The sequence below is a fragment of the Mustela nivalis genome, assembly GCF_964662115.1.
Source record: "Mustela nivalis genome assembly, chromosome: 12".
NCBI lineage: Eukaryota > Metazoa > Chordata > Mammalia > Carnivora > Mustelidae > Mustela > Mustela nivalis.
In genome coordinates, this window is record NC_139031.1 from 89,834,516 (window position 1) to 89,978,694 (window position 144,179).

The 144,179-nt window shown below is 46.6% G+C and overlaps 2 protein-coding genes across 2 annotated transcripts; one reads left to right on the forward strand and one right to left on the reverse strand.

Moving 5' to 3' along the window:
* Positions 1-32,523: 32,523 nt before the first annotated feature.
* LOC309845034 (serine/threonine-protein kinase MRCK alpha-like) lies at positions 32,524-99,111 on the reverse strand. The gene is made up of 15 exons (XM_082692489.1): positions 99,087-99,111; positions 89,354-89,418; positions 86,923-86,999; positions 72,320-72,430; positions 61,320-61,403; positions 59,022-59,127; positions 57,398-57,534; positions 56,397-56,536; positions 46,951-47,032; positions 44,913-45,129; positions 43,594-43,656; positions 40,578-41,174; positions 35,532-35,629; positions 34,406-34,490; positions 32,524-32,921 (listed from the first exon to the last, which is right to left on the reverse strand). The coding sequence occupies exons 2-15, from the start codon at positions 89,412-89,414 to the stop codon at positions 32,791-32,793; spliced, it is 1,989 nt and encodes a 662-aa protein (XP_082548615.1). The 5' UTR covers positions 89,415-89,418; positions 99,087-99,111; the 3' UTR covers positions 32,524-32,790.
* A 21,500-nt stretch (positions 99,112-120,611) lies between these two features.
* On the forward strand, positions 120,612-134,552 carry LOC309845005 (spermatogenesis-associated protein 31A6-like; the record flags this gene model as incomplete). Its single annotated transcript, XM_082692428.1, has 6 exons — positions 120,612-120,623; positions 120,826-121,044; positions 129,095-129,142; positions 129,513-129,576; positions 130,128-130,188; positions 130,429-134,552. The coding sequence occupies 6 exons, from the start codon at positions 120,612-120,614 to the stop codon at positions 134,498-134,500; spliced, it is 4,476 nt and encodes a 1,491-aa protein (XP_082548554.1). The 3' UTR covers positions 134,501-134,552.
* Between the last annotated feature and the right edge of the window lie 9,627 nt (positions 134,553-144,179).

The window sequence follows — 144,179 nt, forward strand, 5'->3', positions numbered from 1 at the left end:
TACTCCCTCCCACCTGGCGTCCTTCACGTTCGAGGCCAGTGACCATGGGTCAAATCCTTGCAATGCGTGGACTCTGACTTCTCCTTTTGCTTCTGTCTTCTGCCACCAGCCAGAGAAAGTTTTTAGCTTTTAAGGGCTCATGTCATTGGATCAGGCACTGCCGGATAATCTCCCTGTTCTCCGTGCCATGCGGCATGACCACAGTGGGTTATGCAGTCACACATGAGATTCTGGGCCTTTCGTGTGGAACCAGAGGGCCTTTCCCAAACCCATGTCAGAAGCACAGAATGCCAGCATTGAAGGAAGGCTTGGAAAATGCAGGTGTAAGTTTTCACCTAGAGCATAAATCCTGCACATGGAGAAAAGATCTTTCATTTAAATATAATAGAAAATACATCACCTCACTTTCTGACTGATTCAGGGATTAAAAGGCAAGAAATGTGGTGATGACATTTGCCCCTGATAAATTTTAGTTTTCAAAATTGAATCTCATTTTCTTCCCCAAAACACAGTAGTCTCATACATTCTTCTGTGCTTTAATGACCCTGTGACTTTGTTTCTAGGCAGCTCACCGCATTGTGTCATCCTAGAAATACCCACTGTCTCTTGTGAAATACGAGTCACAAGAAGCCAATCTTCTCAGTGTGGCCTCGTCCTATACTAGACCTTTATCCAGGCCCCTTTTTTTCTTGCTACTAAGATATCTTTCCTCCTGAAATCACGCTTACTTCCAATTCAGGCTCACGCATTCTCATGAGAAGCTAGTTTTCTGAGCAGGCTTCTGAAAGTCTGGAAAGTCCACTGAAAACAAAAAACAGAAAAAGTATAATTCTTGTAAATGGCTTCCTGTGGTCGGGTATAACCACATGATTACCACTATTTGCAGAATTGTTGAATATTCCAGAAAGCATTCAAAAATACCACAAGGGCCCCCAACACTCCAGGCTCCTTTGAGACCCTCATAAGCAAACAAACATAAGAAAGTGAGTGGGGGGGGGGTGTTGTGTGGGAGAACTCTGTGAGCACAGGTGCACCTATGGGTAGACATCTGAGTACCCGATCACCCAGGAGACCCCAGGGAATCCTCCACCTGCCAACACCCTTGTCCTGAGTGGATGGTGCTGGGCCAGGAGTGGGTTCCTGCAGACCTGGGGATTGCTGAAAGCAGGAAAAAAAGGCAAGAAAAAGAAAAGGTCTGACTTCTAGTGGAGAGTTAATAATTCAGGATGTTTAAAAGCTTTGGGCACATTTTATTTTTGTTTCTTTGTTCACTTTGTTCACGAGAAATCTTAAAATTCATTAGAACTATTTGTGTCCATTACATTTTGAGTTTAAATACCATGGTGTGGGGGGAGGGGGTGCTTTCCAAACTTGGAAAGCACAGCCCATTTTCTTGTGGTGAAATCCGTGTAGGATTTAAATAATTTTCACCGGAAACATCCAAACCATTTCTGAAATAAGTAGATATTTTTTCTTCCTGTCATGGGATGGCTCCATCTGATGCGATTTCTCAGGACGGACTGGGAGGACATCTCGGTTTCCCCCAGAGCCTCCCCCCAGGCAGCGTTCTGTGACTAGGCAGAGTGTGTTTGCATCTATCACGTGTCTGATCCTGAGTTTACTGGGTGATCAAGAAACCTATGTGAAGGAGAAGAGGGTATGATTCACTGTCATGTGGTGAACTTCCCAGAAATCGTAAATGTTTGCGACTCCAGGGACCGGGTATCATGCCTTCCCACAATTCCTTTGTGTTCACCAAATGTCCCTTGGTGGATCCTTGAAGACATGTCTGTCTTAGATCACACCATGAGGTTCGGCGTGGAGTTTGGAAGGAGTTAGAACAATGAAGGGTTGTTGTCATAACGGAAGTTGTTTCCTTCAGGTTGTCTTAGGTGACTCCAAGGTTGCTCTCCTTAAAGGTACCGACAGGAAAGCATGAGGAGAGCCCAGCCCACACGCAGTCAGTGGCAGAGCCCAGCCCACATGCGTTCAGTGGCATTCATTCACTAGTTAATGGGAAAATCAGCCTCAGCCCTGCTGTGGTATCATGAGATGCATCTCACTGAGTTTTACTTTTGTTTCGTGCTCCTTTTCTCTGGTACCCTTCACGGCTGGATTTGTGGGGGGTGGCAGAGGTGTTTTTAAGTAGGAACATAACCTGCGGAGAGGAAGGATAGACACCTGCTCTGGGACAGGTTCCCTGAGGATCGAGCTCTCAATCCTCAGGGAACCTGTCCTAGAGCAGGTGTCTATCCCTCCTCTTGGCAACACGGCCATGTGGACACCATGCAGAAAAAGAAAAGCTCGGTGTTCTCAAGACCATCAAGTATTACACTTTACATTTTAATAGAGAGGCATTGTTCACTGATTTTTGAAAAAGGGTGTTGAATTGGCGGGGTAGTCTGGTTAAGTCCCTGGAGGCTGGCTGTTCATCTCCCAAGGACTTAATAACTGACCACCATTGGCTTCTGCATATGAACTGGGGGGCCAGTGGACCCCAACATTCAGTCCACAGCTCCTGCCCATCTAAATCTGTGGAGGGATAAGGTCACAAGCTCTAGGACCTTCCGTAGCAACATGTCTTCAAAGATCCTAACACTTGAGTCTTTTCATCTCATACGGCCAGGTGGCCCAAGCTTTTTCCACCCTCTGCCCTTCCCCCAAGTCAGTCTGTACCACATGCAGAGGAAGGATTTTCCTCACATAATTCCACGCCTATAGCTATCTTTCAGCCACGTCGGGATCCTTGGACACTGTCCTCGCGCGCTCACTTTCCACACTGATTCTAGCTCTGAGCACGGAGCCTTCCCAGAAGTGCATGTCCCCACTCTGGTGTCTGCAACACATGGTCATCTTCACCAAGCAATCCCCCCCAAAGCTGAGAGACCGCCTTGCTAACCTCTAGGCAATGCACAGCCTCACCAGAGCTGGAGGGGGAGAGGAAAACCAGTCTTCGTTACTCAAGGGTTAGAAGAAAATAAAACCACATGAAAATTACTTTTTAAAGCCTCTTAGGAGGTAAATCAGACCAACGCAAGGGAGACGTCAATGTATTAGTTGGTCCATTTGAGACGCGGGGAGAGTGGTGGAGAATTGTGACCACACTTTTTCCAAGGTGTTTGCCAGGAGAGAACAGTGTGCAAGGGGAGGCTGCCTGTTAGCCAGAGCCGTGCCCACAGCCAGCCTGAGTTGGGACTGCTTGTCGAGGTGTGGCTGGGAAGCCAGCATGTACACGCACCCTGAAGTCACAGCTTCAAGCCCCAGTTCTGCCAAATGCACCAAAGGTAACATGTCTCCCCGCTGAAAACCTAGCTCATTTGTCATGTGTCCCATTGCCCTGTCTTGTCAGTCCATCCCTCCTAAGCCCCGGGACAGTGACACTGGTACAGGGTGGTGAATCCCACAATGAGAAGAGATGACATGTAAACAGAGGACATGAAATCTAACATATTTTAGGAGAGAAAATGAGCTTGATTTTAGGTAGGACAAGGGCAGAGGCAAAGGCAAAAATTGCATTTCCCCAGTGATTCGCCGGTGCTCCTCTCCACGGGAGCGTCACAAGGTACCAGGGCCCCGGGACATGTGTTCCGTAGAGGTGCAAGCTGCTTCTGATCCTTTTAAAATAATATGCGAACAATGTTGACAAGCAAGTTTAACTCAAGCAGCCAAACAGTGACGTGACCAGTTATCACAGGGGCGTGTGGGGCTCATTTTCCGGTGTGCTGGGGCTGCGAGGGAGGAGGGCAGCTGCGACTATAAAACAGTGCATGTATCTACTCCTTGGACAACTGTCATGGTGCCCCTCCTCGTGGCCGCATCGCCATGGGCTCGGTGTTAACACGGAGACCCAGGCCGTGGACAGGTGGCCTTTGAGAAATTGGTTCCACATATAGGTCATGTAGGTGCCCCAGCTCGGGCCCAGCTGTGCTGGGCAGTGGGCTGTGGCTCTGAAGGGAAAGAGGACCAATGGCCTGAAGAAACACAGATCCAGAATGTGGACACCATGGTCCCCAAGGTATGAGGGACAGGATGAGAGCGAATGTGTCATTTAGCAGCTGGATCTCCAGCAGGAAGCTGCATCAGCCACAGGGATACTTTCTCAAAAAAGAACAGAAACCAACAAACACTCGGGATTTTTCTGAAAGTAGAGGAAAGAAAGGAATCAAGATTATTATTATTATAGGAAGTCCATTTCAATCCATAAAACATTATAATAATCCCAATACATAAATAAGCAGAAAAAAGGACACACTACAAAATTAGCAATAAAAAGGGAAAACTGCATATTAAAAATATGAAGTCTCCAAAGGGTAAATATCATTAGAACTATGGATAGTATTTTTTTCTTTCACCAGGAGCAGCGAAAGGCAGGACACCTACAGGGCTCAGCACAGCTGACAAACACTGGTGGCCATTGAAGTAAAAAAGAAGAGGCTGAAAAACACAACTACTGGAAAGGAATTAGACTGCAGACTTCAGGAGTCCTGGGAACGTTTGGATACTTGGACCAATAATTCCATAAACAGGTGAAAGAGGAGGAGTCTGAACTCTGAATAATGCATGAAGATGTGCCTCATAGAGTTATGTTTGTAAAACACTGGAAACGCTCTTACTATGCAAGATAGAAGCATATCACAGAGCGTGCGGCCCGCTAATAAAATGGAATATTAAAGACTCTGAGTGTTCACGTCGTGTTTCAGGGATGGGAGAGATTATCAGGACAGAATGTTAAAAAGAAAGAACAAAATTAAAAGAAAGCATGATCTCAGCTTTAGAAATAAGAAGGAAAGGAATCCAGGAGAACGTCTGTGGGATTCCCTTGTTGCCAGGAATTCATACACCGTGTGTCAACTCTATAAACTGTACGTCCTCGGCCAGGTCACCCCCAGGTCACCCCTCACCTCTCCCTGCTCCTCCCTGTATTGAGGAGCCAGCTCCAGCCAGCCGTGTTTCCTAGGCATGCAGTGTTGGTTTCTCAATGGTTCTACCAGTGGACACACTGGTGGGAAAATGGGAAGCAGAAGGAAAGGAGAAACCTGGTCTTCTGCTCTTCGGTCCTGGGGAACAAGTCCACTCATGGCACCAGCTCTGGGTCACAGTTGCTGCTTCCTGGAAGCTGGGAGCCCCACTCCTGACTGGGCCCTATGATCAGAAGGTGGCCAACCCCTCTGATTCATCTCTAGGTGGCCTCAGTTTACCACTTGACTCATCAGCACCTGTGATACCCATGTGAACCCTATCCCTGCATGGAAGCCACTGCTTAATTTCCTTGGCATGCTGGTAAAATTTATCTTATGGCCGTCAAGCCATATGTTGGGTTTTGTTTTATTTTAGGGATCAGGCACAATACCACCATCTTCTTCAATTACTTAAAGTTCCTCTGTTTTACGTCGTTTTTTTTTTTTTTTTTAGTAAACTCCACTCTCAACATGGGGTTCCAACCTGCGACTCCAACATCAAGAGTGGCCATCCTCTCCTGACAGAGCCAGCCGGGCCCCCCGAAGTCCCTCTGCTTGAAAGCTGAGTTGTTTGTATTCCTTAGTTAGGCCCTCGTTGAATAGAGTGTGCTGGTGTGGGCTGGCATCCTGCTCTCCAGGGAAAGAGGAAAACGAGGTGCTTCATGACTAGACCACATCATTTGGAGCCACAGCCTCAAGATTGGAAAGATGTTGAGCTATCACCATCCTCACCTGATGCCCAGAGTCTGAGTTCCCCCTTGAAGAGGGCTAACAAAGGTGACCTGAGTCCCTGTAGAAACAGGAGCTCAGGCTGGCAGAGGTGACACAGCTTCTGGTTGCTCTTTAACCCTCCTCATAGACCTCAGTGTAGGAGGCATTCTCACCTTACTTTCCACACGTGTGGTGTTCGGGAACCTGAGTGTGAGGCCAAGAGCCCACACTGGACCTGGCAGTTGGGCTCTGAAGCCTGCCTCAGCTCTGTCCTCTCCACCTTCCCCCAAGTCCACCAGCTCAACCAACAAGTATGGGCCCAGCTGAAATGAGTTGGTAATATTCCCCAAAAATGTTAACAACTTGTTTATGTGCAGAATCGAGTCCACCGTGCCATCTAGAAGTCTAAGAGAAAACACACAGTGGTTTTATTCCTATTCTAAAACTCGTTTTGAGTATTCCCCCTCCAGAGAGTTTAGCCAGCCTTACAGATCACTGAGACGTACATGTTCATGGGCCAGTGAGAGACGGACAGAGATGGAACCATAGAATGGGCACGGGAATGCCTTTGGCTAACGCGGCCTGAGAAGTAGTAGACAGCTGCATTTGAATGGAGCTGTCAGGGTGGCAAATTTTACCTTTGGTTCTCAATGATCTCCATCTTTGTGTGCAAGTTCTGGTCGCATGGGCTCCTGTTTCAAAAGACACTTGGAGAAAAAGATAGTTTAAAAAATACATATATTATAGTTATGGACATTGGGGAGGGTATGTGCTATGGTGAGTGCTGTGAAATGTGTAAACCTGGTGATTCACAGACCTGTACCTCTGGATATAAAAATATATGTTTATAAAAAATAAAAAAATACATATATTATAAGTTACCATAGTTAACTTGTTCCCCAGGTACCAAAGTTACCATAAATTATTTGGTTGTGAATCAAAATGCACATCGTCTCAAAAACCAAGACTCTACCCCACAGGAAAAAAATGAAAACCCCGGGTGCATTTCTCTCATGCTCCCCGTTCAAGCACAAATCATTTATTAAGCTACTGTGACTTTGTTCAGAAGGAGACCTGACTCATCTCACCACAGAGTTTGGTTTCTCTTCATTAGTTTTTGAAAGAGGTGAAGCGGCAGGTGCTCAGCCAGGACCTTTTGTTCTAGTTTCGTGATGATCAGTGGCGCCTAGTCCAGGAGTGGGGTTTTAGAAAAGGAACAAGAGCTGCTCTGTTGAGCTGACAGGGAACACCTTTGTGCCAGGATGTGGGAATCACTTCAGAAAGGGACCTGGGTCTGAGAAACACAGTCACAGGAACAAAATGCAGAAGCGGTAGAAGAAAGGCAAGCTGGGATGTCTACTGCTGAAATCCTAGCTAAGACAGCGGCAGATGTGCCCTCTCTTCCCAGACAAGATGGCTGGTGCTCAAAGGTGGAAGAAAAGCACAAACTGAAAAGCCTCGAGTCAACTTAACAACATCAGGGAGTTGCTTGCTACATGCTAAAACTGCAGAAAACCTTTTATAGCCTTAGAATGTAATGACCTTGCTGGAGGCCACGGCAGTGGTTGAGTCGCTGGGTGAAGAATGCAGAGGAGGGAAGGACCGATGTGAGCACATGAACTGGAGACTCCCAGGAAGAACCGTCATGGGGTTGTTACGACCTGGACTGGATGGCGGGAAGAGCGTCCTGGCCAAGGAGACTCACACAACCAGAGACAGGGCCAAGAGACGTAGGTCTTAAAGGGGGTCAGGAGTAAGGGGCCCATTGCATGAGACCTCTGAGGGCAGCATGGTTTCTGATAAAGAAGATTCTACCAGAGAGCCGGCGAGGAGAAATTCCATCTCTGGAGGAGCGACTTCACAAGTCACCCCAGCAAGGAGAGCCTGTGTGATATTGCAATTATATTAAGATTTGGTCCTCCCCATTCCAGGCACAGAGCTCCTAAAACCCTTGGAATTTTCTAAATGGTAAGAGCAGTAAAGGTGTCTTGATATCCATATCAAATCCCTTTCAACCATCCCTGAGTTTGTGTTAATATGGCTACTTTTAGGAAGCACAGAAGGGTGGGCACTGATTGCAGGGGATGGGAGTGGGGGGACAGCCCTGTGGCTAGAGGGTTGGGACTTTCAGCCCTGGGGAGGGGAGAGGGGCTGGAGGTTGACCTAATCATGGCCAATGATTTGATCAGTTCTATCTACATAATGAAGCCTCCATAAAAACCCAAAAGAGTGTTTTCACAGGGAATGGATGTGATAGATCATCTGTAATGCATTTGGAAAAGTGTTTATAAACACTCGGAATAACAATATTTAAAAAGTACTCCCCACTTAGTAGGAACTAAACAGTATTTTTTTATGCGAAGAGATGCATCTGACATTCTGTGATGCATTAAGGTAAGTGTTAAAAGCACGTCTATTTATGACAGTTATGAGAGTTTTTTGCAAGTTACTTTGAGCAGAGTATTATTTCAGGGAACAGACGTGACAGAAAAATAATAATAATGATGACAAAACAATAAACCCCCAAGGGGTGAAGGAGTGGGGTGCGGGGTTTGGAGAGGCAGCCCCTTGAGGGAGTATGGAAGTTCTGTGTCCTTCCCTATGTCAGGCTCTGTGCATCTCTCCCATCTGTCTGTTCCCGAGTTTTATCCTTTTACAATAAACCTGTACTCCAGGAAGTAAAGTGTCTCTGAGTTCTGCAGCCATTTTAGTAAATTTATCAAAACCAGGGTAAGTCTGGGAGAGTGGATCGTGAGACCCAACCTAGAGGCAGACCTGGAGCACAGGGCACAGCCTGGGCTCACAACTGAAATCTGACACGGGATGAGGACCAGTTTTCCGGGACTTTGTCCGCAGCCTGGGGGATCTGATGCCGTCTCTCCAGGTAGATGCTGTCAGAATGGAGTTACTTGCTTGCTGGTGCGGGGGGAGCCACACGTCAGAACTAGGGTCGCGTCTGAGTCTGGAGCCCCTCAAGGAGCCGCCCCAGGAACCGGAGGTCCGGGAAGCTGCAGTGGCCCTGTGTGTCCCTACCCCACACTTAGGAAACGCACAACAGTGTGAGTCTGAAAGGCTCACCCTAATGACAACCCAGTTCCGCCTTAGGAGCCCCAGATGGCAGCCACTTGGAGAGAAACTGAAAAGAAGCCGCCGCTGTTTTGACTGGACTGACCAAACACCTTCCTATGACTTCACACTTCTCATAGAGCAGCAGAGAAGGTGGGGCTCCCATGCTCTCTTCTGCCCCTCACCCCAGCCATTCTGAAGCCTTGCAATGAGGAAAAGCCCTGATTTGCTGCCATTGCCCGCTGCACGTCGGATACACGTGGCCTCTTGAATGTGCTCCATAAACCACCTTTCCTGAGCTGGAAACAACAGGAGCAGGACAGCTCCTGGGAAGGGGAAGCAAGGAGGTTATCATCTTTTGGGAGGGGGTTCAAGGGCGTGGGCAAAGACAATGGTGCTCACTGCTGTCCGCTGGGGCAGCTCTGGGGAGAGGGGATGGAACCTTAGGAGGAGAGGTGCTCCTATGCCCAGAGTGGGGACAGAGGGGCCGGGCCAGCTCTGAGAAGATGGGTTCTCGGGAGAGAAGACCGAGAGGCAGGTGGACGGCTGCCCCATAAGCACTGCAGGCTCGCTGCCCGGGAGCTGGTGTCTTCCCGCCAACACTCGCCATGCCCAAAGGGACAAGAAGTGAAGCAGAGTTATGCTTCTTCCGTGACTCTTAATGGTCCCCCGTGCATCCTGATGAAGGAGGGAGTCCCACCTTGCCTTCCAGGGAGGGCCCAACATAGCCCCCGACACAGGATGGATGAGAATCACAGCAATTTCTCAGTCACATACACTGACCGCGGGGAGAGGTGGGGCGTAACCAGCTTGGGATCAGCAGACCTGCTGGGCCGGGGGACTCTGCCTCGGGGGCAAAGTGGAAGGAGCGTATGTCTAGGCCCTCTGAGCCCCTCCCACTTTATCCCAATCTCAAGGCTGCACATAATAGAGATTCCACTGTTAGGTCTCACAGCGCCTTGGCTCCAGGAGGGGAAAGGCATGCACTGGCAATGTGGGTCAGAAGCAGAGTGTGTCTCCAGATTAAGAACTGGCTCCCAGGTCAGCACATCTACACCTGGGAAAGTTTCCCGTCCCCATGAGCAGCCCCACTTGGCTGACCATGACCTGATCCTTTGTGGGTAACGTCTGTCTCATGAATAGGTTTTGGTAGGACTTCTTTCATGTGAAAGAGGGGGGAAGCCACCTGGGAAAAGGCTGGAAGAAATAGGAGATAAGGCTTGATTCCACAAACTCAAAAAGCAGTATTTTGGGCAAAACAAATTCTTGAAACTGATCCCAGAGGAAGCTGTTTGTAATAAACAGTTCTGTCACCCTTTTGCTCTGGTTTGTTTTGAGTCTGAAGCACGGTGAGTTATAAGTAGGGCGGCTGATGTGAAAAATAAATCAGCACTCGTTTACTGTAAGCCTCCTTCCTGTGTCTGAGTCGGGGTCACCGCCAGCCCACGAAAGGCAGGGAGACCCCGATGGTGGCCAGCTCCAGTGCCTGAAATCCTGTCATCACAGGGAGGACTCACGTGGCTTGTCCTATTGTCAATGAATGCTTCCCACTTCGGTCACTGCATAGAGTCTCACCACGTCTACTACGTTTCTCAAGTCAAGCGGGCTCTGTTAGATGTGTGCAGAAGACTCTGGGAGACCTGCAGCGTCCTGGTGACCAGTTGCTCCCACACGGTGTGGCTTCTTATGTGTCGGTGATGTTCTCACTTAAGAGCTCCCTCGAGCTGGGTCCCTCACACCCCTGTCTCACTTTCCACTTTGATCTTGCTCGACCTCTGGGTCATTTCTCAGATAATTAACATCGCTGCCTACCTAGTGGTAAGGGGAAAGGATGGAGAATACAAGCCCATTCTCCCGCATCCTGGTCTGGACAGAGGATGTGGAATCCGCAGGGGGCCACCAACAGGTCGGTGCCATCCTGCCCCACCAGGCTCCTGGGCGAGTCCCAGAGGCCGATACGGTGTGACCCCACCCAGGTCCTGAGCCGGGTCTGACTGAGCCGGGACGCATCCGTGAGCCCCACTAGTGCCCTGCCTGCGAGCCCCCATCTGGGCCAGTATTTTTCTGCCTTCCACGGGGACCACGCTGATTCCAGCTGTAGGAGAGGCTCATGTCTGGGATCCCTGGTGTCTCTACAACTTCTGTTTGAGGAATCGATTCCCTTCACCCTCCCGGATTCACTTGGCTTCTGTCCCAGTAACTAGCCCACTTCTGCCCCTGTGCCTTTAACCCCAGCCACCATCTCAGGGGACCCTGTCCCCTGACCCTGTCCCCTCCCATTTTCCAGCTGCCGAGTGTCTCCCCACTGCTCAGAAGTACTACTCCCTGCAAAGCATCCCCTTGGATTGCAAAACCAGCCCACATCCCGTCCTGCCCACTCCCCATGACATTGATTTGGACATGAGATTGCCCTCTTGGGAACCACTTCTGAGGCCAGGACGCCCCATCACTGACCCCCACCCCCTCCCAGCAGCTACCCTTCCCTGCCCCACAGCCCGAGTCAACCACTGCCCTGCTTTCTGGGATGTAACTTGGATTGGTCTGTTCTAGAATTTCCTGTAAACAGAATCACAGTATCCACGCTTGTGTCTGGCTTCGTTGGCTCATTAAACGTGTCTGAGAAATCCCCATGCTTCTGCACACATCGGTTCATCGCTTCTGTTGCTGGATGGCCTTTCACTGTGTGGACAGACCACGCTCTGTACCCACTCACCAGCTGACGGACAGCTACCCTGCTTCTTGGTTTGACGAGGATGATTAAAGCTGCTATGAACATTGTGCACAAAGCTGTGCTGACGCATGTTCGCACGTCTTAGACAAATACCTGAGTGTGAACGCTGAATCGTAAGATCACTGTGTGTTTACTTGCTAAAGGAGTTGGCCAGCTCTTAAAGTTTATGAAGATTGTGCAGAAAATCTTGCAGAAATAGGGAAAGTATTACAGAAATGATGTCAAGGACATGCCATCAAGTCAAGCCTGGGTGGAAGCAGGGAGGGCTTCCCGGGGGAAGTGGCTTTTGTGCAGAGACTCAAAGCATGAGCAGGAGTTTCTCAGAAGGACAGGGTTGCTGAAAAGGACTCATTGAGATGTGCAAAGAATAGTGTCCGAGGCGGGTCCGAGTTGCTACAAGCAGTTCCCGGGACAGAACACTCTCATGGTGGTTTCATGATGGACACTGAGTCAGTACCCACTTTTAAATTAAAATGACTCAAAATGTGTTGTTTATATTAACCTAAAAGTGAGGGAGTACCAGGGGAGTAAGCTGCAATTCGATGAGAAGCATATGGAGCTAACAACAGACCTTTGTTTACATGGAAGCTGACTCCCGGGGGGGGGGGGGGGGGGGCAGAAGGGGAGGGTCCTGGCATAGCTCCCCTGCCCCTGAGGCTCCCTCTACTCCCGGAGCTGGGGCCCCAGCAGAAACCCTGCCTGTCAAGCTTCTCAGCTGCAGACTCCTCGGTTCCAGCCACTGTGCTGAATACGGACAGAGCTCAGAGCACAGCCTGACACTCAGGACCAAGTGATGCCCGGCTGGTGGACAGACCCCGCAGGAGATGAAGCCAGGATAGACTTCTCTGCATTGGTCTGCTGGAGGCCCCGTCTGCCCGCGAGGCACCCTGCTTGGCCCCGGGTCGAGGCTCCACTAGGGCCACACACGGAGCTGTGGGAGCCCCGCCTGCTGGAAGCTGCAGGGGGATGCAAGGAGCAGTCGAAATGTACCCACTGTGGTTCTGACTGTGGGAGACACGCTCCGTTGTCTGGGAATCTCAGCCGTCTGACATGAGACATGAAACATGGGACAGGAGGCGATTAACTCCCACAGAAACCGAGAGGTGGCCTGTGCTTCTCAGGTCACAGGCTCAAGGTCCTTCTGCTCTTTGGCTGGGAGAAGAGACCCCAACACACCTGGCTCCCCACCCTTGGGATCTAGAAACCAGACCCTTCCCTGGCCCTGAGCTGGAGGTGGAGATGATAGACCAGGGCCTGGAGCGTCCCAACACCACACTCCATGCCAACCTCCCGGAGCAGGTGAGATCCGGCGGCTACAGGGCCTCCCATGTCCAGAGAAGCCACTAGCATCCTCGGCTGGGCATGCGGATCCCGCACACAGTTACACGGACACGTCCTTCAGAGCAGGGATGGGGCTCCTGGAAACAGGTGCCATTCTGCTTGGCTAGGGAAGCCAGTACAAAACCCCACAGACCCTGCAGCTTCAGCACCGGACAGTTGTTTCCTCGCTGTCTGGAGGCTGGAATTCCGAGATCAAGGTGTCAGCAGGGCTGGTTTCCCAAGGCCTCTCTCCCCGGCATGTAGGCAGCCGCGTACTCCCTGGGCCCTCACAGGGTCTTCTCTGTGCGCATCTGTGTCCTGATCTCTTCCTCTTATACAGAAACCAGTCAGATGGGATTAGGGCCCCCTCTACAACCTTATTTTACCTTCATCCATACATCAGATGCGTGATAACAGGGGCGGGGACCGAACGTATGAATTCTGGGGAAGGGGACACAACTCAGCCCCTAACAGGTGCACGATCTGTGATGGTAGTTTGTTGACTTTCAACACAGCCCCCTCGGAGACGGCCACACATGCAACTTGCCAACAGGGTCAGTGTTGCCTGATATCACCGCTGACAGTCCCCGTTAGCTCTAGAGAGTCAGCGTGAGGTCCAGTGGGACCTTGAAGAAGGACAGAGGGTTTTTCCAACCCTCTACCCAACTGGGGTTCATTTCTTGTCTTCTCTTTCCCCTCAGTGTCTGGACCCATGTCTCCTTCCCGGTATTCCACATACTCACAGCCAAAGCCCTCATCGGCACCCGCATGTATTCAAAACTAGCGGAGAATGGTGCCATGCAAACAAGGAGTAAAGACATCATGTTTAGAAGTCTATGAAGCAAACCCATACTAGTGTTTACATCTGTGGGGAGAGAAGGGGAGTTTTAACTCTGGACACCGCTAACTTCTGTGGTGGATTTTCCAAGTGTATGGGATTCCTTTTATGATTAACCAAAACTGAAAAAAAAAAAAAGCAGAAAACAAACAAAACGAGTATTCATAATTTAGTCTTTCCTGTTGGACCTGGGGTCCTTACATGGGGAGGTGTGAGGTCCCAGGCTCCCCAAGTCTTGCATGGTTGGTTCCCAGAGAGGCACGTGGAGCTGAGCTGAGCACCCAGTATGACAGCAGCGGGCACCCAGGAGAACTAGGGAGTCACACGCTCGATTCACCCGCACAGGCCTCTCCCTGTTGTGGCCTGGAATCAGTATGGGGCTCTTGGCATTTTTGAAAGACTTTGGCCCCCTCTTCTGGACAACCTACTCTCCAAATGTCATCTTCCTCTGCGAGAGCTGAGCACATTACACAGACACAGAAATCGGGCACCAGCAAGTGTTACCCGTTCACGGCAATCTTCATTTTGATACAATTGGAAATGACTCCTGACATCTCAAAGAGGCAAACTCCATGAAGAGGGACCCTCCATGCTGGTGCCGACTGGTTCCTTCATCCGCATCCTGTTCTCCACAGAGGCTTGCAGAGTTTCCATTACAATCCCAACGAGACAATAAAAACATTTTAAACTAATGTTTCTAATTACATGCTTGCTGTTAAGTTTCAGCCCAAAACATGAAGCCCCATACCCATGTTTTCCCTCTAGGTCAAAGCCAAGAAGGCAGACTGACAGACAGCAAAGGACCTGTCCTCACACGTGTCCACATGGCCCAAACTATTGTCCCTGCTGGGAGCAGGGAGGTTGGGGACATGACCGTATCAGGCCACAGTGAAACCCAAGTCTGTCGGAGTGCACAGGCTCTGGGATTTTGTACAGCTGAATACTGACCCCAAAGATGTCCCCATCCCTGGAACCCGGGAATTTGCTGCCTTAGGGAGCCAAAAAAACGTTGTTAGATGTGAGTCAGTTAGTGACCTTGGGGGGGGGGGGGGTTATCCTGCTGTAGCTCGATGGGCCCAGTGTAGTCATTGGGGTCCTTGTAAGAGGAAGATTGGGGGAGCTGACCACAGCCAGAGACAGACAGACAGAGGAAGGTGCTATGGTGTTGTCTCAGAAGACAGAGAAGGGGACCACGGTCCAGGCAGGCTCTAGGTGCTGTGAATGGCCAAGAAACAGATTAGCCTGAAGCCCTTGCAGAAGTTTGGAAGTCCTGACCTCCAGCCTGTAAGAGAAGAAACTGGGGTTGTTTTTTAAAACCCTTTCCACAAGGTGGGATTCCCAGGGGCAGTTCACACAGCATCAAAGGTGGGTAGAAAACCGCAGAATAATGACAATAAAGTCCAACATCACTTGTTTAATACCCACTCAGCCCACCCAGCTCCTTTTTCTGGAATAAATGTGTGGGGAGTCTTTAATCCCCTTTGGTAAAAGTCGATCATGTCGCTGGTGGGACCATCGCTGTCCCAACCAGTTTGCGTTTTTCATTTTGAATTTTGTGAGATGACACACCCAGCAGGAACATGGCTTCCTGAGCACAGCACATAGACCTTGAGGTGACCTGGAGGGTTTTCACTCATGAGTCAAGCCCGCCTGCCAGGAGACAGAAGTCCGGAGGCACCAGACGGGGCTCCATCCACCTCTGAACCTTGCACAAAGGGGCCATCCTGGCTGACCCAGATTCTTTCCTAAACACTTGCTGACTGACCAGACGACTCACCCGTAGGGGTTACTAATGGATCCTCAGGAAGTGAGATTACATATCCTGTTTTCTCCTCCTCCTCTTGAGGACAAACAGGAGTTAATCGCAAGGTATTGGAGCTTTTCAACGGGAACGATCCGAACGGTGTCGGTTGGGACACCGTGGCAATCGCTCTTCCCATGTTCCTTCTTAATGACAGAAAATGCAATTTCAAAAGCCGTCACATGGTAAATCTCTTTTTAAAGGAAACAGAGGGAAATTCAGACCCACCCCCATGGGAGGAATCAAGTGCTTTCCAGGCCACTCACTTATTACCTAAACTCGCTTGGTCAGAATGTACTGCTCTTAAAACCACAGGAATTTAAAAGGAATAAAACCATAGGTAAATATTCCCAGAAGAAATTAATTATAATTTTCTAGTATGGTCTTCAGCAAGCACTCTGCAGTTCTGCTCAAAGATGAGCAAAATCATGACAGACCCATCAACAGAACTGTGCCTTCGTTTGATTATGTTAATGAAGAGAAAAGAATGTGTTCTCACCACCAAGGGTCCTTACAAGCCAATGCTTCAAACATCTAGTGACAGGTCCCGCCAGTTTCATATCTCTGTCAGGAAGGATTATACTCAACCTCTATCAGAGCCAAGAGAGGACCAGATGATTCCACAGCAAATGCTGAAATCACAAAAGAGGAGCTAGGATACTGCAAGGAGAAACTGTCTTCCTCAAGCACCTCCCAGGACAATTTCCACTCATCAAAGCAACCCTACTTCTATTGACCGTTTAGATGCTCTGTCCGTGTAAATCACATACACCAGATTTTAAAGATTAGAACCACAAAGAGGAGGTAAAATATCTCCTTTATGTTCAACACACCTCATTGACATGACATTTGGATATATGGGATTTTTAAAAAACATATTGTTAAAATTAATTTTAATCCTTTTTTTTTTTACATAACTACTAGGAAATTTTTAAATTACATAAGTGTCCACCTCTGAGGCCAGCACTGTGCCCTTCTTGCATAGTTCTGGTCTAAACAGAGCCCAAGTTCCCTCCAAGCTCTGTAGCCCTGTTCCACTGCCCTATTACTATAGGACTGGCCTGGGTCTGCTCCGGCCAGCCACGGCAACAAAGCAACACTGACCGGGAGGTTTCCATAGAGGCCAGAAGTCTAAAATCCAGGTGAGACAGATTTGATTCCTTCCAGGGGCCATGAGGGAAGGATCCATTCCAGTCTTGTCTCTGGCCTGTAGACAGCTGTCTTCTCTCTGTGTGTCTTTATGGTGTCTTCCCTCCTTGGCTCTGTGTCCAAATCTCTCCCTCTCTAAGGACACCAGTCCTACTGAATTACAGTCCATCCCAATGACCTCAAAACAACCTGGTTTGCTGAGTTAAGACCCTCTCTAAATAGGGTCGCCCTCTGAGTTACCGGGGGTTAGGACTCCAGCACATGAATTTGATGGTGGGCACATGATGCAGCCCGAAACAGGACGTGAGTCTGGAGAAATCCCCCTGGATGAACAGGGCGATTTGTCGAATGAAAGGAGTGGCGGTGTCCCACAGTGGTGCTTACAAGGCGGTCTCCTCTGTTCGGCAACTCACTCTCCATATCCAGGTCATTTATACCGTCCTCCAGAAGCTGCTACAGTAATTCCCCTCTGATGTCACTCAAAGTTTCCATTTCCTTCAGATTTCCCCCCAAAGACTCAAATTTCTCCTTTTTCTAATTTTTTCTAATTTTTCTAATAGAAGACCAAGCTATGTCAATGCATAATTGATTATTAGGATCACTATGGAGAGGTTCAAGCTTAAAGTGATACAGGGTGGCAAAATTCTTTTTTTTACACTTCCTACAATTTGTTTTCATTTCTGTCTCAATTAAAATTTAAAATTGTGTGAATTTTTAAACCCCAATTTCAAAATCTGCAACTTTGTTTGGCTGAGAAAGTTGGCAGCGTTATAAATGTGCAAAGCAGGCCAGTTTAGAATTTTTTATATTCTCCCTACATGTACTGCAGGAGGGCATAAGGAGCTTAAAGAAAGAAAAACAGGGTTTTAAAAATGATGTCAGCAAATCCTGGGCCTGGGACAGGCTTGCTATGAGGCAGGATGGAAGGAATCTGTAGAAACTAGAGACATTTTTGCAAATAAGTATGAGAATGCTGCCTTCTGACTTGATTTGAAGTCACATCTGACCCAAAGTCAACCCATTTGAGAGCTGACCAAGGCTCGTAGACCTGGATGTGAGTGGCCAGTGGGAACACTCAGATACCAAGAATCCTCAGGGACAGGGGCCCCCAAGAAGGTGGACCCAGACACGAGGGCTGGAGCTCTGCTTGTACACAGTGAGCCCCCCACTCTGCCGCCTGCATCACATTGGGTAAGTCGCAGCATTCAGGACGGCCAGACAGGTGTTCACCGGTGATGGGGTTCTAAGATGACGAGCACAGCAGCTCAGGGGTGATTGACTTTTCCTTCCTGGAGACACAGAGCAAATGAAATGAAAATCCCAGGACATCGTATGAGGCTTCTAATTCCATCTCCTGGATTTACTGTCCTCACTTTTTTTGTTGTTTTGGGGGGGTATTTTGTGTGTGTGTTTTTGTTTTGTTTTGTTTTGTTTTGAAGGAAACATGAAGAAAAGGCAGAAGGGCCTGTAAGTTTCCCATCTCCTACCTGCCTTCAAATCTGCAAGTGCCAAGAAAACCGTCCTTAACCCAAGACATTCGGGCTGTTCTTCCGATGCTTTCCCAGGCATAACCTGCTACTTGCATCCCTCTGTTGTGAGCTGAGGAAGCAAACCCTAGAAAGAAGCAGAGTCTTAGCCCTCCACAGAGTCAGAGTGGCCCCTGGCTTCCGACTCCCCAGGGCCACACAGAGGCTAGAAGGAACAGTTCCCGGATTTCAGACTTGAGGAGTAGGTTTCCTTAGTCATCTTTGTGACCTGAGCCCAGATTGCACACCCGCACCAGACCTCCATGCTCACTGCTGTTCCAAGCCCGGAACTACAGTGTGGATTGGGGCCTGGGGCCACCTGCCCTGCGGTGAGCCACTGAGGGGAGCTCGCCCCTTAGGTGATACACAGGGAGATGCAAGCTTTCTCCCTTCCTGAAGGGCAAAGGCACCACTTGGCCCTCCCGTTCTGAGAGCATGAAGGCACCACTTGCCCTCCCATTCTGAGCGCACGAAGGCAGCACTTGGCCCTCTTGTTCTGAGAGTACAAAGGCACCGCTTGACCCTCCCGTTCTGAGCATGGCTGGGGACAGCTGCATGGGGCTTGTCCATGGGGATCGAGGAGCCCTGGCAGAACCTGTGTGGGGCTCACCCCACACGCATGAAAGAGCACAGGGGTGGGGGCACCCTGCAGAGTGGGGGATTCACCCACAGGGACCATACAGACCATTCAGCACTAAGATTCTACGATCTCTCCTGATCTTGCCTTGACATCCTTCAAGATCTAACTTCTGGTCCTTTGAAACACTTTATTTAATAAGCCATAACCAGCCTCTGCTGTACTTTGAAACACCTGTTTGCTCCTCGCTGGGGGGTAAAACCTTATGGTGCAGCTAGGGAAGTCACCATCTCTTCATGGAGGCTCTCTCGATTCCTTTTCCATTCGGTGGCAAGTTCTGACCATGCTACTGGCCCGTTTCATGCTGTTTTGTTTTACAGTGAGAAACTTCCACTCAGAGCAATTTAATCCTAATCCAGACAGGTTATTCTAATGGTGTGGAAGCTTCTGGAAGATCTCCAGATTAGATCCAGCCCAGCACCTCCTTTTCTGGGGGACAGAGAGGCATTTGTAGCAACACAGGGAGTTCTTACCTCTTGGACAGAAGGAAGGAAAATTCACCATCACATCACATCTGTAGGGTTCAGAGCCCTTCCTGTGTTACCTAGAAAGTTTGTCCTTTTTATGAACTTGATAATTTAAATAAATGAGCAAAAGCGTCTTGGTTTGGGGTACAAACCATAGGTGATACAAGGGCCAGATCGGTTGGGGCGAGGGTGGGCCATGGCTGGGTCAGGACAGCCTCTCTCCCTTCACGGTGCACTCAGCCGGCCCAGCCCCCTGGTTTTTTGAAGGTAAAACTTTACTATTCTCTTTTCCAACCTTGGTCTTCTCTTTGACCCAATTCAGTGATGGTTTTGCCCAGACAGGCTTCCAAAAAACAATGAAAAAAGAAAAAAGAATAAAATTTAAAGGCCACATAAAAACTTCATCTTTTGAATTTCAGCGCCAGATCCAAATTCACAACCTACATCCCTCAGATGATTTATGAGTGGACAGTGAGCCATAAGATTGCTATTCCCAAAAGGGAAAGGTAACATCATTTTAAGGGAAGTTAAATAAACAAATGGGGGTTGCTCTGAAAGAGAAAGGAGATGTCTCCTCACATGGTAGCTCCCCAGGGGATTTCTGCTCTCTTCTTGAACCCTGTGGGGTTTGGAATCTCAGAGCTAATGATGGAAAATATAATACACCAGGAACACAGAGTTTACATCAGATACAAAGTCCTTAGAAGATCTGGCATTTCGTGTCCACAGAGACAAGAGAAGACAGTTCTCAGACCACTTTCCTCATTAAGAACAGCCCTACAGGGGCACCTGGGTGGCTCAGTGGGCTGAGGCTTCTGCCTTTGGCTCAGGTCATGATCTCAGGGTCCTGGGATAGAACCCCGCATTGGGCTCTCTGCTCGGCAGGGAGCCTGCTTCCCCCTCCCCCTCTGCTTGCCTTTCTGCCTACTTGTGATCTCTTTCTGTGTCAAATAAATAAATAAAATCTTTAAAAAAATAAAAAATAAAAAGAACAGCCCTACAACATTATTTGAGGCATGAAAAACGGAAGTGGGAGAATGCCAGCTTTTGCATGCAAAGTGTTAGGAGCCCTACAGACAAAAATGCAACAATACAGACTGAAACAGAAAAGTTTGTTAATGGGCGAAGTTTTAAGGAAAAGCAAAACAGGGGATAATGAATTAGTCCACAAGACAACACCTGGTAGCAGACTCACAGTGGACCGATTTGTTTGGAGAGGATTATGAGGACCTACAGGGCATCACTGATGCTAAGAACTTATTAAATGGATCATAAAGCAAAGACTGAACACTCTGATACTGTCATAAACGTAATTTACTCTTCTGTCTAGTTGTCTCATTTCTTTGTGTTGTAAATAATTTTCAGGAGAAATAATGGCATCAGAGTTAATGTTTGTTTTCCCTGCAATTGATATACGCTCTCCCTAAAAATGTCCCCGAATTTTCCAAGAGTAGATACATCAGTGAACACAGTCAAGGCCATCTTGTATATGGATGATAGGTACAATTCAGACCTGCTGTAGCAAGAGAGGCATCTTGGTTTGTGTAATCCAAATGCTCAAGATCAGGCTTCAGGTACAGCTGTATCCAGCATACCCACAATATCTTGGATTGGGTCTATCTCAACTCTTGCCTTCTTTGGATTAGCATCATTTTCTTCTGTTTTCTGCAGTGACTCCTCTCTGGCTTTCTTCATGTGTTGATATCTCTTAGTTACCTGCTCATGTTTGTGAAGTGTAACCATGACTTCTGGAGAGCTGGCCTCTATCTCCTGAGTCCAGATGAAAACCCTCTTCCCTGGAAGTGGATGTGGTTTGGATAAGAGGAGGCTGGCTCTAGGTGATATGTGGAGGGTGCAGGCTTTCCTCCGGAGTGTGGGCATCTCTGATTCAGGTATTTTCCCACTCTAACCTGCATTACCCTCCTGTGGCATTGCCCATCTCTCTTCCACTACTCAAAGGCAAAGGGGTATGGATTCTTCATTTCCCAATCTCCCACTCACCCTATTGGACTTCTGGGCCCCTCATGCCATCAAACAGCCCTCCCAATGGTCCCCACCCCCCATCTTGTCATTGTCATTCCCAGCATATCTCAAGCACCACTGCACCAACTCTCAGTACCAGGGCACAATTGTGACAGCTCACACCTCCTTAAAGCTCTCTCTGTGCCACAAACCCTCCTGGTTTACTTCCTGCCTCCCAGAACGTCACAACTCCCTCCAATTCCTGAGCACCTGCTTCCTACCAGACTCAGTCCTGGGCATTCTCCTTTCCTTGTTCTCTGTCCACACCCTTGCCTGCTCCCCTCATCTGTGTACAGAAGACACGATACACACAGGCACTCCTGTGCTGATGAATGAATGAGCTGCTAGTTTTGACTGAGCACTCCAGCACTCTAAGTAACTCTTTGCAAGCCTGGGGAACATTAATATCTGCAGAACCACTCAGGACACCCCCACTACGAGCTCCCCAGGGCATGACTTTTCCCTGCATGAACTGAACTGGCCCCAGACATGTCATAGCAATGATGCTAGTGGTCCCCAAATTTCATTCCCTGTTCAGGGAAGGAGCACCTGAGAACTTGCTGCTAGTTGACAACTTCAATATATGATAAGTAAAACAATGACATTGAATTCCCACAGGTGTATCACAGACGACAATGCTTTCTTTAAAAATAAACACACCAAAAACTGTGTTTGATTTTCTGCAATTGTCTTCAAACAAAAGTAATGAGTAAATAGTGACAAATAAAATCCATTCAGAGGAAAGGCCTTTTGAATTCTTCATCACAGCAGAGCAATATAAACACGCCAGAACCTCCAAAAGCCATTCTGACATGTAATGTTATCCTTCCTGACAGTCTAAGTTATCAATTTTGTGAGCAGCCATTGTCTAAACATAAAAAAAAAGAAACGTAAACTTTGTTGCTACTTTTCCAGTTGCTGAGAAAGAGAGAAATACATACAGAAAGATCAAACGTTCTTTCATGACAATAGCAGTCATTGATTTCCCCTTGTAAATACTACAGTAAGAACCATGTATTTACATGTCTAGGCGTACACGTGTGCTCCTTTAGATAGTGCTGCCTTTTCCTTTTATATACTATACATGGAATTTGAAACTGAAAATGTGTGAAAGAAAAAGGAATAAACCCTCAAAAAAGAGGAAAATGAAGAATAACTCTACCAGGATAATTTATCTTCCCAATTTTTGTCCTGAATGTTTTGATCATATTTAGTGCTTTGAAACTTTAATACAGATGTGTATTCAAAAATGCCCACTTCCAAAGAACTTTTCCATTTGATTTTTGTATTAAACAGTAAAAGTCTCTGGGTGCCCGGCTGGCTGAGTCGGAAGAGCATGCGACTCTTGATCTCAGGGCTTTGGATTGGAATGGCATTCAAAGTATAGATAGCTCCAGGCAGTATAGACATTTTAACAATGTTTATTCTTCCAATCCAAGAGCATGGAATGGTCTTCCATCTTTTTGTGTTTTCTTCAATTTCTTTCATGAGTGTTCTGTAGTTCCTCGAGTACAGATCCTTTAGCTCTTTGGTTAGGTTTAATCTCAGTTTATTAGGTTTATTCTTATGGTTCTTGGTGCTACAGTAGATGGAATCGATTCTCTAATTTCCCTTTCTGTGTTTTCATTGTTAGTGTATAAGAAAGCAAGTGATTTCTGTACATTGACTTTGTATCCTGCCACATTACTGAATTGCTGTATGAGTTCTAGTAGTTTGGGGAGGAGTCTTTTGGGTTTTCCACATAAAGAATCATGTCATCTGTGAAGAGAGAGAGTTTGACTTCTTCATTGCCAATTTGGATACCTTTTATTTCTCTTTGTTGTCTGATTGCTGTTGCTGGGACTTCTAATACTATGTTGAACAAGAGTGGTGAGAGCGGGCATCCTTATCATGTTCCTGATCTCAACAGGAAGGCTGCAAGCTTTTTACCATTGAGGATGATATTTGCTGTGGGTCTTTTGTAGACAGATTTTATGAAGTTCAGGAGTTTCCCTCTTTCCCTATACTTTGAAGCATTTTAATCAGGAACGGATGCTGGATTTTGTCAACTGCTTTTTCTTCATCAATTGAGAGGACCATGTGGCTCTTCTCTCTTCTCTTATTGATTTGTTCTATCACACCCCAGGGCTGTGAGTTTAAGCTCCACATTGTGTGCAGACTTTACTTAAAAAAATAAAATATTTTATAAAGAATAATGAAAAGTCTCTGCAGAAGGGCAATGTGCTCCGTGCTGTACTCCACCTAGTGGCCACGTGGCTTCATTACATAGCAGCCCAAAATGAAGTTCACCACCTCAAAGAGAGGTTTTTAAAAAAAATCATTCACAACCTGCATTGCCTGGGTGACTCGGTAGGTTAAGTGTCTGACTCTTGATCTCAGCTCAGGTCTTGATTTCAGGGTTATGAGTTCGAACTCTGTGGATCCTACTTAAAAAAAATGTTATAAATTGTAATAACCATTAAAGCAATACATGTAATTCATGAGCACAGACACAGAACCAGGATATTTACATGTGTGGCACACATCAAATACATTTTAACTTTTTGTGATCTAAGAATCTTTACATTTCTGCAAGCTAAAATGTTCCTTTTCCTGAGGTTAAATTCTGACGGGTTTTTAAAAGAATATTCACTAGATTACACAGAAAAGGATGAAATAGCTTTTAACGAATAACATATTATGACAAAGCAAAAAGGAAAAGAATTGTAAGCTGATTTATCTGTGCAGAGTAACTTCACCCAGTGATTTACAGTCTTCTACCATTGGGGTGTCTCACCTGCCATGAAGCATGGTGGATGCTGTGCACATCTCTAGCCGTTCCAACTATGACTTTGCTGAACACACAGCGAACTCCTGCCTGCTCAGGCCGTCCTGTTTCATATTCCTGCCGTGTGGCCGTGTCCCGCCAATTTAAAGAGAGCAGAAGCAGCAGCCGCCATTTTTCCTACAAGTACAAAAAATAAAAACACATTTGGGTGACGGTCAAGAAAACAATAGCTAAAAGGAGATCTTAGGAAGCCAAAATACTAGGTCCTAGATGATATTAGGCCAACCATCCTCACTGCCTCCTGGGTCTCCGCAGGCAGGGGCTGCCCGCATTCTTCATAGGTCCTAGCATTTCAGAAAGCCTGTTTACAAGTGCCACCTGCTCCATGGGAGACCAACCCTCAGAGGCAGTGCACCAGGTCCCCCTCAAGTCCACACTGGCTGCAGAAATTATTTCAGGTTTAGGAATCTCAGGGTCCAGCCCCAGGGCTGACCAGGCAAACACATCGATGTGCTGGAGAGGGCACGAATAGCAATCTTTTCTCTTTTTTTAAAGGTTTTATTTACTTATTGGATAGAGAGCTAGAGCAAAGACCACCTGGCGGGAGGGAGGCAAAGGGAGAAGAAGCAGGTTCCCTGCTAGGCGGAGCTCAATCCCGGGACTCCAAGAACATGACGGGAGCCCGAGACAAGTCTTCGCGGCCTGAGCCACCCAGGGGCCCCAGAGAGCGATGTCTTGAGCACGAGCAGGGCTGGAAGGAGAGCAAGGGAGACTCTGTGCCCCGACAACACAGGTAGGTCGGACACAGAGACCAGGGCAGCGGACACGTAAGCAGAGCGCACCGCACGTCAGCGGTCACTTCCACAGAGAAGACACAGCCGGCGGGAGCAGCGCCAGTGCACTGGGCACGAGCCCTGGGAGGCAGGCGGGGCAGCAGCGGGTGCGGATCTGCCTGCAGCCGAGCGGCTGTCCACATGTGGGCCACGACCCTCCGCAGGGAAGGAAGCACGAGGTGGTTTTCTGGGGAAAGGATGTGCGGGGAGGTCAGGACGGAGACCAACCCGTGGAGGAGGTTCCAGGGCAGGAAGCCAGCCTGAGGCTGAGGGCCAGGTGGGGCCGGAGGAGGCTTTGGTGGGGTCGAGTCTGACCTCCTAGACCACCCCCCCCCCCCGCGAGCACGCGGACTTTGGCCCAGGTTCATGTAAACATAACGACACAAAACTCAGCAATTGGCCCATTTCTCTCGTGCCCCCGCCCCCGCCTCGAGGCCCACCCGCACCCCACCCGTTCCCTGCCCCAGAGCAGTTCGAGGTGCGGCCGCAGCGCTGTGGGTCGGGCCGAGCTCAGAGCGCACGGACGTCCCCTAGGACACACCCGAGTCTGTCCCTGGCGCACTGCGGTCACTCGGCATCAGGGCGGCGGCCCCGTCGGCAGTCACGCACGCGGCCACTCCGTCTTCTGCACGGTCGGCTGATCGTCAGCGTCTCCGCGCGCATGCAGGTGATATCTCCCGCAAGCGCCCACGGGCGCGCACCGAGCCGTCCAGTCCAGGCTGTCGCGAACAACGACGACCACGGCGCCGTCCACACTGGGCGCAGCGCGGGACCCGACGGGGCCGCTTCCTCGCCTCATGCGGACCCCCAGCGGCGCTCCTCGCGGTCCGGCGGCACGCAGGGCAGCCCTGACCCGCGCTCCGCCCGCACGTCTGCGATTCTGCGCGGCGGCCGGCGTTCTGTCGCGCCCACGGGACCGCGTGGTTCCCGGGGTGTCCGCTCACATGTCCGCCTGGTGTCCCGCGGGGGTTCCCGGTGTCACCGCACCGCGGTGTCCGGCTGGGAGTCAGGTCAGCCCCAGAGCCGCCCTCCCGGACCCGCGCCGGCTCTGCGTGCGATCCAGGACGCCACCGCCCCGGAGCCTGCGACCGCCCGGCAAGAACCAGGCCCGACACCCGCACGGGCCCGCGGCTCGCCCCGCGTCCGGCTCGCCCCGCGCCCGGCTCGCCCCTGCAGGTAGCGCCCTCCACCTCCCTCCGAACCAGCGACCGCGCAGACTCCCCGGCCCCGAATCCTCCGAGGCGGCCAGAAGTCGCCGGCGGCCTCGCGGCCTCCCCCAACCCATGAAGCCCGCGCCTCACCTCCCCCGCAGGAGCCCACGCCAGCTCCTACCGCAAAGCTCCCCGGCCGCCCCGCCCTCCTCCCACCAGAGACAGCTTCCGGGGCGGGGCTGCGCCTGCGCACAGGGCGCTGCCGGGGGCTTTCCCAGAGTGGCGCGCTGAGCTCGGGTTAGGCTCCTCGAGGCCTCGCTTGACGCGGCGGCAGAGGGGACACGTGGGAGGCACAACGTGTGTCGCCGCGGATCCCCACGAGCGTGGGGGGCTGTGGGCCTGCCCCTGCCCCGCGTGGGGCGCCGGCCTCCGCCCAGCCTGCCCTCTGGGAGCGTCTCTGTTGGCCGAGAGGGCCGAGAGCCGGCGTCATCGGACTGTCAGGGGCGGTAAGCTACGGGCTGCGGGACGGGCTGGGGGGGCCGGCGGGACGGTGCTTGGAGTGCGGCGAGCCCCATGTGCGGGGATGAAGTGCGGGGACGAGCTGTGGGGGCGGAGCACGTGCAGCCAGCTGCTCAGCGACTGGGACCGCGGGCCTCGTCCCTTGCGAGCGCGGACATCCTGGGCGGCGTTGGACGGCGCAAGTGCTGGACCTCCGGGTGTCCGCCCCCGCGACAGTGCCTGGTTCCTTCTCCGTGTCGGGCACTCCTGCCGTCCCCACTCCCTGGCGTCCTGGTAACTCCGACGTGCGCCTGCTGATGCTCTAGCGTCCTGAAGCCCAGCCCTCCCGCCTCAGCGCCCGGGCGCCGCCTCCAGGACGCTGCTCGTATGGGCTCCCGGGGTCCCAGACTCAGCCCCTTGCCCGCGCTCCTGACCCACGGAGCCGCGGCCTCCCGGGCTTTCAAGGCCGAAACCTGGGCTTATCCCCTCATCCAGACAGTTGTTAGTGGTTGGTCTCCTTAAAGCCCGAGCGTAAGAATTACCTCAGCTGCGCCACGTGCTCCGCGGTCCGGCTCTGGGACCGCCGCGCCGCCTCCTCACACTGTGATGTTGGTGATGGTCCCCAGTCAGCGCGCCCCACTTCGAGTACGTGGGACCTGGGGCTGGTCTCGCACAAACACAGCGCAGGTCGTTCCCCCAGCACGGACACAGTTTGCGGAACGAGCCATGGCGCCTCACGTACCAGCCTCAGTATCTCACCCACCCCATGATTCACATCTTGGGCCAGATTCTTCTTCGTTGCAGGGCCCTGACTGGTGCTCCGCAGGGTGTTCGGCAGCCTGCGCGTGCTCTGCCCACTGATGCCAGTACCGCACCCACCCCACCTAGTTTTCACAACCAAAAAAACCACAGTCGGTGGGGTTTTAGCAAATGTTCCCTGAAAAATGGTCTCCAGGTGAGAACAACTGGTATTCACATCTGCAAATTCTGTTCTTTTGTCTATGTATAATACATACTTGATAGGTAATCCCAATTTGAGAATATTCAGTGAAGGAATGAGAACAATAAAAATAAAGCAGATTCACAAAGTGAGTCATTTTGCAAACAACAACTCTTATTTCTTCAAAAACAATGTCTTTTACCAAGCAGAACAAATCATTAAAAAATCACTGAAAATGAAGACTGCCAAAAATGATAAATATGTGGGTAAATATATTGTTTTACTTTTTTAAAATAAGTTCTTGATAGTTTGTTTAAGCAAAAATAATACCCAAGTGTGATAGTTTAATAAAAATAGAACACCAGAACCATGCCCTTTTGGTGCTCACAGCTTTGTAGTAAAGCTTGAAATCAGACAACGTGATGCCCCCAGTTTTTTTTTTTTTTCTTTTTAAACATTTCCTTAGCAGTTTGGGGTCTCTTCTGGTTCCATACAAAAACGCTCCAGCTCTTTGAAAAATGCCAGTGGAATTTTTTGTTTTGTTTTTGGTTTTTGTGGGTTTTTTTGTTGTTTTTAAGATTTTTATTTATTCATTTGACAGAGAGGGAGATCGCAAGTGGGCAGAGAGGCAGGCACAGAGAGGGGGAAGCAGGCTCCCCGCTGAGCAGAGAGCGGGATGCGGGGCTCAATCCAAGGACCCTGAGATTATGGCCTGAGCCCAAGGCAGGGGTTTAATCCACTGAGCCACCCAGGCACCCCAGTCGGTTAATTTTGATCCTGCTGACATTGAAAGTATAGATGGCTCTGGGCAGTATAGACATTTTAACAATGTTTATTCTTCCGATCCATGAGCATGGAGTGGTCTTCCATCTTTTTGTGTCTTCCTCAATTTCTTTCATGAGTGTTCTGTATTTCTTCGAGTACAGATCCTTTACCTCTTTGGTTATGTTTATTCTGAGGTATCTTATGATTCTTGGTGCTATAGTAAATGGAATCGATTCTCTAATTTTCCTTCCTGTATTTTCATTGTTAGTGTATAAGAAAGCAATTGATTTCTGTACGTTGACTTTGTATCCTGCCACGTTACTGAATTGCTGTATGAGTTCTAGTAGTTTGGGGGTGGAGTCTTTCAGGTTTTCCATATAAAGTATCATGTCATCTGTGAAGAGAGAGAGTTTGACGACTTCTTTGCCAATTTGAATACCTTTTATTTCTTTTTGTTTTCTGATTGCTGTTGCTAGGACTTCTGGTCTATGTTGAACAACAGGGATGAGAGTGGACAACCTTATCATGTTCCTGATCTCAAAGGGAAATCTGTCAGCTTTTCCCCATTGAGGTTGATATTCTCTGTGGGTTTTTCTTAGATAGATTTTGTGAAGCTGAGGAATGTTCCCTCTATCCCTATACTTTGAAGCCTTTTAATCAGGACTGGATGCTATGTCTTGTCAAATGCTTTTTCTGCATCAATTGAAGGGACCACGTGGTTCTTCTCTCTTCTGTTATTGATTTGTTCCATCACATTGATTGATTTGCGAATGTTGAACCACCCTTGCATTCCGTGGATAAATTCCACCTGGTCATGGTGGATAATCTTTTTAATGTAATGTTGGATCCTATTAGCTAGGATCTTGTTGAGAATTTTGGCATCCATATTCACCAGGGGTATTGGTCTGAAATTCTCCTTTTTGGTGGGGTCTTTGCCTGGTTTAGGGATCACGGTAATGCTGGCTTCATAAAAAGAGTCTGGAAGTTTTCCTTCTGGCACAAAAATAGACACATAGACCAATGGAACAGAGTAGAGAGCCCAGATACAGACCCTCAACTCTATGGTCAAATAATCTTCGACAAAGCAGGAAAAAATATACATTAGAAAAAAAGACAGTCTCTTCAGTAAATGGTGCTGGGAAAACTGGACAGTTATATGTAGAAGAATGAAATTCAACCATTCTCTTACACCATACACAAAGATAAACTAAAAATGGTTAAAAGACCTCAATGAGGCAGGAATCCATCAGAATCCTAGGGGAGAACATAGGCAGTAACCTCTTCAACATCAGCTGCAACAACTTTCAAGATATGTCACCAAAGGCAAAGGAAACAAAAGCGAAAATGAACTTTTGGGACTTCATCAAGATGAAACGCTTCTGCACAGCAAAGGAAACAGTTAACAAAACAAAGGGGAAACCCATGGAATGGGAGAAGACATTTGCAAATGACACTATAGACAAAGGGCTGATATCCAAGATCTATAAAGAACTCTTCAAACTCAACACCCAAAAAACAAGTCAAAAAATGGGCGTAAGACATGAACAGACACTTCCTCAAAGAAGACATACAAATGGCTAATAGGCACATAAATAAATGTTCATCATCAGTAGCCATCAGGGAGATTCAAATCAAAACCACATTGAGATACCACCTTATGCGAGTTAGAATGACAAAAATGAACAAGACATTAAACAGCGTGTGTTGGAGAGGATGTGGAGAAAGGGGAACCCTCTTACACTGTTGGTGGGAATGCAAGCTGTTGCAGCCGCTTTGGAAAACCGTGTAGAGATTCCTTAAGAAATTAAATGTAGAGCTACCCTATGACCCTGCAATAGCACTTCTGGGTATTTATCCCAAAGATACAGATATAGTGAAAAGAAGGGCCATTTGTAGCCCAATGTTCATAGCAGTTATGGCCACAACAGCCAAATTGTGGAAAGAACCAGATGCCCTTCAACAGGCGAATGGATAAGGAAGATGTGGTCCATCTACACTATGGAGTATTATGCCTGCGTCAGAAAGGATGAATACCCAACTTTTGTATCAACATGGACGGGACTATGCTAAGTGAAATAAGTCAAGCAGAGTCAAGTATCATATGGTTTCACTTATTTGAGGAGCATAAGGAATAACATGGAGGACATGGGGAGATGGAAGGAAGTGAGTTGGAATAAATCTGAAGGGGAGGTGAACCATGAGAGACTGTGGACTCAGAAACAAACTTTGAGGGTTTTGGAAGGGAGGGGGGGTGGGAGGTTGGGTGAGCCTGGTGGTGGGTATTATGGAGGGCATGTATTGCATGGAGCACTGAGTGGTGCATAAACAGTGAATTCTTGAATACTGAAAAGAAATTAAAAATTTTTAAAAATAGAATACATGTGGAAACAAAATGTATTATAATAGCACAAAAGTTTGGAGAGGGAGATGGAATGAATTGTTACAGGTTTTACAATATAGACAAACTGGTATCATTTCAGGGTGGGTAGTGGTAAGTTAAAGATGCATACTTATGATACTGTGATTTATATTAAGAGATTTATATTTGATCTTTGTCCCATTTCTTCCACCAAGCTTCTAAAATCCTTGGAATTTACTAAGTGTTGAGAGTGATAAAGGTGTATTTTGTTATATTAAATCAGGTGACTTTAGAAAGAACCTAAGAATGGGGTCTGGTTGCCAAGGAACCCAGCTCTGTGATTAGAATGTAATTAGAAAGTTTGAATTGACAGTTCCACTCTCCTCAACCTCTGGAAAAGGATGAAGTACTGGAAGTTAAATCCATTACCAATGACCATTTGATATCATGTCTGTGTCATGAAGCCTCCACAGAAACCCACAAGGAGAAGGTTCAGGGAGATGCTGGACTTGGAGGGAAACTCTTTTCCCTTTCCATATAACTTGTCCAATTTCTCCCATTTGGGTGTTCCTGAGTTCCTTTTATAATAAACCAATGATAAGATGTTTCTCTGAGTTCTGTGAGCCCCTCTAGCAAGTTACTTGAACCCTAGGAGGGAGTTGTTGGAGTCTCTGATCTATACCCTGTATGTCAAAACTACAGGTGACAACCTAGGTTTAAGATTTGTCTGAAGTGGAGGGGATTGGTCAGTCTTTTGGGACTGAGCTTTTAACAGGTGGAACCTGACACTTTCTCCAGGGTGTGTCAAGGATACCCAGCTAGTGTGAGAATTTCTTGGTGATGTTGAAAAATTCACACATCTTAATTGGTATCAGAACTGTAATAATCTAAATTGGAAAGCAACAAAAAAATGGTATAAATAATAATTGTAACAGAAAAATTGGATAATAAAATATTCAAAAGAATACAGGAACAAAGAAAGAAGGATAGGACAAATAAGAAAGATGATATACTTAAAATCAAACATGTCGATGTATTTGTCTTAAATGTAAGTGTTCTAAATACTCCCAATTAAAACATGGACAGCATGAGATTTAATGAAAATCAAAACCTATCCATATATATAGGAAATGCATTTTAAATCATTTGACACATGTAGGTTAAGATTGAAGGATGGATGGGGCGCCTGGGTGGCTCAGTGGGTTGAGCCCTTGCCTTCGGATCAAGTCGTAATCTCAGGGTCTTGGGATCGGGCCCCGCATCGGGCTCTCTGCTCGGCGAGGAGCCTGCTCCCCCCCCCCCCTGTCAAATAAATAAATAAATCTTTAAGGGAGAAAAAAATAAAAAAGACTGAAGGATGGAAAAGAAGATAAACCATGCAGATTCTAAAGTAAGATAAGCTAGAGTGGCTTAAATGGATATTGGACCAAGGAGTCTCCTTGATACGGAATACTACTAAAGAGAAAGACGAAATGTTCAAAATGACAAGATCAGTTATCTTACCTACCATAACCTAAATGCATGTGAATCCAATAACAAAAACTTTAAAAATATATGAAACCAAAATTGATGTGAAAGGAAAAAATAGAAAAATCCACACTTATGATTGAAGATTTTAACAGTTCTTGCTTCTTTCAAAAAAGACTTGAAAATTTGAAACTTGAAAAACTTCAAAGTTTTTGGTAGAAATACTGCCTTAAACAGCCACAGGCATCAAAGAAGTTCTGCCATATTATATATTTTTCATGTGATTATGGTTCTTTTGAAAGAATTTGCACCACTTTAGAAATGTTTTTATTTGCAATCCAAAGAAGACCAGCCTATTTTTCCACCTATTCAGTTACAGAGATTATTGCCAAGTAGTGGTTCATTACCAAAGGTTATCCTAAAGTCAAAGCAATACACACCCAGAGTCAGAGAGTAATCAGTCTACATGCATACACAGTACTATTTATTTGTTTACAAAATGATAATGGGACATACCTTATGATGTGTTCCCTGTGTTATATGGAGGCTTACATACTGAATTTCAGTTATTTCACACTCACAGAGAAATGAATCAACATTACACTTCCATTTATACTTACTACGTAAAGGTTTTTTTGAAGTCTCACAGAGAAATAAACATAACACTGATGTGAACAGAGATTTCTGCCCGAGTTTCAGAGATTTATTTCTTTTTCTTCCAAATAACATCAAACAACGTGTGGTTCTGGAGTGCTCCCTCTGGCCCACATGTGAAGGGTGGTGATCAGAGCCCCATGGGCAGATGCCCCTTCCTTCTGGGAACTCTGAAGGAATATCGCCGCTTGCTGTGGAGGTGCCGGACCATTTGTTTCTGATGATTATCTGATGTTTCAGGAAATACCATCTCTTCTCCATCTATATTTGTTTATTTTTAAACAAATAAAACAACAGCATCCTTTAAACTGTTAAAATGCATTCCCATCCATTAATTTCATATTAATCTTGCAATTAAAGATCTGCACAAATATACTACTCTAATTTTTTAAATTTGAAACTGGATGCTTATGGCATCCATTATCCATTATCAAGAATATGAAGGGAGCATTAATGAACAGAATTTAATGTTCAGTTTAACCATTAACTGAAGAATAAATCTGTGCTGACTCATATCTGTAAAGCAATATGGCTTCTTTAGAAGGAGGGAGCTGTTGCATTGGTCTCTTTCCACTTTGATTGGCCTTCACATGTCTGTGCTATTTTCCTCCTACCACATTTTTGTGGTGTAAGAGCATTAGAATATTCTGTTGTGCTGCAGGGTGAAATGTGATGGGTGAGTCTGTCTATAAATAAAAACAATTACTGTAAAAAAAAAAAAAAAAAAGCCAAGCTTTTCTGAGGCCTACAATAGGAGAAAGAGGTACAGAGGTGGGGTAAACCCCCCTCCCCCCTCCCAGCCCCCAGCCCACCTCCCCTCTACTGGAGGTAAGAATTCGCCTCTGCTCTCTCCCTGTTCTAAACCTGGCAGAGGATGCAACCCTTCTATAGACCCCTAGGAGACCAGGGCCTACCCTATTTTAGTTCTCAATATCTAGAAGTAAATAGACTGTCACCCAGAAACCATCAAAAAGAAAATAGGAAAGCTTGCTACACATTAAATTGAGGTTCCTCCTAAGAGATTAAATGTCCTAATCTCCAGTACCTGTGAATATGACCTTATTTGGAAATAAGATATTTGCAGATGATCAAGTTAAGATGAGGTCATTGGCGTGACCAACCTGGAGCAGGTTGTCTCTCAACAGCCTTCAAAAGGAACAGACCCTGCTGACACCCTAATCTTAAACTTGTGGCCTCCAGGACTGCGAACCAGTACACTTCTGTGGTTTAAGCTACCTACTCTGTGATACTTGGTCATGGCAGTCCTAGCAAACTGATACTTAGTTAGCTACATGATGTATTCCATCCTATCAGTAAAATAGGAAAAAAAGAAATGAATCCATATGGCTTTTTTCTTACTGCAAATCTAGAGTCTAAAAATACAGGTGGGGGAAGCTGAAGTAGGCTTGGGGATTGGGGGAGAGGATGTTACATCTGCTTTCAGTACCTGAACTGTAGCGTTAGAGAGTGAGTGAGTCTGCACAGTGAACACTGTAAATGGGGATTACATTGTTTACAGGTGCTTATGTCCAGCCATGCCTCCACACTCGAAAATAACAAGTGTGCCTAGAGTAAATGTTGTATCTATACAGATATGCAACGATGATGGACAATCACTCTTTGCCACCAGCACAGTGAATCAATGTCAGATCTTCTCCACTCGTTTGTTCTCTGACCTTGGGAAGTCAGCTAGAGACATGATCTCTTAGAAGTAGTTCTAAGAGGAAGAAGAAGTTGTTTCTTACATGTCATCTTCTTTTTGAAATATATTAATCTTTTTGTCTCCGAAAGTAAAATATTTAAGGATCCTTCACTATTTAGGGGTCGAACCTAAAATAATAAAAAACAAGATTACCATCTCAACAAATACTTTTTAAAATTAAGCTGTAAGTCTGTTTGCTTATATATAAAGCATTAGTTATTAAAATATTCTAAGTGCTCCCCTCAAAATATTCTCAAAAACCAATGAAACAAGTAAAAAAAAAAAAACAGAAAAATACCAGTCAAAGGGATAAAATTTCAGAAATATGAATATCACAGATTAAAGAAATCTGAATATTGGTAACATAGAAATACATTCAATTTTTAAGTTAACTTTTTAGAAATTATGAGTATTAAAGTTATCTTCAGAAGATTCATCTGCCTAAATAAATTCATTTTATCAAATAGTTAATGTTACTCATTCACATTTAGAATTGCTAAAAAATTTTCATGTTTAATGTAGTCAGGTAGTCCTTGCAAAAGCTTTTCCCTCAGCTGATACTGTTTAAAGCAGGACAAAAATCTCACATAATTTGGACTACTTTCTTCATCCTATTCCAATATAAATTTTTTTGATACATAGTTCATCTTATGTATAAATATCCCCAAATTTATTCTTTAATCTTCAGTGATCTTTTCTTACAAAATGGCAGTCTTTTATGTTTAAATTTTTGTTTTTGAAATTATTTGTAGTAGAAGTATACTTTTTTATTATGAATTTATAAAATTCTAATTGAAAATCTTAAACAGAGCTTTGGTTTTTATTTTTTTTTCCCTTGGTCTGTAAAATTTTCTTTTTCAGGATACACACGTATACTAAGTGAAAATTAATAACAAGTAAAAGTAACTAAACTGAATGTGGGTTGTAGCATCTATAGCATATGATATAAATGAGTACATATAAATGTACTGTTTGATCTTAACAATGCTACTTTAAGTATGAATCACAAAATACTTTTGTACTAATAATTAAATTAACCATTTGGGGTTTTGCTGAGTATTTTCTGCTCTCTGTTCAGCCTCCAAATTAGCAGATGTACAAATGAATATTCCTGCTTCCATTTTCAGTCAATAATTTTCATTAGTCACATGATCTCAATGTCAAATCACCTTCTTGAGAGGGACAGTCTGGATCCATTCCATGGAGTTCACATTAAAGATGTCCACTGCATTTTCACTGTACACGGAGAGATATGGGGCATTGTAACCTGGGAGATGGGGAGCAGGTGACAGCAAGTATGGGCTTCAGGATTCACTTTTTAACTGGGTTTTTTATTAAGATAATTATAAATTCACATGCAGTTTTAAGAATACAGAAAGATCTCTTGCACACTCTGTCTAGTTCATCCCAGTGTAACATTTTGCAAAACTAGGATACTGACATTGATAGAATCAGCCTACTCATCCTGGGCAGATCTCCCCAGTGTGTGTGTGTGTGTGTGTGTGTGTGTGTGTGTGTGTGTGTGTGTGTAGGTCCGTACAATGTTATCACCTGTGTAGGTTCATGTATCCATAAGTATAGTCAAGATACAGACTATTTACACCACCACAAGTATCCCTCAGGGTTCCCTTTTATAATCCCACCCACATCCCCCTCCTTCCCTAACTCCTGAGAATCAATAGCTTGTCTTCCATTTCTAAAATTTTGTCATTTCAAATATGTTGTATGAGTGGAATCACACAGCATTCATGATAAATTTTATCTGCTAAGCCTTAATACATTTAAAAAAAAATCCTTCAGATTGGAAACCTAAGAGAATCTCATACCATTATAATAGTCTAATTATCATATTGCTGCCTCAAATATTTTTAATATGGTTAAGATAAGTAAAAATATAAATGATGATGTATATGGTTTACATTTTAGAATATGACACAGTGAAAGCCTGACAAAAAGCTTTCTAACATTTTCATCTAATGGAAGCTTTACTAAGTAATTGCATAACATTTCAAAGTTTGTGGCTCCTAAACTAATTGAGTTCACAGCACAAACACAGTAGAAGATGAGAACAGTATATGTGGAGAATGATGTTCACGAGCAAAGCAGCGAACACTGGCAGCCACTAGCATCTTTGGAACTTTCTCCATGGCTAATAATGACTTACAGTTACAAACTTCTCATATGAGCGTCTCTCCATGAAAACAACAGCAATGTAACAACCTTTCCTCTGTGTACTTGTGCCATCCTTCTCCCTTTTCTAAGAGCCGTGCTCTGAAGAGTGCCAGCCACCTTTCTTCCCACTTCCACACCTCAGTCCAAGCAGTCTGACCTGGGCCCTCACTCCTGCATTAAACTGCTCTCACAGCAAGTCATCAACCACCCATTATTGCTGAAGCCAACACACACATTTTAGTCTGTCTTACTTGACTGCTCAGTGATGCTTGCGGGCTTCTTGCCTCCTGACCATCCCTCTGACATTTGTGCTGCTTGGTTTTCTAACCTGTGCCCTCTTAACCTATTTACTGTCCCACTGTCAGTACACACTCAGCATGTCCAGGGAATCAGGCTGACAACATCAGAAACCAGGAACCCATTTTAGTGTTGCCATGAGTAGATGAGCAGACATCACGTGCCCGAATGTGCTTCAGTGGGACATGTACAATACTATTAATGAAGTATTCTTCATAATAGTCTTTAGAGCTTGTTTTCAGTTACAGGAAATTTAGAATATAAAGGAAGATGCAAAGCACCATGAGGAAACATCCAGATTGTGGAGTATCCTGCAGGACAGCAAGTCAGCGGCATGGAAGACCACTCAAGATTAGACAATATCTAAGATGTAAGATGTAACAATAACAAGGAATATGTGGACCTTCAAATTTTGATTCCAAGAAATGCATTGTCAGAAGAGACATCTTTGTGATAATCAGGAATGTTTGAATATGTATTTGATGATAATAAGAACCATGGGTAACTTCTTCGGGGGTGATAATAGCAATGTGGTTTTATGAAAATGTCCATATTTTTAGAGGTGTAATGTAAAATATATAAAGGTGGAATGATAGTGACTTCTGGGATCTGATTTAAAAGATTTCCACACAACAAAAAAGAAAGAAGTTGAATGAGCATAACCTTCATCCCCTGTCCGAATCCACTCTTCCTTTGTTTTTTTTAGGAGATATTGGCATCTGCTCATTTGCTCAAGTTCAACATCTGAGGATCATTGCTGATTCTCTTGACCCACCACTTCCACTTCCAACCAAGCGTAAATTTTGTCAGTTATATCTTCAGTATCCCTCAGATCCTCTCCTTTCCACCGTAACTGCCTCTGCCTTACGCAGCTTTAATCCACAATTTCTACTGTGACCTCCAAGTTGGTCTCTTGGTCTCCAGTCTCACCTTGCATCATCTTTAATCCAACCATTGGAATCTAGGGGTTTTTCTGAAATTGCAAATCTCACCCTGTGCCTACAGAACAGCTTCTGTGGTGTGGCTCATGAGGACCCCTCCAGCCCTGTCTCTTGAACTGTCATCTTGAACTCCATATCTGAAACACTGAACTTAGAGTTCTTTATGAAGTGCAGTGTGGATGGCCTGTTCCAATTAGGACAGAGCAGCTGATATTGGACATACCCTGCCACCATCAATAATTATAAAACTGGAAAATATATATATAAGAAGTAACTTTTTAGGTATTAGTATACAGCACAAGATTGCCATTCCTTAAAAAAAAAAGAGAGAGAGAGAGAGGAAGACATGAGGTAGATCCTACATTCCCCTAGCTTTCTACTAGGGAAAATTTCCAAACTGCTGTGCAGAAAAAATGGAGCCCAAGCAGAGAGTGGAAGTTTTGCTGGGCAGAGGAAACAGATACTAATGTGTCTGGAATTTACAAGGCAGGATACACAGAGGAAAGAGCCACAGAAAAGTTGTCACAGGTATGTGTACTCTGGTTCCCTCAAAGTCCCTGGCCAAATCCAAAGCTGCTCATGGACAGAGCAAAACTCCTTGAGACCTGCTCAGAGTCTTGAGGGATGAACAAAAATGTAGTAAGTAGTACTGTGCTGGAGAGACATTTGGTTTCTGACATAGACAAAGTGGAGAGTCAGTGGACACTGAGTGCCCAGAAACCCTGGGCACTCAGTTGAGACCCCCAAAAGGCCATTATTTAGGAGTAAGGACTAAAAGGCCAAAATAGGTCCATCCTAACAAAGTCTAAAGTCAATCCTCAGCAAAAGCAGGGTGACTCATCCATCAGATTAAGATTAATGCCTGTCAGAACAAAACACAGCCCTCCATGTTATGCATAGTACAGTCCAGAGTCCCTGTGTCATAGCATCCATAACATCCAGCAAAGGGCAAAAAAATAATAAGATGTAAAAAGGCAGGAAGATACCCTTAATTCAGAAGGAAAAAAAGTCAATGGAAACACCTGCAAATGAACCATATGTTGGAATAATTATAAGTAATTATTGTAAGTAGTTCAGGACTTCATGAAAACATAAATGTATTAGAAGATAGGACAATTTCACTAACTGGAAATTTCCAAAAAAGTTGAAATTATAAACAGAAGAATACAGTATCTGAAATGCTTAATTCCTGGATAAACCAGGGGGAAAAGGTCAGTGAAATTGAAGATGGGGGGTCAGTAGAAATTATCCAAACTAAAGGACAGAAAAAAATATTTTTAAAAAAGTCTCAGTGACCTGTGAAACAAAATCAAGAGGTCTGGGGGCACCTGCGTGGCTCAGTCAGTTAAGCTTCTGCCTTTGGCTCAGGTCATGATATTGGGGTTCTGAGATCCAGGCCCGATTCAGGCTCCCTGCTCAGTGGTGAGCCTCCCCACCCCACCCTGCTGGTACATGTGCGTGCACACTCTCTCACTCTAAACAAATCTTATTTTAAAAATGGAGAGGTCTGATAAACATGTATTTTGATCTGCAGAAAAGAGAATAAGTTAGAAAAATTTGCAGAAATTTAATGCCTAAAATTTTTCCAAAATTAATGAGAGATATCAGTCTTCAGATCCAAAAAGTTCTGAAAACCCCAAGGAGAATATATACCAAAAAAACTGCATGTAAGCCCATCATAGTCAAATTGCTGAAAACCAAAGATAATGAAAAAATCTTAAAAACTGCTAAATAGAAGACATGGAGGGAACAACAATGAAAATGGTTGCTTTCTCATCAGGAATGGTGGAAGTCAGAAAACAGTAGAATGTGTTTTTAAAGAGTTGAAAGACAAAAGCACTTTACATTTCTTTAGCTGGCCTTCCCTGGCCTACTGTGTTAGATTAGGCATCCCTCCTGTGTGCTCTTGTAGACTGTTCTGCTCCCCTGTCACAGCACTTGCTTGATTGTTGGTCTCATGTCATGATTATAATCTCCATATGAACACAAACTAGCCTGTTTTATGTTTAATACTGTGCCCTTAACCCTTGGAAGAGTAAGTTGCTTATATAAGTTCTCTGTACTATTCTGTAAGTGAATCAAAAGGCTGTATTTAATTTACAAAATGATGACTTGTACCAATAAAATATGAAATAAGCTAAAATTATTTAGGAGCATTACAGGTACACTTTACATAAACTAAATCCAAAAAGCAAAAAATAGTAACTGTTTCTTATGACTTATTAATGTGTATGTGATTTTCAGTTACCATGAAGATAACCTGTTTAGGAGCTTACAGAAAACAACAATTTGGATTAAGGATATAAGCAGCATAAATTTTCCTATGAAAAAATAAAAGATAAAGGCTAAGTTACCACATGTATGACCTAGATATAACTTCATTACAGCTGTTCTACTTGAAAAGACTTAGAAAAATCAGGAAATATCTTCAGTGGTGTTGTTTTCAGAAATAAAACCTGTCACTAACAATAGTTAGCGGAAATAGAAGTAGAATTAAAAAGGCAAGAAAGATGGGACGCCTGGGTGGCTCAATTGGTTAAGCGGCTGCCTTCGGCTCAGGTCATGTTCCCAGCGTCCTGGGATCGAGTCCCACATTGGGCTCCTTGCTCGGCAGGGAGACTGCTTCTCCCTCTGCCTCTAGCCTGCCACTCTGTCTGCCTGTGCTTGCGCTCTGTATCTCTCTCTCCTCTCTCTCTCTCTCTCTCTCTCTCTAACAAATAAATAAATAAATCTTAAAAAAAAAAAAAAAAGAAAACGCAAGAAAGATACAGAAAGACAAGGGAACAAATTGTAAGATAGCCTTACGGCAGTAAGTTGGAGCTGCTGGCCACATCAGCTCAACTGGCCTAGATCGGAGGCCCCTGCTGTCAGTGTAAATGCCAATGCTCTTAAAACATAGCAGATACTCAATACTGGAGATCTCGACGGCACAGAGAGCGTCCACGGGCTCGTGTGCAATAAACGATAGTGTCGGGTCCTGTGAGTGGAGCATCCTGTATGGGACTCCTTCTTTCCTCAAGGGGCATCTCAGGAACCCCGACTGGAATCCTACACAAAGCTGCTCATTGAAGATGGCCATCCACTGGACACTGGTTGGGATCTGGAGCTCTTTAAATTTTCTGTGAGAAATTTTCTTGCTCTGAAACAGCTCATAACAAAAGACTTGGCTTTTCCTTGCTACACAGAGGCATGTGTGGGCCCCTTGGCACACTGTTCCGGAAGTCATTGTCTGACACCCTTTTGTTTCTGCTAGCTTGTGAGTGTCAGTCTTCCGTCCATCCAAAGCTGACATGGGAAACAGCCGCACGTGGTGACTTCTCCCAGAGATCACCGCAACCATCTGGCCATGGGGAATGAGCTCAATCTGATGAATCTTCTTCATGTTACCAACCCGAATAATTTCTACACAAATCAACATGGTTATAAGTCAATGTCAAGTTCAGAATAATCTGTTTATTTTGAATGTTCTTTTCAGTTTTACATAAAAACAATTGAAAAAGGTCAATAAAAATGATCTCATAAATCTTAATGTTCTGTGAATAAATTCTTTACAAATAAAATGGCCACTCACTTGCAAATTAGCAATGTAGCTTATTTTTAAAAATTTTTTAATGAGTTATAATTGAGGTATACCATTATATTTCAGGTATACAATAGAATGATTCAGTATTTGTATAAACTGCAAAATGATCACCATAGTAAGCCTAGTTAACATCCAGCACCATACATAGTTAACAAAATTTTTGTTCTTATGATGAGAATTGCTGAGATCTCCCAGAAACTTTCAAGTAAACAATAAACTATTATTAACTATAGTCACTGTGCTATACATTATGCCTCCAGGACTTACTTTAGAACCGGAAACCTATACCTTTTGACCCCATTCATTCATTTTTCACCCTCCATTCCTCGCCTCTAGCAACCACCAGTCTGTTCTCTGTTATCCATGAGCTGCTGTGTGTGTGTGTGGTTTTTTTGGCTTTTTTTTAGATTCCACATAAAAGAGCCATCAAAATTGATCTTTGTCTGATTTATTTCACTTAGCATAATACCCTTGAGGTTCATCCATGTTGTCACAGATGGAAAGATGTTCTTTTTACGGCTAAATAATATTTCATTGTATAGAATACCACATTTTTTTTATCAATCCATCCATTGATGGACACTTAGGTTGTTTCATATCTTGATTACTACAAATAATTCTGTAGTGAACGTGAGGGTGTAGATATCTTTTCTAGTTAGTATATTTTTCCTTTGGATAAATCACCAGAACTAGAATTGCTAAGTCATATAGTAATTTGAGGAACTTCCATACTGTTTTCCACAGAGGCCGAACTAGATTACATCCCCAGCAATACAGTATATGAGTTCTCTTTTTCCACATTCTTGCCAACACTTGTTAGTCCTTGTCTTTCTGATTATATCCATTCTAACAGTTAAGAATGATATTTCATTGTATTTTTTATTTGCATTTCCCTGATGATTCAGGATATTAAGAACCTTTTCATGTCGTGTTGCTGTTGGGCATCTATATGTCTTTTTTGGGGAAAAATGTCTATTCAAATCCTCTGACCATTTTTAAATTAGACTGGAGATTTTTTTTTTTTGCTAGTGAGTTGTAGGATTTCTTTATATATTTTAGATATATACCCTTATAAGGTATGATTTTGCAAATATTCTCTCATATTCAGTAAATTGCCTTTTCATTTTCTTGAAAATGAAGCCTTTTGAAAAATGGTTACCTTTACTGTAAGGGGAATATTTTCTTATTTTTAAATTCTCTCCCAATTACTATTCTATTGGATCTAAGTCACGCTCTAATAAAATCACAGACATAATCTCAGGATAGATTTGAGAGGGATAGAAAAGGATAGGAAGGAAAGGATAAGAGATCAAAAATCATATATGTTCAAAAAAGTAATTACTCGAAAGACAACAAAATTACCTTAATAATAAAGTTAACATAATAAAGCATAATAAATATTTACTTATTTATTTTATTCAATAAATTAGCTTAATAACCTTAAACCCTGATATTCTAGGCAGCAGGCCAAACACCATTCAGTGTCCAACAAATGCTAACATACTACTTTTTTAGGGGGGATAAAGTATCCTTTTTTCTTCTGGCACTACATTGAGTCCTTGATAGTCCTCCAACTATGTGTGGAGTAGTTCCTGTGTGCCCAGCACTGTTCTGGGTGCATGGAGTGCATTGCCACACAAAAAAGAGACCTGTTCCTGTTCTCATGCTGGACTCCTGCTTTCATGGCCCTCCTTGGCAGGACTGAGTCACCCACACAGCACGGGAGGCCTTCAACGCAGGACACAGTTGATGCCCTTCAAATGTGGGTTCTCCTCTAGCTAAGCCACCAGACAGGCACCAGACATTCACGGGGACAGCGGTATAGAATGGTATAGATGTTTGACTTCATCTAGTCCTCCATGTTCCCTTCAAACAACCCTGAGCACCCAGACAAGGACAAGGAACTCTGCTCTCTTCTCCAGGAAATACCCAGTTATATGCTCACTGCGGTGCCATCAGGGGTGGGACAGGCTAGCAAGCAGAACCATGTGGCTTTTTTTTTTCAGGTGCCAATTCGAAGACAGTAAACTGAGTTCTTAACAGTAGACTCATTACATAAAATCACCCATGAAGATACTTAGACTCTGGGAAGATTATGGATCTCTGGATATTAGAAAAGTCATCATTTGACTTGAAAATATATCAAACCAGATCTGGAAGATTTCTTTTACAGAATGAAAGAACAAATCTAGTACTGTATTTTCAGAGTTATGGCAGAACAGTAAAGACTCTCCTTACCACCTATGGTAACATGCACGACAAAGAACCCTTCTTCATTTCCCAGAGCGATTCTTTTGTGATCTGTATTTGACACATAAATACAACGTCAGGGTTTTTTGGGGTGGGGGGGGCGGTGAACATTAAGTAAAGCTATTAGATTAAACTGGACAAATTTATCAATATGGAAAAAGTTTAAAAGTCAAATTAGATACATATTTAGCATATATAAAAATGAAAAACATAATTTGCAACATTTTGCTTTCAGCTTGTAGAAGTAAAAATAAAACACAAATTTTCTCAACAGAAAGATCATTACCTTTATGAATACTTGAAAAGATAGTTTAAGTTATGGTATATTTTTATTTTTTTTTTAAGATTTTATTTATTTATTTGACAGACAGATCACAAGTAGGCAGAGAGGCAGGCAGAGAGAGAGAGGAGGAAGCAGGCTCCCCAAAGAGCAGAGCGCCTGACGTGGGGCTCGATCCCAGGACCCTGGGATCATGACCTGAGCCGAAGGCAGAGGCTTTAACCCACTGAGCCACCCAGGTGCCCCAGTTATGGTATATTTTTAAATTTGCTCTCAATAAGCTACTGTCTCATGAATGAAAAAACTGCATTTAATTTATCAGTGCTCCTGGCCTGAACTGTAACGCACTGGTGTGTGTCAGGACATAGCTAGGACTAAGTCTCAGAGTGGAAGTTCAGCACTTCACTGAGCAACTGCCTTGAGTACAGAGCACAGAATTATGTATTAGCTCACTTAATCCCCTTCATAGCTGGAAAGCAGGAACTGTGTGCACTTCACGCATGGGTACGGTAGTAACGGGTTCCCTCTTATACAGCAGTAAATAGCAGGGTGGCTCGAAGGCAAAAAAAACTGTTTGGGCAATAAAAATATACTTGTTTATTCAGTACTGATCTTGGCAATTCATTCATTTGCTCACTCATTTTTCATTTGTTTACTGAGTTCTGAGCATTGGGAATACAGACACAAAAGACGGTCTCTGCCCTCGAGATAGGTGGTAGTGCACAATTAGTATACAGGGTCACACTGTTGGTGTGTTGGAGCCAGCTGGGTTTGGGAACTCAGAATTATTCAGACTCAGGACAGGTATTACTGAACATTAAAGAGACATCGTTTTGCATGGGGCCTGGGGAACCATCATAGGATCAAGTATACTAATATTTTTGCAGAGTACTAACAGCAGGTGGGCTGTGGGGAGACCCCACCAGCCTTGGCCGGGTTTGGCTGACACACGAGTAGTGCATCAAGTTACTGTTTTTGGATTTCAAGCTGGAGACTGAGGTGAGGCGCCTGTGTGGCAGGTCCGTACCTATGATCGCAGCTGTCCGACTGGTTCTGATCAAGGGCAGGCTGCCATCATAAGCCTCTTCCAGCACATAGACTGAGCGGTCTCTGGAGGGGCTTTTTCTCAGCGTCTTGTGCAGGTCCCTCAACACTCGCACCCACTCCCACTTGTCGTTCTCGCTGTCTGCTAGGATGGGTACCGAGTACCGGTTGCGAGGTGCTGAGAGCTGCGATGCCGTGACCTGCAATGATTTAAGGAACATCTCAGTTATCGAAAGCAGAACTCTTCCTGCCAGCCCATTCAGCACTTTTCATCAAAATCACCATTGGTAGATGTCACTTCTAATACCGTTACCCTCTACCCGGTTAGTAGAATAAATGACTTGAGCATCAGAACCCAGGCCAAAAGCAAAATGTCAGAATCACCTCTATTGTGATCCTCATAAGAACGCTGGATACTCTGTCTAAATAATACTGAATTTCATCAGTGAAAATAGGTACCGTTTATTGAGTGTTGACTCCACCGGAAACTGCTCTAAGAAATGCACACGTGTTAATTGATCTAATCCCCCATGGAAAAATTCAGCAGGCCGACACCACTGCTCTGCCCATTTTCCAGGTGAGAAGGCAGGCACAGTGGGGAAAACTGCTAGCAGTGTGATGCCAGAACCCCCACTCTGAGCCTCTCTGCTTCTTCACTCCAGACACAGCTGTGTACATTTTGGTGTCTTCTTAAATGCAGTCAGGCAATGTGTCTCAATCGCAATCATCATAATCAATTCTGCTATTATTCAACATTCAGGGGTTCTTTGTTGTTAAGTCGCAGATACTTAGAAGTGCTTATGCTTTCCTGGCTGCTGCGTGCCTGTAGTATACATCATTACTAGTGAATGACAAATAAAATTTAAACTTAAAAATACATACTTAGCCTAGCAGTGCTCTAAATTTATATGTAAAACCTTCTTTTGTAAACATCAATTAAGCAGCAGTAGCGTAATAAATTCCTGCTTCCTAAGTCAGTGCCAATGGCCAGGCCTTTTTAGGGTTTTTTGGTGGCTGATTCGAGTCTGCATGGACGTCTCTCCCGGGACTAAGGACCCAGGAATACCTTTGTGCAGCCTTTGTTGAATACAAGAGTCACGGATTGACTGTAACCATCTGGGTCACAAGGGGACTGCAGTCCTTTCCTTTCTCTGTCACTTTATGGATAAAGAATCACTTCCAAGATCACTTTAATTTTTTATATGAATTCTAAAGAGCAAAGTGTTCGTTTTTTAAGAGATTGCAGGGCGCCTGGGCGGCACATTCAGCTGAGCATTGGGCTCTTGGTTTTGGCTCAGGTCATAATCTCGGGGTTGTGAGATGGAGCCCCGAGTTGGGCTCCCCGCGCTCAGCAGGAAATCTCCGTGTCTCGCTTCCTCTCCCGCTGCCCTCCCCCTGTACAAGCACTTTCTCTCTCTCCCTCTAAAATCAATCTTTTTTAAAAAGAGAGATTGCAAAAGGACATTCTTGCTTGATTTTTTATTTTGTACTCTTGGTTTGAATTTGAATGGACTTCAAAAGGTTGCCTCAAAGGAAACAATTTTACAAAGTGCTTCTAGTTTCTAGTTTGGGAAGCCGCACACTCAGCGGCTGCAGGTCCACGACGAACCACTGGTCATGATGACCTTGAAGGAGGTCATCTCTCTTTCTCTGTCACTGTTCCCCCTCTTCATTCATACTCTCAATACCGCTCTGCTTAGTCAGCCTCTGTTTCAGCTACAGATCTGACACCTGTCCTGTTGGCTAGTACTGTAGAGTGAATGGGCCGCCTCAGGAACGTCTGCATTTTCAGGCTCAGATTTAACTGTGGGGTGAAACCCTATGGCTCCTGTAAAAAGCCCTTTCTGTTATCCCCAAATAGAAATAGGGGAATAGATTCACTGTGGCAGGTGGGAGGTAGGAGGGGAGACATGATCCCCCAGCACATCTGAAACCTCAGCCTCCCGGGACCTTCTGCAGCACACAGGCTGAAACAAGGGGCACCGCCCCCACCCCAGACCCAGGGCAGCAGGCGTGCTTACTGTAAACACACAGGGCATTTCCTTTCTCCTCACAGGAATAAAATTGGAGAGCCAGACAGAGCTGACAGAAAATGCTCCATCCCTGAAGGAAAATCAAGACACTGAAAGTGAGTGGAATCACCTGAAAGTAAGAATATATAAACATAATCATCCATTTTAATTTTGTTGATTTTTTACTTTCTTTCCTGCAGTAACTGATCGCAATCAGATTGTTGCATCAGCAGTGCTTGGCCAGAGCGTACTGGAAAACCCAAGTAGGGGCAGCTGGGGGCTCAGATGGTTGAGTGCTCTCTTTTGGGTTTGGTTTAGGTTGTGATCTCAGGCTTGTGATATCAAGCCCCACAGCAGGCTCCCCTCTCAGCAGGGAGTCCGCCTCTTCTCTCCTCTGTCTTCCTCCCATTCACAAACTCTCTCTCTCTCTCTCTCTCTCAAATAAATAAATCTTTAGAAAAAATAAAAGAAAACCTCAGGAAACTCAGGCTGACCCCAATTCAGACAGTCCTCAAGGACTGGAATGGGAGCACCTACTGGCTCCAAAGGCCTAGAGTAAGGGCCTTGTGCCCTCAGATGAGATGATTGGGTAGGTTTTTCACCTGTTACCGAGGGGTACCTGGCCTGTAACTGCATGTGTGTTCAAGCGGACAGTTAGGAAAGTTTGGTGTGTGTGCACACCTGTGACGCCATCACCACAAAGTGACGAGCATGCCCGTCCATCACCGGAAGAAGGTTCCTGGGACTGCTTTGTAATCCCTCCCCAGTCAGCCTCTGATCTGCCTCCTGCCGCTGTAGTTTGAATTTTCTAGCATTTTCTATAAATGGAGACACACGATATGTAGTTTTCACGTGGCTGTTGCTCATGTTGTTGCACGGATCCGTCTGCGTTTCCTTCGCTGGTGAGCAGTATTCCGTGGTGTGGCCAGGCCACAATGTACCCGCTCTCCCAGTGCTGGTGTCGGGAGGCTTTCAAGTGTGGGGCTTTTGTAAGTACAGCAGCTGTGACTATCCAGATTTTATTTATTTATTTGACATAGAAAGATCACAAGTAGGCAGAGAGAGAGAGAGAGAGGGAAGCAGGCTCCCTGCTGAGCAAAGAGCCCGATGTGGGACTCCATCCCAGGACCCTGAGATCATGACCTGAGCCGAAGGCAGCGGCTTAACCCACTGAGCCTCCCAGGTGCCCCCCAACCCCATTTTTTGAACAGTCTTTTTCCTGTTGTATATTCTTTCCTACCTTGTCAGAGTTTAATTGGCCATATAATTATGGGTTTATTTCTGGGTTTTCTGTTCCGTTGATCTGTGTGCCTATTTTTTTTTAAGAGGTGTCAGTTTTAATCTCAGCTCCATGTACCAGTTTTGGGACTTATAGTAAGTTCACTTAGTCTCTCTGAAGGTCAGTTGTTTTTTTCAAATATAAAATGAGAATATACAATACCTACTTAATAGAGTTCTTGCAAAGGTTTTAAAAGATCTAATTGGTATACTAGTATTTATTTGTGAATATTTCTATAATTCTTAAAATACTGTCTTATTGTTAACATTATTTTTCATTTCTTTTTTTTAATTTTTTATTTCTTTTCAGCATAACAGTATTCATTGTTTTTGCTCCACACCCAGTACTCCATACAATCCATGCCCTCTCTAATACCCATCACCTGGTTCCCCCAACCTCCCACCCCCCGCCCCTTCAAAACCCTCAGATTGTTTTTCAGTGTCCATAGTCTCTCATGGTTCACCTCCCCTTCCAATTTCTCTCAACTCCCTTCACCTCTCCATCTCCCCTTGTCCTCCATGTTAATTGTTATCCTCCACAAATAAGTGAAACCATATGATACTTGACTCTCTCTGCTTGACTTATTTCACTCAGCATAATCTCTTCCAGTCCCGTCCATGTTGCTACAAAAGTTGGATATTCATCCTTTCTGATGGAGGCATAATACTCCATAGTGTATAAGGACCACATCTTTCTTATCCATTCGTCCATTGAAGGGCAACTTGGTTCTTTCCACAGTTCAGTGACCGTGGCCATTGCTGCTATAAACATTGGGGTACAGATGGCCCTTCTTTTCACTACATCTGTATCTTTGGGGTAAATACCCAGTAGTGCAATTGAAGGGTAAGGAAACAAAAGAGAAAATGAACTTTTGGGACTTCATCAAGATCAAAAGCTTCTGCACAGCAAAGGAAATAGTCAACAAAACAAAGAGGCAACCCATGGAATGGGAGAAGATATTTGCAAATGACAGTACAGACAAAAGGTTGATATTGGGGATCTAAAGAACTCCTCAAACTCAACACACACAAAACAGACAACTATATTTTAAAAAATGGGCAGAAGATATGAACAGACACTTCTCCAATGAAGACATACAAATGGCTATCAGATACATTAAAAAATGTTCATCATCACTAGCCATCAGGGAGATTCAAATTAAAACCACATTGAAATACCACCTTACACCAGTTAGAATGGCCAAAATTAGCAAAATAGGAAACAACATGTGTTGGAGAGGATGTGGAGAAAGGGGAACCCTCTTAGACTGTTGGTGGGAAAGCAAGTTGGTGCAGCCACTTTGGAAAACAGTGTGGAGATTCCTCAAGAAATTAAAAATAGAGCTTCCCTATGACCCTGCAATTGCACTACTGTGTGCCTATTTTTATGCCAGTACCATACTGTTTTAATTACTAATACCTTGTAGTATAACTTAAATTCTGAAATTGTGATACTTCCAATTTTTTTCTTTTTCAAGATTGCTTTGGCTATTTGAGGTCTTTTGTGGTTCCATACAAATTGTAATATTGTTCTGGTTCTATGAAGAAAGCTGTTGGCATTTTGATGGGTATTGCATTAAATCCAGATTGCTTTGGGTAGTATAGGCATTTTAACAATATTTGTTCTTCAGTCCAAAAGCATGTAGTATCTTCCATTTCTTTGCATTGTCTTGAATTTCTTTCATCAGTGTTTTCTAAGGGTACAGGTCTTTTACTTCTTTGAATAAGCTTGTTCCTAGATATTTTCTTGTCTTTGGTGTAATTGTAAATGGCGTTTTTTTTTAAGATTTTATTTATTTATTGGATAGACAGAGATCACAAGTAGGCAGAGAGGCAGGCAGATAGAGAGGAGGAAGCAGGCTCCCTGCTGAGCAGAGAGCCCAGGCCCCTGGGATCATGACCTGAGCTCAAGGCAGAGGCTTTAACCCACTGAGCCACCCAGGTGCCCCATAAATGGGGTTATTTTTTAATTTCACTTTCTACTGCTTCATTATTAGTGTATAGGAATGCAGCAGTTTTCTGTACATTGATTTTGTATCCTGTGACTTTACCGGATTCATTTTTTAACTCGACCAGCTTTTTGGTGGAGTCTTTAGGGCTTTCTATACATAGCATCATGTCTTGTGCAGATAGTGAGGGTTTCACTTCTTCCTTACCACCTTGGACAGTTTGTACGTCTTTATGCCATCTCATCGCTGTGGCTGGGACTTGCAGTGCTGCGCGGAGTAGCAGTGGTGAGAGTGGACGTCCTCGTCTTGCTCTGGGCCTTAGGAGAGAAGCTCTCTGTTTTTCACCATTGAGTATGATGTTGGTCATGAGTTTTCCATATAAGGCTTTTACTATGTTGCGCTATGTTCCCTCCAGACGTATTTTACAGAGTGTTTTTTATCATGAATGGACATAGTACTTTGTCAGGTGCTTTTTCTGCACCTATTGAAATGATCATATGGGTTTTACTTTTTCTGTTAGTGATGTGACATATCATGTTGATTGCTTTGTGAATATTGAACCACAGTTGTGTCCCCGAAATAAATCCTACTTGATGTGTACTATATGATTTTTTTAATGCATTATTGGATTTGGTTTGCTAATACTTTGTTGAAGAATTTTGCATCTATGTTCATGAGAGATATTGGCCTGTAATTCTCTTTTTTTGTGGTGTCTTTATCTGGTTTTGGTATCAGGGTGGTACTAGCCTCATAGAATGAATTTGGAAGTTTTCCTTCCTCTTGTACTTTTTGGAACAGTTTGAGAAGAAGGATTTGTACTTTTCTTGCAATGTTTTTGTCTGGCTTCAGTATCAAGGTGATGCAGGTCCTGTAGAACAAGTTAGGAACCTGCTCCTCAGTTTCCTGGAAAACCTGATGTAGAATTGGTATTGCATGTTCCTTAGACAGTCAATCATTAGGGGAAAAAAAATACCTCGGTGAAACTATTTCAACTTGGAATTTTCTTTGTGGGATCATGTTTTACCACTACGAACAGATACGGAGTTACTCAGTTATCTCAAGGTTTGCGTTCGGCTGGTTGGCACAGACACTCTTCTCTCCAGCCCTTCAGGTGGTTCTGTCACTGACCTCTGGTGGTTTCCTCACATACACACGCTGACCGGTCGTCTGGTGACTCCTCGAATGAGGTCTCCTCCATATCCCCGGGGAGGTCTCTCTCTGACTCGGCACTATGTCTTCAACTCTAGGAGTCCACCTGGCTCTGCCTGGAATTCCACTTCCTGCATCATGTCCCCGAAACTCTCACGAGGCGGTAGCCTGAGGAGAATGCACAGATCACCTCACTTATTTCCACCTGTTAGGGATCATTGCCTTTTATTATCTGGTGTCCAGCACCTTAAATCGGTTTTGTGGTTGTTTCAGAGGGAAGGTTAAATATGGTCCCTGTTACTCCATGTTTTTTTTTAAAGCTATTTCTAATAATCTTTACACCCAATATAGGGCTCAAACTCACAACCTGAGAGCAAGTTCCATGCTCTTCTGCCTGAGCCATTCCTGCACCCTGAGCCCCTGTTACTGCATTTTGGTTGAAAGTAGAAGTCTGTGTGATCCAGCTCACTTGCTGATTTTCTGCTCCTTCAACATCTAAAACACACTTACATCTTCTCCTGGGATGATGATTCTCCCTTACAACTTACTGCTGTTCCGCTTTCTTAGTCTTCACGACTTAAAACCTCAGTACATCTACTCTTGTACCCTTTTCTTCATTTTCCTTTCTCTGTGCGATCACCTTGGGCAGGGTTTCTTGTACCATCTCTTCTGTAATTCCCAGAGCCATCGCATTAGTGCAGACACTCATTCAGGCTAAAGAGAGGATGATTGCCTGCGGGACTCGACTGCAGCATTGCTTTCATTTCCTGTCCCCACCACCAAATGTACTCGCTCACTCCCTCTCTCCCTCTCTTTCGCATAAAAAAATGTCTACTGCCAGACTAATCTTTCAGAGTCCCCTTCAAGATCACCTGGTTGGGGCACCTGGGTGGCTCAGTGGGTTGAGCCTCTGCCTTCGGCTCAGGTCATGATCCCAGCGTCCTCGGATCGTGCCCCACATCGGACTCTCTGCTCAGCAGGGAGCCTGCTTCCCACCCCCCCCCCTTTGCCTCCTGCCTCTCTGCCTACTTGTGATCTCTGCCTGTCAAATAAATAAAAATCTTAAAAAAAAAAAAAAAAAAAAAAAGATCACCTGGTTTCCTGTGCCAGTTGCTCAGGGTACCATCACATTTCTGACAAGCGTGACATTCACTAGTATGGAGAATATAAAACGGAGTTTTGGGGCAACGTATCAAAAATACGACATGGAGACATGGAGACCCGAATAATCTGTGATAGAACGTTTAGGCAGGGCATGTCGTCATGGTGCAGGGGACACCTGGAGCCATGGGAAATGATGGAGAATGACGGGATCACACTCGGTGTGTACAGAAGGGGGAGGAGTAAAAGACCAAGGCAAGATTCCCAGATACACCACAAGGAATGTATAAAGGGGCTTAAAACATTCGGAACAGGCAGGGGAGGGGAGAGAACATATTACTGCAATTCTTTCAGTAAGATACACTTGCTCCAAGTTCACTGATTCATTGTTACTTAATAGTAAACACTTACAGAGACATCTGCAAAAATGGCAGAGTAAGGACCTCTGAGGATTCTCTCCTTCATTAAATAAAAAAAAGGGGGGGGAAACAGTAAAATTCAGCAAAATCAACTTTTTCAGAACTGTACAAACTAACCAAAGTTTGTGGCAATCCAAGGAGGATTTATTCAAGAGAAACAGGTAAATCTTGGTAGGAATCATGAGCTCTGTGCTGATCTAACTTGCCCTAGTTGCATGCTCCATTTTCTAACTCCTCAACAGCCTTGAAAATGGCAGCCTGCGTTTACAGTGCATCCTAGAAGCCAAGGGCCACTGGGGAGCAGAAAAGAGGAGGAGGTGTGGGAAAGAAACTGCCATATTGGACTTAACTCAGAACTCCCAAGTTTGAAAAATCTATCCACAGGAGGCACTTATAGAAAACAATGGCCTAGAAGCATCTCAACTACACAGCTGCCTCAGCCGTGTTTAACAACTAGGGAAAAAAAGAGAAGTCAAAAATGTTGAAAAGATAAGATAGGACGTGAGATGTCCATAGGGCCTTTGAGCAGCTCAGGCATGCTGCTAGGAATCGAGGAGTCGATGCACATGTGCAGGTCTGTGAACATTCCTGGGCCTGTGCTATTCTCAGGAAAGACCTGAGAAGGCCCTAAGTGCTCCCTTCTTGATGACTTGGATGTGTAGATTAATGTTTTACATTAAATTGGGGAAGTTTCCAGCTATTTCTTCTTCCCTTATTCTTGAGGACTTGTACGTGTAGAAAGTAAGGCTAAGACAATGTTGTCAGCTGCCTGGCTGAGTGCTGAAGGAGCGCCCCAATTTGCACACAAGTCCTTTAGCAAAGACTGGGAGATATACCCCGTCCAGATGCTTAAAAAAAAACCTCTGTACGATCATTAGCGGACCACTAAGCTAACAAAGTAGACACTTCAGTGACCTCATAGGACCAAGAGTAAAGACTTTACAAATGAGTTCAGAAAAGTCACCAAAGAAACAAACAACAATTACAAGTAACAACATCAACAAATCCTGGAGAGGTGGTGGGATTTGATACCGGAGCTGCCAGTTTCATTATTTGAAATGTCTAGGATTTTTTGTTGTTGTTGTTGTTTTTTAAGATTTCATTTATTTATTTGACAGACAGAGATCACAAGCAGGCAGAGAGGCAGGCGGGGGGGGGGGGGGTGGGGGTGGGAGCAGTCTCCCCACTGAGCAGAGAGCCTGATGGGGGGCTCAATCCCAGGACCCTGAGACCACGACCTGAGCTCAAGACAGAGGATTAACCCACTGAGCCACCCAGGTGCCCCAAAATGTCCACTTTTTAAGAAAAATTTGTAAGACATGGAAAGAAACACAAAAGTATGAAAAATACACAGGAAAAACATAGCCAGTAGAAACTGTTCCCCAGGAAACCCAGATGTTGAATTTATTGAACAAAGATTTAAATCATCCATTTTGAATATGTTTGAAGACCTAAAGGAAGCCATGGCTAAAGAACTAAAGAAAATTATAAGGATGTGGGATGCCTGGGTGGCTAAGTCATTAAGCATCTGTCTTTGACTCTGGTTATGATCCCAGGGTCTTGCGATCAAGCCCTGCATCTTGGGCTCTTTGCTCAGCAGGGAGCCTGCTTCTCCCTCTCCAGCTCCCCCTGCTTGTGTTCCCTCTTTCACTGTGTCTCTGTCATAGATAAACAAAACCTTTTTTAAAAATTATAAGAATGATGTCTCACCAAATAGAAAGCATCAATAATGAATTTGAAATGGCAAAAATGGAACCAAATAGAAATTCTGAAGTTGAAGGGTGAAATAATTGAAATGAATAATTCACTAGTGGGGCTCAAAAACAGTTTTGAGTAGGCAGAAGACCAAATCGCTGACTTTGAAGACGGGCCGATTAGTATGATCCAGTCTGAGGAAAGGAAAGAAAGAACAATGAAGGAAAGCGAACAGAGCCTCAGAGACCTGCGGGGCACCATAAACAGCACTAAGATACACATCGTGGGAGCCCTAAGCAAGGGAAAGGATGAAAGAGGACAAAAGAAATAATTGAGGATCTCAACTCAATAACCTAACTTTCCACCTTAGTAAACTAGAAAAAGAAAAGCAAACTAACCCAGAATTAGCAGAAGGAAGGAAGTGACAAAGAACGGAGTGTGGGAATTAAAGAAACAGAATGTAGAAAAAAGAAGAGAAAACCAAGAAAAGCAAAAGTTGGTCCTTTAAGATTAACAAAATTGGTAAGCTTTAGCTAAACTAAGAAAAAAATTAGAAAAGATTCAAATTACTAAAATCAGAAATGAGAGAGGGCACATAACTAACTGACCTCTCAGAAATTAGAAGTGTAAGGTAATATTATGAGCAATCACATGCCAAAAAAATTAGAAAATCTCAAAGAATAGAAAATTTCCTAGGAAACACAAAATATTAAAGCTGACTCAGGAGGGTATGGAAATCTGAGTGGATTTATAACAAGTAGAGATTGAGACAGGAATCAGAAAACTTCCCTTTAATAGAAGTTCAAGACCAGATGGCTCTGTTGGTGAATTCTACCAAACATATTTAATACCAACTCTTAACAAACTCTTCAAAAAAAATAAGAGGGGAAAGTGTACTTTTCAACTCATTCTGAGGCCATTATTACTCTAACACCAAAGCCAGGCAAAAATATCTAATGAAAGAAAACTATAGACCAATATTCTGTATTAATACAGACAGGAAAACCCTCAATAAATTCCAGCAAATCCAATCCAGCAGCATGTAGAAAGGATATTCCTGTTTTTTCCCACACCATAACCAAGTGGGATTTATCCCAGGAATGTACAGTAGGTTCTGTATTCTAAAAAATCGGTGTAATACAACATGCTAATGAAGGAGGGACCATATGGTCCCCTCGACAGTCACAGCAAAAGAATTTGCCGAAACCCAACACCTGATAAAAACACTTAACAAACTAGAAATAGAAGGGAATTTCCTCAACCCGAAGAAGGGCATAAGCCATGAAAAGTAATGAAATAGGATACAGGCGACAAGGAGGAGGCTGGCAGACAGCGCAGTCCGTGCGGGAGGCCCGCGGCAGGCTACCCCTGTGACTGCAGTTACGTGCCATAACCGGGGCAGCGGGTCCAGACACAAAGAACTAGCTTCCCCTTGCTGGGGGCTTGGGGCGAGGGAGAATGGAGATAAGGCAAATATGGTTTGTTTTTGGCCTGACAAAAATGCTCTAAAATTAGATGGTGGTGGTGGTTGTACGAGCTTGTGAACATGGGAAAACCAGCGAACGGAACACTTTAAAATGGTGACATTTATGGTATGTCAATTCCATCTCACAGGAAGTGTCTGGTTCTGAGATGCTGTCTCTTCTTGTCACGCGTCTGCACACGCGTGCGCGCACACGCACACACACACACACACACACACACACCAAGAAGATAACTTCTGAGTAAGAACCTTACAAATACCCCACTGAATTATGATCCATACCTTAGGGCTGATGATGTAAACTTTGGGCAAAAAAGAAAATATCAGAAGCCATTTTTATTCCCATTTTTTAATTAAAAAATTCTCTCTTTCAAAGTTTACCTCATGTCAATCACTTGACTGACGACAACGTTGGGTTTGGAGTCTTTTTCTTCATCCATGTTGTACAGGAAGAGCTTGAAGTCACAGACGACAGCCAGGGCTCTCTGCCATCCCTTCCTCGCCCCTGCCTTCTTTGGGATCTTTAGTTTGGATTTAAAAACATCAACAAATAAAAACAGTATGAGCTAAATCATCACATGCTATCCAATTATTGCACATACAATTAAAATAATAAACATGTTATAAATCTGTCACTTTTCTTGTTAAAGATGTGGGACAGAACTGTATATTGAAATTTCAAAACAACAGGGAATTCCTTTGAAGACAGAGCATCTCTTCTAAAATAAGACTGGCACCATTTCAGTTTACACTAGTGATATATTCAAATAATTTCTTTGTCTCTGGTAACATTAAATTCAAACTTGGTAACACCATGCCTCAAATTCAACTTGATTTTAAATATTTATCAAAAAAGTTATTTTACTTTTAGTCTTAAAATTTGTTATTGCAGATTGGAATTCAGAGTTCCATCACAGTTTCCAACATTTATTCATCACAGGATGAGGTTTGAACAGAAAACTTTGAGACATTTAAAAGTACCCTACTGATGGGGCACCTGGATGGATCAGTGGGTTAAAGCCTCTGCCTTCGGCTCAGGTCATGATCTCAGGGTCCTGGGATCGAGGCCCACGTCAGGCTCTCTGCTCAGCAGGGAGCCTGCTTCCCCCTCTCTCTGCCTGCCTCTCTGCCTACTTGTGATCTCTGTCAAATAAATAAATAAAATCTTTTTTAAAAAAAATATCCTACTGGGGACAACTGAATTTTGTTCTCAAACTGTTTTCTCATGATGGAACAAATATGTTCATTTGCTCATAATTTGCACTGCATAATCCGTTATAGATATTACATGTATATAATTTTTTTCCGAATGTGCTCAAAGAGTGCGAGGTGATTGATAAACTTAATGAGAGTTCATCTAAACCCCAAATATCGACACTTACCCAGACACGGCCTTCATAGGCTGTTCCCATGCCTGCCTGTGCGTCTAGACAGAGGGTACCTTTCTTCTGCTGAGAAGGCACTGGACAAGCTCTGGGAGCCTTTTCTACACAGGTTGTGTGACATGAGAACCCACATGCTTTTTGGAGGGAATAAAGAGACGTGACAGCAGGAGACACAATGGTTTCCCTCCCTCACCCTCCACTGCAGTTTGGTCCACTCTTGGAGCATCAGCACACTGAAGTTGCACTTCCCAGCCTCCCTTGCAGCAGAGCTGGCCTGCTGGAAGTTGCACCAGCAAGAGGACAAGAGGACTTCCTGTGAGACTGAGATGAGCAGCCTGGCTGGGAGCGGTGCCAGCTGCCGACCACCCGCTGGACTGCGTGGACCCTGCCTGGACGGGGGTGAGGTGCCAGCTGCAGGGCGGAGGCTTTATTCTGTGGGGATGTCCTGATGCTGCAGACAGGGCAGGGCCTTTCCTGATCCGGGCAGCAGTAGCGGGCACAGGGAGTGCAGCAGTGGTGGCGGCTTCCTGATCCTGTCCTCTTTTTCTGACCCTGATAGCCGCTGAAGCACTCTGCTCAGAGCCTGCCCCCTCACCCCGCCCTGGGAGGATATTATAAGCTCCGAATTCCCCATTTTAGATCCCGTTTTGTCTCATGCACCAGGTTGCATTTATGGTAAAGGGGGTGTGACGGTGGCAGTGCTGAGGGCAGGAATGTTGTCCTGCTCAGCACCGTGTCCTGGAGTGAGCACTGGACAGCGCTGGCAAGGGAACCCACCACAGCACAGGGTCTGTTGCCTAGAAGTTTCCCTCATTCCTCGTCCTAGAGCACAGTGACCCACTGTCCGATATTTCCAAAAGCACTTTGCTCCCTGAGAGTAGTATTTACAGTAGATTGAATGAGTCAGATAAAGCAGCTACAGCTCACGGATAGCGTCCGTTTCCTGCCACATGAACTCCTGAATCTGGTCATCGTGCTCTAGCAGTATTACAGGGAACGAAATATTCCTAAATGCATGTTCTTAAAAGATGTGGCCCTGCCTGAAGGCTGCACAGCAGGGCTTCCGGGGATAGCGCACACAGGCCGCAAAGGCTGCCGTCTCACAGTGCCACAGTCCCCCTAACATTCCCAACGACCAAGGGTCCAATCTTTCCAAAATGCAACAGATTCCGAGAGATTTTTAGCAAAGGAATCCCTTTCCTGCCATGCTTCTGCAATTCAGAGACAACAGAATGTTTGCTTAATGACGTATTGCGACGGACTGAATGTGTCCCCCCAAAATCCATATGTTGACATTGTACCCCCCAATGTAGTGATGTTTGGAGGTGGGGCCCATCCATGGGAGACGCTAGGGAGCAGCGGGCAGAGCCCTCATGCTTGGGATGAACGCTCTGATGAGGGAGGCCCCTTCACCCTGTGGGGGCACAGGCAGAAATCCGTGCTCTGCCCCCCTGAAGACCGCTCTCACCAGAACCAGACTTCCGGCCTATGAGCAACACGTCTGTGTTTCTACCCACCCGGGTGTGTGCTTTGCTGGGGGAGCCCCTGCAGACAAGGGCACGTAAGGACCACGTAGAGACGCCGGCCTTGGCCCCCCGCACCACTCTTCCCCGGGTCTTACCGTCGCAGGCACAGCCTTGTCTTATCAAACCCACCATCAGAGACGTGCACTGGTGACACTTGGTGGGGGCCGTGAAGGACGTGAGGAAAAACCGGTGGCTCTTACTCTACAAGACAGACCAACCAAGCACAGGAGGTGAAATCACACTGAAGCAGTGGTTCTGGTCACAGATACCATTTTCTGCACAAAGAAAAGCAGCTCCCGACTTTCTCACCAGAACGGAAGATCTTGTCCCCTCATTCCTTCCTAACTACGAAATGTTGAGCAAGGGATCCCAAAAAATTACCAAGGAAAGAAAGAGGAGGAGGAAGAGAATCATCTACTGGTGATCACATACTCATTAATACTGTTTGGAACCGAATAAATCGGGCCTGGCTTTTATTTGGTCCAGTATATTCTGAACCTTGCAACGATGCTGTCTCAACTGACAGATGCTGCCGTGGCGGGTGAGACGGCCTCTGCCTACATACTTGAATGAGGAGAAAGCCAGAAGGAACACAGTTTTTATACCTTCTGTGGAAGGAAAGAATAATTTTAAAATTTTCTCTCTAGCAAATCATGTGTTTCATTGTCTACCAATAAAAAAAATCGTGAATTGGAGGGTGCAGCAAAGCAGGCTGTGTGGCTGTGGGACAGAGGCATCCTGAAACTCCGAACCAAAGCCCCACCGAGGAGAGCTGCATGTGCCGTCACCATGAGCAGCAGATCGGTAACCCGCCGAGGGTCGGCCAGTCCCTGATCAGTCCCCTTTGTCCTCAAAATTACTGTTACCGTAAAAGGGCAACACGGGAATCCTAACAAACTCTGGCTTCTCCAAACACCCGCTGGCAAGTCTGCCGTCCTTCGTGTGTCTTCTTCCTCATCATACCGTGGACAGAAGGGCAGTCTGCTTGCCCTGCCCTGGACCCCATGTGGGGTGGGGCTCCCCACACCCCCTATTCAGGTCTTCGGTTTGCCCCCTTCTGCACAGCTGCACAGCACCCTCACCTCCTGGGGGACCTGGTGTCTCCAGTCCCTGAGTGCTTCTAGGCTTCTAAGGGACCCGCTGCCTGGTCAGTAGGCGTCCCCATCACTCAGCGTTAAGATCCCTCAGCTCTGCCCATCTCACCCACGCTCTCACCTCCCTCCTGAAGCTGACATCTGCACCTGCTCTTTTTCTCCCTTTCTTGGCTTTTGTTAGCAGAGATGTATACCTTTTCTAATACACTGCGATGAACCGCAACAAAGAAAGGAAAACCAGAAAGAAGAAAATAAAATACTTTCGATATTCAGATTGATACTGCCTTACATTCATTTTGACAGAACACTCATCGTGTTTTATTCTGTTTTCCTTAATGTATATTTTTGTTGATCTTGGCATGGAAATGTCTTCTATTTCTTTCCTAGATATTCATTATATTACAGAGATAACCCATGTTATTTTATATATTTACCTTATTTTCAAATTACCTTATTAATTTTAGTAGGTTATTTTTCTAAACCAGAATCTCTTGGGTTTTGTGGGCAAACAGTCATACTGACCTTGTGAAAGACCATTATGTTCCAGTGTATATTCCAGCCATTTTATTTTCATTTTTATTGCATTTCCTAGAAATGACTGAATACTAACGGTGATATGGGGTAATTCTATACTGTTCCTGGTTTTAATTGAAAAGATTTAGTGTTTAATCATTTATGATAGTATTTGCTATCAGGTTTGGGAAAACAGGTTTATTGTGTTTATGAATTTCCTTTTTATTGCTGTTTGTTACAGCTTCTGGTTACTTATTGCTAATAAAAAGGAATGCTTTGAATATTTTGGTCATTTTTAACTATTCGTTAAATAGGCAGTACATTGATTAAAAAAATGGAAGGCTTTCCTCCAAAATTATAAGACTTTCTAATGTATTTCTAATACGTGGTTTCAGTTTTACATTTGAATTATGGCTGAATTTGGAATTTATCTGGGAGTAAGTTATGAGATACAGGATCCCTTGAGTGGATTTCATGGCAAAACTCAGTTAATTAGTTTACCATCGTCCAAGATTTCTAAATGAGACTTGACAGGCATGCAAAGCCCATTTAATAGAAAAGACATTCCCCTGAAGTAGTCAAAATGTTTCACCCCTGTGCTGTAATCAAACCTTAAGAAGATTTTTATAATGGAATTTTCTGTTGTGTTAATTTTTAAATCTGATTGGAGGTTTGATGAATGTAACTGCAAAAAAAATATTTTGGTAAATACCAAGGCAGTAACAGCAAAACCAGTTTATTCTCATTTTGAAAGGAACCCGCTCAGCTTATAATTAAATCAAGTACCTTAGTTGGAAGGCGGATGCTACTGTGATATTCCTTTCTCTTTATTGTTGGAGTGTGGACCGGAAGATGAGCAGAATCTACAACCTGAATCAAGGGAATGAACATAGACAAGGACACGTTACACAGATCTCCAAAACTGTGAGGATGGAGTAATTCCCCCAATGAGGCAAAAGGATTATACTGGTTAATAGACAAAAACATAGTAAAATTAAAATTCTTACAGTGGGGAAAAGACATTTTAAGTGATTTAGTATATGCTTCCCTTCCCACAAACAAAGTGTGTGTTTATCTTATACAATGTGTTGCAGGTTGGTATATTATTATTTCAAATAATATGTCATAGCATGTGGACCACGTTAAAAGAACACCCATCATAAGTGTATTTGGAAGGGACTTTTAATAAGTAGATATATGATCAGAGTCCTCAAAAGACTCTTTGAAATACCTGTTTTGTAAGTGTGAATAAGAATTTAATGGCTGTACATATATGGAAATATATTAAAATCAATTACAGAGGGTTCAGCAAGATTGAGTTAGTACTAATTATCTAAAAATATTCTTAGATAATCTAGATCACCTTTATATAGTTAGACTTCAACTACTGTAAAACTTAGCTGTCTATATGACATACAATATTTCTTTCCTGGGAACTCAGAAAATATTTCTTGAAATGGGAAGAATTGGATGCTTACAGGTGTTACTAGTACACTTAGTTGTAAGGAAGATGTTAAATGGTTAAGCAGAACATGTAGGTATACAGACTTGAGGAATGTCCGTCCTTTCAGGATGGCACATACCGTGGAGAAAACCTACAAGTTTGGTAGTAAATGCAGGAGGTAGGGGACATGTGCCAAATTTACAAAAATACTTTCAAAAGGGCTCAAAAAAATGAAATCTTGCCATTTGCAATGTTGTGGATGGAACTAAAGAGCATTATGCTAAGTCAGATAAGTCAATCAGAGAAAGACAATTATCCTATGATCTCATTGATATGAGGAATTTGAGAAAGAAGACAGACGATCATAGGAGAAGAGAGGGAAAAATGAAACAAGATGAAACCAGAGAGGGAGACAAAGCATGAGAGACTCTTAATCTCAGGAAACAAACTGAAGGTTGTTGGAGTGGGAGTGGGGTTGGAGGGATGGGGTGGCTGGGGGAGGGACATTGGGGAGGGTGTGTGCTGTGGTGAGACTGTGAATTGTGTAAGACTGAGAATCACAGACCTGTACCCCTGAAACAAACAATACATTATATGTTAATAAAGTAAAAAAAAAAAAAAAATCAAGGCACTTTAAAAAGAAATTGATGGAGATTCACTGTGCTATTTACTGTGTCCCATTAAATAGACTTTTTCATATGAATTTATAAAAATGAATATGATAAAGATTTTCTCTTAAATATTAGATATTTATTGATGAATTACCCTTGTTTTAATCTTCTTTTGTTTAAAAAGAGACTATCTTAAGTCTAAAGAAGAGATACCACATCGTACCAGTTGATGCAAAAAGCGTTTGACAAATTCAATATCCATTAATGATTAAACTCTCAACAGACTAGGAATAGGAAGGATTTCCTTAATCAGATGAAAGGCATTTACAAAAAAACAAAGGCAAGCATTACCACTCAGGGTGAAAAATCGAATGCTTCCGCCTAAGAATGAAAACAAGGCAAGAATGACCACAACCACCACTTTAATTCAACATCAAGCTGAAAATCCTAGCCGGTGTTCTAGGTTGAACTGGGAAAGAAACTGTCCTATTTGCAGATGATATGATTGTGTGCATAGACAATTCCAAGGAATGTCAAAGGAAAAAAATCTTAAACTGGTAAGTTTGGGAAGATCACAGGACACAGGGTTAACACAATTGATCATATTTCTGTATAACACCAATAAATAATTGGGAACTGATTTTTTTTTACCAAGACAATATTTCAGAACAGTTTAAGGTTCATAGAAAAATTGAGGGAAAGTACAGAGATTTCCTATCCCCTGCCCCCACACATGCACAGCCTCCCCAGTTATCAACATCTCCCACCAGAATTAGAATCCGTGAAATACTGACACATCATCCCTCAAAGTCCATAGTTTGCGCTAGGGTTCATTCTTGGTGTTGTAACGTTCTGTGGATTTGGACAAATGTGCAGACATGTGTCCACCAACATGGTACCGTACAGAGTATCTTCACGACCTCCAAAATCCTCTGTGCGTCACCTGTTCACCCTTTCTCCCCCGAACCATGGCGAGTGCCAATTGCTTCACTAGACCCGTGGTTTTGCCTGTTTCAAACGTCGTGTGGTTGGAATCGTACAGTATGTTGCCTTTTCAGATGAGCTTTTTTTTTTTTTAAGATTTTATTTATTTATTTGTCAGAGAGAGAGAGCAAGAGTGAGCACAGGCAGACAGAGTGGCAGGCAGAGTCAGAGGGAGTAGGAGGCTCCCGGCGGAGCAAGGAGCCCGATATGGGACTCGATCCCAGGACGCTGGGATCACGACCTGAGCCGAAGGCAGCTGCTTAACCAACTGAGCCACCCAGGCGTCCCCAGATGAGCTCTTTTATGTGTGAATACTTTAAGGTCTCTTCATGGCTTTACATGGTTTAATAATTTGTTTCTTTTAAATAGTGAGTAATGTCCCATTGTCTGGATGTACCATTTATCCGTCACCTGCTAAAGCACATCTTGGTTGCTTCCACCTTGTGGCATTTACGAATAAAGCTGCTATAAACATCCATGTACATAATTAGATACAGGGATTAGTTATCATTTTATTTAGGTAAGGATCGAGGAGTGCAGCTGCAGGGTAGTATGGAAGAGTGTGCTCAGATCTGTAAGACACAGCCAGACCGCCTTCCAGGTGCTGCACCATGCTGCACTCTGAGCAGCGATGGTCGAAGTCACTGTGGCCACACGGGCGTGAGGTGGTGTCAGCATTCCAGGTTTTGGCCAGGCTGACAGGCGTGGAGTGGTGTCTCGTTGTTTTAAGTTTTGCACTTCTCCGATTACATCGGATAGGAGATCACATGCTTATTTATAATCCATGTATCTTCTGTATTGAAGTACCTGTATAGGTCTTTGGCTCTTTTTTAATTGTTTCGTTTTTTTATTGTTGAGTTTTAAGAGTTCTTTGTGTATTTTGGATAGCAGTTTAAATTTGTCTTTGCAAATACTTTCCCTCAATCTGTCAACTGTCTTTGCATTCTCTTGACGTTGTCTTTATAGAGGAGTTTTTCATTTTAATAGAGCCCAGCTTATCTTTGGATACTGTGTCTAAAAAGTCATTGCCAAATTCAAGGTCATCTAGATTTTCTCCTGTGATCTCTTCAATGAGTTTTATAGTTTTGCATTTTACATTTAGGTCTGTGGTGCATTTTGAGTTAATTTTTGTGGAGCGTGTAAGCTCTGAGTCTAGATTTATTCTTTTGCAGGTGGATGTCCTGTTGTCCCAGCACCGTTTGTTGAAAAGCCCACCTTCTCTCCATTGTTTTGCTTTTGTTCTCGTGCCAAGGATCAGTTGATCATATTTATGTGGGTCTATTTCTGGGCTTCCTGTTCTGTCCCATCAATCTGTCTGTCTTTGCTTTTACCAATACCATGCTGTCTTGGTTACTGTAGCGGTATAGTAAGTATTGACGTTGGGTAGCATCAGTCCTCCACCTTGGTTCTTCCCCTTTAATATTATATTGATTATTCTTGGTCTTGTGTCTCTGTGTATAAACTATAGTATCAGTTTGTCAACATTCACAAAATAACTTGCCAGAGTTTGGACTGGGATTGCATTGAATCTATAGGAAACTGATTTTAAAGTACTATTTAAGTACTATTCACAGTACCTCTAAAATTTAAATATATATATATATATACACACACACACACACACACATATATATATAACTAAATAAGTAAATATATATTTATAAACATATGTTTAACAAAACATGCACAGACTCTGTTGCCTGACAACTACCAAGCACTGATGAAAGCAGTTAAGCCCTAAATACATGGAATGGCATACCATGTTCATGAATTGGAAGATGCCATATAGTGAGTATATTAATTCTCATTGATCTATTCATTTAATGCAACACCAATCAAAATCCCAGAAAGAATTTTTGTAGCTATAGACGAAGAGATTCTAATTTTTATATGAATCAAAGAAACATTCTGGCAAAAGCATTTTTTAAAAACTTGTAAAAAGTCTCAGTAAAGAAATAGAAGCTGTAAGGAAGAACCAGTGGAATTTGAGAAACTTAAAAAATGCAGTAATCACTATTAAAAATTCAGAGGATGGCTCAAAAGAAGAACAGAACAGAGGAGAGAATTCATGAACTTGATAGAACAATATAAATTATCCTATATGAACATCATAGACAAAATATACAGGAAAAATAGGACTATTACAAAAGATCTAACATCAGAGTCCCAGAAGGAGAGTATAAAGGGTGAGGCTGAGAAAGTCCTCAGAAAAATAATGTCTGAAAATCCTGAGTTCAGCTAAAGACATAGACAATAGATTAAAGAAGCTGAGTTCTGAATAGGATAAACCCAAAGAAATACATTCAAGACACAATGTAGTAAAACTTCTGGAAACTAAAGGCAAAAAATTAAATTAAAAAAAAAAACAATAATGAAAGCAGCCAGAGGGAAAAAATGTATTAAATGCACATTGCGAAATGAAAGAAACCAATCTGAAAAAGCTATACGATTCCAGCTATATGGCAGTGGAAAGAGCAAAGCTGTGAAGACAGTGGAAAGGCTGGTGGTTTCCAGGATTTGAGGTGGTGGAGAGAGGGAGGGAAGAATAGGTGGGGAACAGGTGTCGTTAAAACAGTGAACTGCGCGTTTCTGATACCATAGTGATCGATCTGTCTGTTACCTGTTTGTCATTTATCTGGTTGTACATTCATAAAGTGTGTAATCCAAAATGTGATCCTTAACGATAGACTTCAGTTAATAATAATAATAACGGCTCATAACTGTAACAAATGTACCAAACTAACGCAAGTTGTTAACAATGGAAATAACTGGGATGGGGGCGGGTGGGTGGTGGTGAGACAGGTAAGTAAGAACTTGTATTTGGCACTAAATTTTTCTATGAATGTAAAACTAGCCCCAAATAAAGTCCACTAAATTTTTCCGAAGATTTTATTTTTTTAAGAGGTTCCTTGGGATGCCTGGATGGCTCAGTTGGCTAAGCATCTGCCTTCAGCTCACGTCATGATCCCAGGGTCCTGGGATCGAGCCCCAGGAACCCTGCTTGGTTCCTTTGCTCAGCGGGGAGCTTCCTTCTCTCTCTCTCCTCTGCCCCTCCCCCCCCCCTGCATGTTCCCTCTCACTTTTTCTCTGTCAAATAAATAAGTAAAATCTTTCTGAAAAAAAGAAAAGATTTTATTTTTAAGTAATCTCTACACCTAATGTGCAGCTCAAACTTAAAATCCTGAGACCAAGGGTTGCATGATCTACAGACTGGGTCAGCAAGGTGTCCCTAAAGCCCACTAAATTTTTAAGTGATTTTTAAATCAAAACGGTCTCAAAAACTTGGAGAGTACTTGTCTGCAGTATACCTGGGATGGTTACAGTAAGTTCTCTACACAGAAGGGAAATGAAAGAACCAAAAGGAAGAAAGAATGTGGCAAGAGTGAAAATACAGGTAAATAGGATAGATTTTTTTTTTTTAGAAGCCTCTCAAAGGGTGTCCCTTCCCTTTTACTCCTCCAGAGGAGGAGAAAAATGATCATCAGTGGCAAAGGGCAGCTGGAGAAGCAACATCCAGACCCAGCTTCACTCTTGGGAAGGGACACTGTATCTCCTCCTTGTGGTTTTGGACATTCTACACGTGGAGAGAAACTTTTCTAGGAACAGCCTGTAGAGATGATCCCTGAAAGTATGGTCTTGATAGATTTTCTAAATTATGTTAGCTGGTTGAAGCAGACATTGTAACACTGTCTAATATCCCTCAGTACATAGAGCGAGAGATGTAACACAATTCTATTACAAGTGAGGAAGAGTAAAATGATGTAAAGGGAGGTGAAGTTGCCACACTTTTTTTGATCAGATAAAGTGTTGACACAATAGAGTAGTAAATTATATATCCACAATGAAAGCTCTTAAATAAAATGGACCAGTTTCTCCAAAAGTACAAACTACCACAATTCACCCAATAGGAGATAAGTAATTTGAATAATCTGAAAACTATTAAAGAAATCAAATCTATAACTTAAAAACTCCCAAAAAGAAATCTCCAGATTAGCTTTATTCAAAAATTATAGCAAATGCTTAAAAAATAATTATAAATAATATCCTACAATTTTTTTCACTAAATAAAAGAGAATACTCTCCAACACATTCTATGAAGCCTATATTACTATGATGGCAAAATCAGACAAGAGCAGCACATACACGAAAACACTGCGGACAGACATTCTGGGTTAATGTAGATACAAAAGTCTTACCAGTATATTAGCAAATAGAATCCCACAGTGTACACAAAGCATATACATTATGAGTATTGTGTTTATTTCAGAGAAGTAAAGCTGACCCAGTATTTGAAAATCAGTCAATGCTATCTGTCATATTAACAGGCTAACAAACAAAAATTCGTCATAGAATACATTAATGCAGAAGTAACATTCCAAAAATTTTAATTCATTTGTGATAAAAACTCTCTGCAACCTAGAACGGAAGAAATTTCCTCAAATTAGTAAAGAGCATCTACAAAAATCCTATATCTACCATCATAATTAGTGGTGAAAGATTGAGTTGTTTTCCCTTAATGTGAGTACAAGAGATGTCCATCCTTCTGTGATAGCAATGGAAGTTCTAGCCAGGGCAGTAGGGCAAGAGAAGGAAACAAAAGCCATACAGATTGGGAAGGAAGAAATAAAACTATACCAATTTTCAGATGAAATGATCATAGAAAATTCCAAGGAATTTACACGCACAAACAAAAACATCCTAAGAAATTAATGAGCTTTAAGGTTCTCAAGATACAAGATCAACATACAAAAATCAACTATACTTTGACAACACCATCTACAGTTGCTAAAAAAAAAAAAAAATACTTAGCTGTAAATCTTACAAAACACGTCCAAGACTTGTGTGCTCAAAACAACAAAGTGCTGTTGAGAGAAGTCCAAGAATATGTAAGTCAGAGGAGAGGCATACTGAGCCCATGAATGGAAAGACTCAACATAGGAATGCTGCCAGTTCTCTCTAGATTCAATGCAGGTTTTGGGGTGCCTGAGTGGCTCAATGGGTTAAAGCCTCTGCCTTCGGCTCAGGTCATGATCTCAGGGTCCTGAGATCAAGCCCCGCATCGGGCTCTCTGCTCGGCAGGGAACATGCTTCCCCTCTCTCTCTGCCTGCTTCTCTGCCTATTTGTGATCTCTGTCTGTCAAATAAATAAATAAATAAAATCTTTTTATAAATAAATAAATACAGGTTTAATGCTGCCTCTCTCAAAATGCTAGTACTATAACGCTTTGTTACAGATATAAACAATATTATTCTAAAATTTATACGGGAAGAGGACCTGTGTACATTTATTCACAGATGACATGATCATACATGAAAAAACCCCCTTTGTAATAGCATGGAAAAGAAAAAAAAGCTTAGGAATAAACTTAACCATGGAGGCAAATAATTTGTACACTGTAAGCTACAGAACATTGGAGAAAGAAATCCAGAGGATGCCAATAAATGGAATAACATCCCATATTCATGTATTAGAAGAATTAATATTGTTAAGATGTCCATATTACCCAAAATGAGCCACAGTTTCAGTGCAGTTCTTATCAAAGTCTCAGAGACACTTTTGCAGAAATAGGAAAATTTATCCCAAAAGGCATATGGACTCTCAAGGGATCCAAATGGCCCAAACAATATTGAAAAGAACAGAGTTTGGAGTGGGGGGTCTCCCACTTAGAAAGCTAAGTGTGGTACTGACATACAGACAGTTATATATACCAATGAAATGCCCAGAAATTAACCCTCACTTATACAATCAACTGATTTTCAACAAGGATACCAAGACTATTCAGTAAGAAAAGGATGGTACAGATGGGGTTGGGAAAACTGGACGGCTACATGCAAAAGAATGAAACTGGACCACTTTCTTAGACCATACACAAAAATAAATTCAAGATGGGTTTAAGACCTAAATGTGAGACCTGAAACCATAAAAACCCTAAGAAAATATAGGCAGTAATCTCTTGGACATCACCCTCTGCAACATATTTATAGACATGTCTCCTCAGGGAAGAGAAACAAAGCAAGCATAAACTATTGGGAGTAGACCAAAATTTTTTAAAACTTGCACGACGAAGGTAACTATCAACAAAATGAAAAGGCAATGTGCCGAATGGGACAAGATACTTGCAAATACTATATCCAGTTAGGGTTAATGTCCAAAATATATAAAGAACTCATGCAACTCAACACCAAAAAGCCAAATAATCTGACTTTAAAATGGGCAGAGGACCTGAATAGACACTTTTTTTTCCCAAAGAAGACACACAGATGGCCAACAGACACATGAAAAGATGCTCAATATCACTCATCATCAGGGAAATGCAAGTCAAAATCACAGTGAGCTCCCACCTCACACCTGTCAGAATGATTATTATCAAAAAGGCAAGAAATACATGTGGACAAGGATAGGGAGAGAAGGGAACCCGGATCCACCATGGTGGGAATGCAGACTGGTGCAGCCACTATGGAAACCAATGCAGAGCTTTCTCCAAAATTTAAAAATAGAAGTACCATGTGATCCAGTAATTCCACTGCTGGGTATTGACCCAAAGAAAGTGAAAATACTGATTTGAAAAGGTATCTGCACTCCTCTGTTTATTGCAGCATTATTTACGGTAGCCAAGACATGGAAGCAGCACAAGTGTCCCCCAGTATGAAGGGATAAAGAAGACGTGAGTATAAATATCTCTGAATAAAAACAGAGAACACACTGGTGGTTGGCAGAAGGGAGAAGTGTGGTGGGACGGATAAAGTGGATGAAGGGGACCAAGAAATACAAACTCCCAGTTACACGCAGCCACTGAGTCATTGAACACTACATCAGAAACTAGTGATGTGTTAGATGTTGACTCATTGAATTTAAGTTAAAAAAAATAATAAAAAATAAAAACTCCCAGTTATAAATAACTCATGCAGATGAAAAGTGCAACATAGGAAATATAGTCAATAATTTTGTAATAGTAAATTACAAGTAGGCTAGGAAAACTAAATTCATACCGTACCTGCAAGGCTTCCATAAAACCTGCAACTATTCCCTGGAAATTAAAGCACTCTGTTGCCAAAATTTTACATTGATAATACCCATGTATGTGAAAATAGTGAACAAATTCGCCCGTATGTAAGCAGACCCCCCAGTGGGTACTGAAACCACACATAGTACCAAACCTTATATACATACATACATTTTCCTATTCATACACACCTGTGAAGAAGTCTGCTTTATAAATTAGGAATGGTAAGGGATGAACAACAATAACAAATTTGACCAGTTTGAACAATACACTGTAATAAAAGTTAGGTGAATGTGGTCTCACTCTCTCTCCCAAAACATCTTCTTGTCCCATCCCTTCCCTTCATCTTGTGATACGGGGGATGCTGAAGTGTCCGCGGGATGAGATGACACGAGCTGAATGCTGTAGGCCCTAGGCTCGGGGCCTGGGGGCCTCCTGAGCACCTGTCAGGCATCCTGAGCACCTGTCAGGCAGAGGTCACCTGCTCGGGAGCCTGGTTGGCCGCAGATGGCTGAGACCCTGGACTGGGGAGAGGGGATGCCGTAGAAGCATCAGGGCCCAGACAGGCTCACTATAATGGAGACACTGCGGTGGTGAGACAGGGCAGGAACCCAGACGCGCCTCCAGAGGAGAACCGACCTGTAGATCTAAGCGCACGGGCCCAGGCATGCCGGAACACCACTCGGAGCGAGGGAGGCGTCTCAGCACTGCCCGCTGTGCAGGAGCAGGGACTTCGTGTGCGCGTGCTTCATGCCGGCTGAGCAGTCCCCAGCGGCGGACTTGTACCCGTGCATGTGACACCGAGTACAAGAAGAGGGCAGGGGCGTCCCAGGGGGAGGACAGTGCCAGTCACACGGGCAGTGCCTTCCATTTCATCCTCGTCTCTCTATCTGACACAAAACTGGCTGCCTCGTGGGCAGTAGACCTGGGGATTCATGGTGGGTTATTCCTCTATGATAGAAAAGCTTCAGTCACTAAACTTTTCAACCAGTAAGATAAATGGTCATCAAAATTTTGGAGACTCCGAGCAGAGCAGAATTTGCAGGTAAGGTCTGGCACCACTAGAGGCCACACTGGAGCCTTCCCGACTAAACCACACGTACGCCTCACACAGCCTCTGGCCCAGCCCCTGGCCCCAAAGCCGGCAGCAAAGAACCCCTACCCAGATTAACCGGGGTGCAGGGGCACAGCGTTTCTGAGCAGGAAGCGCCTGAGCAGAGAGGCACCGACCCCTTCACCTTCTGCAGGAAACATTTTCTCTTGCAGAGACTCGGTCTCTAATTAACGTGAAGGAAGAGCTAATGAAACGTTGTTTTACGTGCCATCGTATAGAAGAAGAGAAAATATTTCCAGCTATGTTTATGTTTACATAAGCATATATTACAGATAGTTTACAGCTTACTAATTACACCGAGCCCTGGACTGGATGCTCCAGTGCAGGTTCCTGCTTTACCCTGATTCCCGAGTGCTCGGAGCAGACGCAGTCGCAAGCTGCTGTTCCTCAAGAGCCCATGGAGGCTGTGTTGTCTGTCACAGGCTTTGAGGAGCAGAGTTTTCCTGTGAGCACCAAATCCCCCAGCGCCACCAGTTAACCTGAGGACCCGCTAAGGGACCAGAGACCATGCCGGCCCCGCAGTGCTTTCCATGAGGAGAGACACGGCGCCGTCTATCTGATCGGGGCTCGTTCTCCCTTTGCCGTGTCACACGCCGACAGGGTGGAAGCCAAGCTCTCCCAGGTGGCACCTTAACGGGGTTGGCTTCGTCTCCACTGTGTGAGGACAGAGATGCGGGTCCAGAACTGATGTAGAACTTGATCTTGAGGTTCTGTTCAAACATGTTCTCAACCGGATCTGTCTAGAAAAAAAAAACGAAAAGCAGGAGCTCAGTGTTTAGAGTTCATGGTTCTTAATGTCCACCGTGAACATTACAGTATTTCTCAGTAAGCGGCTGTAATTCTAGCATTTTTGTTAGACATGTTTGAACACATGAGGCTGCTGCCATCACGCCGCCGCCAGGAGCGATCTGCTCCCACCACGGCACCGAGCGCTGCTCCACACGCTCCCGCCTGCCCTTCCCCTGGGAAGCACCAGGACAGGAACCTAGGGGGCTCAGCCCGTGGGGCGTCTGCCTTCCACTGGGGTCGTGATCTCGGGTTCCTGGGATCCAGTCCCGCATCCGGCTTCCTGCTGGAAGGCTCCCAGTGGGGAGCCTGCTTCTCCATCTCCCTCTGCCCTTCCCTGCTCGTGTGCACTCTCTCTCAAATAAGTAAAATCTTTAAAAGGAAGAAAGAGAAAAGAAAGTGCTAAGAAGTCGAAAGAAAGGTGGATTCCATCCAGAGTTGGGTAACCGAAATGTGGACTAGAAACTAAAGAGAATTCTGCCCACGGGTATCTCTTGCAGGTGTCCCACTCAGGCATACGGATGTTTTGAATTAAAGGCACCTGAGAAAGAGTCAGTGCGTGCAGGACAGTCTGACTTTCCTTTGTCCTGAAAGCAGGCAATCTTCTCCCTGTGAAAGGTGCCCTCCCTGTCCCAGGAGGAGGGAGGACATTCCTGTCACCAGGGAGGGGACATCTGGGGCCAGGAAGGTGGTGCAAACAAGCCTCGTCACACTAGCCCGTGTCTTCCTGGTTACTTCTTCCCCGTTCACTGCCTGTAGCTCCAGCCCCTTATCATGAACATGTTCTTGGGCAACAGACCACAAGCTCTTCAGTCGGGCCGATCAATTAGAAGCAGAAATCATTGACTATACGCAAAGCAACGCTCTCTGCTAGTAAATTACTCCTGAACTTGTTTTCCGTTCAGGGCCGCTTCAGATACATGGCTTAAATCCCCAAATGTCCTGGTTTTTTCATTTCTCAAGTTGGAGACAGTGTCTTCTGCCATTAATTCGTGTGACCCTTTTTGTGAAATAGGACACACTATTCACGTAGTACTTGATGGGTGCCTTTTTGGCGTGGAGAATTCAGAAATCTGCTTGTGGATTAGTTCCTATTCATTAATCTCGTTTTCTCTGTGGCTAATAGTGAAGAAATCAGCAAGGCTCCCAACAACGTCCTTGGGCTTGTTGCTGAAGGCTGGAACTCAAAGCCCAGCAACGCCTGGCAGGGCCCCTCGTGCGCTGTGCTCATCCGGCGGTCATCACAGGGCACACAGGAAACTCAGGGCCTCCCGCCTCGCTCTCGGCCGGCCCTGCATCCCCCCTCCCAGCCTCTGATCCCAGCCGCAGGTCCTCACCCTCTGTCTCGCCGGCCGTTCTGTCCACACTGGTTTTCTCTTTGTTCAGAGAATTTGTGTTCTCAGCGTGAGATGCAGCAAATACAGGGCAAGGGCCTGAGTCACAGAATGTTAATCACTGCGATGCACACATCCTGGAGCATGCCGCTGGACATCCTGTAAGGACCTATTTTACAGTCCCTGCTCCCCTCCCCCAGGGGAGTCCCAGAAATCAGCTGCAGGTGTGAAGGCCAAGAAAAACAAGGCTGTACCCACCTCGAGTCTAGCCCTGACATAAGTACAGCCATCTTGGCAAAGCAAAAGCTGGCACCTTGCACTGTAAGAGTGGGTTAGCATAAGAATGGCCATCCTGAAGGCCGGGAAGCCATTTTACTGAACGTCCCTAACCCGCCCACAGGGCACACATAACTTGAGATGAGAGAAAGTAGCTAAAATCTGAAAAAACAACTTAATCATATACCACCAGGGAGGTTAGGTAATGGTGCCATAGGGACCAAATGTTAAAGAAAAACAAATAGTTAACTTGCAGAGATCACAATCCTGCAAGACAGGAATCTCCCTTGGTTTGCAAATGTCCTGGTGATTAACAAAAAGGTCTATCTCTTCAATGGCCCAGTTTCCAGTGACAAAGGGCTCAGTTCCTCAAGGCCTAAGGTTGCACCATAAAACGGAAGGAGGCTGAGGCAGAAGGAAATGTAAATAAAGTTAAATTTCCTCTAAACCTAAATCTCGCTTAACAGCCAGGATGACGCCAGGGTGACGCTGGTGTGGCAAAAGGTTAAACAAAGTTAAACTGTCAAAGTGGGGTGCATATGTATGTAGCTATGAAGAAGTGCCTTGAAAATGCTATATAAACCCTTGGCTTTGAGTGCTTGGGGTCCTTGTTGAAACCCGCTGCGCCGGGTGGATACTTGGACCCCAGCTAGCTGGAAATAAACCTCGCTGTGTGACTTGCATTATCGAGAGTGTTCTCTGTCTAATTGAGGGGTGGTCGACTCCGTACCCTAACAATCCGAAATGGGACGTTGGCGGCCGGGAGCCACTCCTGCGACCCAGTCACAACCTCCCTCCTCCCTAAAGGAAACCCTCTTAGGCACAGTAGTCACCTCTTTGCATTTGTTTAGAAGTTTGCCACATTAAGTATGCATCCCTAAACCCTGCAGAGGGTCAGTGCCTGCCTGGAGACCTCTGACCCTAATTTAAATGCTTGATGGTCTGCAGGACTGCGGAGGCCTCAGTTTCAAAAGTCATCCATCCCGAATAATCATACCTCCAGCTGCAGCACACATCGAGGAGCCACACGAGCAGGAATTAGACTGTCCCCCACTCCCCCCACCGGCGTCAGGGTTAGGGCTTCTCTTTCAGAAAGCCCTGGGTAGCCTAGACACCTGACCGCTTGGGTGACGCCCCTTCTCCCTCCCCACAGCCTAATTCCTAGGCTTGTGCTTTAAATTCGCCAGTAAAAAGTGGCTCTGGGCACATGCGTGTTCTCCGGGGCTGTCAGTGATCAGTCTCAGTCCCCAGAGGTCCCTGGAGGTTGGTGCGGAGATGAGTCTCGCAGTCCCAGCGAGAACCACGGAGGCCAGTCCGACAAGCACTGGCAGCGGGAAGTGACCGCGGGCTCTGCTAGTGGTGCTGCCGGCTGAGTTGCCCCAGGCCTGCGGAGCAGAGGGCACCCCTGCCAATGAGCTGAGGGGGGCTGTAGTCTCATTTGTTCCCAGCCTGTGCTCCTGGGTGCCTGGCTTTTTCACTCAATGCCGTGGGGTTTTTAAACTTTAATTCAATTCAGTCACTTAACATACAGTGCGTTATTAGAGTTCCTTGACTCACTGATGCCCATTCCATCATGGGCCCCCTCAAGCCGGTCACCTAGTCACCCATCCCTCGACACCAGGTGGCAAGACTCGTCCGTGCGGTGCGCACCACAGTGGCTCAGTCGTCTGTGCTGCTCGGCTGGAATTCATCGTACGACAAGACCCCACCATTCCTCTACTCACTGCCCAGCGGCCGAGCGTCTGGGTTTGTCAGTCGTGAAGCTCCTGTACTTTTGGACAGAGGAGCAAGGCCGCCGCAGCGTAAGGTAGGGCACCCAGCAGCCTCAGGCCCCCATGGGCCCCCCAGCGCTTGCCGGCCGAGCATTTATGAGCCCTGCAGTCACGTGTCTCAGGGGGTCTAGCATTTTTTCACGTGTTTATTGTCTTTGGATTTCTGCTTCTGTGAATTGCCTGGGAAGTGTCCTGCCCCTCCCGTGCTGAGCGGATGACTTTCTCTCTCTGGCGCAGGCTCTTCCCAGACTCGGCACACAAGCCTTCGCCTGTTGTCCAGGAGCAAGTGTCTTTGTCCACTCTGAGCCTTGTGTTTCTGTCGTCGGCCTTTGTACCTTTTTCTCTGGATATTGTTCTGTTCCATTGGTCTGTGTGTCTGCGAGTTTGCCAGTACCCTACTGTTTCAACTACCGTGGTTCTTTTTCAAGATCTTTTTGATTTAAGAGAGAGAGAGAGAAGGAGCTGTGGGGAGGGGCAGAGGGAGAGGGAGAGGGAGAAGCTAACTCCCCGCTGAGCAGGGAGCCCGATGCGGGGCTCGATCCCAAGACCCTGAGATCATGACCTGAGCTGAAGGCAGAGGCTTAACCCACTGAGCCCACCAGGTGCCCCGCATTACTGTCGTTCTTTAACATCTTGACATTTCATAGAGCAAGCTCAGCCAATTTCATCTTCAAAAACATTCTTTCTTGCTTGGTCTTTTGCGTTTCCATGTACATTTCGAGTTCCATGGGGGGGATTGGGATTTTTATCAGGATTTTATTGAATCTTGATATAGTCTTTTGAATCTTCAATCTTGATAGAATGTTGGTTGAACTGATACACGATCAGTTAAGGGGAATTGAGATCTTTACAGTGTCAAGTCTCAGTCTAGGACTATAGCACTGCCCTATTTCATTCAGGCCTTTGCAGATGCCCTTCCTTTCAATTTTATAATATTTCTTCCCAGGAGTCTTGTAGCTACTATTAGAGTAATTTCTAAATACTCGATTTCTTATGCTATTGTTAATGATGTCTGTTTTTAAAAAGGGTAATTACATATTTCTCAACTGATATAGAAATCCATTCAATTTCTGCATATCAACATGGTAGTCGCAGTATATTCTATACTTAAAATTTATTCCACATACTGACTTTTGTATATTGATTTCTGTATTTCTCTATATGTATATATATTAGCAAATCAACCATCTTGCTAAACTTTTTTTACTAATTCTAATAATACATTGAAAAGTCCCTCCATATTACATCGAATAGAAATAGTCACAGCTGGCATCTTTATCTTGTTCCTAAATGCTGTTAAAAACTGTGTGGCTGGGGGCTGCTGGGTGGCTTAGTGGGGTAAGCCTCTGCCTTCGGCTCAGGTCATGAACCCAGGGTCCTGGGATCGAGGCCAGCATCGGGTTCTCTGCTCCGCAGGGAGCCTGCTTCCTCCTCTCTCTCTGCCAGCTTCTCTGCCTCCTTGTGATCTCTCTCTGTCAAATAAATAAACAAAATCTTTTTTAAAAAAGAAGATATTGAATTTTATTAGATATTTTTATGATTTTATTGAAATCAGACCTTTTTTTTTTTAATCTGTTAATAGGCTATGCTGATTCATTTTCTGGTGTTGAACTTTGCCTTACTGGGTTGGCACCAAATCAGTCAGATTGTGGTTTTTGGCTTTTAGTTTTTTATGTATATAACTGGATTCAGTTCAGCAATTTTTCAAAATAATTTTTCGTGTTCAGCATCATGGGAATTTCCATTGTCTAGCTAGGCTCATTCAAAAGGTCAGATTTGGTGTTTCACAAAGATGTTGCACCTTTGGGCAATAACAATGAAACATACTGAAAACAACGTCTATTATCTTTGATTCGCTCCAAGGAATACCATTGCCATCAGCACAGGCGAAACCATGCATGTCCTTGTTAAAATTCAGAACTATAGCTTGAAAATGCGTCTGTATTTTCAGCCAAAATGCCGGGTTGTATACAAGTTTCTTTAATAACCATGGGAGCATCCTTATTATAGGCTTACACTCAACAATTGTTTAAATCTGTAGTTAAAACTTAAGGCTATGTTCTCAATTAAAACAAAAACCTGTATTTTCCACAGCAGATGTAAAGCCAATAAAATACTAATTAGGGGTGCCTGGGTGGCTCAGTGGGTTAAAGCCTCTGCTTTCGGCTCAGGTCATGATCCCAGGGTCCTGGGATAGAGCCCCACATCTGGCTCTCTGCTCAGCGGGGAGCCTGCTTCCTCCTCTCTTTCTGCCTGCTTCTCTGCCTACTTGTGATCGCTCTCTGTCAAATAAATAAATAAAATCTTAAAAAAAAAATAAAATAAAATACTAATTAAAAAAGAATTCTTTTCACTGTAGTAAGATTAGACTGTAATCTTTCCTTCTAATAGTGTCCTCACGAAGTTACATTAGCCACTGAGAGTGATCTGGGCGTGTTTTAGTTAACTAGGGCTGCCAGAACAAAGTACTGTGTCTTGGGGGACAAGAGGAAGGTCAGCACAGTGGGGTTCTGAGGAGAGCCTCTCCCTGGTTTATAGGTGGCCCCATTCTCACTGCATTCTCCCTGGGGAGTGGGGAGGGTAGCTAGAGGGGAGAGAAGGAGGGAGAGAAGCCCTCCAAGCTCATCAGAGTAGAGCCCCCAACCTTATTATCTCATTTAACCTTAATAATCTTGTAAAAACCCCATCTCCAAATGCAGTCACATTGAGCATCAAGGTTTCAACATAAGAATTGGGTTGGGGGGTGGGGGAACACAACTTGTTTTATAGTTACTGTCCCCGGTCCCCCAAAATTCACATCCTCACACACACAATTCTTGCATTTCACTCCAGCATCCCTGGAAGCCTTTGCTCAGCACCACCTCTAAGTCAGAAGTCCGAGGTCCGGTCTCAGAATCACCTAAATCAGGTCTGGGAGGGATTGGAAGTAGATTCGTCCCAAGGCAAGTTCCTCTCCAGCGGGGAATCTTTGAAAGTACACGTTACTGCTTCCAAAATACACTGGTGGGACAGGCCCAGGAGGAGCCACTCCAAAAGGGGAGAAATGGGGAAGAAGGAAGGAGTGGCAGGTCCCGGGCAAGTCCAAACAGGCAGATACCAGCCCATCTTAAGGCTGGAGGATCAACCTGTTTGGCTCCCTGTCCTCCCATCCAGGCCCACCGAGGTGCCAGCCTCCCTTCCCAGGCCCACCTGGTGCTCTGTAGCTTTTCTGCCCTCTGAAACCAAGGACAGATGCAGCCTTGTCCCTGAGCTTGCGGTGAGAGGGTCAGCCCTTATGGTCTGTTTGCTTGTTTGTTTTTAAAGATTTTATTTATTTATTTATTTATTTATTTATTTGAGAAAGAAACAGAAATAGTGACAGAGAGCTCGAGCCGGGGAGAAGAGGGAGAAGCAGCCTTCCCACTGAGCAGGGAGCCCGACTCCGGTCTCAATCCCAGGACCCTGAAATCAAGACCTGAGCCGAAGGCAAACACCTAACTGACTGAGCCCCCCAGGCGCCCCCAGCCCTTAGGGTCTCTGAATTGCCCTCAGGGTCATTCTTCCCTTTGCTGAGGAACAGTGCACGTTCACAGCCTGGTAGCTCTGTGGTCCAGCCCTGTACAATCCAGTCCTCCCTTCCCGCAGCCGGCTCTGTCTCTTTCCCTCCAAACCGGCAGCCTCTCTGCTGTTTGATCGCCGTCTCTGTTCCTGGCCCCTGCCGACAGGGCTGCTTAAATCCTGAGTCACAGCCCTGACGTCTTTATCGAACGGTGACACAGGCACGCCCTCAGTGTTTTCCGAAAAAGCTTCCTCCTTTTTAGCGCTACGGACGGGCTCAAGAATTTCCTAAAGTTCTAGTTTCTGATTCCTTTTCTTTTTTAATGTGAAAAATGTTTTATTTCAGTTTGCAGAAGCATAATCTATTAAATCCAGGGTTAGAATGGGGTCAAGAAGAAAAGGTTTTTTATCTCCTCAGCAACACAACAGAGAACAGGCGGCACAGCAGCATCCGCGTAACCGAAGATGTGACGGTGACATGACCCTGACGAGATTCCCTTCACGCTTCGTTTCGCTCCCTTCCCGGTCAGTCCCCACTCCCCATGTGCTCCGGCAGAGAGCGGGCTGCTCCCGGGAGTCGTCTGTTTCTCGGCTGATACAATCTTCGTTTCCACGGAGCCTGGACACTGTCCTTCCCTGCCCAACACTCAGCGTGTCTATCCTGTGCGGCCAAGCCTCGGACAAGCCTGCAGGGAGAGTGGAAGCAACCCTCGGACGAAGGTAGAAGTTCTAGAGGCTGGAGGCGCGCAGGCAGGGCCAGGCTCCGTCCGAGTTCCCCAGGGAGGATCCTTCCTTGCACCCCCATCCCCGCTACCATGGCCCCAGGCAGCCCGGGCTCCCCACAGCGCAGCTCCAGCATCTGGTCCGTCTTCCTGGCCGCCTCCTCTGGAGTCTCTGCCCCTCCGCAGGGTGCATTCCCCTCTGGCTCCGGCTGCTGGACAAGTCCTTCTTTCAACTCATTCCTCTCCTCTCGCGGCAATGAGGACCCAAGCCAGACCTCCAGCACTTGGCCTCGAAGTCCCCTCTGCCCAACAGGGCACGTTCTGCCCCCCACAAAACCCTAGAACACAGTTCAGCCATGTTCTTTGCTCCTTTACAACAAAGTTTGTCTTCCCTTGGCTTTCCAGTAAGCTCTCCCTCCTTTCCGTCTGAGAACTGTCTAGAACAGCCCTTCATGTCCGTGATGATTTTTGTTCTCTAAGAAGATGGAGGCCTCCTACCCAGCTCCCCACGTTCCCTCCCGGCTCCCACCAGAATCACCCGAATGCCTATAATCTACTCACAGACCCTTCCTGGCAGTCTGGGCTTTTTCTGGCTGTGCTGCAAGCCTCTCCTGGCCTCGCCCATCACCCAGCTCCAAAGCCACTTCCTCATTTCTAAGTATTTGTTGGAGGAGACTTTACTTCTGGGCCTCAAAATCCTTCCTGGTCAGAGCTGTCCAGAGGAACAGATCCGACGGGGGGAATACATCTAGATCTGTCTCTTGTCAATTCTTTACCATAACGATGTGAGCCGCTTCCTCGTAATAAATAAATATACATATTATTTGTTTATGTATCTTCATATGTTTATATGTGTCACCCTAACTTTGTAAACATACAAAGATTTATTGAAAGGAATTAGTTCACATGCTGATGGGGGCTGCAGAGTCCTGAGATCTGCAGTCAGCAAGCTGGAGATCTAAGACAGCTATAAGGTGTCAGTCCCGGACCAAAGGCCAGGAGGCTTAAGACCAAAGAAAAGACAGTGTTTCTATTCAAGTCCAAGAAACGACCAATGCCCTGCCCATTTGGTCAAGCAGAAGGAGTTCCCTCTTATTCACAGGAGGGTCAGTGTATGCCCTCTATCCAGGCCTTCAACTGATTGGATGAGGTCACCCACACTGGGTAGAGCAATCTTTTCTATTCAACTGCTATCTCATCCCAAACACCCTCACAGACTCGTCTTGACTAAACGTCTGGGCACTCTGTGGCCCAGTAAAGTTGACTCACAAAACTAACCATCACAGGAAGTATTTCCTCCTTTTCTGTTCTCTGGAAGAGTTCCAGAAGATTGGAATCATTTCTTCTTGAATGTTTGATAGAAGCTGTCTGGGCCTAGAATTTTATCATGGGAAGATAATTAACAACAGATTCAATTTCTTTAATAATTATAGGAATATTCAGGCTTTTCACATTTTGGAGTTGATTTGAATAATTGATATTTTCTAATTTGTCCAAATTTTTCTTACACGTTTTTCATATTTTGAAATGGTCCAAAGTTAGGATATACTACATTATCTTTAACTATCTGCCTCAGATATGATGTCCTTTTAATCATTTTTTTATATTGGCCTTATGTACCTTTTCTTCCCATTTTTGTTTCTCAGTGAACCATCACATGCTTTTGTCACTTTTATTGGTTTTATCAAAGTTGAAACTGTTGGCTTTACTGTTCCTTTCTATTTTGGTACTTTCTCTATATCATAAAGTTTTGCTTCTAAGTTACTACTTTTTTGCCTTCCACCCTCTTCAAGTTTAAATTTCTGTTTTTCTGTAACTTCTAAAAACAGATGCTTAGCTCATTAATTTTTCAGGATTTCTTCTTTAAATTTTATGTACAGAAGGCTATGCATGTGTTTTAAATACTGCTTTAGCTGCATTCCACAAATACTGAAGTGCGCTCTTTTTGTTATTAGTCCAAACTGTCCTCTCACTTCTATTAGAATTTCTCCTTTGACTCCTGGTTTACTTAAAAATGTATTTCTTTATTTGCACGTAGGAGTTTAACATATATTTTTAAAGTTTTTTTTTATTTATTTGTCAGAGACAGATCACAAGTAGGCAGAGCAGCAGGCAGAGAGAGAGAGAGAGACGGGGGAAGCAGGCTCCCCATGGAGCAGAGAGCCTGATGCGGGGCTCGATCCCAGAACCCTGAGATCATGACCTGAGCCAAAGGCAGAGGCTTAACCCACTGAGCCACCCAGGTGCCCCTAACATATATCTTTAAAATACTTAACTCTAACTTTGTTCTTTCACCTTCAGAGAACATACTCTCCATGAGTCCAACCCACTAATGTTTGTTGAGCCTTAGTTTGTAGTCCGTCTGCTCATTTAAAAAAAAAAATTCTGAGATCTTAAGAAGAAAGTGCTTTCAGCATTTGTTGTGTGTCCTGTATTTGTTGGTCAGTTTTGTTATCATTTTATTCAAATATTTCCTATAAATTACTGAGTAATTCCCTATCACTGAGAATTTGTCTACTTCTTCTTACTATATATATCTAAGGTACACTACTTGTTCGTATATATTTAAAACTGGTATGACTTCTAGGTAAAAGTAGCTTTTCATTATATAATCACGTGACTTTTACTGCCAATAATACTTTTTGTGTTGGGTTTTATGATTATTTATATAGTGATCTCAGCCTCCCTTCAGTTAATGTCGAATTGACATTAAAACCTTCTTTACTCATGAACAGTATGTAGTATGTGTTAAGAGTTTATTGTATCTATTCTGACAGTATTTTTTTGTCCCTGGAGTGTTTCTGTCTCTTGTAATCAGTTTGGCTAGTGGTTACTGAGATGTCTTTCCACCGTCTTGGTTCTTGATCACCATCTGTCCCCTCTGCTCATGGTTTCCTTGCCTCTCCTGTCTCGTCTTGTTAGATTAGCTGACTCCGTGAGTGCTCCTTCTGCCTTTGAACCTCATCAGACTGTTCCTGTTCTATTTGTAGTTTCCCTGGAAATTAAGACGTACCCTGCTAACTTTGCAAATCCAAATGTGATCCAGCCTTTCCCCTCCTTCCTGGGCAATGCCCAGATGTTAGACTGTTGTAGATTTGCTAACCCCTCTCCTGAATTAACAGGTTAAATTCGTCTTGTTTTGTTCTGCAGTCCTCTAGACACTGCGTCCACTGTTGCAGTCAGGCAGTGTTCATTTACATCTGCTTATGTGTTCACCTTCGTTCTCGACTCTTTCATCCTAGACCCGTCCTTCCGGACAACTTTCTTTCTGCCCGAAGTACCTTCTCGAGAATTTCCCTCAGTGGTATTGTGTCGCTGACAGATTCTCTTCTCTTAGTTCTCATTCGTCTGTACATGAGAGAAATTCACCCTCATTCTTGAAAGGTACTTCTGCTGTGTTTCTAGGTCGCCAGCGATGCCCTTACGGCACTTGTGTATGTCTTTCTTCTCCAAGTTTCTCATGATTCTGACACCTTGCCACTTGCCGTCGGGTTTAGGCAATCTCTCTTTTTGCACTCAGGATGACATAAGATGCATGTGTCTGGATGTGATCTCATTGTTCTCATTGCTGTTCTCATTGCTCACGCCTGGGATTTGCTAAGCTTCTTGAGTCTGTGGATCTACTCCTGAGTCTGAAGAAGTCTCCCTGTTATATTTTCAACTATTGCTCTGTTATCTCCACTCACTCTTCAGAGCTTGGACCAAATGCTGTTTAGAACTTCTCACCTCACGCCTGCTATGTTCATCCTCTCTACTGTATTTTCTAGAATTTTCTCTCTCCATCCTGTTCTGATTTGTCTTATAATTCATTAATTCTCCCTTCTGTCTGTTCTGTGCATTTTTCCTGCCAGTTATGTCCATATAATTTTCATTTCCGGAAGATCTGTTTGATTATTTTCTGAGTACAGCATGCCGCATTTTCCCTGCAGTTATTTTCAGGGTTGTCATTGGCCGTATTTTACAAACTATAATTTGTACTTTTTTTTTTTTTTTTTTACATTTTAACATCTCTGAGATAGATATATGTATGGAAACTAATGTTGTTTTATAATTCCTACCAGCCAAAAAGCAGCTATAGGGATCATTAATACGCGTACAAAATGGAAATTAGCAATTGGTGTAAAAGGGAAAAAAACATCTGTAAGGCAGCAGCTAGGAAGCAGGTGAGCTCTTCTTCTCCGGCAGCGGCACCAGATGTGCAGCCGCAGCTGCCACTGAAGTCACTGTGTAATGACGTTTCAGTAGACTCTCGCACCGAGCGTGGCCCGTGTGCTGCTGCACAGAGCAGGCGGGCAGTGCGGGACCCTGGAGACGAGCCATCCGGCCTCGGTCGGTCTTCATGCTGCACGCTGCACCTGTTCCTGGACACAGGACCCCCTGGGCTCTACTGCTCGTCTCCGTTTCCCCTAGCTGACACACAGCAACATGGCTGGCACGTGTCACTCCCTCGAACAGAACCTGTCTGTCAGCTCCCGGTGCTGGGCCCGGAGCCTGGTGGGCACGGCGGAGCTTGGTCCACCGCCGAGGGTCTCCTAAGGCTGGAATCAAGGCGTTGGAAAGGGTTGGGGTGTCACCTGAGGCTTGGGCTCCTTCTGTAGCTCTCCTGGTTGTTACAGAATTTGTTTCCTTGCAGCTGTCAAACTCAGAGGGGCTGACTTCTTCAATGTCAAGGGGAACGTCTCTCTGACACGAACTTCGTGGCGAGGGTTCGCTTGACTAGGTCAGGTCCACCAGGGGCAGTCTCCCTTCCAATTCACTCAGAATCCACTGATTGTGACTTAGCCAAGGGAGCTGACGGTCCCTCTCCTTCTCTCACCCTGCCCAGACTAAGGCGGGGGGTATTTTCTAGCATCTGTGCAGCAGGTGGCAGGGATCTTCGGGCTCTCTTGGAATCCACCTGAGAGACTTTCCCACAAGGAGCTGCCCCAGGCCATGGGGGTCATGCATGGCTCATACAGTTTTTGAGTGTGTTTATTCCCAGCATGCACTCAGTGACCGTGGACCTCACCACAGATTAGACACAGGGACCACTGGGTCTACTGAGAGACAGTCCCAGGCCAAAATGTCATTTGCCCACGGTGTGCCCCAGCTCTGTGCTGACTACCATGGTAGGGGGACCAGAGTAATCCCCAGGAATCAGTGTCGAAGATCTCTGACTTCAGGTGTTTGCTCTGACTGGGGCACAACGATTCTAGAATCTCCCACAGAGCTCTGCCTCCCAGGGTCACTGGCCCAGTCTGCAGTTCCCTTCCACACTTGGTGACTGTGAAGCAGCCTGGCTTCCAGGCTTCTGGGTTCTGAACCCCAACCCCATCCATTTGTCTCGCAAGCCACAGAGGTGGTAACTTCTCCCTGCAGTTCCTACCTTGGTGTTGCCTCACTGTTTGGTTTTTTGCCTTAGTCCTCTGATGCCTGTTTAATCAGGTCTCTGTTGTAAAATGACTTTACTGCATGGATGAACCCAGAGGACATGTGGAGTAGAATAAGCCCATCACAGAAGAACAAATACTGCACAATTCCACTTAGATGAGGAATCAGCGACAGTCATACTTGCAGAAGCGCACAGTGGGATGTGGTTGCGAGAGCTCGGTAGGGGAGGAGGAATGGGGAGATGTCAGTCAAAGACATAAAACTTCATTTTTGCAAGATGAGTAAGTTCTAGAGATTTGCCACATAGCACCGTGCCTATAGATACTGATACTGTATTGTGCCCCTAAAACTTGTGAAGAGGGCTTCTCATGTTAACTGTTTTTACACAACAATGAAAAAGAGGCATCAGGAAGCTTCTGGAGGTGATGGGTACATCTGTTAGGTTGGTGTGGCTTCCCAGTCCTGTGTGTCAGATCACATACATTAAATATGCACATCAGCTGTATATCAATCAATTACACCTAAATCAGGCTGTTTAAGATAAATTAATAAAATAAAGTGTCTGTCAAAATAACTGATACATGGTGTGCCCGGCTGGCTCAGTTGGTTAAGTGTCCAACTCTTGATTTTGGCTCAGGTCATCATCTCAGGGTTGTGACATTGAGGCCAGCGTGGGGCTCCACACGGGGCATGGAGTCTGCTAAAGGTTCTCTGTCTCCCTCTGCCTCTGCCCTCCCCACCGCCTGTGCACGCGTGCTCACGCTCTTTCTCTTTCTTTAATAAACCCTTAAAATGAAATAAAACAACAAATACAGTTCCTGGTTTCCTGACTGGAGCCAGACACATGCCCAGAGTTTTCTGCACAATGGAACAGGGACGTGAGCGCCACCATATTTGTATAATGGACCCCTGAGAGGAAAGACAGCAGGACACACTGTGCTCCGTGTGGGTGACACACAGCTCTGCAGCCCACAGCAAGGCCCCACTGCCTGCATTCTGAAGGAGGACCCTACACGGGCTGCGACCCTGTGGCAGGAGGTGAGGAAGTCAGTTCCCCGAGCAGCAGGACGTCCCGTGGGGAGGGAGGGTTTGCCACCAGGCAGCCAGCATCCCAGGGTCAGCCAAGCCTCCACGTGCACCCGGGCACGGGCGACACAGCTGTCTGGTGCCCTTCTCTGTATGCGTGGCACAGTGCACCACGTGAAATGTTGTGTTGGTTATTTTACTCGAAAGACGAAAACAACTTTTCATCCTACCATGAACTTGCAGCCTTGTTTCCACCACACCCGGGTCTCTCCCGTGCGCTTGCAGAAGCCCTTGGGCATCTCGCTGGGCAGGTGCGACAGCGGTTTCAGGGCGGCAGCACAGTGCAATTTGGAGAACGTCAGGAACTTCTAGAAGGCCGCGGAGCAGGCTCCGGGGGCTTTGTGCTTACCTGGTGCGGAGCCACAGCATCGGTGGGCGGGGCACCGAGGGTCACAGAGGGTGACCCCGCATCCTGTCGCAGACTCCCTGGAAGATAGTGGCAGACTTGCTTTATGCAGCAAACTAAAACTAACATTCATACCTTTTTTGGTCTTAATCTATTTAAAATTCTTCTCAGCCTGTATTTTTCAGAGGTGGTCTGGTTTCTCATGTATTCATATTTAAATCAGAATGTTTCTATTTATTCATCTGAATTAAACACATTTACTGTATCTTAGAGATCTGCATCGCAAATGAAACTATTTTTAGCAAGTTGTGAGGAAAGTACAGAAATAAATTATCTAAGTTTTTACAAATTTAATTCCCACGTGTCATACCTTTGCTTTCTTTTTTTCAAAAGTATTACATTTAAATAAAATGTAACACATTATTGAAAGACCCGAGGGAATTTCAAAAACACAGTCATGCAAATGATGGCTACTTTTTCTGTGTCAGCCTGTCCCCTCTTTGGGAATCAATGTCACACTGCACACCCCCCCCCAGGGAACCTAATGTGCACTTCTTAACCTGTGTTATCTGTGGTAACAACGTTCGCAGGTGCAGAACAATTAGTTATACTTAAAACTTCTATCATAGTATCCAGATATTATTTCTATAGACAGAATATAGTATCCAACTGTGAGTTTTTTCCTCAAAGTTTTTTTTGTTTTGTTTTTTGTTTAAAGGAGGCTCTACACCCAGCGTGGGGCTTGAACTCACAACCCTGAGATCAAGAGTCGCATGGTCTACCGACTGAGCCGGCCAGGTGCCCCTCTGCAAAGGAATTTTAAAGAAATTCCATACTTTATCATCTACCAATTGTACCAATTTGAAATATACTGTATTCAAAATGAAGTCTTGAAGTATGATTATAATTCCACTTAAATATCAGAGATGGAAAAGCACAGACTGAGACTAACAGGCATGCGTTCAGCAAGTGACAGAGCTAGCAGTGGCTTTTTCTGCTATAAACCCTTGACACGGTCGCTTAATAGTCAGATGAGGAAGTGTGTTCAGAAATGTCACAGAACACTGAACAAGGATTTTATTGCTCTGCAGCATTCAGAGACGAAATAATGGTAAAATAAAACTCGAGGTTAAAATGTTAACTTCATAAAGCGTGGTGATAATATACGGCCTTTCTTTCTTTAGGTTCCTTAGCAATGTCAAGCCCACCAATCAGTGTTTTGGCCCTCGATGTACTGATCCAGTGGTGTTCTGCAGCCGGCAGGACCGCAGCCTTGACTTTGGAGCAGCCGCGCTGGGCCAGCCCCCACCCGAATGCTCTGCGTCTCTTCTCCCACATTCAGTGCCTCCTCACGTCTCTTGAATTAGAACCCATCCTGGTTCTCACCTTCACAAGGGCACTCGCGTTCTCTTTAACTGTTTCATCTACTGTCCACAAAAAAGTCAGTCCACACATATTTCTTCAACAGCCACTCTGCTTTCCAGAGTTTGCCTGTCTCAAGTTTCTTAAGAGCCTGCTCCCTGCCTTCCAGAATATTCGTCCACTGGAGCAAGCCCCTCATGACCCAAACCAGTGTGAGCCACAGAACCGTGCAGTAAACGGAAAGGAGAGCTCAGACATACGAAGGTCCTCTAACTGACTTGTACAAGAGATGGCCTCGGTTAGAAACACGGGCTGTCCCCTCATTTAAAGGTAGCATTCACTGCTTATTTTTATTAAATTCTCGTATCACTAATACTATCTTGGTGGAAGAAAATTTAAGGAGTTTATATGTGACAATTCTTAGCTTCCTGATTCATGGAAAAATGTCCAGGAAATCTTAATGAGAGGCAAGGGAAAGGAGTTAATAAGTTGTTGGAAATGGCTGAAAGCAGGTGCTCCAAAAACCAGAAGTGGAGGACAGTCACTAGCATTCCAGGGCGAGTCTGGGTGTCTCCCTGGTGTCCCCCACGCTGTGCAATTTCTCCCCACACCCTCTCAGACAGCTCAGAGCACACAGACATGTGATACCCCAGCCTGACCCGTAGCCAACTCAAGACAGCCAGAGCACCCTCGCCTCAGCCTGCAACAGATGGCAGCCTTCCAAAATCAGGCAGTGACTGGAGCAACATAAGAAAGTTGTATTGATGACAAAAGCATTCTTATAAACTATTTCATGGTACTGAATAAAGGTAGCTCCACTTAAACCTTTTACAGTGATAGAAAAATCTCCAAATCGTATTAAACTAGACCAAAGAAAATGGCTCAACATTTTATCAAGAGTACATACACACACACACACACACACACACACACTGACCTGGGATTTCAGGCTGCTCCCACCTGAGCAGGAAGCTGGCTTTCACGTGGCCACACGGACCCATGAGAGTGGGGGGCAGCAGGTCCTGACCTAGGCGACACCTAGCCCCCTCCCTTTGAGATCTGAGCTACTCACCCTTAGTCAGGTGGTCAGTTTCTAACCACGTGTCGGATCGGTACTGCTCTTTGGCTTTCATTTTACTAAAAGAGGCAGAAAGAAAGAAAGATGTCATTAAGTGCTGAGTGCTGGAGACGACTTAAAATTGGATCCCATAGAACTGGGGGTGGGGGTGGGGCTAATTCAGTTAGGATCCTCAGTCAAGCCCAATTTTGTGCTTGAAACATTTCAGATAAAAGAGATTTGACAACCACATCAGGGTTGTTTAATAGGAAACCAAAATAATGGAGCAAATACTGAGTAATGAACACACACACACATATATGTATGTATATCTGTATACACTACTTTATATACTGTACACACTGCTTTCCATCACACACATACACATGTATGTACATGTATCTGTGTACACACTACTTTCCATCACACATACACATGCATGTACATGTATCTGTCTACACCACTTTCCATCTGACTCCCATGCCTGCTTTTGAGCAGAGGTAAGAAGGGTGACGCCCTGGGAGTGAGTTGAAATACCACGTTTATTCTGAAACAAATAAATAGCGGTAACAGATGGTATTGACAGTTCTGAGACGTCTCCTTCTCATACCGAGACCTGTCTTCTCTCTTTCACCTTTAAGTAAAGGATACCGGTCTTCTAACCGAATCGTCTGTAGCATGTGAAGCTTTTAGCTCTCAGTAACTCGCCTCCTCGCCCTGAACCTGACCCAGACGTGATGTGCACAGTTACGTGCCGAAGGCTTTAGGCACAGGGTGGCCCTCAGAGGCATGTCTCTCCTCCCGCTCACCCAGGGACTCTGTCAGAGCACATTTATGTAGTAAACAGGTCATATGTGTATATTTACACCGGTTTGAATTTGGATTTTTCCCCCTTATGCTGCACTGTTCCACCATCTCACCTACGCTGATGTATCGTGAGCTACAACTCTTGTCGGTTTGTATGATTGTTACAACTGTCATTCACCTTGTTGGGGGCTAATTCACCTATGTTTGTGTTAAGAAGGGAACAGAATTCTCCACTAGCCGGAATGAGGAGAGGCACCTTTTAAAACATACACATATTGGAGTACACAAGCCAAATTATAAGCTACAGTTAAAAATAGGTGGAGGGGCACCTCGGTGGCTCAGTGGGTTAAGCCTCTGCCTTCGGCTCAGGTCATGATCCCAGGGTCCTGGGATCAAGCCCCGCATCGGGCTCTCTGCTCAACAGGAAGCCTGCTTCCTCCTCTCTCTGCCTGCCTCTCTGCCTACTTGTGATCTCTGTCTGTCAAATAAATAAATAAAATCTTAAAAAAAAAATAGGTGGAAACCAGCACCAGTGGGCCCTTCAGAAATTAAGGATCTGTGGGAAATGGGCAAGAATTTTTAGCTTCCCTCATTCTATACTCATTAACGGGTGTTTTTCTGCATAGACAGGGTGTTGCTTACAAGATGATTTCGGTGCTTGTGAATCAGGAACTTGTACAAATAAGAAGGAAAAAACAGCAGAAACCTTCATCACAGATGTAGGAGTTTCCAGAAGCATTGACAGCATTTCGAGGAGATGCCCCAGTCAACGAGAGCCTATCGAAAGTACCTAACTGCTTTCAACTTTTTCTTAACTTTCCATTTCATAGAAGAAATCTTTTCTTTCTTTTTTTTAACTGAACTCTAGCTCACTGGAAGAGATTGAACGTGGCAGCGCACAGCGAGGACTTTGAGACCAGACTTCACGTCCTTCTGAGAGTGGCACGGTGGGGCTCACCTGTCTGCAGTGCCTCTGGGGGCACCTGTCGGGAAGCTCGATCTCCATCCAGAGCCGACCCTGGCTGGAGTAGGGCCAACTCGCCCAGCGTCTCAAACCTCTCCATCGCCCCAGTGTCTTCTACAAAATCAGTTAAGTATGCTTTCATCTGTCTTCTATTTAGGATGTTTAAATCCCACCCAGAAAAATTTAGGAGGTGCTCAGGACTGTTACTTGTCTTGAATAGTAAATAGGAAAGTTACTCTTTACTAAGTTGGGCACAGTATTAAGGATTCCTAAGAACAGCCTCATTTGTATATGTACCAACATGATAGCTGTCCCCCACCCCCCACCACTGCTGCCACTGGCAAAGAACAGGGCCGACTTCTTAAGAAGAGACTCTTTGTGGGTTGAAACCCATATATATTGACATCATTCAGCAACTTCATCATCATGGTTTCCAGCGTCTGTCTTTTCTGCCCTGTGCACCTTGCTGGACTGTGAGTGACACCCACCCTTGGTCCTGGAGCGGAGTGGGAACTTCTGGAAGACTCCACTCCTTTGGTTATTTCTAAGGTCAAGCCCTGAGTATCCCTTTTGCCCCTGATGCTAGAATGTAGAAAGTAAAATATATGAAATGCTAACGTGGAAAAAGTAAATCAACGTAAGTAAGGGCAGAAGCCAAGATACGTGACAGTATCACGTGACAGGTCACAACATGAGACTACAGAAGGAGGCTGAAGAACTCTTTTTACTACCAGCAAAAAAAGAGTAAAAGACTCAAGATGGTACCAGTGCACACACAGGAGTAAAGACCTCGAGATGGTACCAGTGCAAACACAGAGCCCTAGATCCTGACAAAGCTCCTAAGAACTTAACACACACTGGGCAGGAGCAGCCTACTTCCCGGACTCAGAGTGCGTGTCTGGTTGGAGAAACTATTCCTTCTCTCAAGGGGGAGACAGACTGACAGACCTGATTGAGAAAGGGCACTATTCTGAACATTTTACTCCTAGAGATTAACTTAGATACTGGCACAGGCACTGAAATTCTAGTCGGCCCATCCGTGGAGCAGCCGCCTGCCCAGTGGTGTGTAGAGTGCACACCGCTCGGTGTTGTCACAGCATTAGGCCTCTGTTCCAGAAGGATTGCCCGTTGCTGGACAGGCCCAGCGGCAGCTGAGGCTGGCACAGGCCAGTCCGGGTGTGAAAGAAACGAAAGGCGTTTGTACACACAGGGATTTACCATGCACAGACTGTTCTGAAATTCCCCCAGGCCGCTCTCTGGTGCAAAGCAAACTCTGACTCCAGGAAAGTAGGAAACAAAGGACCCAAGAAGAGTAGCCCAGCCAGTCACTTCCTGTTAAATCTACAGGACTGTCCGTGAGGAATTATCTGCCTCCGACACCCCGGCAGTTCAGCGCTGGGACTGGAGCGGACATGTCAGCGCTCTTGAGCCAACACAGGCGGAGCACAGCCCTCTCAGCATCTGCATGGCCCCGTGGTTTCCGGACGCCGCAGTCCCCACACATCCCTGCAGCTGCATCCCACAGGGGCCTCTCACCTTTCATCCTGCAGAAGGAGGGAGTTCTCTCTTTGCTCGTAGTGATGTGAACATGCCCAGGTTTCTCCTCCTGGAGATCTTGCTGGACAAGGGCGTCCTGAAAGCCTGGTTCCCGGCCCTCCAGCCGCCCAAAGGAGCCACTGCCGGCAGGCCAACTGCTGCTCCCCGGGGGTTCCGAGGCTGGCTCCTGCCCCTGCAACAGTTACCGGTGATGGCTCAGCTGTGCAGACCAGATGGGGACCTGTGTGTAATGGTCCAGTCTGGGGGGAAGGAGCTCATCCTTCCCTGGGGGGTTAGGGTGGGAGAAATTAGGAGGACACTAAGGAGATGACATTGTGATCCTGGACTGTGACACAGCCTCTGAATTACGAATGTTCAGATACGTATGTACGTGAAGCTGTGTATCCGGACAGACGGCCGTACATATGAAGCTGTGTATATATGAACTTGTGTGTATATACAGGATAATAGGAATCGCAAGTTCTTTTATAAGTTTTGTTTTACTGTGAGATTTTCTTTGGTAACTTTTAATTCTGACATGATTTCAAACTTGCAGAACAGTATGAGGAGACAGAGAGCGCCTATAAATTCTTTATCAAATTTACCATTTTAAACATTTTGCCCCATTTGCTTTCTCTCTCTCTTTCTCCTGCATATGTAATATGGACATGTCTTTCCCGAACCATTTGAAAATACGGTGCAGACACTGAATTTCAGAATAAGGACGCCACCAGGGTGCCTGGTGGCTCAGTTGGTTGAGCATCTGACTCCTGGTTTCTGCTCAGGCCGTGATCTCAGGGTCACGGGATAAAGCCCCATGCTGGGCTTACTGCTTGTGGGGAGTCTGCTTCAGGATTCTGTCTCCCTGTCCCTCTGTCCCCCATCCCCCATTCACTCAGGCGCTCCCTCTGTCTCTAAAATTAATAATCTTAAAAAAAAGGGGGCACCACCTGCATAACCACCCCACCAGGATAAAACCTGGAAATTCAGCATGGACACACCATTGATGAAACTACCGACAGAGAGAGGGAAGTGACGTTTTACCTTCAAAGGAATAACACATTGTTTTCACACACATTATGAAACTAAGAAAATGCATAACGGAGCAGCATCTTCGAAGCACCTCGTGAAACCAGCCGCCAGCGGGCAGCTCCGCAGCCAGTTCGGGCCGTACTTCCCACACGGAGGGGGGCTGCCACCCCGCGTCGACGGATGACCGCGGCCAGCTCTGAGAGGGGACGTGGAAGTGGTGGAGAGAGCAGGTCCCGAGACTTGTCGTCACAGGGAAGAGACATCTCCCATCCCCGCGAGGTGACAGATGTGCACTGACTGGCCGTGGCCTCCGTCACCCCCTCACCATGAGGCCCTCGTGCCGAACACCAGGAGCTTGGATGGCGCTGTCCCCCAGGGGTCCTCGGTACGACTGGGAACCAGGGGTCAGAATGTCCTGCACATGGACGGAACTGCAGGATGTCCTTCCACAGGCCACACTGGAAGAGATGCCACAGGGGAGTTTTGAGTCCCAAGGGAGGGAACTGCAGATGGCGGGACGGGGACGGACACAGGAAGGATGGACACAGGACTGCTGCCGTGTGGGGGACTCTGCACCAGCACTAAGGAAGCGGGAGCCAGCGTGGGCTCCACGTCATGTGGGGCCTGGAATGAATGACAGCGTGGGAGCCAGATGGGGTTGGGGCTTCGAGGTCCCACACAGTCCATCTATTCTTTTTTTTTTTTTTTTTTTAGATTTTATTTATTTATTTGACAGACAGAGATCACAAGTAAGCAGAGAGGCAGGCGGGGGTGGGAGAAGCAGGCTCCCTGCTGAGCAGAGAGACCGATGCAGGGCTCGATCCAAGGATCCTAGGATCATGACCTAAACCGAAGGCAGAGGCTTAACCCATTGAGCCACCCAGGCGCCCCCCAGTCTGTCTATTCTAAAATCCACGCAGATGGGGAATCCAGATGTGAAATGTGAAACAACAGAATGTTTACAAGAGAAATCATGACATTCTGATGACAAACGGGGTCACGACAGATACTCTGCTGGCGAGAGTTCTCCCCACAAGCACCTTCTTGGGAAAAGCCACCCCCAGCCCTCCTGAGACGAGCACACAGGAGGCACCTGTCTGCCCGCCCGACCTGGAGGCTGAGCGCCTGCCGCCCGCCTTCGCGTCTGAGGTGACCGGGAGCGATGGTGTCCAGGCCCAGCTCCTCCTTTCCCGCTCGGGATGCAGAGAGGCAGCCACCTCCAGAGAAATGTCACCACGCAGGAAGCCCTGGAAAGCTCTCGCATCAAAAAGCAGACCACAGACGTCACCAGACGTCCATGCCCTCCCTTGTAACTCGTATAAACTGTCTCCTGAGAAGAGAATTGTCCAGCCTTGTGATCTCCCCAAGTGACAGCTTATCTGGTCTACCTCTTCCGTGATGAAGGACGGATGGTTACAGCTCAGATGGCCAGAAGGCCTGTCCTGCAAAGTGGTGTCTTCCAACGGTGTCCTGCACACCAGGCAGACTTGAGTCCCCTTAACAGAATCCCAGACCATTGTCAGGGGAGCTGTAGCCACACTGGGCTATAGCCCTGACCTCTGGCCTCCAGTCCCCAGCACCCCCACAGGCCCCGACACAGCTGTCCAGGCTCTCCTCCTCTGTGGCCTTGTCCCAGCCGACCTATTTGCTTATGTCTGTCCCCTTCCACTTTGTTTGTCCCTGCTCATGCCCTCCAGTCCCTGTCACTCCTCCCTATCCCCCTGCTTCCTTCCCACAGAGTTTCCTGTCCTTCCTTTCTCTTCTGAACAGTTGTTTTCTATTCCTCTGGTCCCTGCGACTCACCTGCTCATCGATGGAAGAACATGTATTGAGAAAGGTAATAACTAATGTTGGCAAGGACATGGAGAAATTGGGACACTCGTACACTGCTGGTGGGAATGCACCAGACAACAGTAGCCTTTTTGGCCTGGCAGGAGAGGTCTTGGGGAAGACCATGGGGTAGGAGGTCCTGGGAGTCTGTCACCCAATCTAGATGATACTTGCACTGGCAGAATCTGTCCGGGGTAACCCCTTTGGAAATCTGGTGTCTAATGAAGGCTTGCAACTTCCAGGAGAAGGCTTGGGTGGCAAATTGCATTCAATTTTGAGTGGTTTCGGCTCTTAACACAGTAGCAACTATCCATTCCCTACCCCCAGCCATGTGGCAGGCAGCTGTGCATGTATTCCTGAAGCAGCACTCAGTTTGGGGAACATAGAGTAAGCAGAAAGGGCCCTGTCCTCCAAATACTGGGTATCTGTGCTGTGACCACCGATGGCTGCTGCTTCTCACAGAGGCGCTGACAAAGAACTCTTATTTTTCTTCCCCCAGTGTTGCAACCCTCTCCCCTCGGGCTCAAGAGACCTCCAGAGGATTTCAAGGACCAGTTCCACTTTATTCCCCCTTCATTTTTTTGCTCTTCCCCTTCAGGAGCCAGATATTAAAGACTAGGACATTCCAAAAGAAATGCACATGCAGGGGAAAGTAAACACGACTGTGTCTGCCGAGGAAAGGCTCAGAGAAGACCCAAGAAGACATTATGTTTATGCTGCAAGCTGATCCTTGGCACAGAGAGGCTACAATTAAAAAAAAAAATTTTTTTTAATTAAAAATAGCAAACCCTGGGGAAAGCGGAAATTCTAATTTTCAGACTTACCACATTGTTAAATTCAAATGTCTGGTTCTCAACAATATAACATAGCAGATGTACAAAACCCAGGAAAGTATGCCCCATTCCAAGGGGAAAAGTAAGTCAACAGAATCTGTTCCTGAAAAGTAGTAACTATTAGACAAGGACTTCAGAATCATGCTCTTATGGCTCTTAGGGTTGCTCAAGAAGCTAAAGGAAGACTTGCATGAAGTCAAGGAATCTACCTGTGGATGAAATGGAAGCATCGAGGCAGAGACAGAAAACGCACAGAGGAACCAAAAAGAAACAAAGTACAGTAACTGAGATGGAAAACACAGGAGAAGCATTGGGAGACAGTGTCAGGCCAGCAGGAAAAGAGTCTGTGAACTTGAAGACTACACTGGACATTAGGAAGGCTGAGGAACGAAGGAGAAAAGATCAAAGAAAAACAAGCAGAACCCAGAAGAAATTTGGCATCTTCAAAAGGACTGACACATGTGTCTTGGAAATCTCAGAAACAGGAGAGAAAAAAGAAAAGGGCAGAGAGAATACTCGAAGAAATCATGGCTGAAAAATTCAGAATTTGAAGAAAGACATGCACACAAACATTAAAGAAACCCAGTGAACTTCCTAGTAAGATGAACTGAGAGAGACCCCAAACGAGACACATTATAATCAAACTTCCAGAGCTGCCAACAAAAAGTCAACACAGGGCAAGGGGTCCCCAGTAAGGCTGCAAGCAGATTGCTCACCAGAAATCTGGAAGGCCGGGAGACCGCGGGCTGATACTCAACGTGAGAACAGGAAAACCGTCAAGAAATCCCGTATCTCAGGGTCACCTGGGTGGCTCAGTTGTTGAGCGTCTGCCTTCAGCTCAGGTCATGATCCCAGGACCCTGGGATTGAGCCCCACATCAGGCTCCCTGCTTTGCGGGAAGCCTGCTTCTACCTTTCCCTCTCCTACTCCCCTGCTTGTGTTCCCTCTCTCACTGTCTCTCTCTCTCTCTCTCTCTCTCTGTCAAATAAATAAACAAAATCTTTAAAAAAAAAAAAAAAAAAAAGAAAGAAAGAAAGAAAAATCCTGTATCTGGTTCAAGTGTTCTTTGTAAGTGAGGGAGCAATCAAGATATTCTGAAAGAAACAACAGTGGGAGGAGCTGTGACTAGAACTTCCCTACCAAAAAAAGGTCAGCAGAGTCCTGCTAGGTGCAGTGAAGGGTCAACCAGTAACTCAAAGCCACATAGAGAAATAAAGATTTCAGTAAAGGCAATGTATGGGCAATTATAAAAGCTGGTGAAGTTCATTGTCCTGGGACACAGGCTCACTGACAGCCTGGGACCTAATCCCAGGGCTAGAGAACAACTCCCCTCCCCCCACACCTCACAACCACATACTAAAGCCAGTTTCTGGGAGTTCCTTCTGTCCAGCGCATCACACCTGGCTATCTAGAAAAAATCACAAGCCTTACGAAAAGGCAGAACACACAGTTTGAAGAGACAGGGAGGCCTCAGAATCAGACTTGCGTATGGCAGGGCTGTTGGAAGGATCAGACGGGGGAATTTAAAACCACTCTGGTAATATACTAAGGACTTTAACAGAAAAAGTACACAGTATGCAAGGACAGTATGTAGTGTCAACAGAGAGTAGAAATTCTAAGAAAGGTTAAAAAGAAAAGCCAGAGATCAAAAACATTTTGACAGAAGTGGGGCTCGCTTTTGACGGGCTCATTGTCGACTGGACACGACCGAGGAGAGAATCTGTCTCTGAGTTGGGAATGTGACTGTAGCGACGCCCAAACTGAAAATCAAAGGTAGAAAAGACCGGGAAAAAATACGTAAGAACATGCAAGGACCGAGGGACATCCACAGGGCTGTGACACACGTGTCATGGGGACATCAGGAGGAGGAAGAGACAAGGGAACAGCAGCAAAATCTGAGGCTGTCGTGACAGAAACACTCCCCAGATTACCACCAGGCTCCAAAGCACAAATCAGGAAGCTGGGAAATAAGACAAATGTCCAGAACAACGACACTTACATGTGTGAGAACGGGGAGTAGATAAAGACTTTCTCAAACAAATGGGAAGTGAGGGAGCGTGCTGCACGCCGCCCTGCATCATGAGAGATGTTAAGGAAGTGTTTCAGGGAGCAGGAAAATGAAATAGCTCAGAACCTCAGATCTGCATAAAGAAAGGAAGAGCATCAAAGAAGGAATAAGTGAAGGTAAGAGAAAACTTATTTTTATTATTCTTTTTTTAAGGATTTTATTTATTTGGCAGAGAGGGAGAGAGAGCACAAGCAGGGGAAGCAACGGGCAGAGGGAGAAGCGGACTCCCCGCCCAGCAGAGAGCCAGACACGGGGCTCCATCCCAGAACCCCAGGATCATGACCTGAGCCGAAGGCAGACGCTTAACGACGGAGCCACGAGGCGCCCCTGCTCTGATTCTTAATCGATGTAACGGAGCATTTTGTTCAAAATCATAACAGCCACTCTGTATTTGACTCTGTATTTATGGATGTTTATGGAGGGGCATAAAGTAGAGACACTCTTACCATACAACCCAAGAATCATGCTCCTTGGTATTTACTCAAATTATTTAAAAATTTGTGACCCCAAAACCTACATATGGATGTTCATAGCAGCTTAATTCATAATTACCAAACCTTGGAATGGACCAGGTAGGTGAGCCGATAGATAAGCTCCGTTGCATCCAGACAATGCAGTGTTACTCAGTGCAAGAAGAAACACGCCGTCAAGCTACGAAAGGACAAACAGGAAACTTACATGTGTATCACCACACGATGGAAGCCAGTCTGAAAGGGGGATGTACTGTATGATTCCATGATTCTATGACATTCTGGAACAAGGAGAACTGTGGAGACTGTAAACAGATCAGTGGTTGCTAGAAGGGGACGGGGGCACCATAGGCAGAGCCCAGAGAATTTTTAGGGCAGTGAAACTATTCTGCATGGCACTGCTACTGCAGAGGTAGAACCTGTCACTGTACATTGGTCTGAAGCTGTAGGAGGACTGTGGACGTGGGGTGACTATGACGTGTCACTGTAGGTTCCCTGAATGTGATGGCTGTACCACTCTGGTGGGGATGTTTGTGGTGGGGGAGCACAGGGGCATCTGGGAAGTACCTGTATATTCTCCTCGGTATTCGCCATGAATCTAAAACGGCTCCCAAAAATAGTTTATTAATTTAAAGAAAACAAAAGCACAGGGAACACAGACATGAGCAGTCATTTCTGTGGCGATTTCACCGCTGGTTTTCCCTATCAGGAGTGAGGAGCACGTGTTTTAGGGTTAGGGTTAGTGGCCCCGGGTCACAAGTGGACAGTGTGCGTGATGTGGCCTTGCGGGCTGCTGTTCAGGAACAGAAAAGGAACTTACTGGTTGCTTTTAATGGAAGTGTGGGAACAAAACAGTCACTGTCCGGTGACCAGCACCTGCTGTATTTTGTTTCCTTCTCTCGTAGGAAAAGGAAGAATTGATTGAAGAATGGCAGCCGGAACCTCTTGTTCCTCCCATCTCGAAAGACCATCCTGCTCTCAACTACAACATCGTTTCAGGGTAAAGTGCTTTGCTTCTCGAAGGTTGTGTACTTGCTCTCCTGTAGGTATACTTGCCAAAGCATACAGAGGTTTATGTAGTGTTTCTAGCAGAAATACAACAGTAAGAAATCTCAGAAGCTCAGAAATCATTTTAGTGCCCGACGTAGGACTCTGCTAAGGACGTACGGACAGTTTTATGGTCTCTAGTTTGAGCATTGCAGTTTGTACCTTTCTTCCATTAAAAAAACAAAAACCTCGTTTTGCGAAATTATATGTCTTCCTGGTAATACTTCAAATAGTGAGACAGATTCGAAATGAAAAGCAGTGCTCCTTTTTCTCAGCTTCATTGTTTCTGACTTTAGATCTGTTGTGGGTTACCTTCATAGCCAGATGTGAGTCTTGTGCTCACGCTTCTGCTTAGCGAGGCAGCACGGACAGCAGCACTTGACTCTGACAGTTCGAGTTCTGAAACTGACATTCCTTGGGCTGCCTCTCTCCCCACTTGTTCCAAGGTCTGATCTGTCTTTGTGTTTAGTTCTTCTGTTGCTTGTCTTTGCTTTACCACGTCTGCTTTCTTAAATTAAGAAGTACTTTAAGTTTATAGGAAATACCCAACCCATGTATACCCACCATCCAGGATAAATAGGCATTCACCTTTTGCTATCTTTATTTCAGATCTACCTTAAGAAGGAAATAAAACGTTCCAGTTGTAGCTAAGAAATGCCTTCCCATCTACCACTTATTCTTATCACCCACAAAGGATGACCATTTTCATGAAGTTGGCAGATGTCTTTAACTTACATTTAAACCTTTGACAAAAAAAGATTCATTTCTTTATTTTAGAGAGGGAGAGAGAGAGAGAGCGTGCCCAAGAACAGAGAGGGACAGAGGGAGACAGAGAACCCTCAACAGGTTCCACGCTGAGCACACAGCGTGGTGCGGGACTTGAACTCAGGACCCGACGATCAGGAGCCAAAATCAAGAGTTGGACACTTGACCAACTGAGCCACCCAGGTGTCCCTCTATTTATACTTTTAACATGTATCCTTGACACCATGAAATCATTGAGTATTTTGTCTGAATATGTGATGCAGCATATTTCTCTGAGTGTGTCCTTCCGCTCCTGCGCTGATGGAAAGGGGGTTTGCATTCTTCACTCCGTGCATTGCTGTGGTCATGTGGAATTTTTAGGCGTTCTGCACTCGGACTTACTCATCAGCAGTGCCGTGGTTAAGATGACCTTCCCTGCCCCCCGAGGTCGAATGTGCCCATGTCAGTATGGTGGTCGGCTGTCCTGGCGTGCATTGACTTGTCCATCGTTTACCTACTGAGTAGAAATTTCCCTTTTTCTGTATAGTGCGTGCCCTTCTAACAGGTCTGCTTCTGGCTTTGTTTCTCCTCTGCCGGCATGTCCACTTAAACTCCACTTAAATAGCACAGCTTAAGAATAGGCCTTGACTAGAGCAAGGCCTTCACCTCCTTGTCCTTCTAAACTGCGTGGCTATTTGCAGTTCTGTTCCTTGGTGTGAGCTTGTTTAACTGATCACGTTTGACCGACAAATGAGGTCGGGTTGTGACTGGCAGTGCGCTGATGTGGATTCGTGGGAAAACCACCGTGTGCCTGGTGTGTCACTCTGGTCTTTCATGTCCTACAGTAAAGCCATGTAATTTTCTTCATAAAGACTGCTTGTCTTGGGGCTCCTGGGTGGCTCTGTGGGTTAAAGCCTCTGCCTTTGGCTCAGGTCATGGTCTCAGTGTCCTGGGATGGACCCCCGCATCGGGCTCTTTGCTCAGTGGGGAGCCTGCTTCCTCCTCTCCCTCTGCCTGCCTCTCTGCCTACTTGTGATCTCTGTCTGTCAAATAAATAAATAAAATCTTGAGAAAAAAAATGTAGCTACTTTTCAGTGAATGCACTAGTGCTGTTCATTCAGTACTGGGTTAAACAAGAGTAAGTGAATTTACTTAACTTGGAGAGGTTTTTCCTTTCAGTAATAGCCGTATTGACCTAATCCACAGATCATGAAATTGAGTGGGTTTTAGTATGTTCACAGAGTTGTGCAACCATTGCCACCATCTCATTTCAGAGTATTTTTTTAAAGATTTTATTTATTTATTTATTTGACAGAGATCACAAGTAGGCAGAGAGGCAGGCAGGGAGGGGGGAAGCAGGCTCCCTGACGAGCAGAGTGTCCGATGCAGGGCTCGATCCCAGGACCCAGGGACCATGACCTGAGCTGAAGGCAGAGGCTTAACCCTCTGAGCCACCCAGGCACCCCCAGAATATTTTTATCAGCCCAGAAAGAGATTGCACACCCACGCTCACTCACCCCCCACACCCCCCGTTCCCCATCTACTTTCCCCTGACACCTACTAACCTACTTTCTCCGTGTTTGCCTGTTTTGGACTTTAAAGGAACCGTGCAGTATGTGGCCCTTTGTGTCTGATTTCTTTCATTTAGCATCACATTTCCAAGGTTTGTCCATGTCGTAGTAGCTTGTGTCAGTTTTGTGTCTGAATAATACAGTATTTCACTCTGAATATATCATACATGGCACATTCATCAGTTGATGTTCATTAGGGTTGTTTCCACAGTAGTATATGAAAAGAGAAAAATTATATGAGTGCATAAACTCCCATGAATATTTGTGTACATTTTTTTTTAATTTCACCATTTTTTTTTTAAGATTTTATTAGAGAGTGCATGCACAAGTGGGGGAGGGGCAGAGGGAGGCAGAGAAGGGACTCCACACTTCTGGACCCCGAGGTCAAGACCTGAGCCAAAGGCAGACACTTAACTGACGGAGCCACCCTGGCAGCTCTGGGTACACATTCGTTCTGTGGACATGCATTTTTGTTTCGCCTGGATATACAGCTGAGAATGAAATTGTTGAGGTTTGTGGGAACTTACTCTGAGGAACCACCAGTCTGTCTTCCAGAGTGGCTGAACCACTTTGCATTTCCATCAGCAACACATGAGAGTTGTGATTTCTCCCTGTCTTGGCCAACATTGTCTTTCATTGTGACCCTCCTGCTGGGTGGGGAGTGGCACCCTCCATGGCTGGGATTTGCATTTCCCAATGACCAATGACGCTGAGCACCTTTTCATGCGCTCATCGGCCGTTTACGTGTCTGTTCCGGAGAATGACCTACTGACATCATTTGCCCATTTTCTAATTGGGTTATTTGTCTTTTATCGTTGAGTTACAAGAGCACTTTGTATATTTTGTATACCAGTCCCTTATCAAAAATATGACATGCAGATGTTTACCCCATTCTGTGGGTTTGTCGCTTCTCTGCAGTGTGCTTGGAAGCACAGATGTTCCTAATTGTGATGAAGTCCAGTTGTCTGTTTTGTTCTTTTGTTGCTTGTGCTTCCATGTTGGTTTTGCAATCCTTCCCTGATCCAAGATTTTGCAGGTTTCCTCCTTTGTTTCCAGGAGGAGGACTCGATGTGGATTTGTACCCAATTCCTGTTTTTGGCATGGCGCCGTGCCGCAGCTGTCCGCAGGACTCACAGTTACACTCGGGCTTTTCCAGGGAGGAAGTCTGTCTTTCTGCAGAGTAGGAGGGGATCTGAGCCAGTGGCTGCTGCTTCCCAGGTTTCCAGCTGCCCTCTTGCTCACCGGGAGCTGTTCCTGGGCAGTGGGGGGTGGGGTGGGGGGCTCGTTTTCCAGGAGCAGCGGCTAAGCCGCTCACTGCCGGCTCACGTGCAGCTTGCTTTCTGGTCTGTGACTTCTCACAGACAACCTGTCCGTTTGCCAGGAGTCATCTCTCCCTGCGTCCTGAGCTTGGTAGCGTCAGATTGTTAGACCTTGGAGGCGTCTTATGTCTCATTAGAAGGAACCACAGGCTGACGGGTTTTGTTCATTCTGTTCTGTTTACCAGAGGCCACTGGTAGGTCTTCCTATTCATAAATAATTCTTAAATTCCTGGAATAAGGCTGTTTGATTGGTTCTTATACATTGCTGGTTTGTTTTGCTCATGTTTGGGATTCTTGACCTGCATGTTGAATTGTGAGTTTTGTTTCTTCTTTTCCCTTTCTGCTGCTGGTCCAGTTCAGGTATCAGATATAATCAGCCTTGCCCTCCTCTTAGTCATCGTGTCGTAGGCACGCTGACAACACTGACTCCGTCTCTGGCCCTCCAGTTTCGTGCCCATGCAGTGGCCTCGCCAGGGCTTTGTGGTCTGGGCCCTGTGTAGGTTAACGTATGCCCTGGACCAGAAGAGGGGAGGCTCGTTCTGGTCTTCCCTGAAGAAGACACCATAGCTAACTGGTCGGGATCACTGGCCCGCAGAAGGCACCAGTTTTGATGACCGCCCCGTGACCGTGTCCCCATGCCCTGTGCTCCCAAAGAGCCAGGGCAGGGCTCACCTGGATGGGGCGCAGAGCAGCTGTACCCCGCCCCGCCCACCCCGGCTCCCCGTCGTTAAGTCACCCTGCAGCCCTGTCGCATGATGGGGGCCACCTTCAGCTTTCAGTCGTGCGGGGGCTGCGCAGCCCAGAGGACGCGTGACTGACCCTCTGCCGCCCTCAAACAGGTCTGCGTGGGTTGCGCTGTTGGTTGTCTTGAGCCTAGACTTTTAGTCCCAAACTCCCTGTCTCCAGTGAGTTCTTCCAACCGAGTGAGTGGTGGTCATCGTCTGTAAGCAGTCGTCCTTCTTCTTACTGTTCCCGAGGGACTTGGCCTGAGCAGCTTCTCGGGGTGCGCTGACCACACGCCTTTAGGGATAGACGTGTATGACACGCATGTGCGGGCTCGTGTTTCCCTGCAGGCTGTGCTTGCTCGGTCCCGCTTCTCACTCAGCTCTGCCTGAGGCTCGTCTTCTGACACGGTGGAGGCTCCGTCTTAGTTTCTCCACGTGGGGCCTTGCGGACACAGGTGCTGACCCTGTCCTCCGTCCCACTCTGGTCAGTGTTTTACACCTGGTCCCCTTTCATCCTCCCCCCAGCCCCCCACTCGGCCGCCCCCTGAGACACTTCCACTGAACTTCCAGTCATTGCTTGATGTCCTTTATGTCTGGATTACTAAAGTGATACTTTTTATTTTTATTATGCATGTATTGTTAACCTTAAAAATAGTTACTTTTACCAATAAAAATGGGTTGATTTGGGAATAAAAATGACAACTTGGGACCAGCAAGTTAGGGCGAAACCGTAGGCAAGTCCAACAACAAGGGAGCGGAATGCCGTTTTCTGAGGGAGGAGGCTGTTGGCAGGGGCTGTTTAATGAAGGTTTGTTGGGGGTAAGCAAGAGTCCAGGGCGGTGACGGCTTCTCCCTGGCTGAGCCACAGGGCTGGTGCGTCTCTTGTAGGAGACGCTGTGCCCCTCTCTCCCGGTTAGGGGCTGTAGTTGAAGATTATTCCTCTGGGAGGGGCCTGGATTCCCCAGTTCTTCTTGTGACTGGCATTGAGCCGTGCTGCTCCCCCTCCAGCTTCTCCCCTAGCCGCCCCTCCAGCCTCCCTTCTCTTCTGGGGCAGACGAACCAGCAGTGAGACAGACATCCGTTAGTTGGCGTTAGGGGTAACAAAGAGATCTTGCGCGGCGCAGACGGGATGGGGAGGGCAGGATGTGCTTCTCGCTCCCTCCTTCCGCCTCCGTTGTGTCCTTAGCTGCTTTTCTCATGTTGGGTCCCTCAGCTGCGCCCACCCCGCTGCCACACAAGATCTGGCGATGACCGGCCCCTTGTGCAGCTGCGTGAGTCTCTGGGGCCCGCAGTAGGTCTGGACGCAGGCCTGCCTCATTCCATGGGGCTTCCCTACCTGGTGGCTTCCCTGAGTTGGGATATGGAGGCCCAGTTCCCCACAGCCCTGCTGGGCAACATTGTTTTATTTTGTATTTTTCTGAGTATTTGGGCCTTTTGAGTATCATGCCATCTGCCTCGGAGCTGCCAGGGTTTTCCCGTCCAGTGAACGCCTCTTCATGTCACCACCGGCTCTCGCTGCTCTCCGGCGCATCTTGATAAGCCCGAATCCTGTGTGCCTCCCAGACTTCCCTCCGTGGCCTGCTCTCAGCGTGGTGCTCTGTGTGTCCGTGTCTAGCACACGTTCGCATCGTCAGATCTCTGAGCTGGGGTGAACCTCAGGGCCCCGGAGAGCTGTTGTCGGCGGGGCCTCCTTGCCTCTGTCCCTGAGAACCAGTCCTGGCCACACTTACCGTGGCTCCTCGGTAGAGCTGTGAGCGCCACTGGCAGGGAGACCCACGGCCGGTGGGGACGGACCCGGAATCCTCCCGGCCAGTGAGCAGAGGCTGCGGTGACAGAGGCTTGAGCCTCCCTCCGCCAGATTCCTGCCTGTGGGTGGTCCTGGCTGGCGTTTAGAAATGTGGCTCCATCGGGGGAAGGATGAGTTCAGTCCAGGGAGAGAGTCACATCAGAATTTGAAGTGTGGGAGACACTAAGCTGTCGGGTGAGCTTGGCCATGATGCAGGAGTGCCCCGCACGACACGGGGCTCCTGGCCGCAGAGAGGAGTCCTGTCGGCGCGCCTATGCGGTCAGTGACCCACGGTGCAGAGCGAACAGCGGGGCTCTGGTGGAGAGGTTAGGGATGTGCTGACAGATTTCTGTTACGTTTTCCGCTTCGTTGCGCAGATGTAGTGCTCGTTCGGTGTGAACTCAGAAATTGTATGATCACGAGAAAACCTCCCCCCATTTTCATCAGCACAGTTCTCCTTGCTTTAAAAACAGCGATGGCATCTTCGGTTCGGTGACGTGCGGTAAGTGTTGCCCATCTGTGAGCTTTGTCTGCGGTGTTGTCACCGAACCAGGGTCTCTCCCTCTCTCTCTTTTTAAGTAGGTTCCACGCACAGCGCAGAGCCCAACACCGGGCCTGAGCTCACGACTCTGAGACCAAGACCTGAGCTGAGACCAAGGGTTGGACGCGTAACTGACTGAGCACCCCCGGCTCCCCAACTAAATTCCTTTTTTTTAAAAAAAGATTTTATTTATTTATTTGAGAGAGGAACAGTGAGAGAGCATGAGTGAGGAGAAGGGCAGAGGGAGAAGCAGACTCCCCATGGAGCTGGGATCCCAATGCAGGACTCGATCCTGGGACTCCGGGATCATGACCTGAGATGAAGGCAGTCGTCCAACCAACTGAGCCACCCAGGCACCCCTCCCCAACTAAATTCTTAATTTTGACTCCAATTCATCCATTTTGGTCTCACTCTGTATGTGTGGGAGGACTTGTCCATACTCCACGGCGTCGCAAGGACATTCTTCCACATTTTCTTTTGTTACCTCTTTGATCTCCATTTTCTTTTGTTACCTTTTCTGACCATTCTTGCTTTTGATTTTGATGTTTTTATATTTCCTTCATCTTTGTCTTATTTTGCATTTTTCCCCAGGTCCTTCATTTCATTTAACTACTTCTTTCTTAATGAGTTTTAAAATCAAAGGTTTGCCACTTATCTGTGTTGGGGTTATAGCTCACTTTTTGTTGTTGTTCTTTTTTTTTTTTTAATTTATTTATTTATTTTTTAAATTTTGTTGTTGTTGTTGTTGTTGTACTTTTTTAAGTACTACAAGTTAGCCCGATAAGAAAACTAGTGGCTGATTCATCAATACCACTTGCTAATTTTACACTTCAAAAGTAATGAGAAGACGGCACCTGGTGGCTCTGTCGGCGAAGGGGCTGCCTCTTGATTAAGGCTCGGGTCATGGTTTTAGGGTCATGAGGTCAAGTTCTGCGTTAGGCTCCGTGCTCAGCTCCGAGTCTGCTGGGGACTCTCTCTCTCCCTCTGCCTCTCCCCCGTTCCCGCGTGTGTACTCACACTCTCTCTAGAAATAAATAAATCTGAAGTGGTTCATCGGTTAGGTTGAGTGGAGAGCCAGGAGACCGGTGTGCAACCAGGGTAGAGTGACATCAGTACTATGTCGTGTGGCCCCAGGGTGATGTGACAGCACGTGCCCTGGAATGTGAATATCTGCTCAAATCTACCTCTGTCCTCTCTCTCCCCAGCCCCCCCCCCCAGACACAACATTATGGTGAATGGAAAGAAATGTGTCAACTTTGCCTCCTTTAATTTCCTGGGATTGTTGGGTAATACTCGTGTTAAGGTAAGTAGGTCCTGTGCAGAACTGCCGATTACCTACAGACCTGGGCAGGACATAAGAGACCAAGTAGAACATGGGAAGGGGCTCCCTCTGCTGGCCACTGGCCATCGCTCTTTCTTGGCAGAGCTGGGTCCTGCCGCAGATGGCCCTGCTCTTCATATTCGTACAGGAACCGACTTCTTCCCGGTGCCCTTCCTCCAGTACCGAGCCCACCATCCCTGTGCTTTTCTGCGAGGGTGCAGCTGGGGGCCGGCGTGGAGGAGCAGGCCGCGCGGCTGCAGTAGCCCTCGAGGCAGGCACAGGGTGTTGCACATGGCTCTGCCCACCTTCCACTGGGAGCCCAGACTCTGGCTCGAGCCTTGCTGTGAGTGGGCTGGGGGATGGCTCCAGCTGGGCAGCCGCCTCCTGCGGGAAGGGAGACAGGACAGATGGGGTGGGAGGTGGCGAAGGATCAGTGATGGGGCTCTTTCTGGAAGGAAGAGGGTCACTGGCGACCAGCTGGGTCTGAGGATGAGTGTGGTTCCAAACACGACGAAGTCCCCAACTCCGAGTCCTCAGGGAAAATGTTGTTAAATGACCGTTCACGTGAATATAGTACTGGACATAACATTCTGGCTTCCACACGGCAGCTTGTGGGGAAAATAGAGCCTGGGAGATGGCTTCCATCTTCTCTTCTGTCCAAGTTTCCACGTCTAAGCCTGTGCGTGTGTGTGTCTGTCTGAAACAGTGAAGGTGTTTTTATTGAAGGGAGAACCTTTCTGTACTCCATAGCTAGCTTAGTGTTAGATCATTGGTATTGGAAACAGACAACAGAGAAGGTGTCCCAGTATTTTAAGCTGGAACGGGTCTGAAATATCGTGTGTTCCAGCATCCCAGTCCTTCAGAAGCAGCGGGGAAGGTTCAGAGAGGTTACGCGACTTCCTCACAGTCACACAGCTCATGAATTTCGGCCTTATAACGAGGAGCCAAGTACTCTGATGCCAGCCCTGATGGCAGGACCAAAGACTTGCAGAGCACCGGTCAGTCCCCCTTTAGTCTAGTGCAGACATGGTTGTCTGCATTGTTGTTACTGGTAAGGAATTATTTCCTAGATGAGTAGTATTAGAGAGCTAGGCAAGAGTTGTAATCTCATCAACAAGAATTTCTATGATTTGCTTGCTGGGGCTAAAAAAATTAATTTCTTAAAAGCATTTCTTCCTAGCAGATTTTATTTGCATGTGTGGCCTTGACTTCTTCTTGGGAGTCAATTTAAGAAAATAGCAGATTTATTGCTGAATCAAGTCATGAAAAAGAAAGGTTTTAACTCTTCGAAACCAGTTTTCCCAGAGCCAGTAAAATAGCCCAGTCAGCTCGGTGTGTGGCTCCCCCGGACGGGAGTGTGCAGTAGCGGCTATCGTGGGCTTCCACACGCAGGATCTTTAGTTCATGGTTTCTTTCTTTTTTTTAATATTTTTATTTATTCCTTTGACAGTGAGAGAGGGAGCACAGGCAGGGGGAGTGTGAGAGCGAGAAGCAGGCTTCCCGCTGAGCAGGGAGCCCGATGCGGGGCTCAATCCCAGGACCCTGGGATCATGACCTGAGCCGAAGGCAGAGGCTTAACCACTGAGCCACGCAGATGCCCCAAGTTCATGGTTTTTAAGTTAGTATTTTTGATTGAATAATTCAGCCCATGATGTAAGCTTTGGAAGGTTCACAGAGAGTGAAAGTTGTCTCCTCCCCGACCATTATCGCAGCACCCCTCCCCCCTGGCCCCCATAAAAGGCAGCTACTAAGGAGCTACTACTATGAGTCGTTCCTTACTTATTCCTCCAGGGATGTTTTTCATCGAATGCAAATGACTTCCGTACATACATTTTCCCTCTATTTTTACAAAAATGGCAGCATAGCCTGCATGTGTTCTGTACCTTGCTGTTGGAGTGAGTTTGAAATTTAAATTTGGTTTGGGTTTTTAGGGGTCCCGAGCAGACTCCTTGCTGAGCGCAGAGCCTGACGAGGGACTCAGTCTCACAACCCTGAGTTCATGACCCGAGCCGAAATCAGAAGTTGGACGCTCAACCAACTGAGCCACCCAGGGCCCCCACGAAAGGTGATTTTTTTACTGTCATCTTTTTTTCCCCCGGGAGTAATACATTCAGGCATCTACTTTCAAAGATGAAGAGAATTCCTTGTTTAGCTCTTTTCTCAGCTTTTCAAAATGAATGTAAATCACTAGTGAAAATAAATTTCTTCAGTAAAATGTTCTCCTTTTTATTATTTCATAGTAATGTATTAGATGACATTAGATGATTAACACAGAAAAAAGAAGTCAAATGACGGTTGAGTTAAAATTCATCTAGTTTCTGGGGCTGAATATTCTGCCTTTGGCAAATAGAACCACTCAAGGTCTCTGGTCATCTCGTCAGGACCATGTGATTAGGAGTTTTCCAGCTTCTTATTTTATTGTCAGAGCATGTGTTTGAGAACAGCACCAGGATTTCTCAGGTCGCAGAGAGGACTTTCCTCTAGGGTTCGGGCTGCGCGCTTGGACTCTTTGTCTTGTCCAGCTTCTCGGTTTTCCTTGAATGCATTCAGATCTCTTTTGCTGGAGGTTATCACCGGTTTCCCAGTATCTGCTTTGCATACTCGGTGCCTGCTTGACTCTTTGTTCTTAAACTAAGTCAGAATACAGTCAGTGGCAGGATTTTGTGGTGAAGGATGGTGGCATTTAATTGTGTTCAGGAGCCATTAGTGAACAAGTAAATCGCTCAGTTTATTTTTCAGAATATATTCTTTCTTTAATTCAGAGCAGTCAACTGAGTCATGCCTGCGTGTTTTATTAGGAGGAACATTTGGTGATAACGTTTCTAGACCTGCCACTTCTTCCTACTAACCGTCACGGGATTGCTTTTGCAAGGCAGGAGGGGACGGCCCTTGTTCGCACAGCTTAGAACGTTTTGGCAAGAATCATGTAAGATGCTGCACGTAGAAACATTTTGGAGAACACTCAGCCCTATATGCTCTAAGGAGTGCGTAAGTGTATTATTCATACTTTTAAGAAAAGTTGTCCTTGTCTCCAGGGATTAAAAAGAAAACAGTATGTAACACAAAATACAGAAGCCTTAAGAAAAAATGTAGTTGGTGGTTTCTAAACTGTTCTGAAGTTGACTGTTTTGTAGACTTCCCTTTGGAAGACAACCAAGAAAGCCAAAATACCTCTTAGCAGAATAAAAGAGGAGATACATAAAAGGGAAGGCAAATGGAAAAATTACTATAATATGAGGTTCGTAAATACGTGGGGTTTGGACAACTTAATTAGAAAATGGTGTAACTGCTTTTTTCCTTTTAAAAGAAAGCCTTTTATCCTACAAGTATTGATTTACCTGTACAAACACTTAAACGGTGTATTGGTTTTTCCATGCCGGGTGTTACTGTGAGTGTTTCGCGGGCATTGACTCATGGTTCTGGTAACAGTCCTTTGAGGCAGATCTGACTTTTCCCTCTTTGACAGAAGAAGGACCTGAGAGGCACGCAGCAGTGTCAGGCCTGCCCTGGTCCACACCTGGTGAGGCGGGGGGCCAGATCTCAAACCCCCTGTCATGACTGCCGTGGCCAGGCCCTGCCGTGGGTGTCAGACATCCCGTACCCGGCCTCGAATCCATTCTGTTAGGTTCTGGTTAGGGAGCAGGTGCAAGAAAGGGCCGTGAGTGCTGGGAGGGACACACAGCTTTCTGGGCACCTCTGTCCGTGGTCTCTGCCCTGCAGCGTGTGTTCCTGGCGGGGACTCTGTGGGTGCGGTGCTCTGCCTGCACTTAGTGCAGATCCATGGAGCAGCTGGTGGAACAATTCGTCTGCATGGAAGACCAACATCAGGAACAGGAGAGCGTGGCCCGGCGCTTTCCCTGCTGGCTGCCTCCTCCTCCCTTGGCTGAGAGTTTAGTCATTGCTCAGAGTAGCTGTCACACGTCAGAAGACAGGCAGTGCTGCACACCCGCCTATCCCAAAACCTGCTCTGCGAGGCTGCCATCAGCTAAAGCCCAGTGTCTCTAGGTACAAGGAGGAAGAGGCCAGTCTTTGTTAGACTTTTGGGAAACGCAAGAATTGGTAAGTCATTGACTTACTGTAAAGGCTTCTTAACCACTTTTTGGCAGTGATGTAAGAGCAGTTACGACGGTGGGAACATTTCCAGCATGCAGTTTTCATCCACTGCGTAACTAATGCTGAAGCCCTGAAATTAAGTCAAGATTGTTTGACTTTACCATCGCTCGTCAGTGAAAAAAGGAGTCGTGTAAAGCAGAGTCTACAGAATGATTCAAAGTCTTCTTTGTATTTAGCAAACATAGTTCTTATCCATAGCAGATATTTTGTTTTTGAAATGGAGATACCGGATGAGAGCAGTTCTGGGGCTGGTCTGCTCACTGAATCATGGAGATTTGGGGTAGATAGTCCTGATTTAGAGGCCCCGTGCAGAGGGGGACTTGGCCTCATTCTGATCAGAAGTGGGGGTGACAGGGGCTTGCCTGCAGGCACCCTGCAGAGAGCGCGCTGAGGAGGAGGCAGGAGCTCCTCGTCGGCGGGGGAGGCCCAATTCTCTAGCATGTGGCCGCTTCCCTCGTTCTCTTCCGATTTTCCCCGAAACCTTTCACTGGCAGCGTGTGGCAGAGGGCGGGCCGTCAGGGTCAGGGTCGTGTCCTCTGTGTTGGTGATGTCACAGGTCTGATGCTCAAGACCTAAGCACCTGTGTGACGCCATTTGGATCACATGGGACACAGTCATCAACTTCGTTACCGTCAAGTCCCACACTTAGCTGATGTCAGTGTCGTCCGTGCAGTGACCGTGACCTCTCGGGAATGGACGTCAAACGGCACTTCATGTGCTTTTCATAATAGCCTGTGTTGGTGTACATTTTAACTGCCTACAGGAAGAGGCACGTTTGGTCTTTCATGTACACGTGTCTTGGAGGAATTGTGAAAATGAACTGCTTATCCCATTCTAATCAGGTCATGATAAAAGAATGGACTTTTTAAAAATATGTTTTAAAAAGTGTTTAGATGAGGGAAGTCCAGTAATGTTCTCCGTTCATTTGTTAATCAGACGTGCAGTGGCTGCCAGGTAAAGCTGGGTAGTCTGGTAAGCACAGGGTCAGGGAGGGGGACTGGGTTCGTGCCACCTGACAGAGGGGCACAACTGAGAGGCATCCCTGCCTCTCTCCTTTCCAGCTGGTGCAGGAAAACTCCAGGACTCCAAGCCCGTAGGAAGAGATGAGGGGCCGGATCCCGCCTGTGGCCTGCCCGCCTGAAGCAGCGCGGTGCCCCATGATTCCTGACAGGAGATGAGCGCGCTTGCTTGTGAACGGAGGGCGCAGGTGGGAACTCGCGGCCGTGTGGCCGACGGCAGGTGTCCTGAGCAGGTGTCCTGAGCTAAACCCAGCTCGATGGCAAGAGACCTGCAGCACGGAGCGTGAAAACTGAGCATACGTACCCAGCAAGTACGCTAGAGCTCGCCTCAGGCGTCCGCTTCCCTGACCCTAGACGGGGAGTGCAGCAGAACCCTGACTGTTGTCTGGGTGTGGGTCCTGCTGTGGTGAAAAGAGCTAGAGGAATTTTTAAAAGTCCTCTTCTCTCTGGGTAACGCCTTGTTTAGGACCACTTCAAAGTTTTCAGGTTCAGAGCCGGTCCGTGCACTGTTTATTCTAGCCACCGCCGGGGCGTGTGGCCTGCCTGCCGGGGCGTGTAGCCTGGCACCGGGGCCTGGGAAGGTGAGCGGCCGTGAGCCACCGTGATGGGCAGTCCCCGGTTAGCGGGCGCAGTCCGCTCCAGCTGTTACACCCGTGCTCTTCTCAAGTAGCTCTTGTAAACGACAGCATTTCCCTTTGTGCATCTTTGTGCATCTCAAGTCCCCGAACACTCAGCGGAGAGTCGGACGGAGAGCGAGCGCCGTGGAGCCGGAGCAGGTGCGTGCCGCGTGCGGGTGCTGCTCTCCGAGGAGGGAGTGTCGTCGTCTGCAGGGCATGCGGGCTCTTCTACCAGTCAGTTTCCAGTTGTCTCAGTGTCTGCTGTGGTACGTTCTGCTAAATGGGAAAAGGCTTTAATACTGCATCACACATTAGTAAAGCCTCCATGTGGTTGGTTGAGGGAGTTAAAGCAGATGAAGTCGCTGGGCCTTGTGTGGCCGAGCTGGCCTGGCGGAGAAGCGAGAGCCAGGGTCGGTGCGGCCCCACTGATACCTCGTAGGGCGAAGGAGTAGCTGATGCCATTCACAGGCTTGGGGAATCGTTTGGCCGAGAGTCATCTCAGCAGATCCCATATAATTTACAATTCAAAGACGGTTTCATTTGGCCGTAAAGTGACAGTATTACCAACTAAACTGCTAACATTATTTACTTTATTCTGTACTTAAAGAAAAAGAATGAGATGTTTCAACCACTGAACATCTTATTGTAGATGTGCACTTGGATTTGGAGGACCGCCTGGCAAAGTTCATGAAGACCAAAGAAGCCATCATCTACTCCTACGGGTTTGCCACCATAGCCAGTGCGATCACCGCTTACTCCCAAGAGAGGGGACATCGTGTTTGTGTGAGTAACTTGACCTGTGTTGCCCGTCAGAGGTCCTCTGGAGGTGCCGGTGATCTTCCTTGGGAATGCCTTTTTTAGAGGCTCTCTGCCTTAGGTAATACCGACTTTCTGTTTAAAGAGGAATTTCCACAAAGTAATTGGTGCGGCACTGATGAGACCATCACTAGAAGGATGCCGAAAGCATTTTTTTTAATTGATTGGTTTTATTTATTGATGTCGGGAAAGCCAAACTTACTTCCCTCTGTAGCTCTGTGGCAGCGTAGTGTCTTTGAAGGTCCATGGTCGCAGCGCACACAGTCGCTCAGCAGAGCCCTCCGTGGCCCACCGCCCTGCCCCGAGTCCTGCTCCCTGCTGACCTTGCTCTGCAGCTTGCCAGGATCATAGAAGCCACGAGCAAATCTGCGCGCTCGAGCACACGCGCCCTGGCTGTGTGGCATCTCCACTTTTGTGGAGAGGGAGAGCGGAGAGCAGTGGGCTGGGCTGGCCCAGCTGGGCAGCCAGCTGCCCCCACCGCGGGTACCACCTTCTAGCCCAAGCCTCCTCTGTCCTTTGAGTGGATCATTAAGGGACTTTGAATTTTAGGTCTCAGATTTACTTTTGTTTCCTCTTTTCCTTTTTAACAGCATAGCCAGAATAATCTTTGTTAAAAACACTCATCTGATGATGTCATGCTTAAGCGCTCCCCTCATTCCTGAAACAAAGATCCAAGTCCTTACTACAGTCTTCTCCGTTCTAGACCACCTTTCCAGATTCATTTTGTCCCCTTTTCCTTCAGGTGCTCATGCTGTAGCCTCATTGGCCCTATACGCTAGTTTCCTCTCGCTTTTGGGCCTTTGAACACACCAGTCCCTGTGCCTAGAATCATCTCCCCCCTCCTCCTTGATGCCGGCTCGTGCCGCTCACCCCATACGGTGATGCCTCTGCAGGGCCCTCCCTCACCTCGCAGACCAAGCCGAGACCCTGCCACATGCGGAAAGAGTCTCACAGCTGGAGGGCTTTGGTCTCTCATGGAACCCATGATCACACACGGGTGCGCACGCTGCCTGTCACAGTCCCCTGCTTGTCAGGCCTCCCACACGCGCGTGTGCACACACACGCACAAGGCCCCGCTGTCCCCTGCTCATCCTGCCTCACGCTTGCTGGGCTCTGCTTCTGTGGTGCCTCCGTCGGTTCTTACTAGTTCATTGCCTGGGAGCGCATCTCCGCTCAGTTGTGTTCAGAAGATACCAGCTCGGTCAATAAATGAGCAGAGACTGGCACATAGAAGAGGGAGCCAAGCGCCAATGCGCAGAGCCCAGCTTCCCGTGGCCCCGCACCGGCCTCTCGCCTCTCCCCGTGGGCTCCTGCTGGCGCGGCAAGCTCAGGCACATGCCACAGCGCCGGCTTCAAGGGGCCAGGGCTGGGGGTGTGCAGCCCGTTCTACCCCCGCACCCAGCAGCCTGGAGCGCCGGCATGCGGCCACATGGAGCTTGTGTGCGTCCTCATCGGGGCCCGAGTGCAGGGTCACCTTGTCTGTGGTCCCGGCCCGGAGGCCTGGGCTGTGCTCGCTCCCACTTGCCGTGCTCTGACACATCACTTTAAACGTTCCACCCAGGACCCATCCAGAGGTACAAGGTGGGAGCACTGGAGGCGATGCTGGTGTTTAGTAAATTATCGGATGAATTCGTCAGGCCTGGACAGTTACGCGCAGGGCTTAGTCTCTGACTCTCAGCAAGCGGTGGGGGAGCTTTGCTGGCAGGAGTCTCGGCAGAGCGCTCGCTCCATGCTGGGTCTTTCCCTGTTCACCACAAATAGTGCAGACGTTCTACGGGCCCTTTGTCCTGTCTCCCCAGTGCTTGCTTCATAGCTGGGATGTGGACACGGATGAAGGCAGAATCCGGAACATTTCCGTCGCCGTGGATCCCTGGTTGCCGTACCAGTGGTCCTCCCGCCCTGCTCGCTCTTTATCCCCTGGCAGCCACGTCCGGTCTCCCTTTTTGTGATGTTGTCATTTCAAGATTGTTAATACAAGTGCGGCCGTGCACTCAGTAGTGTTTGGGAGTCGCTTTTTCCCTCGGCATGAATTCTGTGGGGGTCCGCCTGTGTCGTGTGGATCGCGAATTCGTTCCTTGTGATTACTGAGTCGCACTTCATGGTCCGGAAGCAGCACCATTGGTTGAACCACTCACCGACAGAGGATGTCTACGCTCTTTCCCGCCTGGGGCTAGGACACAGAAAGCTGCTGTGAGCATTTATGCCCAGGTTTTCTCGAAAGCTAGGTTTTCATTTCTGTGGGCGTAGGCCAAGGAGTGCGGCTGCTGGTCTCATGGCATCGCCTATTTTCCAGAGCGGCTGTATCATTTTGCATTCCCATAAATAGTGTTTAAGTGAAGTAGTTTCTCGACATCCTCAGAAGCATTTGGTGTTGTCATTTTTTTTTTAATTTTAGCCATTCTGATAAGCATATAGAGAGATTTTATTGTGATTTTAATTTATATTCCCTTAATAGCTAATGATGTTTGCATTTTTTGAACTTTGGTCTTGTCATTAGGAGACGAGTCCATAAAATCCCCTGGGATTCCTTCTTGTGTTTTCTGGAGAAATAGTATAAAATCAATGTCAATTCCTTAAATGTTTGGTAGATTTCTCCAGTAAAGCCAACCAGGCCTAGGGATTTATGTTTTGGAAGAATTTTAATTCTGAATTCAATTTCCTTACTACTGGTCAGATTGTCAGCGTCATATTGATGAGTTAAGATGGTTTGTGTTTTTCAAGGAATTCGTTCTTCTCAGTTGTCAGACTTAGGTTATGTTCTTTATAATATTTCCTTTTTCTTCTAAATGTGATAACACGTTTCATTCCTGTCTGGTATTCTGGCTCCTCTCTTTCTAGTTAGTTTTGCTACAGTTCAATTTTATTTATCTTTGCAAAGAACCAGCTGTTTGTTTCAGTGATTGTTCTCCGTTGTGTTTTTATTTTCAATTCTGTCACTTTCTGCCACTGTTTCCTGCCTTCTGCTCTTCTTTGGCTTCTTTCTGCTCTTTTTCTAGATTCTTTAGTTGGGAATTTTGATTGTTGATTTGAGACTTTTCCTTTTTTCTAATATGTTAGTGCTGTGCGCTACTTGCGTGCTCCTCTAGCCTTGTCCCACACACCTTGGTCTGTTTGTTTTCATTGAGTTTGGTATATTTTATTTTTCTTTAGACTCTCTTTGACCCGCAAATTACTTAGAAGTGTGTTTAATTTTCCAAGTGTTGGGAGATTTTAGATTTGTTGCAGTTTGTGTCATGACTCCCGATGCGGTCTGTGTGAGAATATGTTGCCTGGTCACTAAAGATGAATATTTGGCCATTGCTCAGTGATGTGTTGCATAAGTGACACTTAGATCGTCTTAGTTCACGGTGATGTTGAGGTCTGATCTGGCCTTGCTGGTTCTCCATCTGGTAGTTCTGCAGTTATGGTAGTTGTGATGTGTCTGTGTTCTTTCTCTTACCTCAGTTTTTGCTTCTCAGCCTTTTGTAGCTCTGTCGTTTGCATATTTTCTTGGATAATTGATCCTGGTTATCACTGTATAATGTTCTTCTCTGTCTCTGGTAATTTTCTTTGTTCCAGAGTCTACTTCATCAGATAACAGCGTAGGTATTCTGCTTTCTCCTGATGAATGTCTGCATGCTGTATTTTCTGTGTGTATCACACATACAGCCACTACCACATTATTATGTACCTTGTGGTATATTTTCTCAAAGGTAGGATATTGTTGGGACCTGTTTGATCCATTCTGCCAGTCTTTATCTTTAAATCATGTATTTTGGCCATTTACATTTAAAGTAATTACTGGACATGTGAGAGCACTTTATATTTTGTTGCATATTTGTTATCTCCTTTTTGTTTTTCTGTTTTCTTTTTCCTGCCTTTCTGGGGGTTAAGTGAACTTGTTTTGGGATTCTAGTTTGACTTATCCATGGTGTTTTTGAGTGTTTCTCATTGCATAGTCCTGTTTGTTTTTAGTCATTGCTTTCAATATGACATTATGTATACACGTAACTTATCACCGTCTGCTGGTCTCATCATTTTACCATTTCAGGTAGAGAAACCTTTACCTTCCTTACACTTGTCTACTCTCCTTGTTTATAATTGTTTTCAGTACTTCCTGCACATACTTGAAAACCACATCAGACAGTGTTCTAATTTTTACTTAAATCATCCAAAATAATTTAGAAAGCTTGGGAAAGTAAGAAAAGCGTAGTGTGTTTGTTCATAATTTTACTTACTCTGTTTTCTCTTCCTCTCTGATAATCTAAGATTCTTTCGTTTTCTTTACTTATTTTTTTCTATGTGGAAAGCTCCCTTTAGCCATTCCTTTCCCCTGGACTGCTGGGGTCATCTTCTCTTGGTTTTCCTTCATTTGCCTTCGTTTCCCCTGCCCCCTAAAGGATCTTTCTGCTCGCTGCAGAATTCTTGTTTGCGAGTTCTCTTCTTCCAAGCATTTGGAATATAAATGTAAATATAAAAACCCCACGTTTTCCTGACCTCCCTGGTTTCTAACTGGTCTCTCAAATTATTTTTCTCTTCTATGTAAGGTGTCATTTTAGGGCTGCTTTCAAGATTTCTTTATCATCATTAGTTTTCAGAAGCTTTACTGTAATTTTGGCATTTGTTTGGGTTTACCTGTATGAATTTTGCCCAGCTTCTTACCAAACTGGAGGCACCTTCCATCCTTATTTCTTTGAGTACTTTTCAGCCCCGCTATCTCTCCGTACTCCAGCCCCCGGCTGCGGCCAGTGCGGCAGCTTTCGTTGTAGTTCCGCAGGTCCCTGAGACTCTGCTCTTTCGTTGTCGTGTGTTTTTCTCTGGTTTCCATTGCCTAGCTTCTGTTCTGTCCGCTACTTCTCCCGTTCTTCTCTCCGTCCCACCCGGCCTGCTGCTAAGCCCGTCCCTGTGCTTTTCCTTTTTGTCTTTTTTTTTTTTTTTCTTCTGGCCATGGTGTTTTTCAGTTCTAGCTTCCCATGGGATTCTTTGTCTCATGTTTCTTTCCTGGGGCTGTTTTTCCCTTGTTCCAAGCCTGTTCATAAGTGCCCACTGAAGTATTTTTATCATGACTGCTCTAAAATGACTCTCATATAATCCGGACATCTGTCAACTCAACATTGGTATTTGTTGATTATTTTCTTTCATTCTGTTTGATATCTTTTGATTCTTGGTATGACAAGTGATACTCGAAATCAGGACATTTTCAGATTCTGCTCTCAGAGTTTATGCTTTATTTAAACCTTGGGTTTTAGTCGGCTTTCTCTGTCACTCTTCCATTAGGGGTGAGGGGCATTCACTACTGCCTCATGACTGCCAGGTGGAGGTACAAGGCCGGGGTCTCCCTTCCGCCTCCACTGACACCCGGGTGGGGTTGTTTTCATTTCCGTCGGTGTTAATGAGAGTCCCGCTCTCCCGTGAGCCTCCTCTGGCACAGCCCAAGCCTGGAAGAGGAGGCTGTCCCTCCCTGCAGGGGAGCGGAGGCGGGGCTCTCCACGGGGTCTTCATGGAGGCCACGGGGAGGGCCCTTGTTACTGGCTCACCGGGTCCAGTCCTGGCTCCCTTCTCGGAGGCTACCAGGGCGGCTGTTGGCGCGCCTCCTAGCTTTGCAGCAGTCCGAATCTGGGCCCCTCAGCCCTTGCTGGTGTGGGGGAATGAGCCCAGGTTTTTCTCTTGTTTGGCTACAGTGGAGTCATTTCTGCTTGCTGGGTTGCCCCTTTCTTGTCCCTTGGGCCACAGAGGGCAGGTTCTGTGAGCTTTTGTGCCTGCGCCCCTGGGCACTTGGAGTGGGTCAGCTTCATCAGCTCCAAGTCAGGGAAGCACATGAGTCGGCGTGCCATAGGTCGCCAGCCAGCCTGTCATTTTTCTGCACTTCTCAGAGTCTTCTTATGTTTGTTCTATGTGTAGTCTCCGGGGTTTGGGCTTGTACTTAGAAAAACAGGGAAAATAGGACTATTCCATCTTCACGGCAGAAGCCTTGCAAATACTTTAAAATAATGCAGCTTAATGTCAGAGACACCCTCTCTCCCTAACTTGGTTTAGAAGCTCTTACTCGAGTTTCAGCCGCCACAACCAGAGGCCACAGTTGGTATCACTTCTCATGGCAGAATAAGGGCATAGTCTGCGCCGGTCCCATCCGAGATGCCGCTTAGGGTGAGGTCACTAGCATTGTGTGTGTCTCAGAAAGAAGAAATTGCTGTGGGTGAGCAGACGCGCACGCTGCCTTCTGAGAGGGCGAAACGAGGCAGGGGAAGCTCCACCGGGGTGAGCACGGTCGCTCTGTGAGAAGGACACGCACGGTGAGGCACACCGGGCGGTGTGCGCCGCCAGAGGGTCCTGCTGACCTGCGCGTTAGCGAGTGCGCAGTGAGCGGCCCCGGAGCGCGGGCGAGAATGTTGACAAGACCTTTGCAAACCCCAGTCTGGTGGTCTCTCTTTCCTGCAGAGACAGAGCTGCCTGCTTTGCCATTCAGAAAGGACTGCAGGCCTCACGGAGTGACATCAAGTGGTTTCAGCACAATGACTTGGCCGACCTGGAGCGCCTGCTGCAGGAACAGGAGACCGAAGACCAAAAGGTACAACTCTTTTGAAGAAAATTACACAGTTCTTCTGTGCTTGCTAACCCACTGAATTATGTATGAAATGGTAATTTGTCATGAAAACTCACCTGTGGACCACTCGTGGGTGTGAAGCGAGGGCGCTCCTGCTCCGTGTTGGAGAGGCGGGTCTGCCTATAATCACCTCCTCGTCAACCTAATTACTTACGGCAGCTTTGGGGGAAGGTAGCCTGGGCAGCTTCCTGGAAGAGGAGGGCAGCAGGCGCGTCGGGGAGCGGGTGTCCTCCCCAGTCTGCGGTAGTGACGCCGGACCACGCTAGCACTTATACCTGCGTCCGGGGCGCTGTCTGCTGAAGAGAGTCCGACGTGGTCACGGTGTGATGTAAAAAAACAAGAGAAGGGAACTTCACCCAGCGCTGGTGCCATAGTTACTCTGTGGTGTATCCACAGCTGAGTAGTGTATCTCCACCGAAATCATGTTTTCAGTAATTATTAATTAAAATAATTTTTTTAACTCAGGTTCTGACACTATAGCAGTAAAATCCTGATTTGAACAGAGTATAAACTCTTATAAAAGAAGGACAGCCACTGTCAATGGGTCTTGTAACTACCTAATCTGTTAAAAATTTTTTGTACTTTTCCATGTCTTAAGATTCCTAGTATTTTTTAAATCGTAATAAAAATACTTCACTTTGGAAAGGTAGGGGAGGCTCGCCTCTCTTCACGTCCTCCCCTGTGACCCCCAGCAAACCCATGGCATTCGGGTCTGAGTCAAGAGTGGCATGAAGGTGGTCAAGCCCACTCGGAGGTGTGCATTCCACGTGCTCTCAGTGTCACAGCTGTGGGTCCTGGCATGTCCCTTGTTAGAAGCGTAGAGGCAAGAAACCTTTGCGTAGGAAGATGGTGCCAGCTCTACCCAAGGATCTCAGTATTTTTCCAGCCTTGCATGCCTGAAGCATCTACAAATTCCCCAGGGTGGGCGGCTTATTACTAGTGACCTGCCATCAGCGGGGTGCAGGAAGGTTCTGTGTCTTCTGAAGTAGCCTCCGTCACTGCCTCACGCATGTCTGGATGAGGTCATGGTTCAGTTTTACTTGACCTGATGGTTAGGAAGGATTTTTGTCTGCTGTTTGGTAGGTGAAGGAGAACAGGGTCTGTCTGTTCAACTTTTTATCATGGGAAATCTTGGGCATATTCAAAGGAAATACAGTAGTACAAGAAGCCTCGTGCCCTTCTTGTGTCATCAGAGCCTCTGTCACAGTCCCTCCCCATCTGTGATGATTGCCATCGTCACTGTAGCTCTGTTTTAGGCAAATTTGGTAGATGTTGGAGTGAACAAATCCTGGCCATACATTTTGACCAGTGGATAATCCAGATATCATGGCCTCGTTGTGACCTAAAATGTGGCTATCTCCCCCAGAAGTTTCCCTTGGGCTCAGTCATTCTGGGTGTGGGGGTTTGTTTGTGCCTCGGCATTCTCAGAGCACCTAAATAACGTCTGTATGTATGTGTGTGGTCACCTCACGGACTGGGTGAACTGGGAAACATGAGAAAAGAAAGCACCGTTGTCTCAAAGTAACAGGGTATAAAACTTTGAACTTGAAACTCACCCAGACTGTCGGTTGGTTTACTTACTCAGATGAATATTGTCGGATGGAGTGCTAGGGAGCATCTAACAGATTCTGCGTTTGCAGTTACTGAGATTTAAAATGTGTTTTTAGGGGCGCCTGGATGGCTCAGTGGATTAAAACCTCTGTAACCGACAGAGCCCCACAGGCACCCCGTCTGATCCCTTTGGCAGGGTCCTGGGATGGAGCCCCACATCGGGCTCTCTGCTCAGCGGAGAGCCTGCTTCCCCCTCTCTCTCTGCCTGCCTCTCTGCCTACTTGTGATCTGTCAAATAAATAAAATCCTTAAAAAAAATTAAATAAAATGTCTTTTTTTTTTTCCTTTTAAAGAATGCTCGCGAGGCTTGGGTCACCCAACGTTTCATTGTCATGGAAGAGCTGTCTATAAACACTGGGACAATCTGTCCTCTCCCGGAGCTGGTAAACCAGCATGCTCACTCAGCATGGCAGTACTCCGATGGGGCGGTTTGTTTATGTACGCTTCTCCTGTTGGACGCCTGTGCTGCTTGCATAACGGGCGCTTACGTACCCGGGAAGCAGATGAGCATTATGTGCCCACCCCGGTCTTTAAGCAATAATCAAGACTCAGCTTTTTAAAGCCTACTGTATTGAGGTGTAATTGACTTACAAGTGTACAATTTTTTTTGGTTTAAATACTTTTATTTACTTTATTTGAGAACAAAAGAAAGCACAAGCCATGGAGAGGGGCAGAGGAGGAGGGAGAAGCAGGGAGCCCAACGTGGGGTTCAGTCCTTGGATTGAGATCATGACCTGAGCTGAAGGCAGATGCTTAACCAGCCGAGCCACCCAGGCGCCCCAAAACAGCTCCTTCAACAGAAAAAGCAATCTACTGGTTTTTGAAAGCACGACTGCGAGATTTCTCGGTGGCTGGATGGCCACCGCACTCTGGCAGCTGGAGGGCTGCTGTGAGCTCGCGTACAAGCATGTTTGGATCCCCATTTTCAGTCTTTCTTGTGTGTTCTTGGCTGTACAGTTGCTGGATCAAATGGTGAGTCTATGCTTCACTTACTGAGCACCTGCCAGACGGTTTTCCGCAGCGGCTGCACCATTTTACACCCCCTGCCCTGCCCGCAGCGCGGGAGGGCGCCAGTTTCCCCAGAGCCTCACTGACACTCGGTTGTTTCCGATTTTTGCTGCGCCAGTAGGTGTGAATCACGTGGTTGTGACTGCCCTTCCCAGAAGACCGACGGTGTCGAGCCTCTTTTCTTCTGTGCAGCTCTTTGTGTGTCTTTGGGGAAGAGACTTCAGAAGTCTTTCGCCCATTTTCAAACTGGGCTGTTTGTCTATTTATCGTTATGTTCCAAGAGTCTTCCCATGCCCTGGACACTAGACCCTTACCAGATACGCAATTTGCAAGTGTTTCCCCACAGTTCTGGAGGTAGTCTTGTCATTTCTTTGGTTTGTATGCTTTGATGCACTGAAGTCTGTAATTTGATGAAGGGCAGTTTGTCTAGTCTTTCGTTGCTGCTGCTTCTGGTGTCCTCACTGAGAAATCTGTTGTCAAATCCAGAGTCAGGAAGATACACCACTGTGTTTTCTTCTGAGAGTTTCATAGTTGTAGCTTTGTTGTAGGACCCTGATCCATCTTGGTGTTTTGTTTGTTTTTGTTTTTATAGATTTTATTTATTTATTTGAGAGAAGGAGAAAGAGAGCCCAGAGGGAGAGGGAGAGGCAGAAGCGGACTTCCCAGGAGAAGGGAGCCCAGCGCGGGGCTTGATCCCGGGACCCTGGGATCATGACCTGAGAGCTGAAGGCAGACGTGTAACTGACAGAGCCCCACAGGCGCCCCGTCTGATCCCTTTGGACTTAATTTTTGTGTGTGTCCAGTTTCGTTCTTCTGCATGTGATTTCCAGTTGTCCCTGGACCATCTGCTGAAGGCACTGTTGTCCTGGTCTGTTGGCCGTAGAGAGATGGGCTCTCTAGCTTTCAGGACTCTCCTGTCTGTTCCGTCGTTGTATGTGTAGCCTCATGCCAGTATCACCGTGTCTCAATTCCTTTGCTTTATAGTAAATTTTGAAATCAAGGCATGTGAGTTCTCCAACTTTGAGGTTGTTATTGGTTATTTGCGGTCCCTAGAGATTCCTTATGAAGTTTAGTATCAGCTTTTCCATTTATGTAAAAAAAAAAAAAATGCCATTGAAATTTGGATAGGGATCGTACTGAATCAGGATTGTATTGAGTCTGTAGATTGCTTTAGGAAGTATTTCCATCTAATGATATTAAATGATATTATTTAATCCTTGAATCATTTAATCTTTAAGTCCTTGAATCCATGAACACAGAATTATTTCCATTTACTCAGATCTTCTTTAGTTTCTTTCAGCAGTGTTGTTTTTTTTTTTTTTTTTTCCACTATCAGTTCAGACATCTCTTTGGTTAAATTTATTCCTAAGTATTTTATTCTTTTTGATGCTGTTATAAATGGACTTGTTCTAGGAATTGTTAACTGCCAGTTTATAGAAATATAACTGATTTTACAGGGTTTTTTATTTTTTATTTTATTGTTTTTTTTTAAGACTTCATTTTTACTGTATTGTCCATGCCCAGCACGGGGCTTGACTCCTCACAACGGTTGGGTCCTGCCAACTGAGCCAAAACTCAGCCAACTGAGCCAGCCAGGCACCCCTGATTTTGTGTTTTGACCTTGTATCATGGAATATTCTGTAAGTAAGCTCCTGTAATCTATGCGTAGAGATAGTGTTACCTCTTCCTTTCCATTTTGGATGTCTTTTACTTTATTTTTCTTGCCTCACTGTTCTGGCTAGCACCTCCCACACGGTGCTGCCTAGGAGTGGCGAGGGGGGAAGCTTTTCAGGCTGCGACCACTGACTATGATATTAGCGGCTTGTTTTCCATAAATGCCCTTTATCCAGTTGAGGAAGTTCCCCCTCGTCCTGGTGTGTTGTGTGTTTATACCACGATGGGTTTGGATTCTGTCTGGTGCTTTTTCTGTATCTGTTGGTGAGTCGGTCATGTAGTTTCCCTTCATCCTGTTAACAGAGTCGAGGTTATCCTACGGTGAACCGCCTTTGCCTGCAGCCCGTGAGCTGGAACCTGAGTCTGTCAGTTTAGTGGGGATTCAGAATAAGGGTTTCATGTCTTGTTTTTAAAGTTTTTCACTGTTTCTTCAGAAAATCTAAATACATCTTTAAATATCCTGGAAACAATGTATCCATTTTCCTGTTTTCACACCAAAGGCTGAAGATGGAAGCATATCGGGGTGATGGTGGCCAAAAGATAGCAACATCGCATGGTTAGCATGGCAGCAGTGGAGAGCAGTAGCGATGGACGGATGCACCCAAGCCGGGAAAGGAAATACATAGTCTAAGGGACAAGTCGGATACACATTAGGGTTGAGTATGTAGAGATGACAGGATACAGATTAGGGTTTGACTTTGGAATTTCTGTTTTGTTTCACTGGTCTGTGTGTTTGTGCACCAGTATTGTCATAATACTATTAGAAATTTTCTAAAACCTGATTTTTAGAAAACTCACTCATATAACATTCCATACATATTAATGGATGGAAACAGTATTAAAAAGATAGAATTCTCCCCAGATTAGGTTATCCATTGTTAATAAAAACCCACCGAAATTTTAGTGGTTGATAATTACTATACTTTAATTCACTCGTGAAACTGATCACGTTCGTAATGTTTCGGGGTAAATCAGGTGAACATTGGAGGGGGAGAAAGCTGGATGCAGGTGTGCATGTGTCAGTGTCCCACTGTGCTAACGAAAAAGTAACATGAATAATAAGAACCTACAGATAAATATACAAATATAAAAATATTTGACTACTTTTTTTCACTCTACAAATCCACTTCAAATATTGTGGAAATATTAAAAGATGTAATTCTCCCATTCCGTTCTCATGCCTCGAAGCCCTTTAGTTTGTGTTTTTGAGAACGCTGTGCACTGAAAGTGACGTAAGTGTGCTGGGGGTCCTGATACAAGGGTGGTGTTTTCCATTCGATGATGTTTCTCGAAGGTTCACTTCAGCACAGAGGAGGTGCTGACATCTGCTGCTGCTGCTCCTCTGCGGGCTCTGCCATCCCATCACTAGGCTTACCTGCCATGCTCTGTGCCGCCAACAGTTTATGGGACCGCTGGGGGTCTGTGTTCTGGGATCCTGGCTTCTCAGCTGGACCCACTGGGAGAGCCCTGGAGACCATATGATCTGCCCATAGAGTCCTACCACCGCCCAGGGTAGTAACAGGGAAGATCAAGGGCAGTGAGAACGCTTAGCACTTCTTCCCCTGGGCTCCCTGTGCCCCTTGCCCGGCAGCACCCCACCTCAGCTCCCGGCCGCCACTCCCAGGATGCATTGGTGACTGCTGCAAACTAGGGTTATAAGAGCCTTCTGCCCACATGTGACATACATGTAATCTTAGTGAGGCAGTGACAGACCCGGGAAGAAAACAGTATCTGCTGAGAAGCTCTAACGCAGAGTTCCCGCCTGTCCTGCAGTGTCCATGCGTAAATATGTGACTCTTCATGGACTTCCACTCTTTCCATGTGAAATCGAGGGGACACTGACGCCCTGGATAGCCCCCACCATGGAGGAAGGAAGGAAAGGGTGCTTGTGACTTACACACTGAGAGAAAGCACACAAATCACATGGCCGATGATTTGTGGAATGAGGAACAAAAACAGAAAGGCACAGTGTCCTTTTCTTTCAGACACTAATAGATGCACTGAGGAGTCTGAAAGGTGTCTAGGAGCTGGGGTCCAGGGCCCAGCAGACACCACGGACCCCTGAGCCTCAGCACAAGCACAAATCTCGGGTCTGCGTCTGTAACAGACACCCGCTCTGGATACGAAGTTTCCTTGCCTGCAAACAGTGCCTCTGCTAAATCTACCATCCTTGGACTCACAGAACGCTTTACCCATTGGCATGGTATGTGTTTACCCATGGCATGGAATGTGTTTCATAGCAGATGAAGGGCAGCAGTGAGCCCATGATGGTAAAATTCATGGTCGTACCATGCTTTCCACCATCCGAAGCAACTGGCTTGCTAGAACAACAAAATGGCCTTTTGAAGACTCAGTTACAGAGCTGGCTGGGTGGCAAACACTTGCAGGCAAAATGTGTCCTGGGGCAATGTTCTTCAGGAGACTGGGTATGCTCTGAATCAATGCGTCCGTATGTGATGCTCTTTCTCCCATAGTCAGGATTTACGGGTCCAGGCAGCAAGCACTAGACATGGAGGGACACCCGTGTCACCCTAATGATGTCACTAGGAAAACTTTGCTCCTTGTTTCTGTGACCCTCACGCCCTGCAGATCTAGGGACCCTCGTTCAAAGGGAAGAATGCTGCTGCCAGGAGACATGCTGTGATTCCATTCAAGTGGAACTGAAGATGGCTGCTCGGCCACCTTAGGCTCTTCACATAAAATGAGAGTTAAGGTGTTTAACGATCCTGACTATGCAGAAAAATGAGGCAGTTAATCCACCAAAGAGGAAATGGCGGGCATGTCCAAAGTACGGGACATTCCTTAGAACCAACAGGCCCTGGGATGAAAGTCAGTGAAAAACTACAACCGCCCAATCCTACACTAGAACTAGACTAGAACTGACTGAGAAACATACCTGGGAAGTTTAACTATTTCACTTTGTTTTGTATTTACTTTGTAAATTTGGAATAATCATTAAATTTCTACGTCCCTCTAGCTGAAGTTTGTGACAATTAATTGAAATAAAGCATCTTAACATCTTAAGATGTTTTCAAAGTGCACATGGCTAAAGAAGCACAAAGAAATTTGATTTCCATTTGTACTAGGGTGATGCAAGACAACAACATATTATGCGGGGAGAATGGAGCTTCAGACAGAGGACAAAATTCCTGGGAATTAACCAAAATTCCAAGGACAAGTCCAGATTTTTGAAAGCTATGAAACTGATGGAGCACAACTGGAGATCCCAAGGGGAACAGGTATTCTCTGAGCTCCACGCAGGATGAAAGGCAAATTGACAAAGGTCTATCTCTAGCACGGTGAGCGGGTAGGAGTGTCAGGCCTGGGAGGGTGGAAGGATGACGGAGCTACAGCGCAGGCGGGAGAGAGGGGATGTGGTGCAGCTACCTGTGTCCCTTACCTGTCCTCAAGGGCCCTTTGTGACCAGACCACAGCTCTGTGATGTGGGCATGAGGCTTGCGTCTGCACATACACACCCAGGGCTCAGTTTCCTGAGGGCAGCAGTGCGATCTGGTCACTAACTCTGGGCTCAGTTGCCTGAGGGCAGCACTGTGGTGGGACTAATGCTTCTCAGAGGAAAAAGATGGAGAATTATCTCTTCCCTCAGGAATTCCTTACTGATGGTTGGCTGAGCTCCAGTCCCACTACCTGGGCAGTTAATACCATCCTTGCCTTCGTATGGGGACTGGGGCTCCTCTTCCTCTTACTTTCCTATTTCCAGCCTGATCTGTCCTCACGACCACGCAAGAAACATAGGAAGAGCAGGAAGGTAAGGACCACTCGGCCCAGACCCAGCAGAGTGTGATTCTATCTTCTTTTCTATTATTCTACTTTTCCGAGTTACTTGGAGAGACTCCTGAGATGGAACGAATAGAATTGTCAGGAGAGAGTAGACCACCATGCATCCAGGACAAGCCATACCAGGCAGGGGTTAGAGGGACACAAGGATTTCTCCCTGAAGATCTTAGGCCGGAGTCCAGGTGTGGTGGAGGGGTGCAGGACAGCGTCCTAAACACAGTGACCAGTAGCCGAGGACCAGAGGTTAAGAACTACCTCTCTAGCGGAGGTCAGGTCCCTGAGCACCAGGTTACCTGCTGCTGGGGCTAGAGTCCCAGCCTCCCTCTGTTTTCTTATCTCAGTACCAAGCAGAGCCACGGAGAAGAAGCAAGAGGGGAAGGAGCAAGAAAAACCAGACTCTGAAAGGTGAGTGTCCACTACTCAGCGCTGCATGCCCCAGTTACACTGTCCCCTCCCCCCCCCTGCTCTGAGGGCCCAGCCCCACTGTCTCCAGGACACCAGGGCCTGAGCCCATCCCTCAGGAAACAGAGCCCTGGTGGGGGGTTGGGGGATGGGAGGAGGGAGAGCAGAATCCAGAGGCTTCCCAGATTCTGTGCCAGAACAAAGCCCTGAGGGGCTGGAAACCAGTATTGCTCAGCAGGGGCCTCAGGGCCTGGACTGGGAGCGGGACCTGCCACTTCCGCTGTGGACAAGCTGTTCAACTCCGCTCAGATTCCTCTGAGGCCACGTGGTCCTTCCTCCCACAGCAAGGTCATGAACGAGGAAGCACTTTGGAAGACAAAGCGATCCCCATCTTGAACCCTGTAATCACCGTGCGGGCACGTGGCCTTGGACAGTGCTGTTTGGGGCTTCCAAGTCCTATCCCCCAAAGGTCTCCCCTAAAGGGACATTGTACCCAGCCTCCTGTAAGACACCTGGGCCCCGCCTTCCTCTGTGACCCGGTCTCCGGTTTCTAGTTTTCAGAGATTGCCTACAGGATCTGGAAGAGGTTCAAGACCTGTTCTCTCTTCTGCAAAGGTAAAGAATCTGCCCCCTTCTCCCCTGGGTGAGCCTCCCCAAGTCTATGGTGTGACCCCGGGCTGCAGAGAACTGCTCCTGGGGGTATGGGAGGGGGGCGGGAGGAGCCATGGGGACAAACTGTGACCATAGCCCCAGGCTGAGGGACAGCAGGAGCATTGTGACATGGGTGTGGGGCGTGGAGGGCCGTGGGGACCGCTCCTGGCCCCAGCTGCTGCTCACGCCTCCTGTCTCCCACAGCCACCTGTCGAGGCTCTCCGACCAGGGCGGCTTTCACCAGTTCTTACATCAAGCAGCCCCTGGGCGGGTGCGCCGAGGGGCACCAGCTGGAGCCGGTCAGCCATGCAGGGAGCCTGTGGAAGACGCTGCTCCCACTGTGGCCCCATCACCTGCCCACGCTCCACTGACGGGCCCCCCTCGGCCTCTGGCTTCCACCCTGCCATCAGGACCAATGACGACCTCAATTTCTGTCAGTTCACACTCTTCCCTGAGTACTTCCTGGACAGCAGAGCCTTTCCTCCCCCCGGATGGCTTTTCACACCAGCCCCTTGCTCTTCCTCCTTCCACGCCATGTCTCCCTCCTTCCGAGGCCTCCCCTCGGCCTCTGACAGCCTCCTTGGCCCCAGAGCAGCCGGATTCTCCTTTGACTCGCCCTCAGTGTGACTCAAGGGCACCCCTGCCGTGCCCTATCCCACAGAGCTCAGCTCCACACACACCTTGGTCAGCTGACAGGACAGCTCCTGGCCCAGCCATCTCGGGCCTGGGCCGCTCACGCTACCCCATTTCGGCCCTGTCCTGGTGGCAGGCGGCTGCCAATGCCTGGAACCTGTCCACCTCAACATGCTTGGAGTCCCATCAAGCGCCCCTGTCTGGCGGCCCACCAGAGGCCTTGTTCTGGGGAGAACCCAGACACAGACAGGGAGAGACTAGGATCCCCCCTCTCAATAACCCGGACATCCAGAAGCTTCTGGAGATACTAACCGCCAAGAGAACAGAACTGAAGTTTTGGAAGGAGAAGGAAAAGAAGGAAAGGTCAAAATACCAGCTGACGTCTTTTGGAAGAATGCTCAAGTCCCCAGGTGATGGGCAGGACACCATGGGCTGCCCGTCCTTCTGGAGCATCAGCGGCAAAGCGAAACAGCTGTTCGGTGCTGAGAAGCCCCCACATCCCAAGATTCCAGGGGACAGTTTGGAGCAGAAATGCAGCCAGCTCTTCTGGGGTCTCCCCTTTCTGCACAGCGAGTCCCTGGTGGCCACTGTCAGGGTGACCGATCCCCCACTGGAGCTCCCATCCGTCATATTCAATGAGCTCTCTCATGCCTTGCCACTCCGGATTCAGGCCAGCGTGACTCCAGGCCTCTCCCTGACCCAGGACGTACAAGACCCTTCAGCCCCACCCCAACCCTTGACCCAGAGCTTGTCCCAGTCCCTGCCCCTGCCTCTGCCCCAGCCCCTCCCTCTGGATCAGACCCAGCCCCGGCCCCTCCCTCTGGACCAGCCCCAGCTCCCACCTGTAGCTCAGCCCCAGACCCAGGCAAGCCTTGCACCCTCTGTCCCAGTGGGACCGCCTTCTCTGCCACCCAAGATGGGGAGCTGCGAGGTGTCTTGCCCTGTAGCCCAGAAGACACCGTCTTACGTGTCAACTGCCCTTCAGAACCTGGAATGTCACTTCCTGAAGAAGCAACTAGAAAGTGACAAGGTACCCGCTGTGGTGAAAAGATCTCAGGAAGTCTTTAGCCGAGGTCCTCCCAACCTTCCACAGGGTGGGCAGGCCCCCAAGGGCCATGGGTCAGACTCTGTCCTTCCTGGGAACTTGATCAACTCTGAGCTCCGGAAGCAACTGGAGTGGCACCTTTGGAAGAGGCTCATGAAGCAAGAAAGGGGCCCACCCCGCAGGATCCATCTATCCCGGAAGATACAGCCTCACCAAGAGTTCCAGAAGGTGCCCCAGGCACGCAGCTGGCACAGCCCCACGTCCGAGTCTGAGTATACGGATGGAAGCTGCCAGGCCACGCAGAAGACTGGGTCCAGGTACCCAAGAAGGACCGTGCCAGGAAAAAGCCTGGGCAAGGATTCAAGGTCCGGTGCAGGGAGGATCCAGAAAGATCTACACAGGGGCATGACGAGCTCTTCAGGGAAGGCTTCAGGAAGAAATCGTGAGGAGTCAGACACAGACTTGAAGCCCTCCACAAGCAGCGCAGAAGAGAAACACCCAGAAAAAGACCGTCAAGCCCATTTCAGGAAGTTGGGGCAGTCCAGAGAGGGTCAGGTCCCTTCCCAGCTCACTGCCCACCACGCCTCGGACCTTCCTGGAAAGCCAAGCCCTCATGGGAAACCTGGAAAGCCAGCACTTTCCAAGTGTTGGGAACCCTGCATGACCACTTCCCATGATTTTTCCATCCTTAGTCCATACGCTCAGCGGATGCTAGAAGCACATATCATAAGGTTTAGGGTGAAGCACCGGTGGGGCCTCCCCCTCAAGGTTCTCAAGCCTATAAACATCTTCAAGTTGAAGAAGGGCTTCCTCCTCTCCCGGCCCTCCCCTCCCCGCTCAGCCATCTTTGTATCCAAGGCCGGCTCAGGGACCAAGTTTGTGGGAAATCCTCCTCAGCCCTATCAAGGAGAGGTGATGAAAGAGTCTTATCCCACCTGGGGGGGTCCCCTTGGTGCTCCCCAGCCTACGTGTAAGGAAATCCAGCAGACTCTGGAAGGGACCTCACCGGGGGGTGGCCCTCCGGCTGGACAGGAGACCAGGCCACCTTCTCGGACCTTCACATACAGCTTTGTGGGCAGAATCTGGCACAGTGAGACTGCCTCAAGGACTCTTATGAACAGCACCTTGGAGGCAAGTCCAAGTCCAGCAATAGCCACGAAGGAGCCAAGAAGGGCGAATGGGGGTTGGGCCTCACAGGATGTGACCGTGTTAGAACTCAGCTTAGAGCCCCAGGATTTGAGTGCCAAAGAGCCCGGGGAGGTTGAGGAGGCCCCTGCCTGGGGAGTCACCTTAGAACCCCATGTACTGGACAACAACCAAGGCCTCTCTGGCGAGCTGAGAAGATCGGGGTCTTCAGGGGAAAGCAACAGCCCCCTGCCATCTACTGTGTTGGTCACCCAAGACCCCGAAGAGCTATGCGTTGAGGCTCGGCATAGCGGATCGGAGCCCCAGAAGTTGATGGAGTCAGAGAACCGGCCTCGGGCCGCCAGCCCCACTGTGCTCCTTCAAGACTGTGAGACTGGGGTCCTCCTTCAAGACTGTGCCACTGAGCGTCTCCTTCAAGACTGTCAGTCCAACGTTTTCCTTGCTGCTGACGTCTTGGCTTCTCAGGGATGTCTGTCTGGCTTCCAGAGCGGGTCCAGTGAAGAGACATCTACTTCCCAGGTGCCACGTGGCCAAAGATCCCGTGGCCAGAGCCCCTTCAGGCAGCCGGGACCCCTGAGACTGCAGCACCAATGTAAGAGCCGGAGCAGATCATGTGTCCCCCACGAGGAGAGAGAGAGCTCCAGGAGGTCCCCCTCGAGAGAGCCTGCCAGAGGGTTGTCAGAATTGAAGCTCCTCCAGATTAGTGAGGTGAGACGCCCCGTCCAGAGCCAGGAGTCAGCAGAAGCTTCGGGAAGCAAGACCTGTGAGATCTCACTGAAGAAGGAGGCAGTGCCTCCGGAAAACTACTTCAGGAGAAGGATGAAGCACCTGCTCCAGTGGTTCCTTCCCAGTAGAGGCAAAGGATTGGAAGATTCCCTTCAAAAGGGCAAGTCATCATCATCCCAGGGCCGGGGGCAAGCCACAGGCAGGTCGGCCATGGACAGCACTTCTGCCGAGGCTCAGGTGGTCGTGACTGCTGTGGGGCGGATCCTAGAAGAGAAAATGGTGCCTCACCAGGGACTCAGGGCCCCGGAGTTCAGCTGGTGCCAGAAGGACCTCCAGGCTTCGGCACGCCCCAGTGTCTGCTACCACAGGGTCCTCTCCTACCAAGAGCAGAGGAGGGTGATGAGGGAGACGGCCAGCCCACAGGGCACCCCCAGGGGCCGCAGCTATGCCAACAAGACCGAGTGGGTCGTGTGGCCCTTCCCCGCCAGGGTGCCGGGGGCCCCAGGCAGACCCTGCCAGTGCAGGTCCCTGGTGCCAGGCCCTTCAGGCCTCACCCTGCAGCCACACTGCCCCAGGCACTGCCTCCTTCAAAGATACATCACACCGGGCCAACCACTCTGTGCTGCTCACGCCTTTCCTGGGAGGACAACTTTCCTCCAAGAAAAAACGCAAACGGTGCAGAGAAAAACTTTTTTTTCTCACATTAGCACATCCTCTATGGGCTAATGGCTTCTCCGTGCCACAATTACTTTGCTTTCCCAAAATACATGTTCTTTTTCTCGTGAGTGGTGCTGGCCTCTGTGTGTGCCCTGCTTTGGGGGGTGGGGAGGATCAGGGTCCACTCTCCCTGATGGCCTGCTTTGGCTTCCAGAACAAATGGGGCCTTGGAGGATGGGTGACTGTGGGGCCCACCCCCGCCTCCTTATCTCCTTCAGTTTCCACGACAAGGTGAACAAGACCCAGACCGGGAACTTGCTCTGCCCATCCTCTCCTGCTTTCCCTCCACCTGGAGCTTGTGTGGCTGCAGGGAGGGTCTGCCAAGGCAGAAATCCTGCTCGGGCTCCAGGAAGATGGAGTCCTAGGTCAGAGTGGGGCCTACAGTTGGGAGACACAAGGCTGGCCCTGAGGGCAGAGGTGAGAAATCCTGTCCCCCGGCCTGCCCCCCACAGTCTCCTGCGGAGAGTAGAGGATGGCCTCCCTGGCAGCCTTCTCACCCCAGGGAATCCAGTCTTAGCTCTGTCAGCCCCTCTTCTCACACTCGGAGCAGCAAGAGACGAGCTCACTCCCAGCGCTGAGGATGTGTGGGGGCTGCCACAGAGACACCCAGGGACCAGCCTGCTAGCCCCAGGGCACTGAAGGGGCCTGCTCACCGGCAACCCCTCCCCCTTCTGGGGGATGGAGGGGGTGTGGCTGTGGGTGGGGGGAGCTTGTGCTTAGGGTGGGATGCCAGGAAGGAGGCCAAGTGACAGGGTGTGCCTATGCCTGGTGTGACAACTGAGAACCCTTGGTGTCCCACTGCCACCCAAGGGCCCAGAGGGGAGAAGTTAGAGGCCCTGGGGCTGTCCCCACAGGGTCTCTGCCCCACTCCAGCTGCCAAGTCCAGGGGTGAGGGGGTAGGGGGGGTGGGGATGGGGGGGTGTCCAGAAGCCACCTGAGCTCCCACATGGACCACCAGGTGCCCAGAGGCAGCAAGGCCTTCAGGCAGAGAAATTAACATCTGTACAATTTTATAAGCTTGTAGGACTGTAGGCCCCGGGATGGACTTGTGGTCTGTGATCTTTACATACACGTGTGGCCCCAGGATGGCTCCCAGGGGACTGGTGGGGATTCAGAGGCCAAGGGACTAGCCTGGCTCCCGGTCTTGGTTACCCTAGAGCCCAGAGGGGCAGGCGGACAAGATGGGGCTCGTCCCACCCCCAACTGGAAGGAACATATCCAGAAGGAGTGTGCAGTCTAGGAGGGTGCCCCCCCCCGCAGCGTGTCCCGCTCCCAGCCCAACGTCATCCTCCGGGGCCCCCCACACACCGCTCTGACAGAGACCCACACAGAGACCACACTCAGAGACCATGTGCAGAGACCTCTGATGGAGATCCACACAGAGATGGTGCACAGAGACCTCTGACAGAGACCCACACAGAGACTCCACAGAAGCCCCTCACCACAACCCTACACAGACACCTCCACGAGGACTTGCAGGGACAGGGGCTAAGTTTCCGCTTATCATGTTACCATTACTTATTATTACTTATCATCATCCACGTTGTAGACAACAAGCCCTTCTCAGAAACACCTGGAGACCAAGCCCGTCCCACTCAGAGAGACACCGGGCAGCTGTTGCTGTTGGGCTGTGACCAACACCACAGCAGGGGCCATGAATGCCCTGGTACAACGGGGGAGTGGGGAGGACGCCCTGAGGGCAGGCATCCTGCACTGCCGACTCCTATGAGGAGGATCTCCCCCGGAAGCTTGTATGCACCCCATTACGGACCACGCTTCCCCCTCCACACACCCCGTGAGGGCCAAGCTTTGCTACACCTCCTCGCAACCCATTTCTGATGGTCTTTGGCCACATACAGAACGGAAAACCATTGGTTTCCAAAATTTTGTGAAATATACATTAACTGAAAACCTTGTTTTTTAGACTCTATCGGGAGGGCAGAGGGGGAGGAACAAAGGAGAGAGGGAGAAGGACAAGCTGACTCCCCACTGAGCGGTGAGCCCATGCCCGCCAGACCTCAGGACCTGAGATCGTGACCTGAGTTGAAACTGAGAGTTGGTGCCTTAATCGACTGAGCCAGCCAGGTGCGCCTGAGATTTTTGAACTAACTTTCGAAGTATGCAAAAGAGGAGAAAATACGTTACTGAAGGATTCACAAAATGCTAATGACAGTGATGTTCTGTGCTTTTGAAGGGTTTCCTCCCCATGAAGCCCTGAGTCAGGACATTGGCTTAGAGCACCTAAAGATTTATCTCATTCATGTAAATGCTAAGAATGCAAGACAGAGAATTAATGACTGAAGCTTCACACATGAGGCTTGCGCAGACCAACAGAGACCTGCAGCTGATCAGCTACAGAGAAGAACCTATGCTTAAGTGACATCAACTTTGCAATCATGGGGAAAACTATGATGTGGGATTTGAAAAGTCCTAGAAATGGTCACTGTCTTTCAAAACATCCCTCCTATTCTTTCCCACAGAGTCTGAGGGGCCGGCGAGGCCTCGAACTTTTGATTTACCGTGAGTCATAAAACTTTTCAATCTGGAGAAGTCCCTTTCTGAAACGGAACTACCCTTTTGTGGCAATCTTTTAAGTCAGGTTCTCTCCTTCGTTTTCTCAGCTAATCATTTGTCAAACAGCCAGGGTTGGCATGGAGCCTGGAAGAGGACCCCCCATCAGCCTCTTTACTGGCTTCAACTAGACAGACAGACATCCAAAGAAAAGGGCTCACCTGGGCTGAGCTCTGTTTCCAGGACACTAAGTGTGATTTTTCTCATAAGCAGGATCTCAATAAATTCATGCCATGACCCTGTGGGTTAAGGTTAATCAGGTTTTTTTTTTTTATAGAAATAAAGAAAAACAGAGGTTGAGGTCGGGAAAGTTTCTTGGCCAAGGGGTCATCCCCAGAGAGGCCTGCCCCTGAGACTGAGAGTGGGAGGTTTCTGGAATAATGTCCCCCACCCTAGGGCGCACACTGGAAGGAATCCACTTATGGATGGGTGGTTTTATCTACACATACTCCTCGGTTTTCCTACCACATAGGACTGCTGAGTGATGGAAACACTAAGTAGGAATTCTCAGGGGAAACGCCAAGAAAGAAACATTGAGACTAGGGTGCTGAGTGACTGACTGTCTTTAGTCAACCCTTCATCTTTCTCATGCCTTCAACTATGCCGTCAGCACGCGGAGGGTTTGGAAGGATGGGCTCAGAAGCCCTACAAACTCTGACTAAAAGAAAGACCCCATGACAAGATTTCACCAATGCCCAGGAGTTTAAAGGACAGCAGAAAGTACCAAGATTCCACATCAGAAGAAGCCAGGGACATCTGGAGGAGAAAGGTACAGCTTAGCTCCTCACAGGCGTGCTTCACATGGGAAGAAAGGCAGAAAATTCTGGCACTCCTTCCCATAAGCATCTAAAGACCATCCTTCCTTCACTCAAAACTTACCACCCCAAAAATCAAATGAACAAACAAATAAAACATGGAAAGGCTGAGTCAGGGGCAGTGGTTTCCACCCCAACTATTCCCAAGTTAGTATTATGGTCTTACAATACCTCACTTTTATTGTTTAACTGTCTCTGCTCTGAGTACATTTCAGAGAAAATTCTTAAGTGAACATTCAAGTGAAGCCATAAAATTGTTCTGTGCTGTGATCAAGCGGGCATTTTAACGATTTATACTTACACTTCTAACATAGGAAATGCTCCATGCCTCCCAAGATAAACTTGTTAGGAGTCAGACAGATTCATGAATGTGTGCAGACTCTGTTGACTGTTTTTCTTCTAAATGTTTATAGCTGCTTAAGCAGTGATTTAGAAAAAATACTTTGACTACTTTTTTTCACTCTACAAACCCACTTCAAATATTGTGGAAATGTTAAAAGATATAATTCTCCCATTCCATTCTTGTGCCTCCAAGCCTTTTAGTTTGTGTTTTTGAGAACGCTGTGCACTGAAAGTGATGTAAGTGTGCTGGGTGTCCTGATACAAGGGTGGTGTTTTCCATTCAATGCTGTTTCTTAAAGGTTCACGTCAGCACAGAGGAGCCGCTGACATCTTCTGCGGCGCCTGTGCGGGCTCCTGTGCTCCTGTGCAGGCTCTGCCAGTCCCATCACTGGGGTTACTTGCCCGGCTCTGTGCCGCCAACAGTTTATGGGACCATTGGGGTCCGTGTTCTGGGATCCTGGCTTCTCAGCTAGACCCACTGGGAGAGCCCTGGAGACCACAACATCTTCCCATAGAGTCCTACCACGGCCCAGGGTAGTAACAGGGAAGATCAAGGGCAGTGAGAACGCTTAGCACTTCTTCCCCTGGGCTCCCTGCCCCCCACCCTCGCCAGGGCAGGACCACACCTCAGCTCCCAGCCACCCACTTCCAGGACACAGTGGTGGCTGCTGCAAACGAGGGTTATCTTAGTGAAGCAGTGACAGACCAGGGAAGAAAACAGTATCTGTTAAGTAGCTCTAACCCAGAGTTCCCGCCTGTCCTACGGTGTCCGTGCTTAAATCTTCGACTCTTCGTGGACTTCCACTCTTTCCATGCAAAATTGAGGGGACACTGACGCCCTGGCTAGCCCCCACCATGGAGGAAGGAAGGAAAGGGTGCTTGTGACTTATAGACTGAGAGAAAGCACACGAATCCCATGGCCGATGATTTGTGGAACGAGGCCCAGTAGGAAGAAAGAAGTAAAAGAAGGAACAAAAACAGAAAGACGCAGTGTCCTTTTCTTTCAGACAGTAACAGATGCACCAAGGAGTCTGAAAGGTGGCCAGAAGCTGGGGTCCAGGGCCAGGCGGACACCACGGACCCCTGAGCCTCAGCAGAATGCACAAATCTCAGTTTCACATCACCATTAATGAACAGAAATGTTTCCTCTCTGTCAGTTTCAGGTGATGAAAGACTGTTTATATATTTTGGAACTGTCCTGGGCAGTACTAGAGCCTTGGTTCTCTTACCTGAGAAGGAAAATAACGTTGAAAATGAGAATAAAGGGTGAAGACTGGATCGTAAATTGTTAGCACTTCCTCTCTCCCTGATGACTCAACATCACCACACAGAGGGCTGTGAGCCCCCTCCCGGACCCATCAAGGCAGACAGGCAGGCTCCTATCACAAGGCTCCCATCTCACCCTCCCCTGTCTGTGACCCAGGGGCTCCAAACATACCAGTGAAATCCCCTCACGGCTTTGTGGCCATCCCAGCCCAGAGTATAGGGACCTGCCCAGGGGTTCTCAGTGGTTCAGGTCTGCACCTGCTGGATAGGGTTACCGCCTGGGCCCACCTGTCATGCGGCCACCAGCAAGGAGTGCCAGTTGTGCCTCCTGCCCTAGCACCTATGAGAGTAACAAATCCAGTCATTTCTTAGCTTTCCTGCGTGTGACTTCCACAACCATGCTGGAATGTTCCTTAAAGACCCCACAAGGGGGACTGACCTACCCCACTCACAACACAGTGATATTGGCCGAAAACAATCTTCATTACAAATACATGTGGTCCGGGAAAGCTAACTGATTCACTAAGCCAGACTTCTAGAAAGTGTCCTGCATCCTAGATGCCTGATGAATTCAGAGCGCCTGTTTCCTGCCCAGTGGATCACAACAGCTCAGTTCCTCTGTGCCCCAAATCCTTGCTTCCCTGCTCATGACTGACCCCGTTCTCATGACCATCAGCCAGGGCTTAGGACTAGTTGATTCCAATTGTGTAAAATACACTAGAAGGAGGACTTTGCATGACAAATGATTGAGACAGAAGTAGTCATACTTCTGCCACAGTCTCTTAAAACACTAAGAAACTTCTTAAACCATGAATCAGAAGGTGTCAGGACATCTGGTGCAGGAGGCTATGCAGATCTGCGACTGATTTTAAAAAGACAGTGAGTGTGTGCTTGGGAGAAGGGGGGTGGGGTTATGGACATTGGGGAGGGTATGTGCTATGGTGAGTGCTGTGAAGTGTGTAAACCTGGCAATTCACAGACCTGTACCCCTGGGGATAAAAATATATGTTTATAAAAAAAATTTTAATTAATTAATTTTAAAAAGAAAAAAAAATAAAGACCGTGTGTGCTAAGTAAACGTAATCCAACATATAATTTTGGAATGCTTTACAAAAAGGACAATCACAGTTCCCAATATTATCTTTTTATGATTATGAAATGAGTTAGTTTGACCTTTGCTAGGTGTTTATTCAAGTGTGATTTTTAAGCCTCATTTTACTAAATGAGATGAACCATAAAGTTATGCGATACTGTAGCATGAGCAGTTCAGAAGTCCTGAACACAGCTGGAAGACGAATCTGTGCAGAGAGGATCTAAGGGCAGGGGACCGGAACAATGAGCTTGTGGGTGTTGTCACCATAGGCTTAAGTCACACACGACTTTTCAGTCTTACAATGAATGGGTTTTGTAAATTCAAAATTATTCTGCAGAAGCTGTCAGAGCTGTCCTTGCCTTCCATCATCACTCTGGTGACCGAGCACTAGGAATCCTGTAAAATATTTTACATCAGCCCTTCCCACCCACCAGTGATAGAACTACGATATGATCTATACACAGGGAATCATTTAAAAAGGTTGTTTTCTATGAGATGACAGCTGTTTTCACCTGGAAATGCAGTAAATACTTCCTTACAAGATTCCAATGGCTGAAGGGTGAGGAAACACACCGGGCACTGAGTGCAAGAGGCCGGAGCCAGGCTCTCAGGGCTGCGCAGGTGGGGCTGTTGGTGGGAACCAGCACCACCAGATCGGGAGCCCCAGAGCCCAGTGTCCACAGGGAAATGCAGCAGGTGCTTTCCTCGAAGTCAGGGAGTGCTCCCTGGAGGAGGAGGTGGTGGATGCGGGGTTTTCATGGCACGGAGTTTAGATGGAGGCCACCAGAGCTGGGACGACTGGGGCAGGGGACACCTGCAGGGAAGACACCGAGCTGGAAGGAGGCCAAGGGGAGCTGGAAGGCTGCCCCCAGAACACGGGAGGATGTTTAGGACACAGGCTGGCCAGGGGATGAGCCCACAAGCTGGGTCAGTTGCCGCACTGTGAGGGACCCTGAGTGTCTGAGCCAGGAACGGTGATGCAGTCCCTAGACAAGGGGCACCCAGGAAGGCTTCAGGGTGCAGACCCACACCTGCTCCCATGGGACGACCCCACAGGGCCTGGAGTGTTGGAGGGGAGTGGGGTTGCTGCGAACCTGGACCAGGAATCTGTCTTTACAGACTGTATCTGAAATGGAGCTAATTAGTGATCAGGACTGAGTCAAACGGAGGGACACCAGTCCTTGGAAGGTTGCAAGGTGGTTTGCCTCCTGGTGCCCAGCCTGGCTTTCGTTGTTGTTGGGTTTCCCTTCTTTTCCAGCCACCAGCCCTGACATCAGCATCTAGCAGAGTTCCTGTGACTAGCTGGACGTGGGTGGAAGCCGCAGGAAGCAGGGTCCCCATCTCCTCGTGTGGATGCGGCTCCCCCAGGGCTCCCCGGCGGAGAAGGCCGGCGCCCTGAGAGACTCATGTGGATCCTGGGTCCTTCAGCCTCCCCAGCCTGAGGTCAGAGAGGGGGCTGTCCCTCCTTCCTCTGGAGGGGCTGCCTTGGAGCAGGCCCTGAGAGGGGGCCTGTGGACCTGACCCTTCTTTGCCAGTGGCCTCCCTGCTGCACTTGTTAGGGCCCCTGGGCTGTGAGGATGTGCCCCACAGAAGTGGTCATTTAGTGATTCTCCGAGATGGCACTGCTCCCCCCCACCACGTGATGGTCACATCCAGCTGGCCCTCGGGAAACATCTGATAGGAAACAGGAAGTGCGGGTGCCTGAAAATGGGCTGGATGAGGGAAGGGCAGAGGGGCTTTGCAGAGCCAGCAACGGAGGCACACAGGACACTGCCAGTGGTCGGCAGGGACAGGTGAGGAGCCTATCTGAGTGCTGGTCCCAGCTGGGGTTCCAGCTCTCCATCAGTGTCACATGCTGCCCACAAACCTCCCCTGAGGAGGGAAGGCTGCTTTGGTCTCTGGCATGTTATTAAAGTAATTGTCATGGCCTGAGCACCAGTGGGACAGTCCCTGGTACCCAGGAGTCTTGGCAGTGTCCTTTCATGCTGTGAGCATCCAGACATGTGGTGTTGTTTCCAGCAGCATCTGGAGGGATGGATACCAGCCCTCAGTGCAGGAAGCACATCTGTGTGCAAGGAGGAGCCACTCCACTTATACATGGTCACTCGGTCTCTGTAAAAGTGACTGTATCCCTGTGCAGTGGCTCACACCACAGAAGGGGGGAAATCACTGGAAGCAGCAGGTACGACTTGTGAAAAATGTCCTAAAGGTAATTACAGACACAGACATCTGGGGCAAGTGATTACTGACTGAGGAATACAAAAGAACAGCTCCCATCCCTAAAATGAGCAAGGGTGTGAGCCTAACAGAGAGGAAGACATTAAAATCAGCCATACCAATGAGAGACCTGGGAAGAGAGCTTGTGCAAAGATCGAGGGACCACACAGGCGTGAGAAAAATGCATGCCAGGCTGATTAGCGAGGGTCTTCCCTGCATGAAGCCAGCATGCAAAGCCTCAGAGAGGGGACTGTTTTTAAAAATATCCCGTTTTCAACAAAAGATCACAAAGCATACAAGGAAGAAGTAAAATATGGCTCATTAAAGGAATAAAATACTTCTCCAGAAACCATCCCTAAAGAAACAATGGCTTAAGACTTACTAGAGAAAGGCTTTAAAAAAATTTTCCTTAAATATGCTCTAAAGGCTAAAGGAAAACATGGACAAAAGAACTAAAGGAAATTGAGAAAATATATGAGCAAAATGAGAATATCTACAAAGAATTTGGAATTATTACAAACAAATGGAAATTTTGAAGGTGAAAAATACAAATCTGAATTGAAAAAAATCATTTAAGGGGTTCAATAGCAGGCACAATCAGAAAGACTCAGCGAACTTGAAGACAGGTCACTTGAAACTATTGAGACTGAAGAGTAAAATGAGAAACAAGGGAAGAACAGTGAACAGAGCCTGAGAGACATGATGGGAGAACATCAAGCAGACCAACATAGACATTACGGGATATGCTGGGGAGAAAAGACAGAGAAAAAGGCAGAGAATTTACTGCAAGAAATAATGGACACACATTTCACAAGTCTGAGGAAAGTCATGGATAGAGCAATACAAGCTTATCAAATGCCAAGTACGGTAAACACAAACAGACCCACACCAAGAGGAAAGTGACAGAGGCAGCCTCTGTAAAACTATCAGTGGGTTCATCAGGCAAAAAGGCAGGCCAGGGAAAATTCAACATTAGGCAAATGTCCTGCAAAAATGAGGGAGAAATAAAGACATTCCCAGATCAACAACAGAAACTGAGAATGGCCACATTACCACTAGCTCTGCCATTCCAGAAATGCTAAAGAGAGTCTATCAGGTTAGAATTAAGGATGCTAGATGGCAACTCAAAGCCATATGAAAATATCACATTCTCCAGGAGAGACAAAAACATGGACAAATACAAAAACTAGCAAAGTATTATTGCAATTTTTAATTGTTACTCCTTTCCACTTTTATTGAGAAATTACTGAAATATATAACTCCACTTTTTATTCTTCTACAAGATTTATAACAAATAGCCATGAATATATACTTAAGTATATATAATAATTATAAATCTATGTTACTAAGTACAAAATATATAAAGATGTAATTTGTGACATCA

Coding starts and splice junctions, on each gene's coding strand:
- LOC309845034 (XM_082692489.1), bottom strand. CDS start 89,414: ATGAAAGCCAAAGAGCAGTACCGATCCGACACGTGGTTAGAAACTGAC. Junction 57,535..59,021: donor ACAAGGCTGTGCCTGCGACG/GTAAGACCCGGG, acceptor CCCTCCAAAAAG/CATGTGGGTTCTCATGTCAC. Junction 34,491..35,531: donor AGACTGTCCCTCTCAAGAAG/GTGATTTGACAT, acceptor TTATTATTTTAG/GTTCGACCCCTAAATAGTGA.